This window comes from Pagrus pagrus (assembly GCF_965226575.1).
Source record: "Pagrus pagrus genome assembly, chromosome: 16".
NCBI classification, from domain to species: Eukaryota; Metazoa; Chordata; class Actinopteri; order Spariformes; family Sparidae; genus Pagrus; species Pagrus pagrus.
This window is the reverse complement of record NC_140200.1, coordinates 9,191,476-9,335,654: the sequence shown is the minus strand read 5'-3', so window position 1 is coordinate 9,335,654 and position 144,179 is coordinate 9,191,476. Positions and strand designations below refer to the sequence as shown.

Genomic DNA, 144,179 nt, shown 5'->3' with positions numbered 1-144,179 from the left:
GAAAACGTGACAACACTGCTCTCAGTCACTCTAAAAAAAATTGATTTCAAAAACGTGACCACACACTTTCTCTCTGTAACACTACACGGCTGATGTCCGCTAGACTGAGTTTTAGGTCTTTGGGGGGAGACACAGTCCATCACACTTGGTGCTTTTACCATTAAGAAAAGCCCATTAAGAGTAAAAATCCAGATGTTGTTTCCTCAGGAGGCGGGCCAAACGCCTGTGTCTCCTCTGAAACAAACCAGAGCTTGTGATGTGCTGTGTGATTGTCAGAATCAGGGCCAGTGGTTGGACCATTTTGAATTCGTCTGGTAACTTATAGTAAATGGCTCTGACTTGATATCATTACAAGGATATATTCCCAGCAGTGTGGCCTCTTTCAGAGAAGTCTCACACGGAGCAGTGTTTCAGTTGCGGCCAATTGAAACAAACTGAATCAAATGCTAATGTGTCACATTCAAGCCTGCAGTTGAGCTGTCGAAATCACCATCTGACAGTATTATTAGCATGCTCATCAAAAGCAGCCTTGGTAAAGTGAACTTCCCTTAAATTCCAGGGGTGTTGCTAATCTTCCAGCTTTGTCAGAAACGTACATTTGACTTGGCAGGTTGTTACCGAAAGTCACATCAAATATTGAAGAAAAAGGCAGAAAAAAACCTTTCAAAAGTGTAAACTTGAGCTGAAACTAGACACCTCATCAGAATTATTCATACAAACATGCGCTGATTTTTAAAGAGTCAGAAGTGAACACATATCTTGTGAAATACTGGATAGTTTTACCTCTTCAGGCCTCTAAAATGATTAAAATTAAACTACCTGAGAGGGTTCAAATCTGAGCTCAGCTGAAGTGCTCATACCTCATAGAAATGTAAAACCTTTGATGTAGGGTCACGAGTTGAGTTTCTATGCTTTTAAAAGTCACGAGGCAAAAAGGTTGGGTATCACTGGTCTGTGATGGTGCGAGTCAGCCCAGAAACCAGGAGATAGCAAATGCATACGAATGTAAGAACATGCATTAAACAACAGTTGCCTTGCTAATAATTACTGCAATTTACTAAATTTGGATGATAAGGTCGATGGAGAGACGAGAACAGCGGACCTGCAGAGGCAGATGGAGGTGAGAGTTAGTTCATTTGTGGCTCAGCACTGACACCTGATCAGCAGGGTTATAATATAATTGTCACTCAGCACACCACACCATTAGCAGTTAAGGCAAGGCTCTACAAAGGAAAATGTTGGTCTGTCAGTGAGTCCACCTTTGGACTGAATATCTTTACAATTATTAGATGGATTGCTGATTGGGAGCAGCACCATCAGGTTGACATTTTTTGGTTCGGGGTTAAGATGTCTTGACATCTATTGGATGGATTATCGTGAACCTTTGATGCCATTCATGTCCCCCCCCAGAGGCATAGTGCTGTCAGAGCTGTGAAAAGTGAAGAAACAAAATGTTCACAGTTTGCATAATCTCATAGTCTTCAAAAGCTTGAAGACTCAAACGTCACTAAAGCATCTGTCATGCATGAGAGCCACAAAACAACAACAACAGCACTGTGGAAACAGTGGTTAAGTGACCTTTAACTAAACTAAGATGGTGAACATGGTAAACACCGTATCTGCTGAACATCACCAGGTCTAAAAAGTGAAGCCAATGTGATGGTGCCTTAACCCTGCATTCTGCGTAATGGCCAGCAGGAGGCGACTGCATTGGTTTAGAGAAAAAAAGTCTGTATGTAAGCTTATGAGAAAATGGCCATGCTTCTCACTTGATTTATTACCTCAGTAAACAGTTTCCTAATGAGTTTATGGTCTCAATCGCTAGTTTCAAATCTTCTTCAATACAGCATGATGTTCATTTAGTAAATTATGGTCCCATTTAGAGTAAAATAGAAGATAAAGCAGGGTATGTTTTAGGGCGTGGCTATCTTATGATTGACAAGTCACGACTGCGGTGTGTCCTCTGGTTCTCAGTCAGATCCAGTCAGGATATCTTCCCTGCTCTACCCTCTCATCCCATCACATATGGTCACTTGTGGCTCCAAAAAACCAAGATGGCAACAATCAGAAAGCCATTATCACTGAAGCTCATACATTCTGCACAACAGCTGTAATGTCTTCTCCCACCTTTAGGTAATGATTTCAAGCAAAGATGCTTCTATTATAACTATATTGAATACTAAATTTGCTCTGTGACATTATAATGTAGCCATCTATGTAACACAATACATCTTTTTTTAATAGTACTACAGCATATCAGTCTTGTATCAGCTTCCATGATTTAAATGGCATATTACAGCTTTCGTTCTCCTTAAATGTCCATAAGCGCAGCTAACTTTATCTAAGGAAGTCCAACGCATGACCACTCTGTCACCGTTTCCTTCCTCACCTTCTCTCCGCGGCAGCCAAGTGGCCTTTTCCTCAGATAGAGAAAGGACCTCTCAGCTGTTGCTCGCGTGCCACGATATGATAAAAAAGCCCGAGGCGGAGGCTTGCATGAGGAGGAGTGTGAACAATAACCAGGCATGGTGACAATGAGGGCTGCTCCGTCGCCTTTTTCCTTCCCTCTGCTCTCTCCCTTTTCTCCTGATGGCACCGCAGGACACAGCTGTGGAACAAGACGACATTGTGATCCAACTCCTGTTGTCGGCTTTAAGCCTTATAATTAAATGTAACTACTGCTGGGTGAGCCCACCTATGCTGGTCCTGCATTGTTGCACTTGTCACGGGCTTGCTTAACAGGATCATTATGCGGTGTTATGCAATATTGGGCTGAAAAATTATAACCTCAAGTATACCCTCATGTAAAACTGGTTCGGCTGGTTAGATCTCTTGATGACTGAAAAACAACTCTATTAGTGCTCGATCACGTCATGCAAACATGTGACAAAGCTGGCTCGGTTGGGGCCAGAAGGTACACTCAGCTGTTTTTTTTGCATCTGTTCGAACAAAGGCTTCTCAGACTGTAACAGAGCGTCTGGAACATCCATCCATTTATGATTAACATGTTGAATAAGCAGATTAGTAAAAATGAAGTGATGCTGGTGCATTGTTTATTCTTTGATTGACAAAAGCCCCGAAACACCGTGCATGAAAAGAACAGACATTTAAATATTATACGTCTTTAATGCTCCATCGAAAGAAGCCTATAGTCCCTGTTGTCTCCACATTTTGGCCGTGGCATCGGAGGCATTACAAGCCTGCCAGGATAAAACAGGATCATGTAGCACTCGTGTCTCTTAGCATGTCGATTTGAATCGACTCCATGTCAGAGTGCCAGATCCAGGTCACAGTGTGTTAGCCTGGTTGAGGAGGGGGAGTAAAAACCGATGTGAGGGCCATTGTCTGACGGTCTCTGGAGGTGGTGTAGGTTTCTCTCTCTCGCTGATACTGCTGATTGAGATGGAAAATCAGCATTGCAGCTCTTAAGGGGTGTTGAAGTGCTTCCTGCAGTCATGAGAAAAGACGTGACAAATGGTGGATGGTGCTGCACACAGAGACGGATCTGACTGAGTTGAAGCCATTTTGGCTTTCCCTGGGTATCATTTTCTCTCATCTACAGTAGCTGAATGAGAAACCAAAACAGTTTATATGTTTTAGCCTCAAACAGCACTACAGCACTATTATTAGTACAAATGCAGCATAATTGTCAAAGAACATCATATAAAACATCAATAATCACATCAATCCAATGAAAACATTAACTTACTGCTGTGTTTTTCTTTCTATTAAGAGTAAGTGGATGTAAAACAACTCTGTTAATAAAACATATCTTATCAGATCAGGTGGGATTGTTTGCCTTTCTACCCACACTACAAGTTTTCCAAGGTTAGAGTTTTATCAGTGGCAAATTGAAAACTGACCAAGATCAACACCAAAACCTGGTAATCTTGTGCCACAGACTGTTCCCTGCGACATCCATATGTGCAAAACATCTTCACTTGTAGCGACTAAAGCATTAACAACAATCTGCCCGTGGTTGTGTTTGAGCGCTCACAGCTCTCAGTTATAGTTAGGAAAAGATTGCGGTTCTGGTAGAAGTCAAAAAAGGACTCCGACCATGATCTTTCACCACAAGCAAGACTCAGGATGCAGAAGTCAGTCTGAGTCCTGCTACGCTTGGGATTGGATTAGCATCAGACACAGCATGACCGCCTACTTTATGTGCTAAATCCTGATAAAGAACAAAGTAAATCTTTATAAGGAAAGACGATAATATCATCAGACTCACTAATAATAGTGGTCAGTATATCTCAGACAAAAGTGTGTGTAATTTATGATACTTTCCATATGTCTGAAAACAATCTACTTCTCAGAGTCTTTCTTGGCTCTGCGTTGTTTTCCATGAAACCTGTGGAGGATTTTTTTTTTTTTGGGTTGTGAGGCTGCAATAAGTTTTTTTTTCTGTTTCAATGCACAGATATTAACCCACATGACACCAAGGCAATCACAAAAGCAAAAGAAAGATGTCGAGACCTCTGTCTCAGCTCCCAAATCAAAGAAAAACTTCCCTGACTGAGTGCAGACGCACACAGCTGGGAATAAGTTGGCGAACCCCATGAACCACACTTTATTTAAAGAGGCAGGCTCTTCATCATCTATAAATCTGAGCCTCCCATTGAGCGTCTTGAGTTGAGATACAAGCTTGCACTTATTCCCTCCTCCCTCAAGTGTCCTCATAAACCACATTGTTTCCAGCTCATTCTCCCCTCTCCCTGGAGTCGGCCGATGCCAAAAGTTCCCCTCGCAGGCCCGTCCTCGTGGGCCTGTTTGGGGACATCTGCTGCCATGTCCAAATATTGTTTTTGGCCGAGCCGTCGCTGGCTCTGCTGCGAGAGAATAGAGCTGGGAACTATTTTTACCTCAGCGGGATAGACTGTGTTAACATACAAAACAATGCCTCGATCCCGTGGTCCTCCAGCTGCAGAGCGGGGCAGCGACTGCTGGAGAGTGCGAACACACTGGTTTGCTCGTGTTCAAGGGGGTGAGGTGGTGGCAGTGACAGTATGTGTGAACTTCAAACTCTCTCACACTCTGGTTCTGACTCTCAGTTCCAAGTAAAGTAATAGACTAACTTGCGAGTTTCAGAATGAGTCTAATGTGATGACGACAACGGATACAGTTGTACATGCACACCCACCGCAATCCAACACACAAAAAGCAAAAACAACCTTCTTTTTGAAACTCATGATCTTATTATTTATTTATTTATTTTGTTGAGGCTGCTGCGCTGCGTTGTGTTTTCTTCTCATTGATGATGGGATGGTCAAAATATAGATTTTATTCTCCAGATGTCATCCATCAACAATGACCCGTAGTTCTAAGATGTTGCATAAATATAACTTTAAAAAAAGAAATTGTATTTTCTATCCGTCACTCATCGCTACATTCAGTCACCTTGCTATATAAACACTGATAAAACACAATAACTTGGCTCGAGACTCTTTTGCTTTCTTTTCTACGTGTTCCCATGAGACCTGAAGTCACCTTTCATATCCTTTTAATGCGCTAGACGAGGGAGAGAGTCCAAAACTATTTTCTTTTAAGTTTTACAATGGGCTTCTTAAGGCCACAGTTGATGCAGGGACTTTGGATTTTTCAGGGCACTCAGAGGAAATTATACTTGGGGCTGAGTAATTGAAACGAAAACAGTGGGAGGAAAAGGATCTGTGTTTTAAGGGAAGACATAATGGCTGCTCTCGTTGTTTGCCCTTCACATCGTATTACAGTGTTAATAGACCTCTGCTGTTCCAGTTGGCAGTGGTGGGGAGTTATACAGTGAGAAATAACAATCAAGAAGCCAATCCATTTTAAAAAAAACAAAACAACCATTAAGATGTTCATGATGGCAAATGCAGGAAGATCTCAAAAAGGGTTCCAGATTTTTTTTTTGTTATGTCTTCAGCATGTTTTTCGGTATTTTTCCTCTGTGTCCATGAGCTGTTCTGATGTCTCCTTTATTTATCAGTCGATAATGTTTAAAATGACCGCCAAGCACTGATCAGATTTTGGCAACAACTCCTCATCACTTGGTTTTTACTTTTCTAAATGAATGTGTTTAAATGCATTTATCTTTTGTCAAGAATTGGCAACGATCACAGGTCAAACCCGGTGAAATATTTGTTGTTACCTACGTGTTATTACCTCTTAAAGCATATAATGACGTTTAAAAGTCCTTACAAAAAAAGGCCCTTTACAAGTAAGTGTCAGAAGGAAGGTTACACATCAGATGTATCTCTGTAGACTATCCATGTGTTTCCCACTGGGAAGGTCACTGGGGAAACAGTTATGGGTGATACATCCTGTGTGCAGGAGAACTAGAGGAAGTAAAAAAAAAAATATCATAATAGATGAGTCACCGGCGGCACTTTCAAGGCTTTAGAGGTGGTAGCTCAGTGGGCCAGGCAATAATAATAGCATTAATAGAGGTGGCAGAATGGGCGTGTTTTTTATTTGACGGCGGCGGGGAGCGACTGCAAGCTTGTGAACAATGGCGACCCCCGGAGAGGCTGTTACAGACAGATGGTTTGTCCAATCACCTTTCAAGTATTTTTTGAAAGTGCCTGCCCTTTTCCAAACTGTTTCCTAGCTGCTCCCTCCCAGATGGATTTTTGAAACAAACCATCTGGCGTGTCAGCTTATGATAGTGTGTTTCACCAATCATGGAAACCACCGGTTCCAGTTAAGCGACAGGACGCGCTGGAAGTTGCGACCATATTTCATGCAAAGAATCATCGGGGCGAGCAACAAATTGGATACAACCTGATAAATTGGCATCATCCAACCTCAACCCTTAGATGAACAATGGCTGACACACTGACTATCATGTGAAACTAGAATCTCCTCCACATTTCAAGGGTTAGATTTGAAGATTAGAAGGGTAGAAGGGTGAGAGACAAAAAAAAAAGTCAACACAGCAACACAGGCCGAGATATCCTGACTTCAGTCCTTCCCCAGCCTGATTGGCTAGTCAGCTCAGTCAACACAGAATATTTCTACAGTTACAAAAACTTTTTTCTCGCAGACTCTCTGTCATGAATGTGTCATCTCCAATCACATGCTGAGATAACCCTGATGACACCATCCAAGTTATTTTCCTAAGACGTGACAAAGCTCCTCCAGAGCCACAGATTAAATCATGACGAGAAGCAGCTCAAAGCTTATGTCTGTACATTTAATGGCCAACCCATCGGAGGACTATCATGAAAATCATTAACAACAAAGAGAATCACTGTTTTTTATCCTGCTATAAGTCAACTAGTCAGTGCCTTTGTTCCCATCCTCCATCCTCTCCACGAGGCTTATGCTTTCTATAAATATCTTGTCTGTCTACATGCACTGCTTGAAAGTGCCGCAAAAACCTATGTGGTGTTTTCACTACCTGCATATAATTCATCCCTGTGAACACACACACGCACGGTTGTTTTCTGCCTTTTTAAAAGCTAATTCATCACATCCGTGTTTCAAAGGCCGGGTGCAGGCTGGATATTGTTTCTCCACTGCTCTTACGTAAGCAGTTACATATCACACATGTACCTGACACGCACGGTTTCGTGTCACCAAGTAATTTTATGACTGTGCAAACTGATACTGCCACCAACTCAGGTTTCTGGAAGTATTCATGGCTGTTTGTACAGTCAACAAACACCGTCGTCAGATTTTGACCCTTGTCTAACAGGCAGGCTGTCATAAACCAAACGGTCCAGGAGGGAACGCGCCAGAGATTCCCCATAAACAACAGAGAGCGGTGGCAACAGATGCAAGTTCTCGATCAGACAGGGAGGCACCTGTGTTTGTTTAATGATCTTAGAAATTGAGTATTGTTTGAATACTTAAAGACGTTGACGTTGGCCTGTTTGCCAGTGAAGTGGTGCTTTTCCTTACAATCAAAATTTTGTAAATACCACATGAGGGGATCAGTTGAAGACCTTAAAGTATAGATCTGGAAATTATAACACTTTTATTTAGGCTAGCAGTTTGGCCTTAGCAGTGACGATGTTGGTCTGGTTCAATCACTTTGGTCCAGACGGAAATATATCAACAAACAACACGAATTGTGATAACTTTGGTGTTTAATGCTATATAGCAGATGCTAGCATGCTTACAGGCTAGTTTATTTATCCATAGAAAATCTGCGTGTTAGCATGTTGAGGCTAATCAGCTCAAAGCTCCTGTGCCTCACAGGGCTGCCAGCGTGACTGAAGGCTGCTGAAGAGTGTTGTTAACATATTAGATAGAAATGTTTATGAAAACGTAAAAGTTGAAACAATGAACAATCTTTGTATCACCAAGCGGCGACATCTGAACACCTGAATGAAGCCGACACGGAAGTGCCAAGTTCCTCGAAGGGCCACTTGAGGCTGACTCCAAAAGTGAGTCGATTCCCAGAGACCCCCATGTTCAAACGCCCAGTTTAAAAGTAGATTTACAGCCTGGTACAGAAAAACGGTTTTGGCTACTTTGAGTGCCAGCTAGCTGCTAGCTGTCCAGTTAGCTGTCAGCAGCCAGGCTTCAAGTTCAAAAAGTGTATTTTACTGCAGCTCGCCCTCTGTAACATATTATCATTGTATTCCATATTATTAGGCTACATCTTCTCTTTATTACAGAGACAGTAAACAAAAGAGAGAAAGAGGTTGTCCTTTAGTCTATAGAAACTGTCAAACTGCTGCAGTCCTTTACCTCTCATCTGTCTTGAATTAGACAGCAGTCACCACCACATAAAGACCCACTTATCATCTCAGTAGTTAATCTCCACTGATACAGGCCTGAGATGACAGAGACAACAGTGGACGCCCATCGCACCAAGAAGAGCCCCTGGAGGCATGTCTCGACTCACGGGCTGCATTTAACTTTTATTACCCTCGAAGATGGATTGGCCTCTCCCCGCCCTTATTTGGTGTTGCGGTGTGTGTATACGAGGGGCTGCGGTTGTAAAGTAAAGGCAGCGTGGCTCAGTCTGAGAGGAGCCAGGTAACTGAGGAGTGCAGCCACCAAACTGGAAAAGCTGCTGCCTGAGAAACTGTGACTCATGGCTAATTCATTTTTTTATTATTCTTATTGATTGACTTTATGTTGATACAGTAAGCTAGCCTTATTTGTGGCCCTGTAGGTTTGGTTTTGAGGGTGAGGAGAGAAACCAAAACCACTGTCAGCAAACATAACATGCTGCGTGCGTGCGTACCTGAACAAGATATATTTTACTGACCTTTACTTGGGTGCTCGACATGGAAGGAAAGTGTTGAGGGACGCCCGTCAAACATGCTGAGCGCCCTGAATCAGGCTTTACTGTGTCTTTCTGTCTACCTACCATTGCAGTCTATTGAAATCAATATAAAATCTATAAGTAAAAATGAAAATGTGGTGTAAAGCTAACTTAAACACACCAACATGTCAGTTCATCAGCATGTATAGTGGAAGTGTATTCACAACAGTCATGAAACCTTTCTGTCTGTGACACCGCTGCTCGATCACGTCGCCAACTCGTCTGCGGGATTATTTTCTTTTCCACATGCAAATAAATTGTCACCTCCAACACACAGGTAGGTGTTTGGACGCGAGTCAGTTATTGTAACACGGTACACGGAGCAAAGGCTCATCTATGAAGGAAGTCATACTATTCCCCAGAGCGGCTCCTCAGCTGCAGCTGCACCAACTTGTTTTGACCTAACACCCCCCTGAAGTGCTACACCTGACATGTGCGCCCTTTCAGAGCGGCAGGACCTATTCTCTGTGGACGGGAAGTTCATTTCCTCAGAGGATGGAACCGCACCTACTGAATTTTATAATGCCGTATTATTATTTTCCCTCCCTAATGTACCTATTTCTGTTCTGGTTCTGCTTTGTTTTTGTTCACTTGCTGAACTCAAATGTTTTCATCTTTTTATGTGCACGCTGTTGCTGGAAGTACATCTCACGGCATGTACGCATCAATAAAATCTGAGTACAACTTTGTCGGTGTTGACAAAACATGGAGATGATTTCTTGCATTAAAAATAGAGGTTGCCGACGCTCATGGTGCAGGAAGATGCACCTTCTCTGACCTGTTTCCCTGACAGCAACTGTAAGTCACAGAAGCTTTAAGGGTTTAAGAGGGTGATAATTGAAATGTCATCACTCACTGATACATCTCATGGGACTGGTTTGTGGATTCATAAACCAGGCAGATACTGTAAGCTCACTTTCCTCCTCACTTCTTTGGGTGATTAAAACTGCCCAGAACATCTTTGCTACCCATCTACTGAGCATCAGTGATATCGTTGAAGTTAGATGTCCCAAAGGACAGTGGTGGACTCAGGATGTTTAAGGGGAAGGATCAGGGAACTTTGTCATGTTTTATCAACCATAGGAGGCACGCACCCCCTCTGAGACCACCAGTGCCAAAGGATACTAAAAGACAACACCAACCCCAGCCACAGTCTGTCCACCCTGCTGCCATCTGGCAAAAGATACAGCAGTATCCGCTGCCGTGCCGCCAGACTATGGAGCAGCTTCTTTCTTCAGGCTGTGAGACTCCTAAACTCATACTCAACACTACAACATGAAAAAAATATGTTTTTCATGTGTATCATAAAGGGACTACACCTTGCACTTCGTTGTACAACCATGTGATTTGGGATGAGAGGGATGAATCACTGATGTGAAACAACTGAACAAAGGAATGGGTGTATTGCACAAGGTTCTGGTAAAACCAGTCTCCATAGCAAGCTGATATAACTTCAAATTAGGCAAAAAAGACATTGGAGAAGCTTCCACAAACAGAGAAACATTAATGAATGTAAGAACTATTGCACAGAAAAATCCCCAAGACAAACTCTGAGTCTTTCCTTGTTGCCGGCGTTGCAGTCGGACACTTTAAGGGTTAATTTGTGGCGCTCCCGGGCAGAAAGGCAGAAGTAAACAAAAAGAGCCGGGGACTGGAGCTTCTCTCTGCTGCTGAAGTCGAGGCGTGACCCTTGAGATAGGCACCGGGCTATCATGAGGGCGTCTCCCTGAGTGACTGGCCAGGAGAACAGAGAGGCCCTTTGTCAGGGGTTGTGTGCGAAAAAGTGCTGAGCCAAGCAAAGCCCTCACCAACCCCCCTCACCCCTCCTCCTCTCCCCTCCTCTCCCTCCCTCCCCTATGTGTTTTTTTTTTCTTTCTCCCTGAAGACACACACACAAATTCTTATACACACACTTGTCTGTATTTACCAGCGGTCCCAGGGGGACGAGGCTTTCACTTCAGCTGGTTGGAGGTTACGTTGGGGGGGGGGGGAACACAGAGCCTGTTTTGTGGTTAAAACTGGATATGTTAGCGTTGCATTCTGGGATGCATATTTGAGCTTTAATATAATCGGCTGCAAAGAGTTTCTCACCAGTCTGGGTTTGAGAGAAATGTCATCACGCCTGGCGAAAAAATGTCTCCTCTTCATCTCTAAAACCATTATGAAGATTAAAAATAACTCACAACAAACTCCGTGTTGCAAATTTTTCCCTGTGAATTTTTTTGCCAGCCGCTCGCACAAAAAAAAAAAAACTGACACGTCTTGTTGAATCAGTTTATTTACTGCTCGGGCGAAATGAAAATGTTTCACATAAATCAGGACATCAAATTATTCTGGAATTTTTAGATGAGAATGAAAACATGTCAGCATCTCATTAGGTCCGTGTACGATGCGGTGCACTCGGAGGACTTCTGGGAGTACAAACAATATGGCTTTATTCTTTGAAGCGACTTGACAATCCAAAATTAGTAATTAGTCTCGAAACGTTCTCAGGCGACTTGTTATGCGCAGATAAAGGGCGGGCGGCCTGTCTGCGAGTGATTTGTGTTTAAACACTCTCACTTACTGTAACACGCTGTTTGCTAAAGCAGAAACAAGCTTTCTGTTGGAGGAGTAAAAACAGCGGGAAAAAAATGCCCCAAAGGTGACAGCTCTAACTGAAACATTCATATATACAGTCATATCAGTTTGCCCTGCAGCGCAACCAACTGCATTGTGCTATTCTTTATGAGGGTTCAGGTCAGGTCTGACTTCGCTGTGTTCCCGAGGCCATGCGTTTCTGCACGCCACACACATATGTATACGCTCCTTTAACCCTCCCTGCTGCCCCTGTCTACACAAAGCAGCCGCCTGAGGGAGATCACTTTAGAAACCTGGTGACAGAACGGTGAATCACAGTTTATGTAAGGTTGCACCTTTACCCCACAAAGGTTGGAGCATGCAAGAAAAAAAGAAAAAAAAAAAAAAAAAGATGTGCTGCTCCAGCTTTGCCTCCAGGGCTTATGAAGCGATTCCATTGTTCACGCTATATTAACTTTTGACTTTCAGAGGGGTTAAATCACAGGGACAAGTCATAGAAGTGTTTTTCATCCAGTCACTGTGGCTGTGATTGAAGTTTATGAGGTGACGAACGCATGACTGATTAAAACAATCCCGTGTGTCTTACCTGCTGACTGAAATATCTGAACAACTGCTGGCTGGGTTGAGATGAAACTTTGTACAGACACTCATGGTCCCCAGAGGATGAACCATCATGACTTGGGCTATCCTTATCCACGAAGGGAACCAATTCATGCAACTCATGAGTGCAGATCAGAACGAAGGCAACCCGCCTCTTATGCAGCACACTGAAGCAGGATTTGTGATTCACTTCTGCCTGAAATAAAGTTATCTTGTTCCTCTTTAAGAGTGGTTCCCAAAAGAAAGGATTAGTTAACAAACAACACACTAGTGTTACTAAAGTACAGCGTTGATTTGCACAATATTTCCTATGGACGTTCGTGGTTCCCAGATGACACATCCTACTGATTTTGGCGATCCTCTAACTTCTCCTCTAGAGTCACTGTGAGGTTGATGTTTGTGGTTTTGACTGAAATGTCTGGACAAACTACAAACTACTGCTTGCCACAAAATTTGGCACAGATATTCATACTCCCCCCCGGATGAATTTTCATAAGTTGCAATCTCATACATTTTCATCGAGCACCATCACAAGGTAAAAATGTCAAAATACTTGATTATAACAGTATCTGGGCTGCTGATTGTGTTGCTGCAGTCTTTGACTCTCACATGTATTTCTGTGTCGACTGAGTAACCTTAGGCTTAGAGTATGAAGTCACTTTAGTTTCTGGCTTCCTGCTGGACTGAGTTTACCACACTGGTGGATTAATGTGTCCATGTAATCGTTACTAATGAGCGAGGCGGGAGGGACAATTTCAAAAATCCTTTGCATTACCACTATCACTCTCAGACTTTTAAGCATATTGTGCATCATTACACTGTTTATCATTGTATTTTCTATATACCTTGAGTTAAAGACATGCCTACAATAATGGCAGTGAATCATCAGAAGCCTCAATAAGGTATTTCCATGTCACAGTACCCCAACTTTTAACACCGTACCCGAGATTCCTAAAACAAAAACATTTAAATATTCAAATGTGCAGACACATTACCAGTCCAGCATCACTTCTCTATTATTACTGTGGATTTAAAATGAATGGGTAGGCTTCTCAAAGAACAGTCAAAACCAGTGATGGGAACCTCGTTTCAGTCCAAATAACGACCAGACTGACAAGTACAACAAACATGTTTCATAGTTAAGAAGAAATATAACTGTAAATGATTACCAATGTGGTTTTCTTGGTGTTTTTGAAAACTGTGTATGTGCTTAAAAAAATATCTCTTGGGGGTTTTACGGTTTGTGTTTAGGAAAATAAATGAAGCACAGGCAATTTCAATTGTCCATAAAGTTTTAATGAAAAAAAAAAACAGCAATGTACCCATTTAACAACAAAAGAAATTAAGAGAAATTGTAAGATTTCGAGAGCCAAGCTCTTATGTACAGCATATTGCACTAGAAAAAAGAACAAACATCCCCGGTCCTCCTCCTCCTCCGTCCCCTCCATCGCTCCATGTCGTGTGCTGTTTGAAAACTGTGCAGCAGACACAGAGCAGTCCCAACGATAACACAGCCAATGCTTTAACGAAAAAACTGCTACATCTGGCCTGGGTCTCACTTCAAAAGGACACATGAATGTGAAATCCTTGAGACCACTCTGAACGTAAAGAAAGCAACGTGAAGACAATACAAACTCCCCGCGCGCACACGGCACGGAGGTCTGAAATAAGTTCCACTGTTCAGTTCATGTATTAAAAAGAGATATTGTGGTTTTCACTCCATTAAATTACATTCAAACCCTTTAAGATACAGATTTTTTTCAGGAATGTTGGACATGCATTTTTACTCCATTTACATTTATATTGAAAAAAGCCCTTGAACTGAGAGTGACACAGCAGACTTGGCAATATCCAAAATGAAAAAAAAAAAAGAAATGCCACAACATTTGAAAAAAAAAAAAAAAAAAGCAATCATAGAAAAAGCAGAAAAAGTCGTGTTGTTGTATCTTCTTACAAAAAGATATGGAAAATTTCTGCTAAAAATGTTTTTTTTATAAAGATAGCAACAATAGCTGTGTCAAATTCATGTCTAATGTATAAAAAACACCAAATCACAGCACTTGACAGTAAAGATGCACTCTTTCTTGGATATCGAAAAAAAAAAAAAAATCGAATCGATTGAATAAATTTGATATCAAAGACACTGAAGGTTGAACGGATAGAAAAAATGTTTTCGCTTGAGTCAGGGTTGCAACAGTGGTTGGTAACGACAGGCTCAGATCAACGCCACTGAGTGGCTGTTCAACCCATCTCACGTACAAATAATACTGGGCACCATGGTGGCTCATTCCTCCTTCAAATGTAAACCCACAGCCCTACTAGATTGTAGATAATAAAGCACAAAAACCCAGACGAGCCGGGCCGATCCAGCATTTTACAGATCTTCAAAGAGTTTCAGGAATCTAGAGGGGAAGTTCAGCACAGGAGTAGAAAGAGAGAGGCGCAAAATACAGTATACAAGTAAAAAAATTGTTGTTTTTTTTACAGTGCACATTGATTGCAAACAGTCGTTTCTGATATTGAGAAGGTTTGCGTGGTGAAACTCGCCGTTCGTGCTGAGAGATGTCAAAGGTTGAGCCTGTGCCTCGTGAGCAGATGCGAGGAATCCAACTGATGTTCTTTTTGTATCAAGGCGCAACACTACTGTTTGTGCCGACTCTACTGCATGAAAGTGTGTTGATCTCACAGAGCCCGAGCGGAACAAGAGCTGTGACTTTGGGATAATTAGTATGCCGAGTGTCTATGATGATGTGGCAGGTCTGTGACTCACAAGGCACGTTTCGTACATTTGATTGTCTGTTGTGATTTGTAAGGACTCACACCGTGCGTGTGAGAACGCACGAGGCACATGGCTTTAGTCCAACCTCCCCGCACACACAGGCATCAAACACACAACCGAATGCACGTCAACAATGAGAAGAAAAAGGACTGTACACACTGAGATAGCATCTATACAGTAGCACTGAGCAAATATACACAAAATAAATTAGAATAAATTATCTTAAAGGAACCAAACAAAATGAAACTTGTTCTCAGTAAGGACAGGGAGTAGTTAAACATGGTGTTCGGTCAAAGAGAGCGAGAGTGCGAAACTTTGGACTGAAGAGTGTGTCACAACGGTCTGGATTGGCTCAGCGTTCAGTGTTTGCAGGAAACAAACTTTTGGTTTAAAGAAATAAAAAAAAAAAAAATCTGTAACACACTTCCATGTTGACGTTGAGTGAAAAATGACGTGGAAAAACGTAAAATAAAGAAACATCTTTGCTTGTTCAGCTTCGTCTCACTACGTCCATCAACAGCGTTGATGCACGGAGTCCTCGCTTAAAGGCAGATTTTTAGCAAACACAACTCATCACGGTTCATTAACTACTCCCTGAAGAAAACGAAAGCAGAAAAAAAACCCATCAGTGTCTTCAAAAGTTCATATCATGAATTTACAACAGACTGAAATAATACATCAAATGAAGAATTTTTAACATCTTATTTAAAGTCCTTAAAGACGTTTTCCTTGATAAAAACACATTGAGAAACAGTGGCTGTGTCATTGCAGAATGCTAACGAAGCAGTTGTCGCGCAAAGATGTAAAAACGTTGTCCTAAATGTGTCCGTGTGATTAGCACAATGGTTCTTTGAACTGTACAGAGTTCTCAGTGAATGCACCACCGGCAGTTTGGTGAAAGAAAGCACTTGAATGAAAAGTTGAGTTGATAAACGTATCGGCACATCGGGATTGAGTCAGTGCTCGAGACATTTAGACTTAGACCTGGAGTGAAATGAAATAAAAATGCATCTCTGTAACTTTAACCTAAAAACGTTTCTGTAACAAAGATATTTCATTGAGAACACAGCCATGTTCTGGGAAATGTCCTTCTATGCATGTCAGTTTGATTGCGAATGCAACAGATCCCTAAGATTATACTTCCTTCCTTCCACTGGCTTGGATATTGCTCGCCCCTAAAAAAAATGCCGATAAATGTCATCTCTCTTGCAGGCGACCCGCAAAGGGCACAGTTGCGATTGTCAATCCAGCTTGAGAAATAAACCCCCAAAAGCTTTAGAAAATGATGAAATCTATCCAAAGCTCTTTGGGCGTCTGATTGTTTTCCTGTTCCCTGATCGTAATCCCACAGAGGAGATTTGTTTGACTTTGATTGTGCTCATTTGGTTTCAAAATGACTGTAGATTTTGGAAACAGTAAGCACGCACTCCTACATACGCATGACCACGGATTACAAGCACAATCACGATGTTACTCGACTAAAATATCTTAGAGCTTAATTCAAGTATGAATGAATCAACAGGATCTGAATCTACACAGTGGGTCATTAGGCCACTTTGACAAGTTCTAGGCCTGTCGTGATAACTACGTTTTTGGCGTATCGCTGTGTGGTTTCATTTTATTTATTATTTATTTAGGATATTTTTTTCACATTCCAATTCCAAAGCATGTACTTGCATTATTATGCTTTATATTCTCTTTAAATCTGTAACATGGAGCTCTTAAAATGACAATGATATTGTTTATTTTATTTAATTCTGGGTCAATACGACGTCCAATAAAAGTAGTTATCGTGACAGGCCTTTTCACAACAAGAGTGGTTCTGTAGATGGGGATGCTGATGGGTGACACAGGTTGATATAATGTCCCTACGTCTACAGTGGAAGCTGGTAAAACACGCATTAAACTGACCAACAGTGCAACACCGGCGCGTAACACCGCCACAAGCATTTTCAACTTAGCCAGTGTGGAACAGTAAAGGATAAGTACAGGGCTTATTGTTAGTCCGAGAATAAATTAGAAATGTGCCTCGAGTCCTCAAGGTTATAAGTCAGTAACTTCAGCACAGAAATGTCCACGTCCACAGTTTGTCACCAAAAAAAAAAAAAAAGTGGCCTAATCTGAAAAAAATTTGATCTCTTTCTTGTGATTTCCGTGATGCGAAAAAGTCGTACTGTGGCAGGAGAGAATAAGGCATTCCCTGGACTGATGGAGGTCCTTCAAGACTTGAAATACCAAATAAAAAGAGCAGTTTACTGTACAAAATAGGTAATCTTACAAATATTTCGAAAATATCTCTTCAAACGCAATGGCTCCTTCTCGGAAAGACGAAAAAACAAAAAACAAAGGAACAAAAAAAAAAAAAGAAACGGTAATCAGTCTCCGTCCAGCGGTGACCAGTGTTTTCTTCATCTCGTCTTCGTATTCAATTAGAAAACAAAAATCCAAACCCGTGTTCCATCTTACAGTGCCACCTCATAAAGTCCGGTCCCTTGTTCCCTCGCATTTGATTTGGGGGAAGCAAGGGCTGAGGCAAGGACCAGCAGGAAGTCCCTTCATCTCTGCTCTCCTCTCAGGCGAGGGAAGAGAGCGTCTCGTGGAAACAGAAAGCCGAACAGGGCCATCGTAAGGCGCATCCAGGCAGGCAGGTTTTGTCTCTGATGCCTCATGAACTGCAAGAAGGCGGGAAAAAAAAATACACATTAGGTTATTATCATCAGGGAGAGCGATTTAAAGTTGAACTGAGGTAAACCCTGTGAGCTCAAGCTATACGACTTAGCGGACTGAATGTTTCCACAACATCAGCTTGTGTCTAGAAAACACGTCCGTCACGCACATCCTGCCCGATACTTCTGCAGAATATACAGTATCAGTGGATCTCTGGTTTCTTAGAGACTTCTCAGAGAGAGAAGTTGTAGTTTGAATATTTTATTTAGTTGCTTTCACAGGTGAAAAAGTTGACAAAGGATTAGAGCTGCAACCATTAATAGATGGTTCGAATGAAATGTGAATATCTATCTTTGGGAAACATTTTTAACCATTTTTTGGACCGAACAACTTCTAGATTAGTCGAGAAAATCATCGACAGGTTAATAAACAACGAAAGTGCACGATTTTCAATTAAGTGATCGACCCTAGAAATGATGAAAATGACCTTGACAGCAACTGCAAAACAAGACATCTTTAACGCCCGGGAGCTGCCACTCATCTTGACAGTACCACCCCATCCCTCCTCCCTCAGGTTTGACACGGTCCCTCCTATTAACCGATGCACTGTTGACTTCTAAACAAGGGGCCTCAAAGTGAAACGCTTTCAGAGAACTCGCTGCCTATTTCATCACAGCTCTCCCGTAACGACGTAGTCAGCTGAATAATTATCAAAAAACAAAAGCCGAGGAAGCAGACACTGCTCCCTCCTATGGAGCCCCCTTCACCCCGGCTCTGTCATGTTCCATCGGGGTGTGCAGCCCACGTCGACTGCAGACAGATGAAGGGGTTCCTGCTGCAGCCCTGCGATCTCCTCTCGCCCCCCCTTCCCCATCTCTGATCCTGCACAGCTCCCCGTCGGCTTTCTGAACAGCCGCGCTCAGATATTGCAGCCTGTTGCATAAGCATCTCTATCCCTGCTCTCTCTCCATCAAGGTCTCTACCAGCCTAGCAATCAGAGTCCGCCACAGGCTATTTGATGCAGAACTAGCAGGCTGGACTGAATTGAACCAGCACCGCTAAATGTAACCCTAATTGTCCTTAATTGCCTTAATTCTACACTGCAGAGCTTATTTAAACAGTACTCTGGTTTGTTCCACATGAGGCTCATCTTTGGGCTGTCATTTGCATGGGTGGCGGAGAAAGGGTTTTTATTTAGTTTTGTAGGTTAATGCACCCCAAATGATAAAAAAAAAGGGGGATGGATGAAATTTCCCTCAAACTTTTAGCGTTTTAGTGGCCGCAAAAGCAGTCGAAACTGACGGATAAGACTCAAACCACAAATACAACCTACTCCACACAAACACAAACCCACACATTAGCCCACACCGGCAACTTCTGCTTGGAGAGGCTGGTGAAAAACGTCTAACAATAGCAGCAGAGACAATGCAGAGGAGTGAGTGGATATCATAAAGGATCACTTGTGATTCTTCCTACAACAGCAGTATCAGATCCTGCGGGATGAAACCAACTCGAGTGCAGACAGCAGACAAAAAAGAAAACGTTCGCTCTTATCTCTCTGTCACACGCAAAACCAGAACACACACACACACACACAGGCGCGCGCACACACACACAAAGACACACACTGAGGCAGTCAGCGGGACAACTGAGGTATTGTGGGTAGCCGTGAGTCAGACTCTATTTTTAGACGGGCGTATAAACAGCCGGCCAAGTCTACCCAGACACAGACGTGCGGCTTGCTGCTGTTCGCGACAGTCGCATCGATCTCACCTGCTTTGTCAAACTCTCTTACTTTATATTCATTCTTTCTCTCACTCTCTGTGTCTACCTTTCTTCTTTCTCCCCCATGGCAAAACAGCCACGGCAGCAAACAAGAACCACTCCCAGTATATTTGTACTTATTAACTAACTTCGTGGTCATGTGACTAATGTGAACTCTCAGTCAGACCAGTAACTGCTTTAGCAACCCCTCCGACCTGTTATCAAACGCACTGTGGCACAAAGTCCTTGCCAAAGGAGGACAGGAGGTGGAACATGTTGTCATATTCGAGCATTAAGAAATCTGTAAGACTGTGACACATGTTTCCATGTGGATTTTATTCCTCGACATGCACAATTAACTACATATCATGAACTGCAGACTGTATGTGCTTAACTATTCCCTCAGGAGCTTAGCAAGCAGCGAGCCTCCACGCTCAGTTCCCTTCATCGTCTCTAAAGGCGTCCTACTGTTTCATGCTTCACGCGGTATGTTCGGTATAAAGAGCTCATTTAAGGAGAAAGTGGTCTGCCTACTTTCAGGTAAAGTACACAAGTAGCAAACATGAGGGTGGCACTAGAGTGGGGACAAAGGGATGAGGGAAACTGGTGAGAAATGGGAGGGAGTCATTTCATCTGCTCTTTATGAAAAGCTTCAGACGAGGGAATGGATTTCACTTGTTTGTTTTCTTTTTCTTCTGTCTTTGTGGACCAGGAAACAGATCCCTAATATTCCCATTGACTGTAATGACATGGTGTCAGCGCCGCTAACATAGTATTGGCAGCGTAGCCTATAATCTGTTCCAGTAGTTCAGAAGATGACCTTGACCACAGTGCCAAACTAAGAATCAATATTTAGATGTCAGCAGGAAGAAAGTACTTTTCTATGTTGTCACAGTGTATTCAGGAGCCGGAGACACTGACTGCATACATATTAGTTTTGTTTAGTATCCTGTATGAAGTTACTAAATCGTGCCTTATTAGTGATTTTTCCTTCAGCGTGGCCAAGAAAGCGGTTGAATCACTGCACGGGCTATTTTTATCCAGCGTGGGTTGTGGCCAATCCAGCTGGCAAAATGTTTGGCCCCCTTTCTTCCCGAGAGTGAGCCACACAATTGGCACACAGTGGCTTTGTGTGTCTAATCAAGTGGAAGCTGACACGCAGAAATAGCTCACATGTAACACACAAACAAACTTTTTGTCTCACGTCAACAAAATGTAGTTTAGAGCCAGAGACTCACTATCTCCCGTCTCCAAGAACGTAAGTTCAGCAGGCAAATGGAGCGTTTAATTAGGTATTATACAAAGTCTGCTTGTGCTCACATTGTTTACACTTTGAAAAGTTTTAAAAGTGCATTCGGGCTCTGCAGTTGTTTGCAACAGGAGTTCTGCTAAGGATCCACTTCACTGCTCAGGAGGGAGGCTTACCAGTTCAACGTGGTCCTGTTGGAACTTGTCTCCGATCTCCCGCAGTTTACGACCGATTTGCGCCTCCACGCTCACCCCCGCCTGCTCCGCCGGCCCCTCTGCCATCCTGTCATCTTCCTCCCCTCTGTCCTCCTCCTCCTCCTCTTCAATCTGCCTCTCTCCCCGGTCCTCCATGGGCTCAAACTGAGCGGGGAAATGTGAGCGTAATCCAGCGTTGCCTAAAAGTAAAAGAACATCAAGCTTCTTAAAAACTTGTGTTGTTGTTGGATCTCAAAAAAGTACCAAGACGCTTGTCAGTGTCAGTGCCAAGATGAATGTGAGGCGAGTAGACATTACTGATACGAGTTCAGTAAAACCACTAATGTTTTCCTTTTTGATTTTAGACTAGACAGTGAAAAACCTCAGAAAACACTTTGTAGACAGTCTTACAATAAGTCCAGCTATCTTGATTACTATTAAAAGCCTCAAACACAGCTGTGTCTGAAGTGAAATATACAGTATCTATTTTCTCTTCAGGTTTTATCAGATCTTCTCAAGATGGCAAAAAAACAAGGTAGGCACTCCAAGTACGACTAAAGGCTCCACAGAGAAGAAAGAGAGAGAGAGTGTTGGTAGGTGATAAACTCAAACACCTTATTAAATCAACAATGGCCTCAGTGAACTGCAGTCTTTCTGTGGGCTGTGCCACCGAGTTTACTCATGCGCTCCTGAAGTCATGCAACTTGGAGGTTTCATGTGTGCAGAACGCCTGGTTATTCTGCCTCTCAGAGGGCCATAATTTCTCCAAGAAACCTGGCAGCGGGCCAAGTGCATGACATCCATTAACGATGAGCGACAAGGTAATAACAGTCAGTGGTTTTTTATGTACTGATGACTTTAAACCCAGAACAATGCACCTCTCACACACTGACACCGAGTCAACAAACAAACAACATTCTTCTTCGACATTGGTTGAATTCGATTAGGGTGATGTCACACTGATTCGATTAGAAATGGGTAAACAATATTGGATTAAAACTGGTGGACACATTAGCGTGGGTATGTGCCTTTATGTATGTGTCAGATTGTCTTTTAATTGCTTCAACGAATGCTCATTTAAAATGCTAAAAAAAACAAAAAACGAGAAACTGATTGGAATGTGAACATCATTTATCAGATTTAGATTAATAGCGTATCAGGAGTGCTAAAGTATGTAATAAAGATGCTCAAATTGTTAATAAACAAACAGTTTCTAAGAATGGCCTGTTCCTCATGTTCTCAGCATTCGTATTATAGGACGAGGGGATCTCCCCTCAACAAGGAAAATTAATTCCTAGACTTTCTTGTCTGTTTGTTTGTCTAACAGTCCAGGAAAAAAAGAAAACAGCAGCCTCCCGCTCTTATCCGATCTAACACTCCAAATCAGATTGACAGTTTTAATCACCCCAGTCTTTGAGGACAGTTCCCAATTAGTAATCTACCAGATAAAAGGAATGACTAATCATGTGAGGTTGTACTCGATGACGATAATCCTAACAGCCCGCATCACTTTCAGCAGGCTTTCCCCTCCTTACCGTGAAAGGGTATGCGAGGCTGCCGGTGCAAGCTGCAGGGCAGTGTGTTGATGCCAATGCTGTTGTTGTTGTGACTCTGCGACGTGGACACGGCGGCGGTGACGGCAGCGAGGGCCTGTCCGGCCGCGATCTGTGTGGCGCGGTCTTCGTATTTGACGTCCCTAAAGGGCGTTCCCCAGAGCTGCGAGATGGGCCGTGACATGTCCTCCTCCTCATCATCCATCCGACGCCTCAGCGGTAAACTCCCTGGTGTCAAAAAAAAAAGAGTGGACAGAAGAGGGAGACTTTAGCCAGAGGTGACAAATGTTTGAAAGTGTGTTTTGGACGAGTAAATATGCGATCTATTTGCAGGACTGTGCCTGAGTCATAACCATGTGTTTATGATCTTTAGCTGACAGGTAATTTGGGCGTGATTTGTTTTAAGACCAAACAAAAAGTGCCAAATAGCATCCTGTTATCAGTGGAAACTTTGCCCTCTGGCAGATAGAAAATGATTCCACCCTATCTACATTAAATGGAAATCATTAGTCATTAAAAGCGGCTAATGTTGCGTGCGGTAATACTGTAAACAAACAGGCAGAGATGAGTAATCACAGAAGCACAGATGGATCTGCTAATGTGAATGTCTACAGTATGTAAAGAAAGGTAAACATACAAGAGGCCAGCTGTAGCTAAAGCGATTATCTCTTATAATATAGTGATGAGCAGCAACAGGAGCCAAACGTATGGAAACACCCTGTGTAGGGGGGACCCAGTGGGCGGCTAAAAATGCTACGCCAGATTTGCCACCCTCCCGCGGCAGATTTTGCCAAGCTGTTCCTGATAATGTGCCAAATTGTAACTGAGTGCCAAAAGATCCACCGAAGCTGCTTTCTCCCCTCACAACTACCTTAATCTGGAACAGTGTGCCACAGAGCAGAGCACAGTCAGGGGATTAACTTCCTCCTGCACGATTCTGCAGCTCAACATTAAAAGACCGATCCTTGTTGCCCCCCCCACCCCTCCCTCCCTCTCTCCTATCACTGGATAGCTGCCTGTCTACACTATCACACACACACACAAACAGCAGCGGGTTGGTGTGTGAGTGAAACCTCAGTGAAACCAAAGTTCTGGCTAGACTGTCATGTGCTGCGTGCAGCCGCTGTTTCATGAGGGAGATAACGAATTTCACTCCATCCTCAACTGTGTCTGCTGAACACAAACACTCACACCCTCTTCCTCCTTGGCCACGTGCCACCATCTGAACTACTGTTTCATCTTTTTTGTCGAGGGTGCCTGTCTTATTCTTTTTCTTGTGTAAGTGGAGACAAATAGGCCGGGTTGACTGGCAAAAGTTGGAACTGGATATACTGGTATCGTGTTTACTGAGCGAGGCGGCCCAAGTCGTCTCTTTGTGAAAGTGTCCCTTTGCATGATGTCATGTCATATGGAGTCAAAGGAGGAAACTCCATTTTGAACAGCTGTGGAAAAACACTGTCTGATTAGTCAGGCCACATTATTAGAGTAAGATGTATGTCTCTGAATCAGACCGGCTGTGTTTTTTGGTAAACAAAAATGTATCACTGACCCACAAATCCACTGGCCTCCATCGCTCCAGGGGCATTAAAGGGTGAAATCAGTCCATTTCGCCAATGCACACTAATTAGATGTTCGTTACAGATATTCAAAACAGCCCTATTCTGCATTAACTTCTCCTCCAGGCAAATCAAGTAGTACAGTAATTAATGCTATGCAAGCAGAAAGGGCTTCTCTGCCACTGTGCCGCAAGTTTCACTGGGATCAAATGTGCACTTGTGTGTCAATGGCAATGCGAGCTCTGTCTTGAATTTCCACTGGCAGCCAACAGAGGACTGGCAAGATAACCATAGTGTCAGACACATAAAAAAACAAACATAGACAGGGAGACACACACACACACACACACACATACACACACACAGAGAGACACACACTGCCTGGGGCAGCAGGGAGGCCTGGCAGCCAGCACAGTGCTGGTCAGAGGCTCAAAGCTACAGCAGAAAGTGGCTCCCTCTGCTGCACCATCTGTGCACCGGGCTCTCCTCCATGCACTGCTCGGGGTGGGGGGGTGCACACAAGGTGAGCTCTGCTGCTATTTCTCCTACTGCTTTCATGTGAGTAGGAATACATATCCTGTGGATAACACTGTGCAAGTGACAAGCTCCAATAAAGTCATGAACACTACTTTAGCTATCACAGGCAAACAGGTTAGCACACTAATATGTTTGTATGGTGAGTGATATATGGATTTTTGATGCAAGTTACCACTTGAATGTAAAAAAAAATAAAATTAATAAAAACTACTTTATCTGCACACGTAGAAAAAGTGACATTTTCATTAAGTTGTTTCTGAAAGTGGGCTCCGGAGGACCACCGGGGGTGCGCTGCATCTGTACCCGCATCAGAAGCGGCCATGCCCGGGGGCAGCTCCGACCGCTCATCGCTGCGGACGCAACAGCCATAAAACTGGCAGCCGTCGAAACACGAAGCGGACACACTGCTGCAAACCAAAAATAATGACACAAACTGTGGATTTTCTCGCTCACACGGCTGTTTCTCGCTTTTTAAAAAAAGTAGGCACAACTATTTGTTAACGCAGCGGCACCGTTAGCAAACCAGCAGGGCTTTAAAAAACAAAGATAAACATCCAGGACGGTGCTCCACTATCCTCCGCTGATACTTTCTCCTCACAACAAACGCCTCCGAGATAACAACCGGCAGCTCAAATCACTCTTAGCAGCCACACATTAGTCACGAAAGCGCAAACAGACAAGTCACTTCAACAACCGGCTGTAATAACGTGTAATGACAGGAGAGCTACAGACCCACAGTTGTGTCAAAAACACCGGGCAACGTGAAGCCGGGATGTCGAGGCGAGACGGGTCATTAATTCACTCCCTCCGTCGACACAAGCGAAAGAAAACCTCACAGATAAAGATAATGAAGATCGGGAGCATCTAGTAAAAAAAAAAAAAAGCTCTCTGCCGTACAGTGCCAACGCTCCGGCGAAGCCCGCTCACCCCCGTCCCCTTGCCCGGGCATGCCCGCACATTTGTTGACAAAACTCCCGCGGACGAGCACCGCGACGGAGATCTGTCCCTCTACAACAACACGACTGTGAAGCACACTCACCGCCAGCAAACGCGTTTTCCGTTGTGATCGGTGGTATCTTGACAGCTTGCCGTTACCTTGTTTCCTACGGACCGTGTTGATGCGACTCGTATCCCTCTTTGCATTACAACCACTCATAGATGTGACTGGAGGAGTTGTTGTGTTTTTTTTTTTCTTCCCTGTGTCAAAACGGTCCGCCTCGACGGCCGGGACCCGCCCCTTCTTAATAATGTGAAAGGAGCAGAGGAGAGTCAGCTACACTGTGTTATGCAAATATAACAGCCTGAAAGGGTATAAAATGCTGTTATTGCTCTAAAAATCCATTTTTGTTTGGTATTGTAGCAGCTGGTCAGTGGTGGAGGAAGCATTCAGTGCATTTGTTTTAGTATAGTTGTACCACCACACAGCAAAAATACTCAATTATAAGCAAAGGTGCATTAAAAATTGCACATTGTAAGCAAAATGCACAAAAATAAACACACTCAATGCTCCTATTTGTCATACAGATAATGCATTTTACTGTAATAGTGCATCAAGTTAGTATTTTATACACTGTTGGGTGTTTTTAATTAAAAAATGCTAATATAACATGTGTTTTGTATGCAAAATCTTCATTTGTAAGATGGTAGCCCAACTAAAGCCTGCCTGTCAAATACATGAGTAAATTAAAAGTATAATATTTCAATATGTTAGGTGTAGAAGTGGGTAAATCACAATGGTATCACATAATGTGGTAAATTCCCTACCACTGCAAATGGGTCAATGCCAATTGTTGCCATATTAATCCACTATTTTCCATTTGGGTGTCTATGCTTTCATAACTAAAGCATTCAAATAAAAAAAAATATTAAAATCTGCTGCAGATTTAAACTGGCTTCTGCATAAGATGTTGAGCTCATGCTGTATTGTTGTTGAGATGAAATAAATACAAAAAGAATAATAACGTGCCTGGCCCTTTAAGAAAACAGTCCTCCTCGCAACCATAAGCTGGTGACACGCAGCGGACCAATCAGACGGTTTGTTTTGGTCCCGCCTTCTGTTTCGTCTATCTTGACACGTGGAGGGGGAAAAACACAAACCCAGATAAGACATGTGACTGCTTTCAGCGCTCAGCTCAGCTGATTGGGAGCTGCTGCGCGATAGAGTGACTGCACCCACCCAATTACTGGGGGTCGGTGTGATGATGATGATGGGTTGTGTACTGTCAAGGCAACAAATAGATTCACAAATTTAATTATCACACAAGCATGTCAGTGTCCCATTGATTCACAGCTATGGTTTTATGTCTAAATATGTGTCATGCAAACATTATTAAAGAGACTGAACAACAGAGCAGAGCAGATCAGAACCATGGGGTAAAATTAACTTACCACATTTATTGAAGTATTGTATTTAAATGCAATTTTACTTTACTCAAATATTGTACTTTTGACTTCATTTTGACTACGTCATAGTCACGAATACCCTTGCAAATTATGTTTCCACATACAAAACCTATAATCAGCTCCGAGGATACGGTGACTTGTTACAGACAAAATTGCCCAGCATTTATAACTTACATAAAATTATCTCCATTTGGGTCAGCTAGGAAATGAAATTGATGTAGGCCTATAACATAAGATAACATAGGTAGTCATAACACAACACAATATAGCATAACATAACTAGTCATAACATGAGACAACATAACATTACTAGTCCTAACACAACACAATATAAAATAACAACTAGTCATAACACAACACAACATAACATAACATAACATAACATAACCAGTCATATAACAATACAATATAATATAACTTAGTCAAAACACAACACAATATAACAAGACATCTAGTCATAACATAAGACAACATAGCATAACATACATAGTCATAACACAATACAATTTAACATAATGTAGTCACAACACAACATAACATAACATAACTAGTCATAACACAACATAACATAACATAACTAGTCATAACACAACATAACATAACTAGTCACAACATAACATAACATAACTAGTCATAACACAATACAATATAGCATTACATAGCATAACATAACTAATCATACCACGACACAACATAACATAACATAGCATAACATAACTAGCCGTAACACAATACAATATAACATAACTAATCATACCACAACACAACATAACAAAACATAGCATAACATAACTAGTCATAACACACTACAATATAACATAACATACTGTAGTCATAACACAACACAATATAACCAAACATGCTTATAACATAACGCAACACAATATACCATAACTAGCCATAACATAAGACAACATAACATAACATAACATAACATAACATAACTAGCCATAACATAATACAACATAACTACTCATAACATAGCACCAAAAACATTGGGGTTGGCTTGTATTGATATAAGCATAGAGCCATTTTCAGTTTAGCCCCTGAGGGCACCTATTGTTGAACATGGTGTCCTCATCTGATGGATGCACAGTGACTGTGGAATAAACAGCAGCCGTGGCTGGTGACCCTCATTGCAGGGTGAGGGCACGCCTACCCATGGCATCACTCAAAAGAGGAGGAAAAAACAGTACAGTGAAATCTAGCCTTATATGCAGAAAGCAAAGGGGTTACTGAGTGCAAAACAGCCATGCAAGAAGAGTGAGACTATTTGATCCATCGTGTGAGTCAGATTTTTCCCAGGGGACAATTTCTGGATGAAAGCAGATGCTGTTGCTGTTTGCGTGGAGCGTTGGTCAGCCCGTGCAGGATGTTATGTTTTCACACTGTCCCACTCCTTTATTGTACAGCTGGTAACGTGTGAAGTGTGATTTTCTCAACTCGTCACAAAATTCCCATGCACAGTTGACTGTCAGGCCAGCAAAACAACCCCTGCTCAGCCATGTTTAAGCTGCCGCTTGACGGCACCCAACCCCCCATCCACACCAACCCCCCTCCAACTCCGATCCTGCAGCGAAAGGGACCCCACCCAAAATTTGGAAGAAGAGATCAGATGGTGGTTGTTTTTGTGTTGCTCACTCATTCTTTCTCTCTTTGTACATTAGTTGTCAGTCAGTGAACACTGAAGCAGATTGCATGCATAATAATGAACAAAAATAAACCATTTTCTAGAATTTCTTTAACTCCATTTTTGATCTAATGGTACTCGTTTTGAAGCTGAGGTGGTGTTAATATTTCAAAGATGCAAGAGGTTTTAGTAGCTATATGTACTGATGAACCCAAGTTTAATGCTGGCTGCAAATGCTAAGCTACTTTATCTGTTGTTGACTGATGTTTAGATACTTAGGATCTGAAGGACACAGCCGTTTTATGTGAATAATTAGTCATAAATACCTCATCATTAAAGCGCCTTTTGAAAAATAAAAGGCTAAATCGAAACAAAAGACCCCCCACTGGAATTAAAAAGTTTAAAACATCAGTTTTGCAACAGTTTTGATGTGGTATTCAGACTTTTAAAGCTACTTTTCAGAGGTGGAACCTCTCAAAAATTAATTAGTCTACTGTGTGCTGCATTTGAAAAACAAAGAAATGGAAAACGAAAAAAAACAAAATCCAGTCGCCCATAAGCATTTCATCGCTGCTTTTTTTTTCTACTCTTGAGTTCCCTTTATCAATAACTAATTAATGTTCCCAAACAACAGCTCCAAGAATAGTGCCTTTCAATCACAGTCAGTTATTTGCCAATGGACTCTGGGGAATACAGTAGTTTTTCATCAGTTAAGCTGTGGTTTGGTGAAGTGTTTTTGAACGCCGAGCTGTTAACCACATTTGTGTTGCAAATCGGATTTGTTCTCTGTTTTGGCAGGGAACATAACATGATGCGCTGTCAAGGCAAGACATTCAGAAACACAGACGTCATGCATTGTGCAATCTCATCGTCTGTTTTAAGTCATTTGCTGTCTTTTACTTTCAAGTGCACAGCATTCAACCCCTTTGAAGAGGGAAAACAGCCTTTGTGTTGGCGCTGAACTCAGAACTTGTCATCTAAACTGAAACTTCCAGTACCTCTAATGTGTCAGCTGCAGTGGCAGACAATGTGTCCCAGCCCATTTTTATTAGAGCAATTTTCCCCAGCGAGGCAGTCAAAAATTATCCACAGTGAGTTATTTCTGACTACGTGCTGCCAGCAGAGGTGAGAAGGCTCTGGATGTTGAAATTTTTCAAAGTTCACTGCATAATGATACAATTCGCTTTGTGTCTTTTTCCCTAATGGTGCCTGACGTCCAGACGCTTTGTCTTCCATCTTCAATCCGTTCCGCACCCAAACAACTCCACCAGTGTTTGTGCTTGTACTGCATGCACCTTCGCATCACAATTTTATGGTTTTGTACCGCTTCCATTTAATTATCTACCTAAATCCCTGTTTTGGGAGGCTGTTTTTCACATAAATTGATTGTGAAATTTCCTGACAGAGATGCCAAGTTTTCACAGGTTATTGGAAACCGCTGTCCGCCTCCACCCCCTCCTCCTCCTGCTTATTCTGTCAACACCTCTTGATTTTAACCACAGGTACAGCAGGGGCTGAGCCAATGAACGCAGCTCTCCCTGAGTTCATCCAAAGGTAACACATTTGAAGCCCAGAACCACCCCAGGGGAAGCGCTTCCTTACGATTATGCGTATTTTGACACCACTTTAATGCAGTGCATTAAATGTAACCAAACACAGGAGTGATACTGGGCATGTTTTGAATGAAGAGCTGTATGGAAATAAATTTGTTGCCTTGCGTCCTTCACTTTGTCTTCACATGCTTCCAGCTGCGATGGCAGGTCGCAGTAAATGAACACATAATGATTAGTGAGCAGCAGCAGCGGCAGCTCAGGTGGTAAACAAACCGTTCGTCAGGCAGATTGGCAGCCTGATGACACCTGTGCAGCATCCAAAACAATTCACAGATCCAATTTGCAGGTGTCCTTGCACTGCCGTATGGCCATATATCACTGTTACTTTTGGATATTGCTAGTTTATACATTTTAATATGTTGAAATGTGACTTTACTCATCGTTTGTTATGATTTGATTGTATCAAGTAACACACTTATCCAATTACTTTATCTGGGAGTTGTGAGTCAAAGGCAGACTTGTTTGCTTTGGAGGACAATTCAACAATTAATCAGTCAAAACTGATTGAAAAACCAGCAGTGCTTTTGAAATACAAGTGACAAAGAGCTCTCGAACAAACTACCAGTCTGTCTATCGCTGTTCCAGGAGCACAGTTGTACTGATTTCTGTGCAGAAGAATGAAACTATGTAAAGGATGATTTCATGCTGAGTACCTTTTAATTACATTTTTGTAATTTGGGCCAGTTTGGCCGTATTTCTTACGATCACGATACAACTTTGCTCACCAGTGTTATTGCAATTTTGCTACCATAAGACAAAAATTACAAGCAGACAGTTTTTTGCTAGATTTTCTTAACTGCTTTTGGAGGTAAAAACCAAAAGTTTTGCAGACATGAAATGTTGGAATTTATCCTTTTTTTGGACAGCAAAGCTTTAAGCATGCAAGTACGATAGGTTAAAATCGAAGCAGGAAATTATTTCATAAACTCTAAAAGATGTTTACAACGGACAAATTTGTAATCTTATTTGGGTTTTTTCTTCCTTTCTGTTAATCCCAACGCTGTTTCCTAGGAATTACATTCATATTCGATAATTCCACACCCCATGATTTGCATCCAATGCTTTTACTTTCAGTGCTAATGCAGGAAGTAGCATGGTGGTGGACAGGCATATAGCAAGTCTATAGCAAGATAGGCAAATTTAATGCAGGGAACTGGAGTTTGTGCCCACTGACTTCCAGTTAACATTCAAATGTATTTTTAACTGTAACAACAATCTTTCTGTCAACTTAACCAAGTGTTTTAGGTCCCTAACCCCAACCCATCACTAATGTATCAGCCAAGACCACAATCTTTCCCCCAATTTAACTTCAACGTTGTTGCCGTCCGCACATATTGCAGAAAGTGAGAATTTTTACAAAAGTTTGCCTTGGAAGTACAAAGTGAATAATCCAAGGTTTTGCATAAAAGACATCTTATTGTCTGGCTGTGTGGTCCCTTACCCTATCAGACATTTCTTTTTCAGCAATGTTGCCTTCTTCCCAGATCTTAGCGATTCACTTGGTGAGCACAATATTAGTCACACCAATACAAGCAATGGCCAAAACTATGAAGAGAAGAAACACATCCGTAATGAGCCAGAATGATCATTTAACACAAACAAATTCTGGTTGCCATGTGTCACATAGTCACTCAATCAATTATCACTGTATCTATTTTGATTCAAAGGATTAGCTCTCAAAATTCTTACTAGAGTTTGTGACTTTGAGATAAAAGTGAGCATGTCGGTTTGAGGCTGCTCAGCCCTTCCTTGTTGTTTTGAAGGAGAATGAAGTGGCTGCACAGTGGTCGTCCGTCCACTCACTTGCTGCTCTCCAGTTTAATTCTTGTAACTCAGTGTGCACTCAAGTGGCAATAACGGGATTTTGGGAAGCCCGTGTCAGATGTGATGAGCTGCTTCCCCCTGTTAAGAGAGGGTTCAAGGGGGGTGGGGGAGATAACGCGCTGGCGGAAGATATGCCTGACTTTGTTTTTTTAGGGTGTGGGAGACCGAGGCAATTCTGCGAAAATGCGGAGCCGCTTAATCTTGTTACCTCGCAATCTCGACATGTTTTGAGCTCTGACAGAGCTCCAAAGTTCAGGTGCTACTGTACAAGCTGGTATCTCAGCATGTGCTCCTGCAGTTCTTCATCTCTGCTTTTATACATTTCCTCTTCAGAGATGTCACAGAATTTTCTAAATACTTCATTGGCTGCTAAAGTGTTGGTAGGTAGGTGCTGTGCAGTGGATTAAAAAAAGAAAGCAACGATAAATCATTGAAGGAAGGAGACATGGATGGAAATAGAGTTGGAGTTGCTCTTGTTTCTACGGTAACTGTCGATGGGGAGGTACCAGGGATGAAAGTGGAGGGAAAACAAACCTCCCCGCTCCGATGGCAACAGCACAGCAATTGGTTCTCGTTTCCTGCGAGGACAGGAAGAAAAAAAAAAAACATAACAAGGTCCCCTAGTAGCCCAGGAGACACAGTTCGATGTTGCATCAGAAAGCAAGAGGCAGGGCAAAATGAACACGCGCTCGCAAACATGCACACTCGACTCGCACATGCACATACACACACCCGCTCGCTCGCTCGCTCTCACACACACGCACACACAATCACATGCTCCACTTCACCCCGCAGCCGCCCCTCCCGCTCCTGCTCTCTCACTCTCCCGCCAAAACATCTACAGCACGTGAAACCTGCCTAGAAACCGAGGGGAAACTTCCGCCTTGCTCTGATAGGCTGAGCTCCCTAGCAACCGCGTATACCCAGCCAGCCAGTCAGGCGCGTTGTGAGAGGCACACTGACCCAATGAAACAGATTATTCAGAGGCGCGGGCAGGCACAGTGACCTGGTAACAGTCAGGAGAAGAAGTCAGGGAGACGCTGGAGGGAGAGAAGAAAAGCTTTGTGCGATTGGCTGGTAGATTTCCTCTTCGCTATGATTGGCTTGATGCTCTCCTCTTTGCAGTCATTCATACATTTCTCTGCCTGCCTCAGCACTAGCTGCACTGTTTCCTCCACCCGCAGCCAGTTCGTTCAACTTCCACAGTGGCCACCCTGCCCTCAAGGAAATCCACTGCCCAAGGTCAAGGCAAAGACTGCGCTGCTGAAATGGGATTGGTTTAGACAAGCAAGAGCAGAACAAGATCCTAGTAACAAGTTTACCTCATCATGTCAGCACGGGATTAAAGCCTGTGATCAACAACTTGTTAAAGTGCTCTTCCTGTTGTCGCTGCTGATGAGCTTGTTATTGTGTTGCTTGTAATGGACACGGGCCAGTGAAAGGCGTAATTAGCGTTTCACTTAATAATGCAGCATTTGACAGGGCTGTTCTCCAGGCGGGTTGCAAGACACAAAACGAGCAAATGGTTAGTTTGTTTAGAAAAACTTAGCTTTTTGAAGGCAGCCCGGGCGAGGTTTGCAGTCTTTTTAAACATTCCAAACGGCTTGCTCCAGTAGTGTGGGGAATTAATGTCAATACCCTGCAGGATCAGGAGTTCACATTGAATAGTTAATGAGTTGGGGGAGAGAAGGACTCGAATAATTCTGCGAATCGAGCATGCCATGCATACTGCCTAATTTAACACAACTGCAGGCAAAAACTCACCCAGGCAGGAACATTATACTGCCATGATTAGTAAAAACAACATTACCATCCAACACAGAAATTGCGCATAGTTCCCGAACAAATTAGTTTACTCTGGTTGGAGGATGAATCTATATTAGAGAATTTATTTTCCCTTTCAACAATAAATGTTGCTCTGTGTTATTTATTCTGCGCTGAATGTTTCAGTTTAAGTTCTGACTTGGAGCTAATAAGCGTTTCCAAGGTCTTTACTGATAGACCGTTTGTACTTTATTAACCATACCTGAAAGTGTGTTCTTTAAAGGCATGGCGGAAGGATCGGCCTCTACATGAGACGCAGAAGTCAAGATATAAATGAGGCAATTCAATTAAAATTTCCAATTTAATAGGTTTTATTGGCATGACATTTGACATGTGTTGCCAAAGAAAACTGCTGCTCAGTCAAATACCTTTGCCAAGGCCCAACAGTCTCCTTTTGTACTCTCATAGATACTAGCCTCTTAAATACGCCTGATTTTTTTCATCAAGATCCAAGCATTATTCCCTAAGAAATTAACCAAAATGTTGAAAAACATCTCACAATGTTTAAGAATGTGAGGACAAATTCCTGGATCAGATGCTCACATAAGTTTGCAAGCCAAAAATAATGGGGTCTAATTCTGGGCAAAGACTCATCCTCCATCCAAGTTTCTCGGAAATCTGTTTAGTAGTTTTTGTGTAATACTGCTTACCAACCAACAGACCAACCAACCAACCAACCAACCAACTAATCAACTGACCAACCAACTAACCAACCAACCAACAGACCGATCAACCAACAGACCGAACAACTAACCAACCGACCAACCAACCAACCAATCAACCAACCAACTAACCAACCGACCAACCAACCAACCAATCAACCAACCAACCAACCGACCGACCAACCAACCGACCAATCAAATGAACAAACGATCAGAGGTGAAAATCTAACCTCCCTCATGGAGCTAAATTCCTGAATCTACCTCTACCTCTCCAGATGCTAACATAAGTTTGCAGGCAAAAAAGTTATTGGAGTCTATTCTGGGCCTAGACTCATCCTGCATTTTGTGTGTGTGCAGCTGTGCATATGCATTTGAGTAATTCAGTATGCATGCTCTGTTGTATATGATAGAAGATGACTTTGTTCCCCAAATGAATTGCTATTAGGAGTCCCCTGGGTCCTTGCTAGCCTGAGGAATTACAAGATAAAGATCACATTGCATTTAGCAGTTATCACAGGGGGGATTTCTCATAGGGACATGTACCTTTGTGAAATCTTAGATGTGTGTTTCCACCATATACTTATTGTCAAGATGAATATTAGCTCGTGGGAGCTAAGCACACTCCACATGGTGTGTGCAGTTGAGATTAAAGAAAGCCTCGCAAGCCCTATATCATGGAATAACTCAGAGGGTTTGAGCTTCAAAGTTGAAATGGGATCTGTCAGCATCTTAAGAGATTTTGCAGACCTTGCTGTAACCTTGCTGCACTTAACTCTTTTATTTCCTGCACAGACCTTTATCTAACTTGGTAAAGGTCAGCAATCTGAGTTTCTCTGTTTGCCGAGGCCTCATTAATGTCAAAGGGGATGACTTCAAGACAAACAACCCTTGTGGGCCTTTTCAAATGGCCTGGAGCATCCGATGACTCACCTAATTTAAACTTGTGTCGTAGGGGAACATAAATTCCCCCTTTCAATACATGTCTCCGTCTTTCACCAGTCTAGGCCCTTCTCGGAAGCCGATGTGTGTCATGATTTTGAAGAATTTATGTTTGGCATTACGTCATCCCTCCAAGCTATAGGGATTTACATATCCTCGGGTTTCTGGGGGGATCAGCGGTACTCTGTGCTCATCCGTGAAATGACCTATTCAACTTTTTTTGTTTGGCCTGTTGAGGATCGCCTCTGCTGTCTGTGTGAAGCTAATTGGATACAGCAGAGCTCTGAGTTGGGCTTCACAGCCAAGGGGAATAATTCCAGGAAATAAAGCATAAAGGTATTGTCTCGGTGAAAACAGTGTGCGTTCAGCATTTTAAGCACATCGCCATCGCCGGAAAGGACTGGCAGAAAAAATGAAAGATGTTGGACAGGTCTTTGAATAGACAGCAAAATCTTTTCTCTTCCTCTAAACACAGACACAAACACTTCCTCTTAGTTTTGATTCCACGGGATGCAGTATTATGATGCAAATAATTACTTTAGCAGGAAATGCCAAAGAACGGATTATCATATGCAATTTTCATTCATTTTAAAAGAGGTCCAAATTGTTTGGCTGTAAATCCTTCGAATACTGCTTTCGTCTTGTCATACTGAGTGCATGGTTGTTATTATGGTATAATTAAAAACTGAAAATGCTCCTCATGGAAAGAGAATTTTAAATGATACAAATGCTGGGAACTTAGGCTTAATTGCATCTCGTTTATTCATTCAGCTCTGACCTACATAGCAACTTCTCAAAAAATCATTTATCAGCCAAATCAATTATCTCGTCTTGGATTAGCAGACATGGAAGTACCCACACGAATTTCACAACATCACCTATCTGACATGGTTTACAGATACAGCAAGTAAAACCAATGGAGCAGCTGCTCCTTTCTTTGAAATCCCTCACATTTGGTGCAGCTTCCTGGGCAGCCCCGGTGTGTCTCAGGGGGGTCAGCAGCTCTGAAGGATCTCCACTGTGCCTAGAGGTGTGACAGCCGCCCTCTGATCTACCGACGCCTCTGAAGATCTGAGGACAGACTTTGCCCGTATCGTCAGTCACAAGAGCTCCTCGCATTAAAGAGGTGGCACTTGAGCGAGCCACGCAGTCACACAGCGTGAGCCCTGATTTCCAAAGTCTTCCTGAAAATAAAAGAGCTGGAGAATATCAGGCAGGGAAAGACAGATAAACTGTAACCATGTCAGTCCTGGGCATGTTTTGAATAATTTTAAGGTTGTCTTAATTAGACAGCCATTATCCAGTCGCTCAGTCAGTGCACACTAGCTGGTGCAAAGCATTTTAACGAACACCCACCACGTGTCACACCTCGAATGTTAGAATCCGCTGAATGCAATTTTGCACCCCTCAGCAGCAGCTTTGCTGAAATTTGTCAATTGGTGTTAAGAAATGATGCCGTTCCCACAGAGGAATTTAATGCTTGCGAAATTCTATTTTCTGGTCAATTTGAGAAAGAAGGAGGAGGCTGCATGACTGAGCTGCAAATTAATTTTACTGTCTTTACTCTGGATTCCTTCCTCTTTTCCCAGGGGCTTTGCTTTTTGGGTGACTGAGCCTTACACAGCTTTTCTGTCACCGCTGCATACAGCACATGGGCAGCAGATGTTGGCAGGCTGTGTGCCAGGATGGTATTGGTACCGGAATACCCCTTCTACTGCTTCAACAGATGTGGCTCCATTTCAGGAAGAGGGTTTGACAAACACACCTGTGGCCGGGACCACCTGCTTTTGACGACCAGCACATTCCTGCAGCTTGCAGTCAGTGGAATTAATGGGTTGTCCTGAATTTAGTGTGTGTGTGGGAGGAATGGCTATACCACTCTCCAAATAGGGCTCTGACAGAGATTTGAAAAAAACCCCTCATATATTAAAGGGACAATATATAAGAAGTGGCCATGTTGGAGGCTGTGTGAAGCAGTACAACTTCTGCATGCTAACATGATAACATGCTAATGTGTGGAAGGTATAATCTTAATCATGTTCACCACCATTGTTTAGAGTGTCAGCATGTTAAAATTGCCATTTAGCACTCTATGTCTTTGGGGGGGGGGGAATCAGAAATTCTTTCATTCACAAATTTTGGGGGCGGTGACCAATCAGGCATGCTGTTGGAGGTGCAAACAAAGAGGTCATCGGCATTGAGATTGCACTGTCGCTCAAGTAATCATTCTGAGATAATTATTTTTTACTGGTATCAGTGCATAGCCACAGTGATGTGGTGGAGTGCAGGGACCTAAAAGAACCATCATCAAATGAAAAATGAAGACAGGAGCTCCAAATATGCATTTTTTAAATTCCCAGGCCATGAAAAAGAGCCTGAGAGAAGAGCGCTGTGGCAACTAATCAATCTGTTGGGACAATCCAATGCAAGCCCAAGTTCTGACTACCACAAAAAGAGATAAATATCAACTCAGGCTCCTCCTGCTGTGTTGGTTTGCCTCCAACAGAATGAAATTGTAAGGAATTGTGGGTCGATTTTGAAAATATAAAGAATACTCCTTTCCTTTCCTATGAGCTAAGTGGCGCATCAGTGTCTGGCAGGCTGAGCACCAGCAGGGAACTAAGGAAAAAGTAAACAAACATGTGCTGTGATTTACAAGCTGTGGTCGGACAATAAGTTGTTAGCAATGAGTGTTAATGAAGAGTACGGACCACACCAGCAGCTAAACAGACAGCGGGTACATTTACATTCTGTTTGATGTGCTCCTGCTGCTCAACAGCTAATTAGCTAAACTGACGTTAGCAGTGTACTTCTCCCTGGTAAATGTTCGGTCACTTGCTTAAAGAAAAGACGTGTTCGTGTAGCAGAGAAGCTAATCTGGGTTGTTTGTTCAAAGCCTGTGACTCTTTTGTTGTGTAGCAGACTTTAGAAGACAGGTTATTCATATACGTACAGTGGTAAACTAATGGTATTTCAGTGAATCAAGGCAAAAATAGGGAGTGCAACCTTAAGACCAAAAATATGAAACATAAATTTCTCCCTACTGGTGTCTGATTTTTTTCTGAAAGGAAAACATGGAGCATGTGATTTGTAATTTTAAGGATCAACCAAAGTTACAATTCATCCTGAGGGGGACACGAATGACTGCAACAAACTTCAGGGCAAACCAATAAATAGTCAGATATGTCAGTCTGAGGTCCAAACCACCACTTTGGCTAAGAATATGTTAGTTCACCTCGGGGATACACATTAATTAAACTACGGATCAATGTCAAGTCAAGAGACGATGCCACTTGTGTTCAAAGCTTGAGCATTGAATATGATGACTTAATGAGCCGTGTTCAGGGCCTGTCTTAGGGTTTTCAAGAAACGGCATCAAATATTTATGAAGATGTTTCCACGGCAGATATCTTTAATTGTAAGAGATTTCTCCTCTGTCTATTTAATAATAGAATACACCAGGTAGGCACCTAACTAGCAGTAATGGCTGGAGACATTGTCTCCTGCTCAGGGCGTTTTGGTGCGGATGAAACGACCATCATCCAGGAGTGCTCACACACACAGACAGCCTCATGACAGCCATGCCTTCAATTCAGGAGTTCACAAAGGCGAATATGTCTCTGCCTACTTGAGAGAGGACGCGTAGATTGTGGCATAGTGAGTATGAGCTGCAGCTGGCTGGTCTTCCATAGCCGGCAGTCACAGTCACTCTCCTCATCTTCCCCCAGTCAGCGTCCCAGGGGAAGCAGGAATTGACGTGCCATTAAAGAGGCTTTGAAGAGAAGCAACTGTCAGCATGGCTGCCTCCGCTTTTTAGCAGTGAAGGAATGGATGTACAGAGCTGGGTGCAATGAGGACACAGTGAACAGCTTTTTGGAAACACATCTCACTGTGTGCCCGTGTGCTGCAACGAACCAGAGATAAGTAGAGTTGTCTGTGAAGCAAAAAAAAAAAAAAAAAAAAAACCTGTGATGGAGAATTCAAAGTTTTTTCCACAGACAAAAGATAACAACAGCGCTATGAGTCACATAGTGTATGTATGATTGTTTTACAGACCTTTTTACATTGAACACAGAGACACAGACAAGAGTAAAATTGGATCATGGTTACAGAAGTATTAATAAAGAATATTTTTCTGACGTCATGAAGAATATTTTTTGCCCTGTGACCTTACTGACATCTCAAAGACCTAATTATCTCAAAGACACACTGCAGGGGGGGCAAGTGCAACCAAACCCACAATGATGTCATGTGCTCAGTGGCCGCTAAAGTGACTCGGCAGAGGAGATGACCTCATTTCCTGTGTGGTTAAAGGAGTTTTGGGGACTTTCTCTGTCGGCCTCAATGTTGTCATTAAGATTAGAATTAGGCAAAAACACCATGATGCAAGCTTAAGGTTACATCAGACACCTAGAAATTGTAATTTTATCTATTTATTTTTGGGGCTGAATGGCTTACAGTTAGCTTGTCTACATCTAAACAAGCTCCATTCATTAGCCAGTATGCAATCAAGTTTTGAGTGAGTTTGATTGGCTCTCTTTGCACTTCTTCCTGTCTGCAATATGCATCGTTCTGTGCAAACTGAGTCTGCCATGCCTTTGACCAGTCATCCACGTCAAGGTGGATGGCGTTGTCACCAGACAAGAACGCCTTTCAGATAAAAAACAGATAAGGGCTCTAAAATTAGGGTACAGTGTAAAACTTGTTTACCAGCTGTGAAAACACTGTCGATGTTGAAATTCTTAATGTCAAACCTGAGGAAATATCTACAGATAAGTTAATGTAACCACAAAAAAAAAACATTATATCCCCACTATGTTATTTATGAGTCTTCAATATGCAATTTAGTTTTTTATATTCTGCCCAGTACCCCTCCAGTAGGCTACATACAATAGGCTTCATTTTTGACAAATTAATTGCAGAGCAGATGTGTTTTGACCTCCATTTATGAACCAATTATAGAAAAGTAATGAAATGTACTAGTTAATTAAAGTTAAAAAATTAAAAGGTACATCTCTTTTTTTTTCTTATTATCTTATAACTAGTAATATGTACCAGTAACCATACCAACACTGGTCAGGCAGTATGTACAGTATGATATTTATTTAAAGAAAAGTGCCATAAATGCACATGTCAGAGCCGTAGCCTACAGAACATAACATAAAAAACTGGATGTCATGATAACATTTTATCCACGTCAGGAAAAAGACCACCCACAAGCTATCCTGTCTCATAAGCAGTGAGTGTTTTAATTCATTTTCCACATCAGGCCACTTCATGCCTCGTGTCACGGTAAGTATTCAAAAAAAAAAAACAAATTCGCTTGGTTTCAGTATCATTCAAACTGCAACCTTCACGGCTCATTTTGCATACTGTCCGTTGGATGATTTTGCTCATTGTTTGTCTGCTGAGTCTCTGAATAAGCATGTGCCCCACCCCTCCCTACAAGCACCACCGCCTCGTCTGGTAGCACAACTGGTGCGGGATCAAAAGAAGTCTTGTAAACAAGCCATGAAAAGGGTTATGTTACGGATGACACCATCACTTAATTACAGTGTCTTTTACACAAAGCCGGGTCTTGCTTGTTGCCACCATGAAGGGATTTACAGCTATGGATACAGATGATGCCGGCTGTTACTGGGCTGCATTTTCTTTTATAATAAAGCCAATAAAAATGTTTAATAGAGAATTAAACAAACATGGGTAACCGCCACGGTACAAAGATGCTCGTCATAAAACCTCTGATCCTGCCGTGCACCCTACAACCATTTCGCTTCCTTGGCTGCCCATAAGTCCACGAATCAGGTCACAAGTATGGTTCAGAAGCTGAAGGAAGACTGGGAGCTCTCAGCTCACATGCATTGTGTGACCTTTGACCTTGTTTGTGTGACTGTCCCTATTGCCACACAATGAGATCAGAAACCCTGGGCCCCACCTAGTTGCTCACAAATCTCAACAAAAAAACAGACACTTGCATTTTTTCACTCAAATAAAAGCAGAAGTGTGAACCACCATTACTTATTTTTAAAGAAAGTTATCATCATCCAACAGTGTAAACAAGGCTGCCCGTAAGGGGGGTGGAGGAGGGAGGCTTTCAATAGAGTGCCGCAGAAATGAGTTAGCATTTCCGGTTCCCTTGTCTTTGAGTCAGTGGGTTTTAGTTAGATCCCTGTAATAAGGTCTGTGGTTAGCTGAGGCTGTAAGATATTTTCACAAATTGTTCCAGAAAATAAAACACATGAGAAAATATCCCACGTTTGAACCGTGATGTCGGGCTTTAACAGGCTGAGATTAGCTTTTTACTTCTGCCGACTTCATATACAACTCAAAAATCATTAAAGTGGTGTTCATCTGTAAAGATTATCTTGATGAACAAAACCTGTAAGTAAACTTTTGTATGTTTTGGAGCTTATTTTCAGCAATAATCCAAAATCCAATTGAAAAATGCCATTGACTTTTTGTCGAGGGAGCCAGGCTAATGCTAGGATCGTCCCTGTAGCACTTCTTAGCGGTGAGCAATAATTATGTAAATGTCACTCAGACGCAATGATCACCACATTTTATGTTGAACCCAAGATACACACCACTACATATAAAAACTAAAAAACAAACGTTTAATTTATTGTGGATTTCCTAAAATTTGGCCTGTTTTAACACTGAAAACCTTCTTTCCTGAAGATGTTGTGAGTAAACTTCCGATCTAAACTAACTGCTAGCTTATGTTGGAGTGATCTTCGTTGCTGTATCAGGAAGTGCACATAAATCAGGATGCTAGAAAAGAAAGCAGAAGAATAAAGAGGGAGAAAGTGACGTTGATAGTAGTGAAGAAACCCTATTTGCACTTCCATTGCAAGGAAGTGAGAAAAATGTTCTGTTGTACTTCTAGAGGTTAATTACACTGCCGGCTACTTGCTACCTCATTAAAAAGATGATGTTCAATATGTTTTCACTTGTCACTCGGTTGATTTGAACTTTAACCCCACTGTCATCTGACAGCCACAGTTTGCCATCTATAACCAACAAGTCATGTTTTCCTGCAGCGTTCATTAGCAACTCCCTAGAACAATCCTTTCATTCATAATCCCTCTCATTTCTTAAACATAAATTCAAAGTGACCTCCGGTTATTTTTAGGATTGGTTCAATATTTTTGGTCCCGGAGCTCTTACATACATTCCCAGAAGTGAACCTCATCTGTCCGGGCCGGACATGAAAGACTGCCACAAGCTCCACAAGCTTCTTTCTTCCTGAAAAGCCCTAAAGGTTGTCAGAATGGGATTTTTTTTAAAGAGCAATTACTTTGAAGTCCTGACCCTGATTTAGCAGGGGAAGTGGTGTTTGCTCAGTAGAAAGTCATGGGAGAGGCATGCGGGTGGACAGAAATAGCTGCAAAAACTTTCGCCCCTCTTTTTAGGTGGGTGGACGAGACTTTGGGGCTGCAGCGGGGGCAAACAATGACATCAGGATCACCTCCCACACACATGTCCATGTCCACACACACACACACATCGCACATTTCAGTGCACGGCCTCCACTCTTGTGGTGACTGAGGCGTCGACACATCAGGATTAAATGATGTCATCCCCTAAGCGGCTCTTCTGTGGTTTCCCTCTGGGACCTCTGTGACCCCTCAGGAGCCACCTGCAGTTCACAAACATCACGAGTGTGCACGCATCAGAGGCGTTTCACAGGAAAGGCCGCAGCCCAGATGGCCAACAATGATCATCAGAAGTGCACAGGGTGTAAACCCTCACAGCATTCCTGGTACGTGTTGTCAGCCTGGGCAGGGGAAATCCACCTCAGGAATGCCAGGTACTTTGCTGCTTTCAGTCGGGCCACTGTGACCTTTGAGTACAATGGCGACTGATAATATGGGGATTGTTGGGGATCAGAGAATGAGAGTGTGGAAGTTGATTCTCCAACTTTGGAACAAAAAAAGATCCGATCACCAGGTTTTATCCAGAGAATTCAACTTGCAACTAGAAGAAAACAAATGTGGATTTTAGATAAAAGGAATAGTTTGGGGAGAAAAAAACGTATCAGCCTCATATCTGTGCAGTTAATATGAAGCAGCCAGCAGCTGGTTAGCTTAGCTTAGCATAAACGGGAAAACAGTCAGTCTGATTCTGATCAAAAGGGAACAAAATCCACCTACAAGCACCCCTAAGCCTCACTAAGTGATCTGTAAAAAAGTTTAAAAGCAACATTGTGATTTTACGTAGGTTTCTTGGCCGGGAGCAGCGACTTCCTGGAGTCTTGTCATCGCTGTGTAATTGCCACAGAGACTCCAGGCAGTTACTGCGGCCAGACAAGACATAAAAATACTATGAGCCTATGTGTAATTTTTGTGAGACGGCAGCCACTCTGACTACAAGTGGAAATGACATTATAATGGCAACTGGTCATGACGGACCAAGTGAGCCTGTGGCAGTCACGTGCTGAATTGAGCAAATGTGTGTTTATGTGTTATTTCTTTGTTCAAAAGTTACATATTCTTGATTATTTTGTCAGAATTGTTAAAATATTTTTTGCGGCACACTTATTTTTTCAGATCGGTAACAAACCCTGAATAATAACAAGATTTGGTTGTATTGTTAAAATGCAAACCGAGTCATCCCTTCCCTTTCTGTCCTCATTTCCTGTTTCCTGTCACTGTCAAAATAAATGTACACTAAAAGCATTTGGGTTGCCAACTTGCAAAACGAAAATCAATTTGGCAGTTTAGCCTAACTCGCTTTGTCTTTTTAGCTGCAGCCCGCATGAATGAACCGACTGTTCAACCACTTACAGAGCCGCAGAGCTTCACATGCAAAATCTTTGTAAAGGTTTATTTATTCATTCATCAACTGCAAAAACATTTACCGCTGATAACTGCTGATGGCTTATTATATGGCGAGAAAGCCGTGACTATTTGTTAATGACATCCTAGCTTTCTCATAAGCCATCAAGGCTGCAGTTAATGACGTTAATAAGTCATTAAAAGAAGGTCATGGCTTTCTCACTTTCTAATGAGCCATCAAGATGAATTAAAAGGCCAATAAAAAAAAGGAGGAGATGGGGATAGAGCACTCGATGTGCTTTTCTTGAACCCAAATTGGTTATGAATGTCTAACTACTGATCTAGTAATTTCTAGTTAATTTAAATACATAATATGTAACATTTTTACATTAAAATGTCCAAAAAACGACTCAACCTTTGTTATTTATATTGTTGAGCTGTGTACTTACATTATCCTTAACGTTTCCAACTAATTCAAACCCGGGAAAATCTGTCATTTTAATCAAGGTAATGGTGCGTTTGATTTGGTCGCCTGGCTCTACAACTTCTGGGAGAGAGTCAGAAAGTGAGACAGGAAGTTGGTGAACAGGACTAAACGTAGCGTGAATAAAACGTTAAAACATTGACACTGGCAACATCTTTTATTTTGTTTTGATTGCAAGAACGGCAGAAATTGTACACTAAGTAAAAATAATGCAGGTGAACCTTATTAGAAAGCACTTTTTCTCTCTATTGCCTAACTTCAATTGATTACATGCAGTTTCCCCAGCAGGTCTGTACCTGTGCTGCAACTTATAATTGAGGAACTAAGTACAAGAACCCTGAGAGCGTTTAGCATTAGATACCTCAGTGACACCTCAGGTGCTGGAGAATATCTCTACATCTTAATTAGCGTTTCTGCTATCCATCCAGTGTGTTACAAACAGCCCAGGGGTGATAGAAACAGGCCCACTCCTGTACACAGACTAACGCGTGTCTAATGAGTCCATCAGCCTGACAGCGCGGCGTCCTAGGGGAGCCTCCGATCATGATTACCGGTGTATCGCAGATGAATGTTTCTGGATTGAGAATGCCATCTGTCATCACATCTGAGTGTGTGTTTACCTGACAGGGGAGCGAGGTAATTCATGTGCAAGTGCACCTGTTTGGGGTTTTGGCGAATTAAAGCAACTTCCCAACACTTGCCTGTCATCTCTCTCATTTTTCTCCAGACTCTCCTCAAGTCAAATGTGTTAAACAGACAAGGTTAAAGGACCATTGAGTGTAAAGTGTGTCAAAAGCCACCAAGATATGAATGATTTACCAGCCATACCCCAGGAGCACATGCTGTATATTAGAGTGTCAATAATTGATGCTTCATCCCGTTAGTCACATCACAATTTTCGCACATCAGGTGAGGCAATCAAACTGAGAATGATGTATATCAACTTAACTTTGCATTTCAGGCTGAAAAGGGGCCCCCGAGGGAGACACAGCGAGGTGGAATTACTCGCATAGTATAAAAGGCTGTTGCACGCCACACATCAGAATCGTCTTCTGCACTCACAGCACTTCATGCTGAATGGGTTTAACCCTCAGTTTCTGTCAACACTCGTTCCTTTCACTTCGAGTACAGTAAATATTTCCACCGTGTCTCTCTTTCTGCCACGAATCCTCAGCCTGGAGACTGAAAGCTTTTCACCAGTCGGTGTGACTGCTAGCATGTAAACATCACATCACATGTCGTCAGGCAGTAATTTGCTTTTATCTCGCATTATGTACAGGTGCAACTCTATCTACGGTGGTAAAACCAGGTCAAGTGAGATTAACAAAACAGTGTGTGAGGGTGGGTGCGTTTGATTTGACAAACATGATTCAACTGAGCACACTTGAGCTCTTTGACACCTCACGTTATCTCTAAACATGTATCTGTTCAAGAATAACTGTTCAAAAGAAAGGTGATCCTGCAACTTTGTTACGAAACTTTACATTAGTGTATTCATTTTCTGCCATCTCATACTTCCTCATCACTACATTTCAGATAATATTGTAGTTGTTACTGCTTACATTTAACTGATAACTTTAACTCAGATTAATAATAAAATAAAAGATCATCAACATACACATTCTGGAGTATAATTAACCATTAAGATCACACTGTATTGATCAAAAGGGGGGAAAGTCACAAACTACCCAGCAGTATATGAAGAAGAACATATTAATGCATCAATACTAATGGAATATAATGTACTGTATTATTCTGAAATGACCCACGATGCATGATGAGTCATTTTACTTTTAAAGGAACAGTTCATCCAAAAGTAAAAATTCATTCCTTATAAAATATTATTTACACCCTCGACGCGCGGTCAAGCTTGTGCACCCACTTCACACTCACACTTTTAGCTCACACTTTTAGCTTAGCAGCTACAGTGAAGAATTCAGAAACAAGTCAAGTCAATTTGGGATTTTAGGACTTCCTGAGACTTGGATTACGCTGGACGAGCTGTATGGAGCCATTTTATGTTTTTTTTTCTGGTTGTTTTTAACGTTTTAAAACAGGTCCCCATCCACTTCAATTGTTCAGGAGAATGCTGTTTTACTGCGAAGCTTCAGAAATGTTTTGTGGACGTCAAAACTTCCCCTGACTTTCCATCAGCACGGGGGTGGGTAGATGATGACTGAATTTTCATTTTTGGGTGAATTGTTCCTTTAATACATACTTACACAATAGTTGTGATAAGTGAAATTCATAATGCAGAACTTGCAACAAGAGTATTTCTACACTGGGTACTAAACATCACTTTATCATTGTTATGCAGCATAATATAAAACAGTTCCTCTTTGCAGTACTTTTCTCAAGCTTCACATGCATGCTAATGTTCCCACAGATATTCAGCATGAAGGTTAAACACTTTTCTAACTTAAACCAACAACTTGCTGGTGTTGAATGCACTTTATCCAGTTTTAAATGGGTTGACTTCAGATGATGTAATCCAAGAATGATAAAAACAACGATTAATAAATAAAGAAATGATGAATTTTCACAGCTACAGTTTGTGCGTTGGATCGGAGAGTGAATAACAGCACGCCATGTGTTACATTTCCGCAGTGCTTAGCTGCCATGCTGCCTTGTTATTGCTCATGTTTCATGTTCTGCACACATTCGTGGACAGTTGTTCTTTTCTACAGTTGTAACATGTGCTCTGCTTTCTGCTCGACTTCCTCTAGGTGTGAAAGGGAAGCCGTCTGTTGCCCCGTGATTCAAGTGTGTGACATACGAAAAAGCAATCATATGATAAGACAGATGCTTATGGTTTCAGAAAGCTCTTTTTGCCCAGATACAGCACTGTGAGTGTGTGAGTGTGTGGCGGTGTGGGTGGGGGGTGGGAACTTGTTTACAGCTCACACACGCTGCTTTGAGTCCTCTCGACAGGGGAAGAAAGACAGCGCACACCAGAACTTGGCAGAGTGAAAGTGCAGCACACTAGCGGTGAGTTTTTCAGGGATAAAAATACTGGCGGTGTGCAGCCTGGAGCTCAGCGGTGAGACTAGAGGTACAACAGCCTCTGGGCTTTGAAGCATCACTATCTGTGGCAATCAGCCCAGTGTGCTGAAGTAGGTTAAACCAAATCTCCATAATATGCAAATGCCCGGTAAGTCTTCGGATTAAACTTTCTGGGAAGTGAAGTCGCCTTTACATACTGTACAGGAGTGTTTTTGTTGAAGGTAAATGTTTTTGCACACGTGTCTTCTTTCTCAATCGGCCCCACAGTATGCTCATTTTTACAGCCAGCATAAGGCTTTGGGGAGGATAAAAGCTTTTAAGCCTTAACCACTGGCTGTACTACATAATATAATACATTTCTGGAGAGACATAGGGTTTGTGTGAAGTCAGGGAAACATTAAATGAGCAGATCCTTAGGGTGAGGAGCTCAGCGAGGGACTCAGTGCCAACCAGCCCTGCAGCCTGGCAGAACTCTGCTTGATTGGTCTCAGTGGGCAACTGGGATGGAGAGGGCAGAAGTCCCATCTACATACACATGCATGCACACACGAAGGCCATGCACATGCTCACACTAGAGTGATGTAAACAAATGCTTTAACAACAAGCAGACATCCTTGGGAAAAAAAGAAAAAAAAAATCCAGTTAAAAAGCACAAAAGAGAAAGCATGGCCAAACGCACACACACACACACACACACACACACACACACACACACACACACACACCCACGTCCAGAAACACATAACACCCACATTCAAACACATGACACCCACACACATTAAGAGTCTCACACATCGCAGCTACGAGCACAGCACGGGGGGCTGGGTTCACATTGCCTGCCTATTCAAAAGCTAATTCTTCTGCGCTGTGATTCAAAGAGACTGGCCGGCCACCTGCGCTGATGATGAGGAGGGAAGGGGAGGGAGGGAGGAGGGGAGGGAGGACAGGAGGGGAAAGAAAGGGAGGAGGGGAGGTAGCAGTGGAAGAATGACATCACCTTCCCTGAAATGTCACCATTATCTCAAGCCTCGGCTTAGCTGTCTACAGAGGTGACATCATCCTCTCTTTGCCCCTCCCCCCTCTGTTTCTCGTATGTGGCGAGGGAGGATGTTTGTTTGTGTGCACACAGGCGGGCGTGTGAGTGTGAGAGTGAGTGTGCGCATGAGAGCATTTTCAAGGGAGGCATGAGTGGATGTTTGTCTGCGCTCCCTCTTTCATGCCTTTAAACTGACAAGAAGCGCGGCCCGCTTCGATGACACTTAAGCGCCATTTGCCTCGTTTAGTGTCGATGGAATCGTAATTTGTGTTTGCTGCAAACAGAAACGGGATCCAGTCGTGTCGCTTTGCAAAGAATTTGCAAATTTTACGCAGAATGCAAAGTATGTAAATGATATGTGAAGTCATACTATGATGTTAAAGAGACAGTTCATCCAGATCATGACAGACACACAACACTACTTTATTGTTTTTGTTATTTATTTACAGGACAACCCTTGTCGGCATTTAAAAGTATCAATTTGAATGTGACGGGGTTAGCTTAGCCGCTAATTTGCACCTGTGGCTACATTATGCATGGTCTAGGTCCGAACAGGAAAAACAAGACTCGTGCTTTGTTTAACGACCTTAACCAATACAATCAGACAAATATGAAACACTATAAACAAGGTAAAGAAGTTTCTATAATAAATGATCACTCATGAGTATATGTCAGTAGACAATGTAAAGATTCGACATGTAACATTTTAGCAATAAACTGTCTGTTGTGTACGTACATTATCCATAATGTTAATTTTGTAATTTTGTTCAAGGCCTGTTGCTATAACTCCTGGCAAAACATCTGATGATAAGTCAGCAATCGTGACTAAACATAACATGAATAAGACTTTAAAACGTTACCTTGTCTGTGAACATTTCTGTCTGATAGCTTTTCATCGGTATGATGGTTGCTGCTTCAGCACGTCATCGTACTACGTCTTTTGTTGTAATTGTTTTGATCGAGTGACCCCAAACAGCAAAGTCATACAGACTGTGTGTTCAAGTTAGATTTTTCAAAATACTGCTTGCATTGCAGTTTCCAATTAACATAGCTGGGATATTTCAGAGGGCTGCTGCTCTCACAGAAAATGCTTATTGACTATTTTGCTGTGTGTGAACGGTATTGAGCCACACGGATAGTTTCTTCTTTCATCTCATTCCAGATACGCTGTCTCTTTTGACACGGGTAATCCATACCAGTCCTGAGAAAACAGTCAATTTCTCTTCCTGTTTTCTTTTATTTTGTTGAATTGATCCTTTAATGTCATTTTTGACTCTTCCACATGCTTTTTCCATGCGACCTGCCCATATTCCCGCAATGCAGGGAGAGACCACTGACTGTAAGCCCCTGCTCATGTTTGGCCAGAGACCTTTGATGCATTCCCCCCCTTATTTCTCTTTTACCTCATTCCCTGTCACCTCTCCGCAGCTTACTATCTAACAAAGTCGTAATATACCTCTCTAAGTGTACTTTTCTTCTCAAATGTCCTCTGTGGTATGTTATTAGGCAATAATAATTCAATAACCCTATAATTATGTCTCACAAACCTTATTTACAATCCATGTTGGTGCACAGATGCACATAAACAACCTTACGAATCTGCCCCTCACCCATCAGGCCACTGCTCCTGTCTTCACGTGTCTCAGCAGAGCACTCTGAAGATTGACCTCTGTCATGTTATTACACTATCTGATGCCCTCCGCAGCTGACGCTCGTGAAATCCACTGAAGCATGCCAGCCATGCCATCACTGCCCTTTGTGCGTGTCCAAACACTCCCCGAATGTACTCACCCTGAGTGACATCCCACAAATGCCACGTTTAGATCATGTTCAGGAGGGACGGGGGTGGAAGGTAAACGTGTCATCTCATCTCAACACATCTCATGTATAACTGGAATTAAATAGGTTCTTATAGGTTATTTTGTAAAACCGTTATACTGTCATGGTTATTTCTGTGTCCCGGTACGGTTCTTTTACAGTCCGTGAATTTGAATCACTCTACAACAAATATGAGGGAAACCACTGGCCCTGTGGTGCCACTGGAAAGAAAAATAAAGATCTGAAAATGGCGGTGACTGACTTACTGCACCAAAAATAACTTCATATCCGAGCACTTACAGGTGTATGACCTGGAATTTGAACCTCATTTAGGTCATGCCACAAAAATCTTATGGGTCAACAAAATCAACGCCCAGTCCGACAACGCCCAGTCCGACATGTCAGTGGAGCAGCGACATATTATTTTTATATAAATCATGGATCAGATGACTAGCTGTGGTTACATAGACATGTTTTCTTTACAACTTTTCCTCACATGGGATGCTTAATATAGTGATCCGATAAGATGTGCGTTTAGTCTTCCACCTCTTCCACACCATGTTCTCATCACATCTACTCTGCTGGGAGTATAAGAGAAGAGGTTTTTTCTCCCCCAACTTTATTGAGAAATTCACATCAGCCACTCATTTTCTCCGCCCGTGTGTTCCCATATTTGTATTTCTTGTTCGGTGGATTTGGTCCTTGTTCATCTTTTTAAACACTTTAGTCCCTTTTGTTTTTTTCATTCTTCACTCTGTGTACCGGCGATGCTTATAGAGAATATGGTGCTCTAGTTTTGTTTTAAGTTATTCATGTAAAGTTACTGTATAGCAGTTGTTCTCAAAATGGGGTCCAAGGGAAGAATTTTTTATTATATTAAGTAACACAGTGACAGAATGTATGACTACTTTGGTCATGGGTGTCTCAGACTTTGTGTAAAAGAAATATCTAAGAGCAAAATTCTTATCAAGTTGGGGTCCGCGGTCTTATTCATGTCAGTGTAGGCGTCCTTGATGTGAAGAAGTTTTAGAAACACTGCTCTAGACTGTGTTTCTGTGTTTGCTGCTTTCAGTTTCACACATCAATCAACTAAACTTCATTTATGTAGCATAAGTCACACATCAAATGCAAACCCAAGAGCTGAACATAAAAGAAGTTAAAAAGAACTTGAGTTTAAACAAAAAACATTTAAAAGAATAAAATAATGTATAACATAATTAAATCAATAATTAAATAAGAAATAACAGTAAAAATGCAAGTTGAAATAAACACACATTAGATAAAAGCCAGCATTAAAGGGTGAAGTCTACGTTTCTTCTTCATTTCTCTGCATTTGATCAATAAAGTTCATCTCCAAGGCGCACTGTGTAGTTTGTGAAAGAAATTCAAAGGGTAATATTTACAATACTGATGAGGTATTAATACAAAATCAAAACATTTTTATTTAATAAATATCTTTTCTTTTCTGATTAAAATGTCTTCCCCAAAACTACGTAGTGCACCTTTAACAATCTAAATCACTGTGAGGTTTTGTTTAACTTTAAATCAGCATGTTGCCTATTTAACAGAGATTTTACACACTTGGTCAAATAAAGTTAAAACCACTGTCATTTCCACAACATTTGAAAGTGTGTGTGAAAACTTAAATAGCCTTTGTGATGTTATCTAACCTGTGTTGTTTTCCAGTCTAACCTGTCTTTAATGACATGCTGAGGACCCATTTAAGCACCACTGTGACCTTTACTCTTCTTCCTCCAGGAGGCTTGATTGTGTATCATTTCGAACAGCAGGTCTCTATACAAAAGAGCTCTTTAAGGAGGCGCATGGGATGTTCTTATGCATTTTGTCCTGTTTGCTGAGCTTTACCGTGGGGGCCCCTGCTGCTTCTCACCTCTATTGTAATGCGCGCCGGGTTTATAATCCACTCCTGGCCCGGGCCACTTCACACCTCGGTGAACACTGTGGACTCCCGCTGAGCTTGGATGGGATTCAGTGACCGCCCCTTTACAGCACACACACACAAATAACACTGGAGACCCCACACACCTGCTACCCAAACCAAATAACTCCCCCGTTTCTCCTCCTGTGCTCCGCTGTCCCATCTCTTTGTCTTGCAGGTGTCCGCCCCTCCGAGTCAAAAGGTGAACAAATAGAGAGACGAGTCGTTGCTAACCATTACTCACAGAAGTGATGTCAACAGCACTCTGACCTCAGAGGTCACCGCTGCAAGAATGTGGACTTCATGATCATCAGGGGAAAGATAAATATTCTAGACATTATAAAAAAGACAAGAGGTGGGGCGAAGATTTCTATAATGAGATAGTAGGAGGAGGAGGCCTTTAAGATCAAAGCATGCCATGTCAACCATTTGCACAGCAAGCTCTCAGGGTGGGGACTTTGGTCATTAGGGTGGGATGCTCGGACAGGAGGGAGTGGGAGTCATCAGAGCTTTTATAACACTTCATCCCTCATCAAAAGAGCAGCCTCTAAAAATAGGCTTCAGTCAAAATGACGTCCCTGGCAGCAGGTTAAATCACAATATTTGCTCTTTGGGTAGTCAAGCAGCTTCAGATGTTCTGGGTAAAAGTGCCACACCGGTCGAATATAAACACTCATTAGGGGTTTTGAACATGACAATCCATATTTTATGCAGCATCAGATAGTTTGTGTTATGAATCCCCTGGTGGACGGAGACAGAACTGCTGGTAAACCACAGCAACAAGGCGGACGACAGAGGAGAGATACTACATGACATTGCCAGGGCACGCGTGCACGGACGAATCTTGACAGGCACGTTTTTCAATAACACATACACTCTCAATGTTGGAGCAGCAAAAACAAGCTTAGCACAAAGTCAGCATCTGGAAATGATCCCCAACAAATGCTATATTTACTCAGGTTTAGGTAAGATTTGCTAAAAACTACAGTACTTAGCTCTTTGAGGAAATGACTGAGTATTTTATAAAAATGTAGCAGACCCCTCAAAGCATTGAGAGACATGGGAACACGTGGACGCTTCTGGACTTCTCAAAGGGATTTGTTGACGGTAGCAAAAACACAGAATATTGCCTGATCTGTAAAATAAGTTTTAGTGGCAGCTGTGTGGTTGCAGATCTCTCTAGATCTCTAGAGCAAGTGTTTGTCCATTCTGGGCTCCTGTAGAAACAACATGGCGGACTCCATGGAAGAGGACCTGCTCCCTCTGTAGATATAAGAGACTTATTATGAGGTAAAGACAAGGCGATTCTTAGTTTCAGGTAATTATACATGAATTATGAATGTCACATTTCATTTCTCCCAGTATATCCCCCTAAATCCCCCACACTGGACCTTTCGGTGCATTTTGATGATAATATTTATTTACTTTTCTGTAGGCTTTAAATGCTGGAATTTGACTTGTAATAGAATATTTTTATTTTTAAATATTTTTACTCAAGAAAGACAAGACTAGACTACTTCTTACCCTGCTGTTAGACTGTAATTTAGTACTTTTACTCAAATATTGTACTGTACTGTAAATCTAAAAGCATTTTACTTGAATTTGAACCACTTGAAGGGACAAATGTTGATAGTAAATGCAGTCAGTTGAAGCAATAAATTCCTCAGTGCGTACTATAATGACCGAGAAGGCCCTGCCGTAAAATCTTCTCCGTCTTCTGACCTCAGTGATGTATTGGTGTTAAGGAAGAACTTCAAGGAACTCTGGCTGGCCAGGGGGCGTGCTGCAACTCATGAACAAAACTTTAAAAAAATAACTGCGAAAATGGCATCCCAAAACACGCAGGTGCCTCCATATGCATGTTCAGGTCAAGTATCTTTGTCTTAACGTGTCACTCCGACTCTAAAAGATTAAACTGATGACTATAAACATCAACAAAGCACAGCAGTCGTCATGTTATCATCATTATGTTATAACCCGCAGTGACAACAATAACAGTGAATCATATTATTAGCTCCTTTGCTGCCATAACATATCTGATACTTTTCCCTCATCACCTCTGACTCCCTGAAGAGACATTCTGCATTAGCATGCCACAGAGCCACCTGTGTGCCCGGAGCTTATGTTTCCAAACACTGGCACACAGCGAGGCGGCCCGGCGAGGCTGCGAATGGAGGCAGAGGAGGAGGAGGAGGAGGAGGTGATGGTTTCAGTGCAGGAGGGGTCTTAAAAAGTCAGTGTTAATGATCACATAGAGCCCAGTGAACAGTGAAACCATTGTTACTGCTGAAGCTTACCACTGCCTGCTACTGTCTGAATGCATTCATATCTGAGCCCCAGAGGCACCTGTTGTGCGGATTCTTGCCCTTGACACTGCTGTGCTCTGCTGGATGGTGGGTGTGGTTTGGTTTTTCGTTCTGACCCAGACTTGAACTCCTTTACAGCTGTCACTGTTCCACACAGCTATTCCAAACCCTCCGGCAGAGAGAGCAGCGCCGCATACTGCAAGGAGAGAGAGGACAGAGAGGACAGGGTGAATAAAAGATGCCACGGTGACAAGTCTGAAAATCAATGCATTGTTAATACGGAGTGTAGAAGGACATGTTAATGAAGATGACCCCCATTTAAGATAATGCTGCCCAGAACATTAAAGCTGCGTGTTTATTACCTCTGCAATGAGGGTTTTCATGTTTTCATCCATTAAATGTGGATTGGTTGGTTTGTAGGCAGGATTACACAAAAACTACTGAACAGATTTCCACAGAACTTGGATGGATGATGGGTCTCAGCTCAGAATAGACCCAATTCATTTTTGGTGTAGTTCCAGATAAAAGGACGGATCCAGGAATATTTTCTCACTTTCTTTAATGTTGCATGATAAGGTGGGTTTTTGACATTTTCCTTAATTTCTCAGGCAATAATACCTGGATTTTAGTGAAAAATATCAGGTGTATTTAAGTGTCTGGTATCTATGAGAGAGTACACATGGGGACTGTTGGGCCTTGGTGGAGGTATACACTCAAAAGAGTGCCATTTTAGTTGAACATGTGTTGTTTTTCAGCTACAAGTAACCCGTTGCAGATCAGAATAAACATTACATAAATAATTTTTTGTGCGCTGGTGCCCCACCGCAAACAGCTGTGCCCTCTTTTTTTTGACCCTGCTCCTTAAACATCCTGAGTCCGCCCATAAGTCCGCCACTGTATGTTTTCAGACTCAGACAACTTTATTAAGGGGAATTTTCTTTGAGCAGCTTGCGCACACACAAAAAACACACACAACAACATGTAAATATTACCTTCAAAGGAGTCATTTTGCTGCATTATGAGTAATTTTACTTGTGATACTTTTGCAAATAATATTCTCTACTTTCAGGTGGATGAGATTTTACTTTGGATGTGATTGTTTTACACCATGATATTGTCACTTTCCACAATTGAGAGAGATTTCAAATGTGTCACAGCTGAATTTAAGTATTCAACTATTAGTATGACACTACGGATAACAACTACATTGAAGTTATAGTTTTGTGATGCTTCAAAAAAAATCTGTGCGTATCAGTAATGTTTGTTAATAAGAAAATATGTTTTTCCTGTATAAACCGGACTTGAGTATTTGGTTTGTGATTTGTAGAACAGGTGATTGGAGATGATGCGTTCGAAGACCATATTTGCATTAAAATATTTTTGACACTTTTTGACATCTATTGATTTAAAATAGACATTTGCTGCTCTGTGATGCAGGGAAGGATGGTTTGAAAGATTAGTTATAGATAGTCAAAGACTGTCCCTCATATAAGTTCATAGATTTTACAGAATAATTTGTTTGTAGCCTACTTTCTTGTCTTTCTTTCTTTAATATTCATTTGTCTTGCACAATGTATGCACTGTATCGCTCAATCTTCCTTCACTGTAGGCCTCCTTTTGCTGTGAATACTGTTCTCAGAATAAAGTTTCATGAAAATATTAGTGACAATTGGGGCTTATTTTTCTTCCATTTTTTCAATTATAGTCCTACATTATAGCCTGCAGTTAAAAACAAAACATCTCAGGCCTTGAAAGTTCATACGTCTTGATTATTATTATTAATATGTTTTAGCTTGTAGCGCCATCTGCTGTCCAGGCGATGTTATTACACCAGTATAACGGCAATAAAAGCTATTAATGACTGAAAATAGAGGGGAAATTGTGCGTGTAAGGTACAGATGGAAGGGCAAAGCAAAAACTAAAGTGTTAGGCAATGAACTAAAATAACCTTTGAGCGTGTCAAAGTTTTTGACAAATTTCTGCTGAAGAACTTAGTTACACAAGATTTCTTTAGGAGGGCGTTTTGCAACCAGCAAAGCTATTGCCATAACATTTCATAACCATCCCTGCGTCTGACAAGACAACGTCGGTTTTTATTTTTAGTGTGCTGTGACTTTAACTTCACTCTGCGGGGGAAATAAAGGGCAGTCCGCCATGTTTCCTGGAGATTCCTGACATCAGGAAGTGGGCTCACCTGACTGCACCGCTGCATAGGTGAGGGAGTGGCCACCTGCGGGAGACAATCTGTCAGGCCTGAGCTCTCCGGGAGGAATAACACTTTGTGTCAAGCTTTTATTCTTGTGGAGGATTTCAATCAGAATCAGGTAAGACACCAGATGAACAGATTTCTTTATTCCAGCAGAGGGATCTCCTGCTTCTGCTCAGGTGGAGCTGAAGAAACCATTCCTACTCACGCAGGCCCACTTTTTTTTTTAGAGGTTATAAACAGGCAGATCTGCATTGACACCTTTACATGAGCTGAAAAGTGCATGTTCTGTGTTTAACTTGCTCTTAAAACATGTGTTTTCATTGTTAAAATGAGTTTTTAGTCTTTGTGAGGACCATGCAGAATGTGAAACTCTGCTTTTAAATGCTTGAGTGTTTTCAAGGTAATGAATGTGAAGCGCAAACATCCATTTTTCCCCGTCAGAGAGAGCAGTTTGTTCATTATCACAGCATGTCTGTGCAGGTGGAGCAGCAGCAGCCACATTCCAGTGCCTGGGGTCATGACGTTGCGATATGCAGACCCCCTCAGCACAACAGCGTTCAGACTGCAGGCCTGTCTTGTGTTGGAAAACCAGGAAAAGAGGCTCCTCTGTGACTCCTGCACTTTTTATAACTCACAGCTTTTATAAGATGAAGCTGTTTTATTCAGTGATGATTCAACAATGCCCAGATTTCCAGCTGATACTCTGGTTATACTTTTCCCCACAACATCCTTTTCTTAGATTACCTTTGAAAATACACTCTGATGTAAGTTTTCCTGTAATGTTGTTACCCACAATCGGCATGTGATGACACCTCTTGATGGAATGGGTATTAACACAGTCAGCACTGCATGTCCTGACAGATTATCGCAGAGACAGCGTGTCCATTGCACCACTGTGCAGTTTGCTTTGGCTGACAGCGCAGAGACAGCCAAAGGTTGTACCTGTGTAGGGGAACTATTGCCTGATTGATAGTGTAATTTCTTTTAGGCAGATACCAGCACATCCTCACATACCTCAACGACTGAATAGGTTGATGTTCAGTCACTCCCAAAACGACCACGAACCAGCAACAGGTGTATCGAACTTTTGTCGCGGGCTCGCAGTTTGGTCAGGTTTAGGCAAGAAAACCACTTGGTTAGGTTAAGGAAAACAGTGTGGCTTGTATTACGATAATTATGTTAGTTACGAAACTTAAGTTACAAATGAACCTCTGTTACTACACTACGTGATGTAACTTCACTACATTAGTAAGTTGAAATGACCCGCTGTTGGCATTGGCTTTCACACCGGACGTGAACAGCGGCCTCCTGGGTAAAATGCCTGCGCTTGTTTGACTCAGCCATCCGTCCCCGACCTCCTCTCTATGTAGACTTTCATGCTCTTTAACTGCTTCGCCCGACCTCCTCCTTTACTGCTGTAATAATTACTACAGCCACTAGAGGTCGCCGCCTAACGAGAAAAATCAACATGGGTCGAAATAAGCTGCTTTAAAAGTCGACCTAAATGGTTGTTTTTCTGATGAGGGCGGACTGGCTGGTACAGATATTTGTAGTAGTAAAATGTCCGATAACGATAAATCTGCTTACAGACAAGAAGAAACGATATCAACTTGAAATATCGACTTGTCAGTGTCTCTTGTGGACAAACTGTGATAGTGACACTGCTTCCACTTGACCTCAAACCTTGCTTGCCATCTCTGCTCTGCAAATTCTTGTTACTTATCAGGCAACAGATTTAAGTCATTCACGTTAGCACTTAATATGTCGTTTATTATCTCAGTTAATGGTTTGGTCTTTAAAAGGAGCTTTTGTTTTGTGCAATCTACAGTCCAGCAGCATAAAACAACTTGTCCACAGGCTTGTATAGGCAACAGAGAGAGTCAGGGAAAGTTTAATTTTTCACTTCACGTTACAATCCGCTTACATGTGGCCAAAAAAGTGATTTATACATGTAAATTGCTGTAAACTGTTACACAGAGCCTCTTTAAAATGCTGGAAAATAGTGAAAAAACGCATATTACACTTTTCCAGAAAAATGTTATTGTTATTGTTTTGATTACTGATGATCCAAAACCTAAATATATTCAGTTTACATGTACAAGAATAGAGAAAAGCAGAAAATCAAAGAACTGTGGAACGTTTGACATTTTTGCTTGAACAAATATTTAAACGATCAATTGATTATTGATTGGGCAGCAAATGTATGGTTCCTACAGCGGCCTAGAGGTGACCCACCTCTGCCTCTGATTGGCTTGGTATATTACACTCACCTTAACCAATCATCACTCCTCATGTCTAAACTTAACCAACTTCACCGTAGTAAGGATTTGTAATTTAGCGAGCAGGTCGTCCACTGATCGCAGGGTTGAAGGTTCGATCCCCATCTCCTTTTCTCCACATGTCAAACTGTCAATCATCAAGTATTGATCACTAATTAATCGACTAATCGTCCCATCTCTAGATATCGACCTGGCAGATCTATCAGTCTCGCTCTAGTAGGAACTTTCTGAGTGGACTGATTATAAATAGCAGCATAGCCGTAGTATCAAGATAGCCTGGCAGCGATTAGATGAATAACCATGTAGTTTTGGGGGCTACATTGCATATTGGATGAACAGTTAGTCGCACATGAGTCAAATTGTCATCATTTAAGAGGTTGCTAAACTGTGCAGGAAGCCAAGTTATATTACAACAAAAGAGTCAGTTCCTGCAATGATGACCAAACAAAAAAAACAGCCTCTAACCATGAGCTTGTAGTGTGGTTGACATTTTTTCAGGCACTTCCCCAGCTGCGTGTGGTGAGATTTCTTTCTCTTACTCTGACTTACTGTGTTGCACAGTGGCTCCAGCCTTTCTAGCTAGTCTCCTCTTTCTCTCAATTGCAGTTTTTTTGAAGTATGTTTCTTCTCTCCGTGGAATTTCATTCTCATTTGTGACCCTGAATCGGTCCCTGTCATTCACCTCCAGACATCTCTCCAGTAGATAATGGACATTTCTATCTGTGTTCGGCTCAGAAATGGAAGAATGGCGGTAGTGATGTGCAGAAATAACTCCTAATCCAGACAAATTTTTGGGTGCTGAATACTCTATTTATTGTCCCGCTGCAGCGTTTGTTGTGGCCGAGTGCTGGAGGAGTTCGCTCGCTCCACCTCGGTCTTGGTTTGTGATAAAAATCTCCCCCGGGAACTACTTACAGTTACCATAACAACTCAAGTGCCAGCATGACTGTGTGCGAAAGAGACAACAACACAGCGAGCTTAGAAAGCGTAGCTTTTGTTGACCTAAAAATAAAACCAGAGCGATGTTTGAAACACTTTGGACTTCATGGCTGTCTGCTCAGTTTTTGTTTGCTTTTTGTGAGGTCTCTGTCTGCTTGACAAAGCTGCCCTGCTTACAAAGTAATAGGTACAAGATTATATATTTATTATAGTGGATTTTAATTAAATGATGTAAAATGACCACATTAAATCCAACATCATGTGAACAACCACCCTCTTTTGGGTACATTTCTTTAAGAAGTATAAGCATGTTTTTTCTACACAACACTTTATTTATATTAAGCAAAACAAACTAAACGTCTTAAATGCTGCATAAAGGAAGTTAAAATATCTATAATTATATGAATCATGGAAAATGGACTTTTTATCTGACCAGTCATTCAATGTTGGACTGAAGCTATGATTGTTTTTTTTATAAAAGTTTGATCAATTTTCTGTAATTGTTTGGTCTACAATGTGTTTGAAAGTAGTAAAAAAATAAATAAATGTCCATCACAATTCCAAAGTGAGATCTTCAAATTGCTTGTTTTACCAGATCACAATCACATAAGACAAAGAAAAACAGTAAATAAATAGCAGTAAAGAAGAGGGAACAAGGAAACGTTACGCTCCACTTTTTATGTAATGACAGGTTTCGATATTCAGCGCTGAGTCTGCTGACACATTATGACGCATTTTTGTAGTAATTAAATGTTTCCCAGTAGACGTCCTGACATGTAGAACAGGAAAAGCAAAGGTGTGATTAATAAAAGGTAATGTGCATGCTCACCCACTTCATGAGGACCGTAGCACACGATAATGTAGTCATTTCCTGCCACTAAAAAAGTGTTTTGAATCTGTGAAAGGAAGCGAATTTGCACTTAAAGCGGAATTAGACAGCTTTTCATCCCTCCTAGTGTTTCCCTGGGAAACGTAGTGTTAGCAACATGGCTACGGCTAGCAGCCCGGCTACTGTCCAAAGCCCAACACAACCCTAACAATCCCAATTTGACCTACAAACGCTAAAAATTCTGATCTCAGTGCTTTGAGAAGGCCTAGTAAAACACCTGGTTGTATTAAGAACTGGGCAGGTTTTGTTACCTACTGATGTAGTAGAAATAATGCTGCTTTTGATCCGTCTCAACTTCCAGTCATGAGAGGAAACACATTTTGACAAGGGAGCAGACTTTGAAACAACATCAGAGCACTCCCCATCAAGTAAATGCCCGTCTGTTCACTATAAATCATTATTACATTATCCATCCACATTTTTATGGTATTGATAAAGTTCTTACCTAATTGGTTTTTGTTACATTTTCGATCAGGTTAAGCACAAATGACATTTTTTTTAGGAAATTATGACATTATTAGGCGACACAAGGACACTTAATGGAACAATTAATGTAATCACCTGCTTTTCCTTTTCCTCCACGAAAAAAGTGTATTGAGATTTGCTACGCAGCCATATCTTTAACCAGGCTCTGTCCTTCTGCATCTATGCCCCATTGTGTTGTGTTTTAGAGTTTAAGCGTTAAAGCCTAAAATCAAGTCTCACACACTCGTTACCTGAAAGTGCATAGAGGTCATTCAGCATGTCCAGAGCTGCACCACAACCACTACAGGACTTTTTCTCTACTTTATTTCAGATTTTCTTCTCTGTTTTAGTTTTATAAAGCTGACAGCCCTCACCAATCTATTTATGTTATAAGCCGTTTATAAGCCACCGGCTTTCTCTGTCTTACTTCATTCCTCTTTTAGACGTAGTGCATGCAAATACTTTGGTTTTACAATGTGATCTGAGCACATCTGCAATGTATATGTCAGTAGGTTTACTCATCACTTCCTTCACATGAACCAGAGAATGTTTTTGTCTATCCATAACCCCCCCCCCACACACACACACACACACACACACACACTGTAATCCACGGATGTCTTCTTATCTTAGAGGAACTCTTAAACTTCACCTCCTTGTCAGGCCTCCCACACTCAGGTGATGGTGCAACATGCCAGCCATGCTGCACACTCATCTTCGCTCTCTTTCCCCTTTCTCTCTCTCTCTCGCTCGCTCTCTCACTACACACACACACACACAAGTGAGCATACACGCAAACACACCCACACAGCCCTGCTGGGGAATTCATGGCCTCAGGCTAACAAAACACAACCCCGTCCAGCGGCGGCAGAAAAGCCCTGAGAGAAACCAACACAGCTCAGCTCCCTCGCAGCAGACTCGCAGCATGGTGCTTCATATATGAGAAAACACGTTGTGACAGCCAAAGGGCACTTCTCTGACGGACGCTGTTGTTGAGGTGGGTAACCAGCAGAATCTCTAACTCAGAGTTAGTTGTGTTGTCAAGGTTGTTTCTGAAGTATTTAGCCCACTCCTGCTCTGTTTACCGAGTGAACATGCCCTCAGATGTTTGATTGTCAGGCCAGAATATTAATGTGAGGAGGTGATATCGACTTATGTCAGGGTTCCTAAGGTGAGAGCGGCTCTGGATGAAGTTTCTGCTGATCTTTTATTTGATGCATCAGTGGGTTGCTGCCCTTCTCAATGTCAGATGTAAGCTGAAAGTTCATTCAAAGTGTGTGCAAGTTTTCAGTTGTTTTTTTTTAATGCAGTGATAAGATTTCACTTGGCTGTTTCCTGTTGAGCATTTGTGGCCGTGGTTGCAGCTGCTGCTGAAGTTTTTTTACGATCTCCGGTAACCATCACTGTGTTTGTTTAAAGCGAAGTGGTCAGAGCAGGATCTACCGCTGCTGGGATGTTTTTCTTGAGAGGTATTTATATTGTGAAAAGGATTAGTTTGCCATTCTGGGAAATACGCGTACTTGCTTCCCGAGAGTTACATGAGAAAATTGATGCCGCTCATTCACTCACTCACATGTTTGAGTGTTAAATTTAAAGCTGGAGCCAGGAGGCGGTTAGCTTAGCTTAGCACACGGACCAGAAAGAGGAGAAAGGCAGCTAGCCTGGCTCTGTGCTAAGGTAACAAATGCACCCTCTAATAGAGGTAATAGAGACACTTTATTGTCATTGTATAAAAAGAACAAAACTGTATCCATAATGAAAATAACAGTATTTCCAGTGAAGTGCAGTGACTGAATGAATAAATGAATACCTAATAAACAGTTATAGTGGGGTGAATGAGTGAATACATAAATAGTTGTTGTACAGTAAATGAGTAAGCTATTGCAAAAAAGGTGTGAGCAGCATTATTTTTAGTATTGTGCGACAGGAAGAAGCTGCGTCTCAAAGCCAGAGGTGTGAAAATGACCTCATTGCAACTTCAGGAAGTCACTGCACACAAATGATCTGATACACGCTCACCAGAAACCACTGATTGAAGATTGAAGCTATTAAGAACATATTCTACTTTAGATGCTGACAGATTATTTTTTTATGTTTGCACAGAGCCTGGGCGGCTGTTTCCTCATGTTTCAAGTCTTTAAGCTACGCTAAACTAAGCTAACCATGACTCGAGTTTAAAGCAGCTACGAAGAATGTACATTTTGTGACGATTCTGGCGGCCCCTGTGGATGAAAGTGGTAGCGCTCCACGCTGTTTTGTCCAAAATCATGCTTTTCCCGAGGCGTTTTAAAAAAGTGGCCACACCTGGAGCACCGAGCCTGTGTGATCGACCTCTAATGGTAATTTTAATTAAAGCTATTCACATTCCAGGGTAATGTTATGTCTTCATAATGACACTGCGAGGTACAGCAGGGATGTAAGACAGACTACAGATCAGCTTCTTCCCTCAGGCTGAGACTCCTCAATTAATCCTCAGCCCTCAGTCATAGTACATTTTTTAGTTTTCAGAATCGGTAGGTGGCATTAAGAATCACTATATGCACATATGTGATCCCCATTACTCTCACTGCTGGTCTTGTTTGCTTGTGTAAGTCATTTAGAGGCATCAGTTTGAGATTAAGACTGTTTCATAACCAGTCAAAAGTTCCTGTTGTGTGTTTAATACTGAAAGGACAGATACGCTATCAGTGTTTTTATCTTACTTTCGGCAATGGCTGTGTGAAAGGGTCGGAGTATTTCTCAAAATGTGAATTCTTTGCTTTAAGAAGAACAGAAGAGCTGCTTTCCCGCTACTTTTGGAGTTTTCTCACCTCAGGATGAATCAACACAAGTTGCATAACGGCTCAGAGTGGAGAAGCTACTGCATGGGTCGGTTAGTCATCGCTCAGCTATTCACTGTCGTTCGGTTACAAATACATTTAGGTGTTTTGTTTTGGTTTAAGACATTTTTTCACCCCTGTCAGCGTGTGGGCAGAAAGTTTCCTCTTCCACGTTTACCTTTTTAGCGGGTATGTAAGGAATTTTAAGTTGCATTTTCATTTGAAAGATCAAATGTCCTTCTATATAAGAGTTTTCTTGACATAGATGATACAAGTCTACACACTGTCACAGTTTTCGCTTCATGAATCACACAGGCCCTCACTTGAAATCACGGTTAGGAAAGAATGTAATCGACGGATCTGAGAGTCGAATGGTGTGAGTCAAACACCACATGGCACGAGATCAAAACATCAATGTGAAGCTTAGCATGACTTCAGTACTATGATGAGGCAAGTCACAGAACAGTGTGTACTGTTGCGTTAAAGACATCTTTGTCTCAGACTTTCTTTCAACATTCAACAACAGGATTTCTTCTCATGGGCCACAATCCTTAAAACCTGAACTTTACTATATAAAACAGACTGTCCTCTTTCTTTTTTTCCAATTTTCCTTCTTTAGGGTTGAAGATTACCAGTTAAGGATCAAGACATGGACCGCTGAGGCTTCGCTACTCATTTAAAATCTTAATTAAAGTATTTTTCCTCTGTCTGTCTGAAGGATGATTTGGATATGATGGTGCCGACACAACCGTGACAATGTATGAGGTGATGTCCGGAGACACCTTGGGCTGGAAGGTGCCCAGTCCAAGAGAAAGTCGTGTAGAGTCCAACCCCGAATTGAACTTCACCGGGGACGAAGGCTCCGTCAAGATCCTCAAAGTGTGCTTCTGCAGCAACAACAACCTGGGCAAGAACTTCAAGCTGGTGAAATGTGACAGCTCCTGGCAAATTAGGGTGAGAGTCATCTTAAAAAAATTTGGAGAAAGGTGGTGATGTGTCAGAAGGCTGTGATAAAGAGATTCGAAAGGTGGTGTTTTGTATTTGAGCCAGAAATATGTTTAATTTGGCATCCTTAACACGCAGGAAAGATAATACATTATTTAGCAATGTGCAATTACTCTTATTCCCTCTCTGGGCGTGCAGCAACAGCCAAAAATAAAAGCTTAACATGTTATCTCCAGTGCTAAAGAAGAAGCAAGTATATCCACAAAGTGCAATAAATGTCTGGCTAAAAGTTTGTGATAGATTTTTTGAAGTTGCTCACTCTCCTGTCTCCTTCAGGCCATTATTCGTTCGATTCTGATCAGCGGTCGATTGGGGCCAAACATCCAACACGCAGGATGCTACGGTCTCCTGCTGAAGCACCTGAAGTCAGAAGAACTTCACTGGCTGCATCCAGATCTGACAGTCGGAGAGGTAGAACAACGCTACGAGAGCCACCATGTGGAAGCCGAGTGGAGGTAAAGATCGGCTACTCAGATGTTTGTATCTGGTTTTATCTTGTAGAGCGAGTGTTTGAATGTGATCTGTTGAGATGAAGTATGTTAAAGGAGACATATTGTGCTCATTAGCTCATTAGATTTTATTTTGGGTTACTACAGCAATATGTTTACATGCTTTAATGCTCAAAAACCACATCAGTTTTCTCATTCTGTCCAGTGCAGAAGCGTTGTACTCTGTTTTAGCTCCTGTCTCTTTAAAGCCCCCCCCCCCTCCTGAATACCCAGTCTCCTCTGATTGGTCAGCTCTCACACACCTGAGCCAGCACCGCTAACAACAACAGAGCAGCTATGCTAAATCAATTCTTACGTGCTGAACTAGTCGCTTGGCACAAATTGTGCAAATGTGTGACATGGTGACGTAGTGTGATGTCACAAAGTCAATTAAAGGCCAGAGTACTGACGAGGTGTTTAAGGAACAAGGATTTCTGTGGGAAAGAGGAGCTTCTCTTGGCGCAGACTTTCCCCTTTTTAACTTTCAAGATCTTTTACACTCACGAGAACGTACATAACACACTGAAGGAAAGGAAAAATGAAAACGCATAACAGGTCTCCTTTAAAGTCTGACATTTGATAAACTTGCTTGGTGTTTCTGCAGGTACGACCTTCGTATCAGATACGTTCCTGTCAACTTCCTGGAAAAATTCAAAGATGACAGATCTACTTTAGTGTATTTTTACCAACAGGTAACTTTTTGGCTTATATGGAATTTACCTCTTGTTTTCATATTTTTGCCAAGTGGTACTCAGCAATAAGAAGTATTGTTTTCATACAACATGAGAGTGTGTGTGGCTGCAACATATTTGCTACAAGGCTGCTAGACACCATTTGGTTCTGCAGAAAGGCGTTGTTAAATGTTTTTAGTCCAGTGTTAATGTAGTTTATATTGGCTTGTCTGACTTCTGTGTTTATTTCATGACAGGTGCGCAATGATTACATGCAGTTCCACGCCAGTAAGGTCAGTGACGGGATGGCGCTGCAGCTCGGCTGTTTGGAGATCAGGTGAGTCGCTGCGTTCCTCTCGTTTATTCGCTCGTGTTGGTCAAATTTGTCATTTAATTTGATTTATTGGTATGGTTTTGATACATTTTCAAGTTTTATTTTTTCTCTCTTTAACAGGAGGTTCTATAAAGACATGAATGCAAAAGGTCTAGAGAAGAAGTCCAACTTTGAGCTGCTAGAGTAAGTTTTTATTTTTCATAAATCTTGTAATTGTAGTTTTGGAGCAGCTTCATTTATAGTCCCTTCAATAAAAGTGGACTTTTGGCATGGCTTTAATTTTTTCCCCCTGAATTTGGCTTTATGAATGAAGAAAAGAAGTGGGCCTGGACCTTTTCTTTCCTCAACAGCTGATTAACAGCATGAAGGTAAGCAATGACTTCAGCTCTTAATGCCTAGACAACCACACACTTATTTCCCGTATTTACTACTGAAAATATCTTATTGTGTTTCAGTCACGGCAGCTACGGAAGTTGATCCAGCAAACGTTTCAGCAGTACGCGACGCTCAAGGAGGACGACTGCATGGTCAGGTTTTTTGAGACCTTCAAAGAGTTCAACAGTTATGACGAGGAGGTTTTCCCCTGTGAACTCGTGGTGAGTGTCAACATGATGATCCAAACCTCATTCTGCCCCTGCTCACATGAATTTTTACGAAACACTTAACCGTTCTCACTTGTCAACAGCAAGGTTGGAGTCTGTCAGTGGAGCTGGTCATCGGTGGGAGGGGAATTCGCCAACGCACACAGAAGAATTCAGCGGTAAGCTTGATGAAACCCCACGTGACCCCACAGGGGAAACATACTACAAACAACATACGACTTAGTGAGCTTGAGAGGTGCTGGTCGGCAAATATTGTTACTTTTCCAGTTTGTATGCTAAGCTAGGCTAACTGACTGCTTCACAGTTATCGTACGGACAGTCCATTAAAGTGAACCAGTATCTTAAAATACCATTATTTTATTCTGAAAGTTTGATTTCATTTATTAATTTTGCAATTCCAGACATATCTTGCAAACAAACCGCTCCACATCTCTTGCTTTGAGTGAATGCCGCATCATTACACAGCACATCTGACACCGCTTGTCAAACGTAATCGATCTCATTGCTCTTCTCTGTCTTGTGCCTCAGCCTGTTTTTCTAGCCGACTTCAAACAGCTCAAGAAAATACAGTGCTTGTCTCAGAGCGACGGCAAGGCTCTCCTTAGCATGGACGTGGAGGGGGCCAGACAAGTAAGCACCACAACAACACTGTTGAACAATGTTACATCTCACGGGATTAGAATAAAGTACTAAGTGCATTTACTACAGTTTGCACAGGAGATTAGACCCGACACCTGCGCTCACATTGTCATTCCCTTTCTCATAGCGCCTATCGATCAATGTGGCGACGGTCCCTATGGCGGAGAACATGATGGACCTGATTGATGGCTACTGTCGGATGGAAAACGACACAGACAATACTGTAATCTACAGACCAAATAAAGGTGTGAACAACGCAGCTACTTCTCTTTTGTTTTCTCAAAGCTTACAATAAACAGCATGAATATTTACTTGTTGTATGAAGCTATTTTAACAAAATTTGAATTATAAATACTAATTTATGTCACACTCTAGATGCCAATCCACGGACTGCCCTGCCTGACATTCCCACAAAGTGAGTGGATTTTGTCCGTTGCACAACTCTGAATGATTAGTGACCTCTCAGAGAGTCAGCGCAGTTGCTGAGTCCACACTGTACTCATCCCCTCTTTGGTTGTAATATGTAATGAAGAGTTAGAGTTATTGATGAGGAAGGCTGTTTTACTGAATCATCCTGTCGGCGCTCTGAGGAGCCATAATTTGAGAATTTATGATGAGGGCTTTCCTCTTTCTGTCTTTTCTCTGGAGCAGCAGAGACAGCTCGATCAGACACAGCATGGGTGAGCGGACAGTGTTCTTACTCTTACACAACCTCCATGTGGAATACAATACATATCATGTTCTTAATTAATGAATTTATTACTTAATTAATAGAAGCCATGAGGGTATGATTAGGAAAACAAAATCTTTCTCTTGTATTTTCAGGGTCGGATATCTACTGTGAGATTCTGGACGAAAGGCCAAGATCAGGTTTGTTGAAAGTTTGCCCTCACACACAGAATAATAACTGAGGGAACTCACTCTTGAATTTCGTGAATGTACTTCTCATTCTGTAGTTGTTAAGTACGGCATCGACCGAAGTGACATTGTTCTGGGACGAATCCTCGGCGAGGGCTTTTTCGGGGAAGTCTACGACGGAGTTTACAAAAAAGACGTAAGTGTGTCTTCCTAGTCAAAATACATGCGCACTATGCCCGCGTGCACTATTTTCTGTTAAAATGTCTTTTTCGATTGTTGACTGGACAGAATGGCGACAGAGTTAATGTGGCGGTGAAGACCTGTAAAGACTGCACGCCTGACGTGATGGAGAAGTTCATGAGTGAAGCAGGTAATCAGAAACATGCGTAGATAACGATAAAATAACCGTAATATAAATAACTCTGATGGTAACACTGTGAACTTTGTGTGTTTTGCCAGTGATCATGAAGAACCTCGATCACCAGCACATCGTCAAACTGATTGGAATCATCGAGGACGATCCCGTGTGGATTGTCATGGAGCTGTATCAGTACGGAGAGGTCAGTGCCAATCTTAATGTCATGATTTGTTTTTTTCAGATGTCTCGATCACGCTGTAAAATCCTGTTGCAGCTAGACTTGTGCAGGCGAAGTGTAACGGAGACTCTTTAAGTGAACTCCTGTCTCACTCGATGTTTTTGCAGCTGGGGAACTACCTGACACAGAACCAGAGCACTCTGACAAATATAACTCTGGTGCTGTTCAGCCTGCAGATCTGCAAAGCTCTCGTCTACCTCGAAGGGGTCAACATGGTGCACAGGTGAGCCGACTTGTGTTGTTATCCAGGAAGAGGAGACACTGCTGTTGCTCCTGTCTGTGCGTTTCTTTTTTTATCACAGGGAAAACTGATAACACAGAGCACATGTACATTAAAGGACAACTCCACCAATTTTACACATTAAAGTGTGTTTACAGGTCTTGGGGAGTACTAGTGCATATGTGGGAAAGAAAGTATAAAGCCTTTTGCAGCTCAGAGGAAGCTGCATGTAATCTGATAAATTGCCTCCAGTGATGTGACTCAGTGGCTAAATTGTATTGTGGGTAATCTAGGCACCAGCTTTTGTAAAGGAAGAGTAATGATTGAATAAAAAAGGTGATATCTGTAGCTATATGGATTTTGATCATACTTTTCATAACCTGGCGCCTACATTCCCTTAAATGCAATTTACCCACTGAGTGACATCATATTTGTGTAAACACACTTTTAATGTATAAAATTGGTGGAGGTACCCTTTTAAATGTCTTTAAAAAGTGATAAGACAATAGTCATATAACTGTATGTAATATGTCACAGCACATATGTATGTATATGTAACATATGTTAAACTGAAGGCTTGATATTTGTGAATGTGCAAGTTGTGAGCTCATTGGCTTCCAAGAAACAAGCTAACTGATCCCAATTCATCCAAAACAGTTCCCTAAAACATTACACAGAAACCCAAAGCCTCGTGTTCGGAGTGTACCAAAACTTTGGTCACTTTGACAGTACTTCTGAGTCACCGTGACCAGCTAACCTAAGCTGATTTTGTACGTGGTGATAGTGTTTGTACAGTCTGTGTGTGCTGAATCTGGAGGAGTAGGACTTAGATAAATTGGGTCCTTTGTTATTGTCCTAACAAAAGAGGCACAACCTGTAATGTTCTGGGCCCATCGCGCAGATTTACAGGTTCAGTACGTTCTTGAAATAATTTCTTTTGATTTAGTGTATAGTGGTAAATCACAGGGATGGGGAAGGGAAAGGACAGTCCTATCGTTAGATGTAGCCAGAAAAACAAAGGCCAGGGATGCATAACACTGTTGACATGTCGTCAGCAGATAAAGCTTGCAAATGAATCAGCGTGGCCTGATATGACAGGCCCATGAGATGAGCTTTAATTATGCATACCTGACGTTTTTCCGGTGAATGTGTATGTTTTGAAAATCAGTGGATGTCTGCATCTGCCTGTGGGCCACTATGATAAAAAGTAGACATAATAATATGTCAATCCAGGACAGGAGAGAGAAACAAATGTGCATATATCGCCATGGGCAACCAGCCAGAAATGAGTTGGAAAATATCTGCACATCTGATTTCTGCTAAAAAATCCAATATGGTGCATCCCTGACAAAAGGCTAACACAGCATCTGAATGTAAAGTTGGGTCAAACTTTTTTTTTTTTAAACTTATAAATATTTATACCAAGACACACAAATTACAGAAAGTTGATGTGAGATGAATGTTCCTGCAGAATGTTATCAACAGGTTTCAGGCAGCAAAGCAGCTGCTTGTGGATTCAATCTCCCGTGAAGAAAAAACACAGCAGAGGAAATGAGTTTCTGCCTGTGTGGAAAATGCAAACATGCTTTTTGATTTATATTCTGCTGCAGTCATGGCAGCACTGCAGTAATCGAGAGGCGAATTCAGGTCAATCAGTGAACAGACATCAGTGTGTTATCAGTTGTATCATCTTCACCTGTACATACACAAACTGTTCTGTCTTATTCATGTTTCGTCACAGAGACATCGCGGTTCGGAACGTGTTAGTCGCCAGTCCGGACTGCGTGAAGCTCGGAGACTTCGGTCTGTCGAGATACATCGAGGATGAAGAATACTACAAAGGTAGGAGACGTAAAAATACTGGATCCATATTTCACGCATATCCTTGTCAAAATAGATAGACAAGCAGGAACATGAAATACTTCAGAGGCCTGTTTATGTTGCCGATCAAAACTGAAATGTCTCCTGTTTCTTTACAGCGTCTGTTACTCGGTTGCCGATCAAGTGGATGGCACCCGAATCCATCAACTTCAGACGCTTCACCTCAGCCAGCGATGTCTGGATGTTTGGTGAGCTCGCGAAACTCTAACATACAGTACGAGGTCAGGTTACATATTGTTAACCTTCAACTTCAACAAGCACCACATGCAGGTTTCCAAAGTACAGAAGGCACACAGACGTCTGCCTGACCTGTGCTGCAAACCAGTCCAATTGTGTCATAATGATCTCCAAACATGGACTCATCCTCAATCCTTCTCCTTTGTCTGTGTTTCTTCAATAGCTGTATGTATGTGGGAGATAATGAGTTGCGGGCAGCAGCCGTTTTTCTGGCTTGAGAACAGAGACGTGATCAACCAACTGGAGCAGGGAATCAGGCTGCCCAAACCAGACAACTGCCCTCCCGCCCTCTACTCGCTCATGACCCGCTGCTGGTCCTACGACCCCAGAGAGAGACCCACCTTCACCGAGCTGGTGGTGAAGATCAAGTAAGTCTGTCAAGCTGTTTTGTACTTTCAGCTCATAGTAAAATCTTGCGTAATAAGCACAAACAGCCATTAAAATACAGACAGCGTTTCCACTTTTCCACAGCGATGTAATTCTTTCCCACACACACACACACACACACACACACACACACACACATACAGGTATTTTGGGTGGTGACCAATCCACCATGTTGTTCGGACAGAGGACCACGGTTGTTCAGGATCACTCTGAAATGTCTCTTTTTCGTCGGTGCCGGTGCATAAATCAATGAAGTGCTATATTGCAGGGACCTGCAAGAACCATCATCAAATGAATAATGAAGACGCGCGCTCGTAATGTGTATTTTTTGAATTCCTGAGCAATGACAAAGAGCCTGAAAGAATAGGCCCGCGGCAATTAAGCACTCTGTCGAGACGATCCTTCAGTCTGACAAGATTCAGCCGTTGTTTATAACTCGCTAGAGCACTTGGCTGGAGCGCAAGAATGTAATCCAGGGACATATCGACATATGTACCGCAGAAATGAAATAAATATCAGCTCCGTATCTTCTTCTTCTCCAGTTCTTCTGTCTTCTCAAGTTCAATGTAGGTTGAGGTTAGCTTTTAAACTGTAAAAAATAAGATTCGGGAACAAGTTATTGAAGACCAACGGTGCACTGAAGTCAGACTGTCCATTTGAATTTTTATATCTCTTTTACTGAGACATGATCTAACTTATTGTCTAATCTCTCAGCGATGTCCACAAGATGGAGAAGGAGCAGGAAGTGGAGAGAGAGAGGGACAGAGCGCGCTCCACCAAATTCCTTGAACCCAAGTTCAACTTTAACGAGCCTCCTCCCAAGGTGGGCATCCCTTCAGCCGAAACAGTACATTATTCAGATGTAATGCATGTGCTCGTGCATGTTTTGATACATCTCTTCGACATTTACTGCAGCCTTCAAGAATGAAACCGGGGCGGTTTGGGAACACGCTCAGTATCGGGCTACACATTCAGGTACAGTAGTGAAGCCAGGTAACCTCTAAAGATGCCTGTTTCATCCAAGGCTTTACTTTTCATATTCTGTTATATGTGTGTTTATGTGCAGCTGAACGAGGCTTTGTGTGCCAGCTCGCCTGACCTGGCCAGCCCATCTGAATATCAGTCCCCTCTCGACTCCATGAACACTCTCACGTTGCCGGTCAGGTCCCCTCGGCGTCGAAGCATGGGGGTAAGACAGACATTTATTACACTTGAAGTCACATGTTCAATGTTGATTAAACCTGTGATACTAAAGACTGCATTAAGACTTTCTGCCCTGTTAACCCGTCTTTCCTCTGCAATACTTCTGTGATTCAAGGAGGGGGAGTTTGTCCGAGTGGAAGCCAACAGCAAGGAGGACGCCCAGCGCCTGTGGCAGAGGGAGCGGCAGCACATGCAGGACACTCTCCGCCATCAGAAAGAGCAGATGATGGAGGATAAAAAGTGGCTGGAGAAGGAGGAGAGACTCCTGGTGGGAAGCAGAGCGTCATTAACTTTTGTCAACCCCCTCTCTGTGTCTCTGTGTCACTCTGAATTCAATGTGGCCCTGAAGGCTACGCTGAACAAGGCGTCGTTTAACAATATCAACCCGCTCGTTCACGCTCGACGCCCCGCTAGTCTTAAATTGAATGTTCCCCTCATAACAGTACCAAAGAGGGGGTCCACGTCCATATTCTATAAAATGAACATACCTGTTCTTTTGCAGGACCCCATGGGACCGGAGGACCATGCAAACCCAGCGGTAGGTGTCCACACATAGAAACTATGATTTTAGATCAGATTAAAGGAAGATACAACTCTAAAACATGCTGACCAAATGGCTTTTGAAGATATCTGGGCCCAGTTTGTTTTATTTGTTAACATAGTGACCAAATGTAGTCACCATGATGTTTCTGTGACTTTTGCAGCAGCAGTATGCCTTATGGATAAAATTGGAAATCAGGGAAAGTGCAATTAAGACAGTTTCTGATCATTTTTAAAGGAAAAACTGTATGTTAGACAACATATATTTCTATATATTTAATCAAAGGTCCAGCGTTTAAGTTTTAGTGGCATCTTGCAGTGTTTTTGCAGATGGCGACCAACTGAACACCCCTCGCCTCACCCTCCCCTACAGTGACCACTTAAATTGCAAAAGGCCCTCTCTAGAGCTCGTGTTTGGTTTGTCTCTTCTAGGCTGCTGGTGAAACCAAACACCCAGGGACAAGTGTGAGGCTTTGTAGACAATTTTAATGTAATAACAACATCACGTGACGCATTGGGGCTCAAAAAATACTTTTTCTCATAAGCTTACAACGTGAAAGAAGTGGCTGTAAAACAGTGCATGCCGTTTTTTTAAGGTCATAGTCCCTATGAAATTACTCATTTCACTATGATTATGTTCAGTTGATTATACACAAATGAAAACGTCCTGTAAATCTAAATATCATATTCCATTTCTGCCCCTAAATATACATTTAATTAATAAAATAGCGCAAGAGAAAGGGCTCATAAAAATACATGTTTTCCATCCTCCTCCAGTGATCACAAATATATCAGCTGAAGCACTTTTATGTATTTGCAGCAAACCAATACAATCACAACCAAAGTCATGTATCTGTCAGTGAAAAGCTTCACATGTTGTTCTTCGGGGATATCACAGGCATGATGGGAAATATAGGACACCACCAATCGAGTACAAGAGGCACATTAGTCGATGCTCCTTATTTGGAAGTTTTAATCACAACAAATTAAGTGGAGGTTGTACTTCTCTATATAAGTTCAGTCTGGAAGGAGTTTTCCTGTTTGTTAGGATTACCTTTGTGCATTATTATCTACAGTGTTTGTGAGCTGTTAAATATCTCGACAGTGACAGTACACACAGCCTGTTTGTATTTTCTGGTCCTCATAAGACTTATCTCTTATTCTTTTCAGTCCCCGGAAGCTGACGGCGAGCATGGTAAGTGCTTGAAGAAAAATCCACAGATCCACATTTTAATTCAGAGTATGATTATTCCTCTCTCTCAACGCTCCTGTCTGACTCTTCTCTCTCTCTCATATTGTTCCAGTTCCAGAGAAGCCCCCGCGGCTCACAGCACACGTAATTATATCTATTCAGTTTTTTATTGTAATGTCTTTTCAACCTTTGAAAAGACCATTTAATTATATTAGCTTTGATTTTTAGATTAAAAAAAAGAAGAAGTTATAATGAAGTCTGTCACCTCAAAGAAGTTAAATTACCCTGTAGTTGAAAGGGCATCGACGCCTCAGTGCAGTTTAAATAGTGTCCAGTGATCCTTTGTGTAAAGTAATGAGGATTTCCATTATTAAAAAGACATTATTCTCTCTTCTTTAGCCCGCGCCCACTGCTGAGCTGGACCGCTCTGACGACAAAGTGTATCATTCAGTCATGGGCCTGGTCAAAGTTGTTGTCCAACTCAAGAACGACGTCACTGAGCTGCAACCGGAGCAGTACATCACCCTGGTCCAGGTACGCCGAGACAAATCTGTTTTTCACTTCAAACTTAATGTTTATGAACTGTAAGTTACGCCGAACCTCTCGAGTCATGCAGGGGATTAATTCTCCCCATTGATCTGTGCCCACAGTCTGTTGGGATGGCTTTACGAGATCTGATCCGCAGTGTGGATGACATACTGCCCACCTTACACGAGTCTGTCAGGACGGAGGTACAGTATATTGTCTGCAGCTTGTTTGCTGTGTTTTCTCATCTTCTTACTCACTGTCTCTATTGATTCCCCCCCCCATGCTGTTGTTGCTACTTGTCCTTGAAACAAAAAGTGACAGAACTTCTCCTCGAACACAAAGAAAGCAAAGAGGAATGATGGTTTAATGCTTACTGGTGTGGTTGAGAACAGCCAGAATCCATAGCTTGTATATTAGAGCAGTTTCTATCAATTTACCAAACAGGCTACAGAGAAATGTTTAATTTGATGCATTTCTTACTTACTTTAAAGGTGCAATATGTAAGAAATTGACCTCTTGAACTAAATCTCCCAACAAATAGGGGGCAGCATAACACCAGACTAACCACTAACTACTGCTAACTGTAGCTGTTGTTAACAAAATGAACATTAATGACCATAAAGGTCTTGTGTGTACAAAGTAACATGAACAGCTAACAGCACAGCTGCAAAGATCAGTCGAATAATCGTTACAGTCATTTTTAAATGTAGGGATTGGCTGCTTTTCTTTGTCATTTAGCTTGAAGATATCACTTTGAACTACTGGCAATCGGGATGAGCTTTTTTCACAACTTTATTGAAATTTTTTTATTAAACAAAACGATTTATTGATTAATCATGAAAACAATCGATGATGGAACATAACCCTTTGGTTAAAGCAATGTCAACCAAAATGTGTACAAGCTTCACAAAGACAGTGTCCATGTCTATGAATTTAGATGACATATTATTTTACAGGTGTATTTATAAACCTGATTCACTGCAGACAATTTTTCCATCCTGTTAAATTTTTACATATCGCCTCCTGGTTGTATTCAAGTGTCACAGTAAGTCATTATAGTGCGACAGTGAGCCGGCATAAACAATACCAAGACCCCAAAACTGAAACTGAAGCAGCTAAATAGAATCGAGTCATCGTTCATTTCATTATTTACACTTGTGCTTTTCCTCCTGTGACATGTCTCCCATGAAAAAGTGTCCTTCCACCCATGTTTGTTTACCGTCCCCGCAGATCGAGGGCACCCAGAAGCTGCTGAACAACGACATGGCGGAGCTGATCAGCAAGATGCGGCTGGCCCAGCAGAATGCCATCACCTCTTTGAAGGACGAGTGCAAGAAACAGATGCTGGCTGCAGCACACACTCTGGCTATGGACAGCAAGAACATGCTGGATGCTGTCGACCAAGCCAGAGTCAGGGCCAACTTAGCCAAGCCAGTGGACCCCTAGTGGACTGTTAATGTTTTCACATCTCTCAGTCAGGAATCACATTTGCACACAGCTGTGGTAGAGTTTGGAGTCAAATGTGTGTTGCCAAGTTTAAATATGCTACAAAAAATCACTGTACGTGTACAACTCGGGAAAAAGTGTACGCTTACCTGTGTAGTGTGTATACTGAGACTGATGATGGTCCTTTGGCATCATTTTGAAGATGCCGTCATTTCAGACATTGACATGTGTTCTCATTTGTGATTGGTGAGTTATCTGCGTAATTATCTGCTCAGAATCTTTGTAAATACAAAATACGTCTTGTGATAAGTACAATAGGCGAATCAAAACGCAAGTAACTGTTTACTCTTTTAAACCCTGTCAAATGTAACCTGACTGAAATGTAAAAATGACAAAACCAAAAGGTCCATTAAACTTTTCAAGTCTTTTTTATATGTAGAGTTCCTACGACTACAATGACAAGGACAGTGGATTGTCAGATATGTGGCAGGATCAACTCTAAACAGTCAAGTATTGTGTTTGTAACCATTATTATAAAATATGAAATTGTAGCATGTAAATCAATGGATAAAAATAAATATCATGACATGTGCAACATACATTAATGCCTGTTCTTTGAAGCACATCTGTTGTTGAGTATTTAAATCTCAATGGTCTGCGTTTATTCTCACAGTGAAAAATTTGTGACCACATTTAAAGCCAGTACATGCTGTTGATGTGAAAGTATGGATAATTATCTTTGTATATGCATTTGGACCAATTTTTAATAACTAATGTCAAGTTGTTATGTTTCTTTAATCCAATAAACTGTACAACAAAAGGATGTATGAACTTGTACAGTATCATGTGTATTCTGGACAACTCCAGGAATCAAACAACCTTTTTCCACCCTCGCACAAATCAATAAAAGCAATACACACGGATTTTTAAAGGTTTTCATAAGGGTATTTATTACATAGTATGATCATTCAAAAATAAGTTATCATGGCAGCATGGCCAGAACGAAAAACTGTCAAGAAAACAAAAGAAAATGACTTTCCCCAAGTCCAGTGTAATATAGAATCCTAGCGCAGCATGCCTCTGTTGGTCACAACCAAAGAAGGTTGAGAAACTTAAAAGGTAAAAGTCATCCCATTTTATATGGAGTGACATTGACAACTTGGTTGGAGTTCAATGAAATTTGGTCTCCAGAAGACGAATCCTAATGACTCTATTCCAGTCCTCAAAGACCTTTATTAACACACTTTGCAATTCAGAACAAAACCCAGGTGTTTTCCATGTATGCCAGCGGATAGCTAGCAACATGTAAAGAAGAATTTGGAGTTACCAGAAGGCTTACTTCCATGATGTGGACCAGTCTCTCCACTGAAAGCACAGAGACAAAAAACTGATGTGATCCCAGTAATTCTGCTGCTATTACTGATCCCGAAGTTACTCATAAATGTAATGTGAGTAAGTAACTTAATTTTAAATTTACATTTACTTAAACTAAAGACAACAGTACTTAGGGATCATCTTATGGTGGGATCACAACAGCCACAATGCCCATCAAGATGTTGATGTTCCCATCAATGACTACTCGGTAGTCATTACTACATTATAACATAAGTACTCAGAACTCAAAGTGTCCTTGTGTCTCCCAACACTGATGCTGGCACCACGTGTTTTGATTAGCATGGTATGCTAACCAAGATGCTAAAGAGACAATAATTTAATCATTAGCATGCTAACATACTGAATCTTACGTGCTACACATTAGCATTTTAACAATAAATGATTAGTTAGGTAAGGATTTTGAGCATGTTAACGCGCTAATGTTAGCATTCAGGTCCATTACAGCCCATGTAAACTGAAGCTGACAAGGTGAATCTTAAGACGGATAAAAGTTGAGCCAAGTCCGGACAGCTGAGCCTGACAAGCTGAGTCTGGGATAGAACTGTTCAGAGGGTGAACCCTTTTCATTAAAAATTAAAAATAAAATTAAAAATGGCAACATTATGGTCACATTCCCTGTTTTACAGTGGAGTTCAGCTACATTTTGACTGTAAAACTTCACTAACTAGTCATGAGTATGGATTTTTCACACTTTCTGATAAGAGCTAGATCATGCCAGCTAGCCAAGGGGGGAGGAAGAGGCCGATGGTCCCAAGCAGGCACACGATAATGAACATCCACAGGAAGATGCGGTCAATCACCATGGCAACATACTTCCAATCCTCTTTCACCTGCGGAGCATTAAGAGAAACAGACATCAAGAAATTGAAACGTTACAGGTGTGAAATGTGTTTGTAGAACTGATCTTAGTAAAAGTTCAGTCAGTCAGTCAGACACATTCACACTTTCTCTATACTCATGCACTCTCATGACCTCTTTTAAAACATCCACCTTGGTGCAGCCAGGCTCAAAATACTATGTTCTGTGCCCCACTTCTGCTCGTCAACCACCCTAAAATGTTTCAACACTAATGCTCTAGGTATCTAGTGCTTCAGTTTAGGAGTCTCCAGAAAAGTCTCTCAATATAATGATTCATTTGGAGTCATTTTTCTGGCCACCTGGCACATTGAAGTCCAATTTTCCCTCTCATTTACCTATTTTGTATTGGAGTTTTCCCTCCTGTTGCGCAACAGCACAGGAACAGGTGTTTGTCATGAGGGTGCTGATGAGTTGGAGAGTATGCACTGTGTTTAGAATCAAAGAAATCTTAAACAAGACTTCACACACTGGGCAGGAGTGAATACTATGACTTGACTTAAGTTCTACGTCAAAGTCATTTTTTGCCCACACTTATTTTAATGTACAATAAGACGTAACAAGCTGTACTTTGTATCAAATTAGAAAACAATTAAAGAGTTGATAAACACATTAAACAGTTAACAAACACAGTTCTACCCCTCGTACACTAACAAGACGTCACAAGCCAACTTGGTAGTGTACTTGAAACGAAGTTCGGCTTGTTGTGTACTCTAAAGTAAAGTTTTGTCATACCATACATTCACACGGGCTCATAAATACTATGAGAAAGTTGGATACAGTAAATCATGAACCAACACTGACACAAACAACATTCTGATAAAAGTAGATGTAGTATTTCATCGATACTCACGCTGAAGTCAGCATCCTCAGCCCTCAGATGGTCTGCAATGTAGTGCACCCCTTCCAGAGCGCGAATAACACTTGGTGAAAGCAAGAATGATGAGTCTGTCGATACTGTATTATCAACTTTAGCTGGCCTCTGAGTTGGATTGACTCTGTTGACCCCTGTTAACTGTCTGTTTGCAGCCCCTTCCTGTCGGTTCAGGCTGTTCTGCGGGTTTTTCTGCTGTGGTGGAGGAGTTGACCCTGGAGGTCTGGGCGAGGGAGGGCGGAAGGAGAAATATGAGGTCAGCGTTCCCAGCTCTAAATCCTCGTAACTGCTTCTCTCAGGGTCTTCTGACGTGGTCCCATCTCTTAACCAGTTAGCCGAGGTGCTGAGGCAGTTGCCAGATTTGTACGCTGCTATCCGGCCCTGCCGCCGCTCCACCACTGCTTCCTGCTGGAGGAGCAACAGCCTTCGACGACGGCCATCTGGCGCGGGCCGTCGCATGAACAGCCAGCGTGGGATCAGGTCCAGGAACACGGAGTGGACCCAGCGGGGCATCTTGTGAGTGCTGGGAGAACGATGGTGCACGTTGAGCACGAAGACGGTGATGACGATGGAAAGGGTGACAAAAATCATGGTGAAGAGGAGGTACTCGCCGATGAGCGGGATAACGAGGGATGTGGATGGTATGATCTCTGTGATGAGGAGAAGGAAGACAGTGAGGGACAGCAGCACAGAGATGCACAGGGTGATCTTCTCACCACAGTCTGAGGGAAGATAGAAAACCAAAACAGTGAGGCAAGAGATGAGCAAACAGGGGATGATGAGATTGATGGTGTAAAATAAGGGAAGCCTCCGAATGATGAAGAAATAGGTGATGTCTGGGTAGATCTCATGGCAGCAGTCGTATTTCTTTGTATTGTACGTCCCCACAGCGTTGATGATGGCCCATTCACCGCTCTCCCAGTAGTTGTTCAGGTCCACAGTGTTTTCAATTCGCTCCAAATCAATCTTGGCTTTGTCATACGTCCAGGAGCCAAACTTCATTTTGCAGTTCTGCTGATCAAAGGGGAAGAAAGTGACGTCGATGCTGCAGGAGCTCTTGTAAATGGCAGGCGGGACCCAGCGAACTTTACCGGTGTAGAATAGATGAGCTTTCGTCATGTGGGTCACAGCAAACTCACCGTCGGCGCTGGAAAAGTGCAAGATGTCATATGAGTCATGGTGATATACACACTCAACAACGATACAATTTTCCATCTAATTCTAATTTGTTTATGTAGAAATTTCCATTAATTTTATAAGTAATATTATCGTATCCTGCTCTAATGAACCTTTTAACTCTTTTTTCTTTAGAAATCAGCATTGAAAAAGTGTTACGATATCCCTATGATATCTTCTCCAGTAATCTCCCCTCCATTCATCGCTTCAATGGTGATAATAGCTCCTGCTGAAAACGTAATGACGAGTCCTTATCATTTCATCAGTTTCATACCTTTTTTAATTTCACTTACAAATTGTGATTACTCTGGCTCGATGGAGCAGAACTCCATCATCGACCCTCTCAGTTTTATCTCCATGAGGTCAATTTAGGAGAAAGGAGAGGTTTCATAAAATCTATTTCACAATAGATTCATACTGAAGCAATATGTATGTGAAGATTATCATAAACTGCATTGACAGACAATGACAGAGATGCTCAATACACATAAAGTTAGAAATAGAAATGTTTTACAATTTGAGACAGGAAGAACTGTACAAGTGAAATGATATTTGTTCTAGAGCTGAATAGAGTAGGAAGTCCACTAGATGGTGCCATCTTCATACCATATACCATCCAGCAAAGAGGCATCAATTTTAACCAATTTATCGCTGTATGATCAGTGTAGCTGTTGCAAGAAATTAAAGTGTTGTTAGGAAAAGATATACCTTTATTGATCCCTGTGGGATTCAATTTGGCACATGATGCGTTAAGTAGAGCTCAATGGATTGGTTAATTTATCTTTAATCTTTAATTCATGTACGGTACATTTATCTGTAACAATTGAAATGATCAATTAATCATTTATGTTGGATTATAAAGGGAAAAAGCAAAAAAAATATCTGTTCATCCTTCTCAGATGTGAATATTTGAACATTTTCTCAGTCATTTCTGACATCAAACTGAACACATACTAATTTAGCTCTGGAATTGCGGTTACATTTGTTCACTATTTTCTGTTATTTTATAGACAATAATGAAAAAAATAGTTTACTGTAACTGTTGTGTTAGTGTCATATCAATCTTACTTGTTGTATAGAACGATGTCTGGTACCCATATGAGCTCTGACGGCACTCTTATTGACGTCACATTGTCGTAGTCAGACGGTCTCCAGCGGAGTTTGTAGTCATTCCACTCCTGGGAGATACAAACAACAGCAATGTCTTTGCGGGGCTATGATACTTTATTTATTATTTGTCATTTAATTCTTCATTAATTTTTTTCACTTTTTATCTTAATGTGTAACACATAACAAATCAACGCTGACACAAATGTTTCTGACCTGCTTCAGCCACACATTGGTTGTCATCATTTGGTTCTTCTCATCCTAGCAGACAGACAGACACACAAAGAGATAGAGGGAGAGAGACAGATTGAGTTAAGGCTGTCAACTCTGGGTTCAGGCCAGAAGAATATATGAAAGAGGTTCTTGGAGGTTTGTCAGAGCAGACCCAAATATAGCTTGCAGCAACTTTACTTCAGAAGTGCTCTGAAACAGTTTTTTTTTCAGTGACAGGGCAGAGGGTGCATAAACTAGTTTTCTTAAGTTTGTTTTTGTGACTATATATAAAAATGGCAGAATATACTGCTGAAAAACCACATGTGTAGTGTGAAACCCAAAGGGTAAAGGGGCTAAAGTTAAAGCGCCTTAAGTTTTGTATAGGGAGGAATATGGTGTATTCATCAAATTAAAGGGAATACCTAAAATGACATTGAAACTTGAAGCATTTTGTTCATATATAACCAAAGTCCTATATAAAAGTGCTTTTAAGATACATAATCTTATTAAGGAGCTTTTAATGCCTTGTTTAAAGGCACAGATTTGAATACGGGTTGTGTGCATTTCACCATGGATCGACTGTGTTGATACATTCACAGTATTTATAAAGCACAGACCTGCTTTGTAATTAAAAAGAAAATGTAAATCTCACTTTCTACAATGTGGGACTTTTAATTTCTTTATCTATCACGCGTCTGTCTCGTGATGACTCACCACGTCGATGAGCTGCGCTATGGACAGCCCAAACTTGACAATGACCACATCGGAGATGTTTGGCACGGGTCTGGACCACTTGTTGTAACCAGCAAACAGCGATTTGAAGAGATCATCCTCAGCGTGCGAATGGGTCTTCTCGTCACAAAGAGCTGTAGATACAGACATTTTGATTTTAAAAGTCTTCTTTTTTTAAGTGTGAAACATTTATAGAAGACAGATACAATATGAGAGTAATAGAATTTAAAAGTTGGTCACATTTATTCAACAGCGTACAAATTAAATTTCAGATTCTATTAAATTTCACACCCATCTTTTATTCATTCAAATATGCAGTTAATAGATCTACAAAGTATTTCTTGAAAAATTATCACTCTTAACTCGGACTGTAATATGGAGTTTTTAAACATTTAAATAAGCTAATATAGCACTTAAAATTAAAGTCATTGATGTCCAGCTTTTACTTTAACTTTGTGACTTTGTTCTGTTGGGATTCAGCAGTTGATATTTAATGGTGTGATATATGAAAGTGAAAGGACTGTGGAAGTGGACAGGAGTTAGCTGCACAGGGAATGCTTGGGATCATATCCATGTTCTCTCATCCATGTCTCCCCTAATCCTCTCTTCACAAACACTAGTAAATCAGGCTGGCATGATATAATGGCTTTTTGGAGTGAAACTACGTGTTGTGAACATCTCATGCTTCAGCACTGAAGTCTATTCTAAACATCTAAGACTTTTCTTGGTAAAGTCTTAGTGACTTTTACACATCTTAGCAAATCTTTTGATCCAAGTCCCTCTGTGGGTCGCATGCTAAAATCTCTCGAGGTGAGCGGGGTGAGACTGAGGAAGAATCTCACCTCCCTCGACAGCTCCTTTATCTCTTAAGTGTTATTGTTATGTACGTGTGTGGCTTCAAAACAAGAGGTGGCTTAATCAAATTGATTTTGAATATGCAGTCTAGACAGGTTTGTGTACAAGCTCCGACTGACTCAGTGTGTTATTTTTCTGCGGTATGAATAGCATGGAAATAGACAGGGACCCCCTTCCCTTGGGGGATTATCGCTCCCACCTTCATCAATGTAGTCAGAGTCAATTACACACATCATTACTTGCTTGTGTTAAGTGGAGGTGAGCTAATTTCTCACTAGTGAAGGGTGTTTATTGTCAAGCTGTCTGTCACTCTGTTGCAGCTGATGCATAAAACAATTAACTGACAGTTGAAGCAGAGGGTGACGATAGTGTTTGTTTGCATTTGTGTATGCTATCTCCTGACAGACAGTTGATTTTGAAAACAATATTATTTATATTTTAGAGTTAAAAAAATATGATGAATATAATATTTCCAATATTCTTTTTTTTTTTAACTAAACTAGAAACTGGACTGCCATCAAGATACACACTAATTGGGACATCTTACATATAAGAAAAAAGTACCCTTTGGTTGGCAAACTATTTTCTAAACTATATAATAATTTTTTATGGTGTCAGTGTTTCTCAACTACCTCAAACAAATCTTTGGACTTTACTATACTGCAGTTATTTCTTACCAATCGACTTATATCGTGTAGATGATAACAGCCCTAAGCTACTATTGGCAGAATTGACAGTCAGGCTTCAGTGTATACAGTATTTATGGAGCAGCATTATTCACTCCCTGTTATTCACACTCAAAAAATAGTCCAACTTTTGAGAAAATACACTTACTTACTTTAATGCCAAAAATGACGCAAGAAGATTGATACCACTCTTACATCTGTACGGTTCATATGAAGCTGGAGCCTGGAGCAATGATTACTCAACAGATTTCTACAAAACTTAAATGGAGGATGGTCGGGATGGCCTCGACCGGGAGTAGACCCCACTAACTTTTGGTGTGGATATCCAGGTGTGGATGCAGGAACTTTGACATTTTTGTTAATTTCTCGAGTATTAAGGCGTGGATCTTGATGAAAAAAATCAGACATATTTAGGCTGCTGGTATCTATAAGTGAGCACAGTTTGATGTCGATCCTAATAAAAATCTTTTTTTTCTCTTTTTTTCCCCACAACACAATGGAGATTGCATCTACATTCTTTTGTTGTCCTAGTGGTTGGCTGTTACAGATCTGGTGATCTTAAATCATGGTCAAGCAGTTATGGGTGGTTGAAAATTTAGAATGGTACAAGGCTACCAGGTTTGGTTTTGGATTAAGCTTGACCAATGTAAAGAGGACTGTTACACCTTGGCAGAGGTATGCACTCTACTGAGTGCCATTCTAGTTTACAAATGCATTAAATGCATTCATTGTTTCATGTGCAGAAGGACAACTTACTTTATGACAAATATCTGTTGACTACTTCTCTTTATTGACTTATGGAAGGTAATGTGGATGAACATTCAAAGCATCGAACCAAAGCCAAACCTCAAAAATCAATATTAGAAAAAGATCTATTGAGGTTAGATTTACATGCCATTAACACCCACTCCCTCTGGATGTCTGTCTGACAGTGTGATGGTATAATGCAACCCAATGAAGTGTGCTTACATCAAGGATCCTAAAACAGGACCTTGAAGCACCTGCATCTGGAAGCAGTCATGGTTGCTTAGCCAAGGCCACATCATTACCTGTCCATGGGTGAGTTGTGGTTCTGATGACCACACTGACAAGTATTTACATCCCGTAACTGTAGGACAGTCCACTGGAGGATAAACAGGTGAGGAGCATCAATGTTACATGGAGCTAACCTGAGGGTGTACATGCAAATCTGTGTAAATGATTTATTGCACATGCAAATTACGAAGCCTGAGGGTCTTTAACAGAGAGGGGCTTGACAAATGTGCACATGCAAAGCCCAACAAGTCTCTATGTAACACAATTGTCTGACAAATGTGGTCTGTGAATATCCCCTATTCAGACAAGACAAAAACAGGGCACTAGACATGATAAATAGTATGAATTCAGAGTTAATTTGCCCATGGTTCTCTTGGGCTCCTCTCCTGCCATCATGAACTAATTTCATTCTGGCAAACAAGCAGGCACCAGAGATTTCTTATCTGTTCTCTTGACAGTCAGGGCGGTGCATGTTCATCTGTCCGTGCATCTGGGAAGGACCAGATGTGGGGCTTAAAAAAAAGAAAAGGCTCTTGGGTGCCATAGATCAAAGCCTCCTGCCAGCTGAGACTTGAAATGAGATGACACCTCCAACATCCAGCACACTGGGCCGTGGATTTTGGACTGTGGCCAAGCCCCTTGGCGAGAGGTGTATAAAACACTGACCAGTTTGGATGATCGAGTCAGCAGCTTCTCAGGCCAGAGGCGCTCTCGTGAAATTGGGCTGTCAAATACTTAAGAGTAAAAAGTTCACTATGAAAAACAACATGCAACAACTCTGCATGAGTTGACTAAAAATAAGCTAAACTGTCAGAATCATAATGAGAAGTATGTTGGCACATGATCAAGCACCTGCACATCTGATTGCTGTAGTATGTGGAGATGGAGGGAGATGGAGATGTTTTTAAACCCTCGCTCACGTACTTCACAAGAAGACGTGTTATCTTAGACCTCTTAGTGAGCACTTGTGTCTATACAGTCCTCGCTTGCATTTGAGGGAGAGAGATGTCATACATGCCAATATATAAGCTCCTGAATCGAGTTCAAAATGGAGCTGCCCTGAGTTCCACTGTCAAGCTTGATGGATTTAAAGTCCAAATGAAATTAACTATGATAAGCCTATTTTAGATAGTGTTTTCAATTATGTCCACAAAATGGTTATATACCCTTAAAAAAATATATATGATTTTTTGTTCAACAGTCAGGGGCTGAAAGCTGAAACACACTCCAAATTCTGACCATAAATATTCATCTTTTTCTTGTTCATTACTTCTTCTAAGAAAAAAAATCTTTACATTTACATCCACTGAAAACATAGGTAAGATTAGAGCTGCCAAAAATGATTATTTTCATTATTGATTAATCTGCAGATTATTTTTAAAAATCAATCATTTAGTCTACAAACTGTCAAAAAATGTGAAAAAAGGCTCATCACAATATCCCAGACCCCAAAAAACATCTTGAAATTGCTTCTTTTGACCAAAACCCCCTAAACTCTATATTTACAATCATAGATGACAAAGAAACGCAGAAAGTCCCGACATATCAGAAGCTGAAACCAACAAATGTTTGACATTTTTGCTTGAAAAATGCCTGAAATGATTAATCGATTATCAAAATAGTTAGCGATTAATGTCATGTCGACCAAGTACTCGATTAATCGTCTAATCTTTGCAAACTTTAAGTATGACTAAGCTGTTGTAGCATATTGTGTAGAATATTTTCTCACAGTTTTTAGGACTCTTGACATTTTTTGTCTAGCACAGCTGCTTGGTTAAGGAGGAGGGAGAGGCTAGCTCAATGGAGCATCTTGCTAACACTAGCTTTGCGCTTTTGTTTTTTTTTATTAAAAGTGACAAAAATAAGTGAACATAGCCTGCTGTGAAAGCGAAAGATAAAGGGCTACAGAGTTAATTTAATTAACTAATCAATGGTTGGACATTTTATAACATTATTAAGATGTAAAACAAATATAAATCATACTCACACAGTGTACCTGACTGATTTTTGTAGCTTTTAGCAGACTGGCGCGATTTCTCTAAATATGAGAAATGCATTATGGGAGTTTTAGCTGAAAGCCGCGCGCAGGTGTTTAGATTCCAGGACGTCAACGGTTTGGACTGAAAGGTACGTTAACATTTAGCTGCTTTTAAAACATGTTAACTTTTATTTATTCGACATTTATCGCTTCTAGCGGGGACAAAATGTTTAGTAGCACTCTTGACCGTCGTGTCTTATGCAGTAAGCTTATTGTTGTGGTAAAATATCGGCGTAAACGTGACATATTGCTAGCATGTTTAAGTTACGTACTTGGGCTTACTAAGGACGTTATAGTGTATTATTAAAATGATTAAATGCTTACCTGACAGACACAAGAGCAGCGAGGAGAGAATAGCCGTCCTCACAGAGAACAGGTGGTTGTGTCCCATTTTGTACTCTGGTTGTAAGAAGTCCAACTTCACCGAGGAGCACGGAGCTGTTTCCGTCCACTGTCAAATCGTTATCTTGAAACCGTGATGTGTGAGCAAAATCTGTCATCTTCGCAGCTGGGAGGCATATCAGGACAACTTCTCCACCACTACTGTTACTACAGCTGCGTCTATATGAGTGGGCGGGGAGTGAGTATGACGGTATACCGTGCCTGAATAACTTTACTGATGCTCAGCATCGATAGTGATCAGCGCTGTTTGGACTGGAAGAGACCAGGAGTGATGTACCTTTTAGTTTCCGCGCTCCAAAAGCCTGTCCGCGCACTTAAGTCGGTGAGCTATCCATCACTCGGTGCTGAATCAGGGAGCGGCACCGGAACACTGTATCACACAGCTGCTCACAGTGCTGCCTATTCAGATCTACTCTCAAAATATTCATTAAAAAAAGAATAGTAGTCCTGTTTGTTGCTGTGTGTTCATTATCCGAGCAATTCCAGCCTTTTACGCACGGTGCCAAGAATTTACGCGTCCTTGGTGAACCTCATCTAAGAGTTTGATATCCATTTTCATTTTTAAAATTAGTTATTTTCCATGACTAGAAGCTTTGTTAGGGGTCATTTTGGTGTATGAAGTCCGAAAAACGGCATCATCCACTGTGAGGAGACAGGACACATCTGAGCGCCTCGCGTCTTTCATCTGGTACCTATAACAGTCCCTCCTCCTTCTCTCTCTCTTTCTCTCTCTCTCTCTCTCTCTCTCTCGCTCTCGCTCTCTCACACACACACGGACACACACACCCACATGAATCAGTGTAACAGTGTTAACTTGCATGTATGGGAAGTGATTGACCAATAACTCCTAAGATTCTGACTTATTTATTTATTTATTTTTTATAAAACATGGAACAGGATGTGTAAATAAAGACACACATGCAGGGGTATTTCTGTGGGAAACAGCTAGAGGGCAGACTAGGTGAATTAATATGCTTAGTGAAGTTTTAGTTCACATGAGTAGAGGATATGAAAGCATCCAACAAATAGAAAATATACTGTATCTTTCTATATATAAATATCAAAGGGTTAATTTGTTGTGTGCTGCTTTTTAATGGATAAAACACTTAATATCATACACTATACACATATTATAACACATTTTATGATTGCAATTATGAAAGCATTCTCTCTCATGAGTAGGGTTCAAGTTATAATCTGAGTTAAGTGGGGGTCTCTAAAATAACTAATGTCAGAGGTGGAGATAACTAAATAAATAATGCGTCTGACAGAGAGACTTTACGGGTGTGGTATCAAGGCGTTGTTCTGTTTCAAAGCATTTTTCTTTCAGTCGTTTTGTATCAACAACTTAAATTATAACATTGAAAAATACATTGTTATTAAAATGTGACTTGTTGATGACATAATAGAAGTTTTACTGCTTTCATGGGAGCTCAGAGCCCTCGTTATGGGAGCTCAGCTCCCACTGGCTCCCACATAACTCGAACCGCGTTCATGAGTCATGGCACGGATAAAAAGAAAATAATACAATAGAGCTTGACACGGGACTGAAGCCTGATTCTCAAGTTTGAACAGATAAATCCACACTCAAACAAATAGTTTTCAGTAAAAGCTGTAGGCAATCCTTTAAACAATGAGCAGATTTAAACTTTCTCTGTTTCAGGAGCTTTATCATGATTTCTTATGCTGTTCCCTGCTAATTTCTTCCTAATTACAGGAATCGTCTAATTGTTTGTCTTGTCCCTCTTCCACAGGTTACTGCAGTTTCCTCCAAACAACAGATAACAATGCTTGATGACAGTATTGTCCCAGTTGCAGCTTTTTTGTTGCAAAAACAAAACTTCCATAGGTACACACTAGCCATCCTCTCCCGGCCTCCATCCTCACCCTGGAACCAGATGGCCATTGCATAGCTTCCTCTGGAGAAGACTAACAGAGCCATTATGTTTGCTCTCAGTGGGCCAATCTAGTTTGATCCATAAACACTCAACTTGGCTTAAACCTGCGCCACATACTGTTGCCACATCTGACCTCACCAAATTCCGATGGAATATCATTTTATGGGTTATTGCGTTATATTTTCAGTGAAAGGGAAACATGTTTTATTACCTAGGAAGTCTTTTTTTTGTTCATGACTTTTTTTACTGTGTAGATGCCGACAGTTGATGTCATGGCTGACCTTGACACGTTGCTGCTTCCCACTGCTGTAAAGCACACAGTTATATTACTAGTGAATATAGAACTGCAGGAAGGTTTATTTCCCTTATTTTCTCACACAGGATACTAAACATCATTCACGAGTCAGATGACGTGAGCAGTGTGCAAAATCTTTTCAACACCTCCTTAGCGACGAATTTTAGCAATGTCTTTCAGCTGCTTGGTGAAGGAAGCATGCAGGGCCTGCGATGAGATCTCCAGCCTGTTGGCGATGTCTGCTGCAGCGTGGAGCATGTCTTCAAAGGCCATGGACTCTTCTCTGATTCTGCTCCAGAAGACACATCATCCAGGTCACCAGGTGGAGTAAAGAGGAGGAAAAACAGGGGCAGATGTTGAGAGAGACACAGTGAAACAGGAGCTGAGGACATTAAATACACTATAAGGGGAGTAATACATATGGTTGCTGTTAAAGTTGGTTATGTAATGGGAAAGATTGTGTAAGGGGGAGAACAGCGTAATATACAGTGCTGAAGAAGTTGCATTAAAACAAAACATAGACACCAAAGAGGCTAATTTGGACACACAGTGCATCGTGTAAGACATAGTCAAGTTAGAGGTGCACCACACCTTGTTTAATATCTGTATGTGTAGACATGAATGCTCCTTAATAGGACACTTTGTACGTAATTTAGCTCTCTTCAAATAACATGTTGCTGCATATTAGGTGAATTGCTGGATTCAGATTTACTGGAATCTTCACGACTGCAGCTACAAATTATTTTCATTAATTAATCATTCAATTGTTTTTCAATCCATTGTTTAGTTCATGAAATGTAAAAAGAAAATGTTAAAACATGGCCCTGAAAATGTCCTAAAGCCCGAGACTAATTCTAAAGTTTGCTTGTTTTGTCTAACCAACATAACTATTATGTTAAAAAAGATACTCAATTAACTATGGCATAAAATGTAGAAAAACAGCAAATCCTCACATTTGAGAGGTGGGCACCAGCCTCTGTGTTGTATTTTTCCTTGATTAATGTGTGAAACATTTAAAATTGTCCACAGTTTTTGTGTTTCTGATTACGTTAAATGGCAACAAGGTGAGAAGTACACAGGAACCTTGAAACTAAGCACTAAGAGACATGTTGTTAGATGGTAATATGTTTTGTTTACATATTTCTTTTGATTGACGTGCATTGTAAAAGATGGGATAAAATAGTCAACTCTGATAAAAGGCAAAATATTGCTATCATTTTAACACAAATATTCAACCACAATATCTCCAATTATGTTACCACCCTTAATTTTTTTTATGTCTAAAGAAGACCAACAACCAGAGCTCATCTTTTCTTAGCTGCTCTTCACATTTCAACCGTCATAAGCTCAGCAGAAACACATTATTTCTTACTTATTAAAAAACTAATTTATTACACTCACTTCTGCATCCCAGCCTGGGCGCCCGACACCTCCCCCTCCAGCTGCTTTTCTAGATCTTCTTCAGCTTTCTCCACCACCTCGTGGCAACTCTTCTGGTCCTCTTGGATGCCAATTATATTTTCCTTAATCACATCCTCGTAGCTCTGATCTCCCAGCTCTGCCCCCACAAACTGCGCCAAGTTCTCCATCACCGCCTTGTTTCCATGCTGGATGGCCTGCAGATAGGTCATCTCCTCTTTCTGGGCCTTCAGCCTTCGAGCTGAAGCAGTGTTAGTGCTGAAGTGGACCGAGCACTTGTCAGGTTGAGGCTGATACTGCAGCATAGGTGAGGATGATGGTGAGAAAGCTGCTGATGCCATCCAGTCTTGGTTGTCTCTCATCCTCACAGGCTCATCACCTATTTCCTGTGTTGTGTCGTTGGTGGCAGAGTACATGTCAAAGCCTGAACCCCAATCTCCACTTTGGCAGAGTGTTGGGGTTGCCATGGATACCCAGGCCAAGATGAGGGGCATCCAACAACGCCACATTTTAATCTGGAAAGAGAAGAAGGTGAGCGACTGTGGATAACTTCTGTCAACTTGATCAACAGGCGAAGAGGCACATTAAAGGAGTTGTTTAACATTTCGGTAAATGTGCTAATTGCTTTCTTGCAAAGAGCGAGATGTAACAATTGGCACCCCTCCCGTATCATTATAGTAAATTTAAGGCTATAGCTAGCTGTTGGTTATCTTAACTAGCATAGAGACTGGAAACAATCATCTATCCTGGTTCTGCCCAAATAACTAAATCTTGTCACCAGCACTTTTAAAGTTTTTAAACTTCAACAAGTTTTATTGCTTCCCAACTAGAACTAGTCAAACACCAAACCGAGCTGTTTCCCATCGTTTACGCAATCCTTTATGCAACGCTAACCTAACTGGCTGGCTGTAGCTGCATATTTAAAGGATGGATTTGAGAGCGGTATTAGTTTTCTCATCTTAATTGCTCCACAAAGTGAATTGTCACCTTTTGAGATCTAAGCTCCTGCACTCTGCTGTCCTCAGTCATTAAGGATAAACAGTTTTATGTTTACATGGTTCAGCTGTGAATCCAAAGAACCACATTCTGTTTATTAGGCACATTAGCAGAGCTTTAAGCCTAATCTTAAGGTTTCCCATGGTACCCCCTCCATCTCCTTGTTTCAAACAGCTTCATTTAAATCACACAAATATTGTGGATGGTTGTTATGCCAAAAGAAAGGTGCTCTGTTGGCCTCAAAGGCAAAACCACATAATGGGGACTTAAATCTGTCTCCTGACCTTTTAGATATTTATTGTATGCATTCCCCAGGAGTCATTCCTTCTGTCACATTGTACCTTTCAGTTATAGAATAATGACTTCAATTTAATCCTTAATATTGTACTGCCTCAAAAATGTGACATTTGAATGTCACACTGCCTATTTTAGCAGTGATCAATTCATACAGATGTGTAGTTTATATGCTAACATTTCCTTTTTATTGAACTTTTATAATATGTCCCTGACAAATTATACTGTATAACTTTATAAAAGGCAATATAAAGTATTCAGTCAAAGACAAAGGCTGCTGTACTACAATAATTGAAGAAGTCTGAGCAAGTAATATGTGGAGGACTTATTGCTTTCATCCACATCCACATTACCAGAGATGGAATGAACATGCTGTAATAATTCTAATTTTACAAGCAACTAAACACCTATTTAAGAGATTTACTCACTTAAGCAGATATTGACTGTAAATCCCGTTGAATTTATGACAATGAAATGTCTTCTTTGTAAACCGTTGTTCAAATTCAAATAATTCAGATACTAAAAAGGTCATTTAAATATTTAAATATTACTTTTATTTTTTAAACGCAGCTGTTTGCAGGAGGCATAGCAGTGAGATAATGAAAATAATCTATTTGTGGCTGTAAGATTAAGCTTAATATGATGACGGTTAAACAAAGTAAGCTTCTGTTACTAACGTTCATACACATCGGTTAGCATACTGTACAAGTAGCTGACAGTTTACAGACTTGGTTGCTCAGTAAAAGTACTTATGTAGAGAAAGCTAAAGATTTAAACATTCCCTAGTAATATTATGATATAGTGGGGAATCTGAGCCGGTGATTCAAGACTAGATAGATAGAAAAAGAAAATCTTCTTGCTTTTGTTTGCTCAAGTAGGTCATATAGAGGCATCAGTATTATGCTCAGACCGTTTCAAAGCCAGTTAAAAATTCTTTGTTGTATGTTTTAACACTTAAAATCAAGATTTTCAAATTGATTGGAATTGCTTTATATAATGTTAATAAATTGGTGAGTTCATATTTAGGATAGATGGTTTTCAAAGTGTTATAAAATCCAGAAATTAATTGAATTTCACTGTCAAGTATTCAGTTCCTAATAAGATTTCATAGAAATCCCCATGACAACATCTCTAATTGTGCTTTTGATAGTTCATGCTTCTTCCGCTGTTCTGCTCTGTAGAAATGCTGCACTAAGCCGTGTGCTGTTTGTGTTGCATTTACGAACTGGAAAGGGGCCTCACACTCTGTGGTTGGCTCACTGTAGCAGACGCATGAGTCCTGTCACGCTAGGACTGTAAAAGCTGACATAGCCCCTTGCAGCAGTGTTTGTGTTGTTTTTGGTCACTAGCTGCTGTCTGGGGATCTTTCACAACATCTATTCACCCTGTAAATCCCTTCAACACATGAGATAACAGAGACGGAGCTGCTTTTGCAAAATCTCTAACATCAGGTGTGATTTTTATCACAGAGGGGTTTTGTTTTCTCGAAGTGTTTGCCCCTCCTCCCTGCATGTGTTAAAGTGTTCACTTTATCATTTTGCAGACTGGCATTCATGCTTCTCTCCTCTGCATCTGGAAATATATTTAAAACCCCGAACCAGGCTTGTGAGACGGAGGCATTGCAGAGCTCTTTCTGCTGTCAGGGCACATTTGGTTTCACCCACAGTTCACTTTTTGCAGCAGCCTTGAGACTATTTCAGCTTCTCATAGCTGAAATTAAAGTTTGACTCGGTTGACTCACACCTATTGCCACGTTTTGTCAAGAAACACAGAATGAATGCCCAGTCAAGCTTGTTAAAACGGACACCGTAAAATTGTCTTATTTATTTTAAAATGAGTTGTGGTGTGGCACAAACCAATAAAACAACCAACTGTTGGCTGCTCCCTTCCTCCTTCCCTCTGTTTCTGTTTGCTTTAAATGGTGACCTCACACATGTTACAGCAGCTGTAAGAGGAGAAGAAAACAGACACTTTCAAGGCAGCCCAGACTGCAAGCAGAGACACAATCCAGAGGCTTTGCATCATGATGTTAGAGTAGTAAGTTTGCTCATGTGCATTGTAACAGACAGGCTGATATCACACACTGGATGTTTTTCCAGAGCTGACAAGCGTCATTATGAATGCTGTTTATTATTTGGACAGTTTGAATATAACAGATATTATTTACTTTATTAACATCTTTGTACTCGAATAGATATGTGCTTCTTTTCTGTAACTAGTCTGTCTTCAAACCCACCGCTCATATAGTGTATAGTGTGCAAATCTTTAGAAAAATATTTTAAAAGTCTACACCCCGCAAAAAGCTGAAAGATGCGAAATAAAAACTGAATATGATGAGAAAATGACTTAAAACAAGATGATTTTATCTGAAACAAATTCAATCCGGCTAGACATAGAAAGGCTCTGATAAATGTTCAAAGGTTGATATGAGGGGAATACACTGGTTTTTAGATCAAATTACATCAGATTAGTAAGTTAAATACTCTGATTATAATCAAATAATTCATAATTCTACTGTTTTAAACTCTTAATTGTAGCGCACTAAAAGAATGAAAGCCAAGACAGGAAAAAAACAATCACTATTTAAAAATCATTCAATAGTATTGGAGTGTGATTATGCTGTTACTTGCAACAAGTTATTTTGTAGCAATGGGAATGATATGTAGCCTCACTCTATCTAATGTAGCTTGTTTTACCATTAGATTACTCAATTTTAAGATTTCCAGACTAATTGAAGAGTCGTGTTCATGATCAATTCAAGTCTATTATGAATTAAAAGATAGACACTAGTAAATAACTTCCCAAACAAACTAGTTAATCCCAAGTAAATCTAAAATTTTAACATAACCATTTGCAGCCCTTTAAGTGTAATTTTGAGATGGTTTAACAAAATTCAGAAAACACACTTGTAGGTGAAACAGAAAACACTTGAATGTTGGATGGTGTCTCCATCTTCAAAGACATTTAACGCCTGTTAATTGTCCTTGTCTCACTGCTGCAGTGTGTCCAACACTTTTTATTACTCTGAACTTTTATTGCACTTGTTTGGACTCTAATAAATCAAAACCTTATGGCTTGGAATGACAACATATCAGCCTAATGACAGAATACTGCCAAATGGAGATGTAATTCATCTTAAAATATAACTTTATTGTCTCTGTGTTCAATTATTGCTGCAGCAGTAAAAGGCACAAGTCAGAGGACATTTAGTGACATTAACTCGGTGTCTAAGGGGCCTGCTAACAAGAAGCACACATGCTCGTCTCTGTGTCACAGATTGGCAGAAGCAGTTGCCTTTGTCTTTGGAAAATGTCTGCACAGTTTCCACGCTGGCGTCTTATGGCTGAGTTGAAACGGTGTTTGTGTTAGACTCTCTGTGGCCTGTAGTGACCTTTTTTGGCTTCGCTGTGAAGGATCTGTCATTTGGAAGTGGCTTTTATAGGCTGACTTTTCTTTTGGCTTAAAATAGCAGAAGCTCGCCTGCAGAAGGAGAGTAATTTACAGCCAAAAGCTCAGAGCACGACAAGGATATTTCAGTTCTTGTTTGTAATCTTTAAAGAAAGGTACAGATTACTGTAAATACTTGTTTAGTGGTTTCTGTAACAGCGGTGCAGTCATTATTGATTGACTGATTGATTTACTCAACAGCTAACAAATTAAACAACTCTTAATTGAACATACAGAACAACGTTTTACAGGTAGCCGAAACTATGGGCAGTATGCACACTAATGCTAGTGAAGGGACAATAACATTACATTTGCGATGCTTAAAGAAATCAGGAATTTTCACAACTTCCTTAATTATTTTAATCAGAAATACAACTATCTTCAATTATTCATCAGATAACTGTCCCAGTTAATGGATTAATTAAGTGATTCATTATTTGGCCCAAAAATGTGACATTTTTTGGTCTGATCAGTTGTTCAAAATTTAGTATATACAATTTACGATTAAAAAAAAAAAAAAGCAGCAAATCTACACGATTCAGAAGTAGGAACAAGAGGAATGTTTGGCACATTTACCTGAAAAATGAGAGATTCGTCAATTATTTAAAAAGTTGCAAATTGAGCTGCAACAATTGGTTGATTAATCAATTAGTCGCCAACTATTCTGATAATTAATTCATTGTTTGAGTCATTTTTATAACAAAAATGTACATAAATAAATTTCACTGGTAAATACATCTACCAGTGAAATCTGACAACCTCCTTAGCTGTGGGTCAGAGCTAATCTGAGCGTCTTGCTGTAGCTATAGCTCAGCCCTGTGGCCACTCCTGTCAAAAGCCTGAACAGGTGTGTTTCACAGGTGTCACAACACTCAACCGCTTCGCAGTTGCTATGACAACAAGGTCCTTGGTACTAAGCCAGCAGAGCATAGATAGCCCTCACAGGTACATGGGCCTCATGGGTAATCATGTAAGGTGCAAACATATGTGGCAGCATAGTAATTAGAGAGATAAGTATTGATGTGTTTACACACACACACCTATACAAATGAGCACATATATTTTATGTAAGGTACATAAACGCCATCAGACTTAAAGAAAAGGTCACAGCTCTATTTCTGTTATCAAAATTTATATTCAACCCTAAAGGAACTATCCACATCAATAAAAGTATTTTACAACCAAACTATAATAGAATTAGCAATCTAATACATTCAATACCATGAAAATGTAACAGTAGGCTGTTTGTGCCAGGTGCAAAAGACACAGCCTTCCATTCTTCTCTGCAACTAAAGTTTTATGAATCCAAAATCCAAACTTACCTAACTCCAGTAATTTTTCACAGCTAAATTCTGCCACCTCCACTTTCTCAGTCAAGCAGAACGACTCAAACGGCTCAGGACTACACATTCACAGGCACAGAGCGCAAACACTCACTTGGTTTCCTTCTTCATGTCAGGGGGGAAAAAAATGCAGACACACGCACACACAATTAGGGTTTGGCTGGAGAGTGTGGTCGTCTGTGTGCCCCTGTCTGCTGTTGGGAGGGGAAGATAGGGGAGGGGGTGTTTGTAGAAGAGGCTGAAACTGAATGATTTCTTTCTTTGCAGTGGAAAGAGGGGCAGGGAAAAGGAGGCGTAAAGAGGGGAGCGTAATCTACTTCACATCTGTGGACTGTGGTGGGGGACAGAGGAAGCATGAGGGTTTTAGTATGGGGGGAAATGTCTTTTTATGACCATCCAGGATATACATTTCCTATTTGTTCTAGGAATGGTCCTGTTAAAATGTCTGAAGTATGCACTTAGGTTATTTAAGAAGAGAAAAAAAAAAATAAACCAAGCCATTCTTTCCAGCACTTATGATTTCCAGACCAAGACAGTGGTGATGGATTCATAATACATTGTCAAGTTTAGTTTATGTTGGGTGGCAGGGTTGATAAAGCTCTGCTAATGTGGTTTAACTGTATTTACCTTTTGTGAAATGTTTAAATGTCTTAAAGGAAACAGAGTATGTGAAAGTCCTGGAGTGTAGTTTATCACCTCATTTGTAACTTACCGGTTAAATTAATTAATTTGGCTGTTTAACACTCAGCAAAATGAAAAATTACAAGTGATACAAGAAACTGATTCTTTAAAAAAAAAAAGAATAAGCCATAAAGCCATACAGTACGTAATCATAGATGTAGGATTGAAGGCAAGGCAAGTTATTTATGCATAACTTTAGCATTCTGTGCTTTACAGGCAAAAATAAAACTAAAAAGATAAGATAAATACAAATACAAACAAATCTAATAAAAGTTCAGACACATTTAAATCAAGGAAGTTTGAGATGTATTCCCGTGTCTTTTTGTCTGTTGATTTGTTCGTTGGTTTGTCAGCAGGATTACACAAAAACTACTGAATGGATCTCCATGAAACTTGGATTGGTTTTGACCCAGAATAGACCCCATTACTTCTGGTGTGGATCTGGATACAGGGACTGATCCAGGACTATATTCTCACTTTCTTAAACATTGCATGATAGGGTGTCTTTTGACATTTTTGTTTATTTTTAGGGACATCTAAACTACATCTAGTGAGCTCAAATTTCACTATGTTTGGCTTTAACTCTGGGTTCCACTAGCTGAACAATCCCTTCAGATCTGAGAGACCTGCCCAGCTTGGACTATATTTTGGGCCAAGATCATTTCGCGACTTACAGTATAGACAATAATTGATGCAAGGCCAAGGAGCTTTTATCAAAATTACACCCATCATTAAAGGCTAATTATGTGTGGAAATGTGTGACTTTCTGGCTGTAATTTACTTTATAGCTATTTAAGTATATTTTTCTTTTAGCTTCATGCCAACTGGAAAATTCAATACAGCACATCTCCTTACAGTGTGAGGGTTATTTTGTAGAAAAACAACATACTTTGGGTGCTTTTGGGGATTAATTATTGCCCCGTTAGACTGTATTGGAAAGCAGTGCTCCCTGAGGGCTGAGATAAACAGCGCTTTACAGTGAAAAACTGCACTTGATGAAATTGAAACCAGAATTAATCAGCATGAAATCAAAAACTAGGAGAGGAAGAAAAGGATTAAAATAAATGGAAGAAGCAGCTGGGGTGTCTTATTTCAGCCCAGCATTTGTAGAAATTATGCCTATGTTGGATGATGTGGGATGCCAACATTAAGTGCCAAGGAAGGAAGTACAGTGCCGGGACTTAACATGTTCATTCATTCATCTTTTTAATTGTAACCATGTGTTTCATTGTAGTGTTCTAACCTTAATCATACCTTACAATAGTTTAGTTGCCATAACCTTTCCCTGTCTGTAAATATACTAATAGTCACAATATGTAAGAGTTTTTAAAACTTTGGTAAAGGACATAAAAAACATTCCGTGTAAAATCGCCAACAATAACCTTTTGTTTTTCTCCCTCCGCTCATGGTTCTGTCTTTACTCTACATGGTAAGTTCACAGCAGCTGTAAAGAAAATTGGAAAAAAGAACATGAAGTCATAAAAGACAACGATTACCACAATAAAATAGAGGTTTTTTTTCACAGTTTCACATCCAATGACCATGCCATGTTTGTTTTACTGACAAACATCCACCGAGTACATTTTAACACCAGGTAGAAATGGCTATCTCTCAGTCCTTCCCCCCTACATGTCTCTGGAAAAGTGCCACAGGCAGGTGTGCTCACTGACGAGAGAAAAAAGAGAATTTCAATCTTAATCTTGGAGGTACAAATCCATGACAGCTGCTGATGGCAACCAGTAATCCAGATCAGCTATGATTTGAATGATTCATGATACCTGCTGCAGACATTGTTCCACCGGAGGCTGAATTTTAAAAGGGCATGGAAGAGATCTATGATTTTTATCGACCCGTAATCGGCAACCAAGACGTTACAACGTTGACAGGTCTCTGGCACAGTTTAACTTATCCAAGAAGAGGATTAAACACATTTTAAGTCACGGTTAATCAGATATCTGATATGCGCATGTGCCAGTGCAGCATTAGGACAGTGCAGTTTTGTTGATAGGATATTTGTACTTTTTACAGTTCCTTTTGAAGGAACCCAGGAAGGATGGGTCTAATAACAACATAAATCACCCCGTAATACAACTTTAAATTAGGATCTAATATCACACATGATTTTGTTTATTTTTATCATCACCTCAACTTGTATTTAAGTCACTTTCACATCTGTCATTCAGCTGTTCAAATGTTGCACTGTTGCCTTTTAGTTCTGGTTATTTGGCTTGTGTTCACACCAACAGGAGTAAACATGAATTCACGTGGACTGACTCCATATGGTGACTCATTCATTTGGCAGTGTTGGCCTTTGTCATCCTGCATCAACAGTGCCACATAAGGCTAAATCAAACTCTAGGTAGCTGTAGCTCAGCTTTGTTTTACAGATAAACAGGTAGAAAGAGGAATCTATTTGGGATGTCTGCGTGGTTTCTGCTTTTGGAGTACTATGCGTCCGTGCCAGCAACGACCATGGCTGGATACATTTTGCATTCTGGTCATACCGATAGACGGCTGTATTACTGACTGCAACTAACAATTATTTTCTGTTTGTCTATAAAATGTGAAAAAGTTGTGAAAAATTACTAATCACACCAGAGCCCGAAGTGATGTCTTCAAATTGCATTCACACATGTCAATATAGTGATAATGTAGTTATTGTATTATATCTCTTTCTTTGGCATTTCAAAGAGAAATCTTGACAACACCGCTTTTGAGCCACACACGTCATCCTCATAATGCAGAAAGCCAGCTGGTCTTTGTCAAATATCTCCGTGTTGAAAGCCCTCAGCCATGTTTGGACATGCATGTAGCGTGTCCAAGATGCTCCATATTGCCCTAAAGGACCGGAAGGCACCATATGGAAGCTGTTTTTCATTCCCAATGTAAACCATGTCACATAACTGACCGTAAAATCCTTGACATCTGCAATGAATGTTACATGACCTGCAGCAGTTTCCATAAAGTGGGTGGGAAAGAATGATTTAGAGATAGCTGTTTGAATTTCAGTACAGGTAGCAAAAGCAGTCATCCATAACTGAATAAGGATGTTTTCATGAAAGGTAAAAGCTGAATGAAATTTCCATTAAAAACCTAAAAAAAAATGTTTTCAAGGCAGATACCATAACTTTATGGAGACGTGACTTGTTCTGGTGATTGTTTTTATTACGTGTCTTAAATCCATGTTTTGTTAATTCGCTCAATATTGCAAGAGAATTATTAGTATAAAAGCTTATAGGTTCTTTGCACGTAGTTTTCATATTTAATTCCCTTCCTTTCTGTTTCACTGGCTCCAATGTTGAAATCATGAAATGTGAATTAAATTGAAAATGAAAGCAGCATATGAACTCATGCAGCAATCCACTGGAGTGTTTACAAAATACATAGAAGATTAGACTGTGACCGTGAATATATTGAACAAGAAACTGTTTCAGCATTTTCTAATTGACCAGCACCCAGTGTACCCCGAGGGCTGTTATTGACCCAGGCCAAGGACTCAGTGCTCTCTGCAGCCACTTATCCACAGTAGTACGCGAGCAATGAGTGCCACAGTGTGCTGGTGCTGATAAACTCTGCTAATCCACTCAGGGAGCCCAACACAGTTCAAGCTTCTCTTAGTGCTCAGAACCAGCGTGCCACTTTATCCATGTTCCATTTAACAGCACAGATTGGGGAGCTTTGGGAGTAACAGGCAGGGATTTGTGATAACGTTCACTTTTTAAAATCTATAACATGTCCGTTTGTGCACAACAATTAATAAATCTGTCACCGGAAATGTTCTGTGAAATTTAGGGCTGTCGCCAGAGGATATTCTGTAACAGTGACAAATTTCCTTTCTCAAGGCCCTGACACACAGGCTGACCTCAGGCAACGGGCACCAACAGAAGCCCATCAATAAAGCTGCACTTGAACACACAACAAAGCAGTCGACGGTCAGCTGACACACATGTACATTACTGTACATACTCTTACTGTACCTGAAAGTCAAAGCAGCTGGTAGTGAAGGCACATTTATGAGACAATGCATGCTAGTTCCACTGACCTATTACTATATTGGACATGGTAATATCCCTGAGATGCACCATAGTTGGCTATTTTGTTGATTGCCGCGAACTCAATCAAAAGTTTACGTCATTCTGTGTCTATTCATGCGCATTTGTGACTGGGTTTGTAAAAAATCATTGGATTTATCTGCTATGTATTTATGTTTGAGCTGCTGGGTGATTATATTGCACAATCCTGAACAAAATATGAGTTTGCTCTTTGGAAAAGTTGGCCAGGACTCTGCTGATGCAGCATTACCAAATCATCAGTATGTCATGGAAGCAATAGCAGCGCTTTCAAAGGAACCAGATGAGCTGTGATTGGCTATGATTGATGTCAGCCCCTTTACACACTCGCTGCTGCTGTGATACTGGTCCCCCTTTAATCTCACCCCATTTCCAAGAGGGCCACAGGTCACATAGATACTAAAAGTGTCATCATGGCCTCTGCAAACTGCACACTTGACCACACTTAAAGCTGCACGTCTTGTTTCGCAAAAACAAGAGCGCTTGGTGGCGTTTAAGTGGAAACTGAAAGGTGATAAGTTGCAGCCAGAGTGCACCTGGCTCTGCAGGAGCTGCCTGGGCTACATCATGTGTATCACAATAGTTGCCACCCAAGAAAAAGAGAACACAGACCTCCATCCAGACCTCACTATATAAGTCAACCAGCAGGAAATGAGACAGCCTGAGGATATTGTGAACACAGATCAATCAGACTGACGCTGGTTTGGAACAGTGGAAATACAAGTGTCTGCACATATCAAAGGCAGTGCTCTTTTACATCCCAGTTCGCTTATGTTTGATGTAATTACGTAGAAATATAAGATAAATGGCTGGGAGGCCAGCCAAAATTTAATCAGGCAAACATAATTAGCCCATTTGTATGCTTCCTGGATACCACGAGGACAGAAAAGATGACCACATAATGGAAGTCATCGTGTGACTGCATCCTCTGTCACCACTTACCAAGAAGCTGAGATACAAAATTACATGCAAATAGAATGATGGATACAAAAGTATTGAGATTTTAAGATTTAATACAAGAATATACAAAGAATTATTTTTTTTTCTTTGAATCTTTCTTTCCATATACCATCATCTAAAACACACTTTCTACACACATATACTTGAAACCGATGTAACACTTCAAATTGTGAAATTGTTCAACTAATTCCAGACAACTTTGCACATTTTTTGCACAAAGCTGTTGTCTATTTGACTGCAATATCATTAAAAACTTGGACGTCTTCCACGGTGTCGCTCTCCGATCATTAAACTCAAGGGAGATAAAGCACTGTCGACTCCTCGCTCACAATTTTCCTGTGGTTCTTGTATTGATTTATGTTGCTTAGGGGAGATGTGTTGTTTCAGCAGTAGGGAAATACACTGCTAGAGAGACACCAGAAGAGGCTTTGATCACCTCCACAACACTGAGAGGTGTAAAGTCAATGGGGTGTTGGATGTTGCAGGTTGCTGATTCCACAAGAACTTGTTTTTTATGTCACCAAATCTTAAGTGGGTCAAATACTGAGTGTGCGACATATGGTGCGGTTTAGTGTCCAGATTATTGTGGCCTCAGTCTCTGTCTTTCCTGTAGTTTTACTTAGTGTTCTCAGACCAAGGTCACACAGTCACTGAGGAAAGGAAAAGGAAATAGGAATGTTTAGAAGATTTAATTAAAGCGTTTACCTTTTTTTAAGTGACCATGAATTAGGGCTTAGCTCATCAGATTTCAAGTTTATTTAGGCTCATGCATTCATTTTTTTCTACAGTATTGATGTGTTCATACACAGACTTGAACAGACTTGAGTTGTCAAGTAAAGTAAAATTTATTACCTCCGCCGAGGATGTTGTGTTTTCAGCTGTCCTTTTGTTGGTTTGGTTTGTTGGTTGGCTTGTCAGCAGGACTGTATAAAAACTACTGAACAGATTTTAACGAAACTTGACTGGAGGAAGACTCCCGGCTCAGAATAGACCTCATTAACTCTAACTGCTGCGGATACAGATAAAGGGAGGGATCCAGGATTTTCACTCACTTTCTTTAACATTGCGAGATAGAGCGTTCTTCGACATTTTTGTTTATTTCTAAGGGAATGTGCATGGATCTTGATGAAAAATATCAGGCGTATTTAGATTGGTGGTATCTATGAGTTAGCACAATTTGATGCAAAGAAAGGGGACTGTTAGGCCTCTGCGGAGGTATGCGCTCTACTGAGTGCCATTCTAGTTTATGTTGTGCCGAATCACAACAAAAGGAGGGATAGGTAGGCAGTAAGAGACACAGAGATGCTCAGCAACAGTACTGAGCACCTGTGTACTGGTTACCCTTTCAATATTAAAAAATGCATCATTGAAGAGAAAGTGGGGAGGCTCGAAGGATTCCTTTTCAGCTTGAATTTTGATTATATCCACCAGCATGCTGTACTGCTGTGGAGAAATGAAGGCGAGGAGGGGTCCTGTTAGCTATTATCAATATTCTGATGTTCAGTAACAGTATTACTGCCACTGCTGCCTGAAGCGAGATGTATGAACAAAGGAAAACATGGCACTATGTTTGACACAGATACGATATACATGTATTGCAGTCAAATGCAGCAACATCACAAAGTATGGCCTTGAAAAATGACTTTATAGTTGCATTCTGACAAAGTATTTGCAAAGGCAACTTTGTATTCGATTGTCTCCGATAACGCAGATGTCCAAGTTGTGTCCACCTCACGCACAGTATGTGAGGACTTAGTGCCCATTGCTGGTGGTTTTAGTTGGACTTTGTGTCTTTGAAATAGCCAGTAGCTGTGCATGTAAATACCTTGCATGTTTTGCCAAAACAGAAATGATGTATGTTCAGAGGAGCGATTTCTCTGATGGAATATTATGGAAACGATAGTAATGAAAGCTGGCACCTGCTGGTTTTGTTACATTATACAGTAGCATAGATGTGATTTATTCACAGACCTACACACACATAGCCTTGTTTGAAGTAATGCCTCATACTGTCTTTACTTTATTTGTAAGGACAAAAGACATTAATCAGTATTTCTGTAAATTAGCCTGTGTGAGCCTGCCTGCTAACTTTAAGCAGCAGTCCTTTGGCAATATGCTTTAAAACAAAGTGGAAGGTTAAGAAAAACAAAACACAAGACAGTAAGATGCCAAAATGTCAGTAACTGCAGCAAAAGACAGTGACCATGTACACGCTGACAAGATCAAGTGGAGCCTCGGGAGGAAACGGAAGATTGATGCAAAAATACAGTGACTAACATCGAGTATTCAGCACATGCGGCAAGGCAAAGCACATTTCAGCTGAACTAGATTTGTTGTGCGCTGCCTCTGTGAGAGGGTTTTAGTAACTTCCACAAGTTTAACAGTGAAAGATGAGCTTTTAAACTGAAAACCTTGTTTGACTTCATCATGCACACCCTCAATCCCACCCACTGGGAGAGGTTTAGTGCACAGTCCTGCAGTCTGACCCACTGATGGGGTCTTTTGTTTGTTTGATGTGATGGTGTCAGTGTTACAGGCCTGTGGCTACTTGGCTTGCTGTAGTCCTTAAAGTAAATAAGAGGAATCAAAGCAGTACAGTAAAGAAAACAGCACTCGGTGTTCATTCGTTACGGTCAAGCATAACAAATCTCAAATAGCAAAGTAAAACTCTTCAGTAGGCAGCACTCCTTAAAGTTTTGTTCACTTTTCTAGTGTTTTTTTTCTTCTGTGGTGCTTTTTTTAAGTCTCCTGCAGTCTCCTAGACGCTAATCCCTATTTTTGGCCCTGGTTTTTATCATCCTTTTTTTCCTGTTTCCCTCTTTCCTTGCAAATATCCATGAAGTTAAGAATATTGTTAGAAAAGCGATAAGGGACCTTTAGGCAACAATTTACTCAATATAGCAAGTAAGAACTAAGTCTGTTATACCATGTAAGTCACAGTTGGAGATTCACTTGCTGAGGTTGTTTGATTAAGGTTGGACACGTTGATCTTTTTTTTCCCCCTACGATTATGGTACGTTTGATCTTTTCCATACATCTACTGTACATGAAAAGGATTTGAGGAGCCAAACTATCAGAGAGGAATACTTGGATGAGTTAAATTTCATCTAGGGGAAAGCAAACTCAATTGACAGAGAATGTTTCACAACTGTTCTTGAAAGACTGTTTTTATAACAAAAGTGTAGGTCATAAAACGTTTGTTAGCAGCTGCTGAAGCGCAAGCTTGCTCAAGGGCGGTTGTTGTTGCCACGTAAAATGAAGCAATGTCTACTCGCAACTCCTTCTCTCTGGTTTTGGTGTCAGTGTAAAAAATATAGACAGAACTTCTGGGTCTGAATATTGAAGCCAATACGCAAGTGCCTTAAACATGCATTCTGTCTACTGGCCAGCAGGGGGCGACTCCACCGGTTTCAAAAAGAAGTAGGTGACTAAGTGATTTAGCGATTTATAACCCCAGTAAACGGTTTCCTTACGAGCTTATTGTTTAAATTACTGGTTTCAAGTCTTCCTCAATACATCATGATGTTCATTTGATAAAATATGGTCTCATTTAGAGTAAAATGTATGATAAAGCAGGGTATGCTTTAGGGCGTGGCATGTGATTGACAAGTCACTACTGTGGCTTGTCGAGGTGTCTGTCCAGCTCCACCATCTCATCCAAACATGATGTCACTTCTAGCTCCAAAATACCAAGATGGTGTCAGTCATAGTGCCAAACTTTAAAACTATTTATTTGAAACTATTCTACAAACCATCACGGTTGGTTCACTCTTGATGTGGACATATGTTGTGAGCAGTTTTCCCTGTCAGATTTTTTTATTTGAAGTATTTTCTTAAGAGGTATGAAAAAAAGAATAAACGTAAAAGATAAAAAAAAAATAGATTTACATAATCTTGTTTTTCAAATCCATTTGATCATCGTATAAAAGCTCTATCCTTTCAACTAATTACTGTCTATAATTACACCATAAAAAACATATTTTCTTAAATAAATATGTAATACTTCCACATTAAATTAAAAATAAATTACTAGACCTTTGCTATGTATTTATTAAGTTGTTTACCTACATAATGCCAAATCTTTCCAACAATGGTAAAACCCAGAGAAATCTGTCATTGTACGCATTTGCCTCTTATTTGGTCACCTGTCGCTGTAACACCAGATGATTCGTCAGAGAGTGAGGAAGGAAGTTGGCACCCATTAGCCCACGCTAATCCGAGCATCATCGAACTACGTCTTTTGTCTATTGTTTTGATTGAAAAAACCCTATAGTTGCAGAAAAGACATACTGTGCATTCAAAGCAGCTGAAAAATCTGCAGGTGCAGAGAAACTTTCAATACGTTTCAAGAATGTTCTAGAAATGAGTGGATATCACCTCAGAAAATGCTTTAGATAAATTGATTGAGGTTAGATAAAAGTAGTAATTTATAACCATTTCTAAAACCCCAACAAGAAGGATGACAGGAAACGTTGTTAGCAGGTCAGCTCGTTCCCACCTGTATCCACTGCTTCCTCTGTGCCTCTCTGGTAGGGTAATGGAGGGAGGTCAGCAAGAGGAAAGTGAGAATCGAGACCCCAGCTGTGCCCTCATCCAAGCAGGGACTCTTAATCAATACCAGGCAGCTGAAAGAGGCATGTCGAGAACAGCGCGGGTCAAGGTCACAAATATCAAGCCAGTCTGGAGTGCTAAATTGAATGTTGGGATTCCAGAGGGTCTTTGGGTGCTGCCCTATCTGAATGAAGAAGAACAGAAAGAATCTATTTTATTCCTCCCCTATGGCTCAATAGGATTTTACTTTGGGTTTCAGCAAAAAGAAGTTATTAAAGAAGTTTTAGACTGTTACCTTTACTCTCACCGCAGCAGCATTCGGTTTGTCTCTTCAAAAGTTCCATTTGATTGGAAAGAGCAGACATAAAGAAAAATAATCACACTCAATTCAACTCTTCCTTCATCCTGTCTTGATGTCAGTTTTCAAACATTCACACTCCTCTGCTAGCTGCCATTGGCATTCAGATCACACCGGTGCCAAACGCACTCAAGATAGCTCGAGGGAATCAGGCTGTCCTTCAGGCTCTCGTCAGTCTGCCTTAATAATGGGATTTCCACACATTACATACAAACTCAGTGGGCGCTAATGTGGGAGAATAATATTTTCCAGGAAAAGGTGCACTCAAGTCCCAAATTGAATTTACAACGTTACATTGACTTTAAAAAGAGGCTGTGGCACGTGTAATGCCCTGAAAATAATGGTGTGCTCCACTGAGCAGCCGAGCACCGAGCAGAGGATTAAATGGTGGTGCTGCTGTGGATTTGCCCACACACTGGGCCAGACGTAGCACAGTTCAAACATTAACACATGATTTTAGCTGATCTGCTTACTGTAAATATGTTGTGGTCGGACACTTTTAGTGCTAATATCCAGAAGCACTGTGGGTTTGGAATTTCTGCTGTTTTGGCTTCCTGCTCCTCGTTTCCTTCGTGTTTCCTGTGCTCTCACCTTTGCACAAACACACACGCACGCACACACACCGCCTTGCACAATCATTAGTGGCACAATGTTTGATGAAATTTGACAACGGCTGAGTTTGCTCAGTGATCGCATTAACACATGGACATTACCTGTCTACAAAGCTTTGGCTCAGGCATCACACAAATCATGTTGCATAAAATCTATCCATTGCATTCTAATGAGATGCATCATCAGTCAAGGTAGAAGGAAGTGTTTGTCCAGGTTTTTCTGAATGTGAATAGAATCAGCATAGATATTGCTTGAATCAGCTCTGTGATAAAGCATTCCCATGTGAAATTTCTTGATGCAGCCTTTCATGCGCATTGTTTTATGAGAATGGACAGCGTCACTCATGAATCTTTCATGTCTTACTTTTGGATTCCAGCGCAGCTTTCCTGCTAGAATCCTAAATGTTGTTATACACATGAGCAGATGTGCTGTGGGTTTTTTGTGCCGCTGTGTCCAGACACCTTCACCTGCTCTTTGTTTGGGAAGAAACCCCACTGAGGTGATTTAGTTGTTTATTAGGTTTGTTGCCTTCCAAATTTAAAAGGCGAGGGAGACAACAGGAGACAGACAGACATCTAGTTTGTCGACTAAAATATGGGCTACACCGGTCAGAGAAAAACTGGCAGAGAGAGACTTTATATTGATGATGTCAGTGCATTTCTGCCTGCGTGTGTGTCTGTGTGAGTATCCTGAACTGCTGAGTGATCACTCTGCAGCCCATTACTGGACAATGAGACACCATCACTGCCGGTAATAGTTTTGACTCTGCTAAAAGTTACTGTGCATACTTTTCTGCACCAGTATATTTATTTAGTCATATGAGAAATTGGCCCTTCAAGATATAATATGTGAGAATTAAAAGTCCTAAAACTGACTACACCTTTAAATATTTTGCTGAGTTGTGAACTTTATCATTATTCTGAATGTTTCCAACAATGTGCAAACCCAGAGAAGTTTACTCAAAGTAATGGGGTGTTTCATTTGGACTTCCAGGATAGGAAAGTTGGCGAACCAGACAGGACTTATTGTGAATAAAACTTTAAAACATTACCTCATCTCTGAACATTTGTGCCTGAGTCACGTCACAAAGATTTTTATCAGCAGTGGTGGTTGTTTAATGGTGTATTCGCCCCAAACAGCAAGATAACTTTACTGTACATCAGCCGTAGGCCAGTGAGCAACAGCACGCACCGAGGGTTCTTTCTTTTTTATCACCTCTCCTCTCCGTATAACTACGTTCATGAAGTACAGTACATTACTCCTCCAGCTCGATACGGCAGTCAACAGTACAGTAGATAATCACCTGACAATGGAGTTCACCTCGGCAGATCACTGCTGCAGTCAGGCTGATAAATGGGAGTGAAGATAAATCCGCTTTTAATTCCAAAAGTTACAAAGTAATCTACGAGGTCTCTCCAGATTAGAGCCAAATCCGATGTGACTCCAGGTGTTTATTCTTCCAGAAGGTGTGGCTCTGCACCCAATTATTATTTTCTTTCTTGTTCTGTTACTTCATGAAGAATTAAACACTGTGAATTTGTTGATTTATGTTAAAACCAACAATGCTAACCAATGAAACAGCACTGGCCTTGTTGTAGTTGTCATTTTATGGGGATACTCGTGGTCAGGGTGATTTTATTAATTTTTCTTACCTTACCTGTAGCTTTCAGGTCAAAATGTCCATCTGCACAGAGGATGTGTCATTATGAAAAAGGAGGACCGTATATAAATAGTATAATACTGTAAATATAAATATATCGTAGCCCCAGTGCTGTTGAGGCTCTAACAAAAGCATTAGTGTGTTGTTAGTTGTTTTTCTGTCATACTGCTGTTTCCAAGGTCAGGAATGAACCTTCAAGCTCAACAGAAGTATGTTGTTTGTTCCCTCCAAGACTATTGTATGGGCTCTTGTCTAAATTGTAGCCTCTGTGTGCTGCTGCAAAGCACAGCTTTGACATTTAATCTTGTTCATGTTTGGTATGTCTGATTTCAGAAGCAGGGTCTCTTGTGTAGCTGTCAGATATGTTAAGTGTTAATTTGTCTGTCAGTAGTCGTCAGCAGTTAGCATTTGGAAGCTACAACCATTTGGGCCATCAGTGAGAGCCTGAATCTCCTTGTTTTGCTTCTGTTTGAGGCTTCAGCTGTGGCTCAACACCACACAGAAACAGTCTCAGTAAATCGCAGTCAGTCTTCCTCCCAAGGTTATGAGCCTCCCTTTGGCCTGCTGTAAAACCATCTTCAAGGATTGGACACACACTTTATGGTATATGTGATTACCAAGTTGAAGCACTACAGCCACAAGCCTAATTGAAGGCATGATATATTGTCATTGTAAAGCCAAGTGGTCTGCAACGAGCAGAGAGCAAAATGTCTGAAACTTTACATGTCAGCCTTGTCATGGTGGGTCGATTACCTGTTAGTCTTGTGAAACTTGTACAATGCATGAATGAATATCTAATCCAGAAGAACAAAGAGGTTTGGTTCAGAGAGGGTACACTTTTGGTTCTTGAAGGATTTCCCTCTTGCTGTCAGGAAGGGGTGGGCGGTATACTGCTTTCATCACTGTCACTGGTGTCATCTGCTATGACATGGATTTTGCAATCATTACCATCATAAGTGTTTTAATATAATAATGTGGCTGCAATAACATACAGTAAAAGTGCTTAAGACATGTTCATAGTTACATCCAGTAACTTCTGTTTTCCTTGCTAACCTCGACCTCAGTAGCACAACGGAAAGGTGCAGAAGATAAACAAAGCACTGCACTCGTTGTTGCCTGCATGAACCAACATAAACGTCTTCAGGAGTGAGGATCCAGTGGATTAACTTTATTTTTGATCGATAAACAACATCTGGAAATCTCTCAAATGTTGTTTTCTTTAAAAAAAATTTCTTTCTTAAGATATGTTCTCTTACATTGCCAATAGAGTTTGAGTGGAGTATCCCTTTAATTTATGTAGTACCCTGCTATAACATTGTTGCCGCAAAAAAAAAAAAAAAAAAAAAAAACCTGATATAAATTTTAGGTCATATCGCCCACCCCTAGATATTTTTCTTTCTGTTCGTCATTCTGCACAAAGAAACATGTGTCGGAAGAAGCTTTTCTGACAATGTGTTACTCAGATTCAAGGACTCCCCTTCCCTTTGCGTTATCCTTGCACTATGTTTCTCTGTGTCCATTGATGGCAGTTATACAACACATTTTCTAAACAGTATGGTCAACAGCCCTTCTGTCTGTGTATACTGTTCTGGGTCAAGGGCTCAGTTCAGGACAATGCTGTCTTGCTCCTCTCACATTACTGTGCTTAGTTACAAAACAAGCTGATGGCATGGCTTTAGTCAGGGTCAAACACTGTCGTCCATCTCTTTATATCAAATTCCATGTTGACTGCAGAGAAGTATGATTTAGCTCTCATTATGCCTCAGTGCAGGTAGACAATACATGTACAGTACAAGGCACCGGTCCAAAACTGTCAGTGACTCCTCGTTCCAGAAAGATGGACGTTGTGAGAAATTTGGCTTCACATTTCACAAGCTTTCGTATTTCTTTCTGTGTAATGTAGAAGTGCTGATTGGTATGGTAAGAGTTAATAACTGTTGGTTTGGTTATTGTCAGGACTTTCTGTTTACATTCCCCACACTGGCAGATTATAGCCACTAATGGCTCCGGCTGGACGCTCTGTTCCTGAGAGCCACTTCTCTATTAGACTGATTATTTGGACTGAGGCTACTGCCAGGCACTGGTGTGGTAAATGGCGTATCAAATCAGATTTGCTGCATTTGATCTCTTTGGAAAATCTTCCATTTTCTCAAACTAAAATGTCTGAAGCCGTCTTTCATGCTGAGCTGTTGACTGTTACAATAATTAAATCTAGTGGTTTCTATTCTGCTGTACAATTTTACAGCTTTTAATGCCTCATCGCCGACGATCACCATACAGTAGCAAGAGGCGTTTTGTTTTCGGGTTGTCCATCCATCCGTCCTGTTCTTGTCAACAGGATATTTAAAGAACGCAATGCAGGAGTTTCTTTAAATTGAATGCGATTGTCCACTTGCACTCAAAGATGAGCTGAATAGATTTTAGTGGTCAAAGGTCAAAGGCCAAGGTCACTGTGATCTCACCTCATGGAGGATCACGTCAGTGCAGTAAATACGTCACATATGTATGACAGAGAGGTCAGTCTCTTCCTGGTCGTTGTGCTGCTAAAGATTTTGTAGTAACAAGATTTCCTGATTCCTTTTGCTCTCTAATGCTGCACTTTTGCATGTATCAGTAAAAGTATCAGTGAAACACTAAACTGGAAAAGAGTCATTTCGAAATTGGTCATATTTGTGAATTATCTTCCATTAAATTCTAGTCCAATATTTTCCTCTCCGTGTTGGCACTGACATTATTTCTTAAGTGATTTTTTTCCCCCTCAAAATGCATTAAAATGCACAGATTTATACTATAGCCTTCAAAATGCTCTGCCCCTGGCAGGGCTAGGACACATGACCTCAGTATTTCCTGGCCGCGGCCCTGTGTGCAAGACTTTAGAAATACACTCTTGTTCCAATTGGTGCGGATGTGAAAGAGAAGCAGTTATCAAATCAACACAGATGCACCCTAAAAATAATTTAATGTAACATTTGACAGAAGCGCCTGCATCAAATATCAGCACAGATGCTCTAATGGAAACCAAACAGCATCAACGCGTCATTGTAAAAAGAACTGCGATGACTATTTGACTCCATACAAGGGTATATGTTTTGGCAGGAGTTGTTTAAATTCACGGCTGATTGGGGCTAAACCTGGCAAGGTTGCCGTACTTTGTTCAGTGTCATTTCTGTTTACCAATTTTTTTTTTCCATTGCTTTGAGCCCTAAGTTGGAGTCACAGAAAACGTTCCAATTATGCAAATAGGACACAAGCTTATTAGCCTTGAAGGGTATGAACTGGGTTTGTTTATAGAATGTCAAATACACAGACAATGCACTGGTAAGAGGACCATAAGCTTGTGGGCAATTATCTTTGAAAACAAAAACGACTCATTAAATGGGTTTGAAATTTATTTATCAGACCAATGTGTTTCAGAAAAGATTGGACCTCTGTGAAGTCGCAGTTCAAATTCCCTCCCTGCACGTTCCAGTATGGTTTAGAAATGCATTCAAATGGATGTGGAGGAATGATGATGGCAGGAAAGAGACGAGTGAGGCCCACTAAAAAGAAGATAAGATTCCTGTGGAAATATTAGTGCCAAAGGTTATTTAGAGGTGGAGGAGTCTCTCCTGAAATTCTTTGGAGGTTTGTAGTGCTGGCACTCCCAATGCTTTTCAACACTTCCAGTAGATGGGAGAGGCACAAGATGAAAAGTGGTGGAGGCTTTTCTCCGAAAAAAACGTAAAAAAAAAACTATCTTAATACAATCTAAATAATCACAGAACACCAGGAATACTGCCAATGAAGGCAAAATATTGTGTGCATTAAGTTAGAACTGAAACATTTAGCCAGTTATGTGATTAGTCAATCAGCAAAATGAATCTGCAGTTTAAATGATAAATTATCATGTATTATTACAGCTTCACAATGAATTTACTGCTTTTTGTTTGTCTTCTGTCGTAATACATTAATTATCTTTTGGGTTTGTAGTCTGTTGGTTGGACAAAACAAGACCTTTGGAGACAATAACTAATGGAAAGTTTAATCGCTTAATCAAGGAAATGATCAGTGGATTAATCAACAGCTAAATCATAATGCAAAACTGTGTAAAACTCAACTTGTCATAAATAGATAATTGGCTTGTTTGCAATAACTGAGTTGCTGGAGTGAAAAGTTTTAATTTGAAATTTTCATACTGAACTGTCGTTAAGTGCAACCACCGACCGTCTTAGAGGTAAGAAGATGATTAATTCCTCTAAAAGCAGTGGTGCTTTTGAAAATTGTATTGCAGTAATTTAACCGGAGCTCCAAAGCACAAACACATTGGTGGCTTCTTCTGGCTTTGTACATTTACATCTGTGAAGATCCCCAACTTCTTATCGGCAGTTCTTAGTCACACACTTTATAGAGGACTTTCAGGGAGCAGTTCGCAGCTCAGTGCAATTCCCTAATTCATTCTCATCACAGTAAGTGAAAGTGAGAGGACATTTGAGTCCCCTAAAGGGAAAGTCAATTAAGGAATCCCGGATGATTTATTGTCCGCCGCAAATTCATTTTATATTTCCCATCTGACACCAATTTTACAACTTATTTTAATTAAGTCTATAGGTTTTATCATAAATGCTTCTGCAGCACTGTACGGATGTCAGTCTCACAGCCACCGCTAAAGAAAGCTTATGACAACGTAAAACACAGATTTATGATACTTGAACTATGAAATATAATCCATCAATCTCATCTACCTCTGACAAAGAAAACATCTTGAATACGTCTAAATCAATTATACAAATGAACTATAAGTAAACAAAGTATGAAGCTCGTCTTATTTAGACCAGATAGTTACCGCTCTTGTATGCAGATTAATGCTACTTTTCCAGTAAAGGTTCCACAAATATTTCTACACATACTAATGAAAAGTTTACTGTGAATAGAGTTATTTATGGCAACTTATTGTCTCGGTTAAAGGGTTTATGCTTAATGAGTAAAAAGTTCAAATCTCCAGGTAACTTTAGCAAAGCTGTGTGAAACAGAAGCTGTGTTGCTGGGGCTAAAATAAAAAATCATGGAGTAAAATATTATTTAATTCGAATAGTACAGAATGAACAACACTTGAGCCTAAAGCTGTTCAGGATTGTTTGACGTCTACCGAACTGCCTGATGTGAGCATACACTGTACTCTGTGTCAACCTTAAAGGGGCACTTCAGCATTCAAGAAGAGACAAATTAGAGAAAAGAAGAAGCAGAGGCCAAGATGTCCTGACTTTACACCCTTGAACTGTTTTCTTGAGCTGAAAAACAAACATCAAGACAAACGGTCCAAGGGTGTAAAGTCAAGACATCTTGTCATCTTCTTTTTTTCTCTAGTAGAAAAGTACCAGCTGTACAGTGTGAAGTGTCTTGTGCTCAGCTTCAAACTTGTTTCAAAACCTGATAAGTTACGTACCATATTTACATTTCTACATATCAAGTTCGTATTTCATGTTTATGACCTGACTTTCATGTCGGGAGGTGGAGGGGTTGGCAGTGCCGTTATAGGCCAAGCCAGTGACCACAGTTCAAGACTGTGTTTCAACATTTGTAAGCGCGACACCACTTGATTTTTTTGTTAAGGAGACCTCTGGACAATTTTCTAGCTGTGATTGTGGTGACCAAAGCAGGTCTTTTTTAACATGAAACATGATCTTCTCGTAAAGTTGCAACATAAAGAAAAGTTTCGACATATCCGTGGCTTGCAGGAACGTTCTTTGCTAACATGAGTCCAGCAATTGGATTGTTTACATGCATCCTTACTTAAGTTGGGCCACCAAGGGAAAATGTGTGTTCATACTGAGCCATAACATTTCTAAACAATACATCCTGTAAAATTGTTATCCACTAAAAAATAAATGAAGAAACAACACATTTCCTAGTTGGAGGTTGAATAATTGATCTATCAAGTCTTAGAATGAAAGTAGACCACAAGGCACCAATAACCTCTCTTTTAAAACAGATTAATCACAGTCTATCAAATGTCTCCATGCTCCTGTAGTGTGACAAATGGACCTATTAGGCGCTAATTAGGCCTAGATTAAGGTGATGGAAAGCTGTGACAGAGTGAAGGATGTACTTCCACTGTGAGGAGAAACAGGGAGCATGACTAATAATGTTTTTAGCCCTTAAGTCTTGCTCGTGACTGACAGTTTTCGATAGCCTCCAGTGTTCACCATCAATAGAGATGTTTCCCAGCCCCCGAGAGAGGTTATTCTCCCGGGGCTGAGAAATGAATTAAACTCAGAAAGAGCCCCCTAACAATGGAGAAATCGTCTGAACAGTTGTTTGTCTCTGCTAGTGTTTGTGTTTCACAAATGTAATAACTAAGCAGGCTCCTGGAGTCTCAGTATTATTTGTGTTGGGAGGCCTGAGGCAGTCCTCACACTGACAAATTGAGGCACGAGTGCACACTCTGTTTCAGTATTCTGTCGCCTCAGTGTGTTTCTTGAAATGATGTGGGATATTTGCATTTACGTGTTATACTCTGCCTCCTGACTAGTTTCTGTTTCCCATTAACAGCAGTATTTTTATTTATTATGCCCAGAGGATGAATTCCATTGACGTTGGTGACCCCGGCGCCATCATGTTGTTGATATTTGGGGTTTTAGTGACATTTTCTGACAAATCTTGGATTGTCATAAAAAAAGTGTTTCAAACATTTTTGGTTCCTAGAGGATGAATGACTCTGGTGATCCTCTGATTCTTCCTCTAGCACCACTGTGAGACTGACAGTTGTGATTTAACAGACCTGCCAACACTCCCCAGGAAACTCTACATACATATGTTATGTCTGTCAACACACTCCATACAATTACACCCACAACCTGATTCAAGGAGTGTGTTTGCAGCTGCTCTCTGCAGCTGTCGTCCTAACTGTTGTCAGGGCAGGACGGTCGTGCTAAAAAGTGATTTTTTCCCCCCGTTTATATACATCCACAGCTGCCTTTTCCTGGATCAAGCAGTCATAATGTGCAAGTAGACACAACTTCATATTTGCAAAGGTATGTGTTTGTTGAACTTTTTTTTCTTGTAACCAAATAATCAAAGTTGCAGCCAAAGAAGTTTTTCACAGTTTCTAACCGAATTAGGCCTGACTTTATGTGACTATATAGTGTTGTTTCGGATGTTTACATGTGTTCGGTATGTCTAATAGCCTAATAATCTATATTTGCAAACCAGACAGTAATTAAATGATATACAGTTTGTTTATATATAACATAAATGATAATTGCAAATGCTGGCATGCTAACACACTTCACTTATATGGTGAACATGCTGATCATTTTATCAAATTATATAAACTGCCTGCTACACATCATCCTGTTTGTACAGTCATGTGAGCGTGTTAGCATTTAGCTCAAAGCACCTCTGTGTGCGAGCCACAGAGCTGCTAACATGGCTGCAGACTAATCTTGTTTTCATAACCCAAATTATGTAAATAGCCTGCATTATGTGCTACTGAATGTTGGAGCTTGAATTTTTATTATCCTCTACTCTGATTGGTGTTTTACTGTACAATGTACCTCTATCTGCAATTGTAATTGAAAAGAGATTTGTATAGATAATAAAAAATAAAAGCTAAATATTAAATAATTGAACAGAACATTTTCCTATAGGACACGTTTGACCTTTTTGCCCCTAATTAAGTTTTGCTCCGACAAGATGACTCTGAACTCTTTTGCAGTGTGACAAAATGGTCTTTCCTGTAATAGTACCTGTGCCAAATGAGCCTATTTAGAAATATTTCTGCTGCTCAAGTGCTGCAGCTGTGCAGTGTGGTGAAGTGGTGCCTCTTCAATGAGTCTGCCTGCAGAAATTCATTATCTTGAAAGCAAGCGTGGCAAAGACCATGGGCAGGTGGTATGGGTGATTTCACATTTCTCCTGTGTCCTGTGAGTGAAGATGCCACTTTGTATTACCTCTCTGCAGTGGAAGAGCACACTGGCGTGGTCTGTCCAACTGTCAGTGCATCTGAAACGAGCTGCTGTTGATAGCCAGCTGATTAGATGAGGAGCTCTAAAGTCCACTGCAGTAATCAGTCTTCACTTTTCTAACTGCTGCGCAGATTGGAACTTGGTATGAGACAGATTCATATATAGGGCTGAACGATTAATTGAAATATTATTGGAACTGCAATGCGGCCAAGTGCAATGTCGAAATCTTAGGCGCTGCAATTTTTCGATAAAGGTAAAATGTCACAACACAACATTATTAATGAAGCATTGTGTCCTGGCCTACAAATCATATTCTCCAGATGAGAGGGAATATAAAAACATAATCACATCATCTTCATTTTTATGTTTTTCAGTGACGCTAGTATGCCTCTTATCGCAATTGCAAAATCTGTCAAGTAATCACAATAAGAGCCTTTATGTGCATATCGTTGCTGTGAGTCATATTGATCTTATCACTCAGACCACTGAGAACGATATAACTGTGGTCACTGCACATAAGTATTTACCACAGTGGCATGTCTTCATTATCTGATGCTGTACACTCACATTTGTGTCAGGTTAGGGTCGAAGCAGTGCGAGAATCTCTGATGTAGCTGCGCCTGATAGACATGGTTCCTGTATCTCTGTTTCCCGAAGGCTCACAGCCCTCTAACATAAGAAACTGTGTGTAAAACTGATGAACCGCCTCACCAGAGTCACTGTAAACATACCGCTTGTCTTGCTATATTTGGCTCCGCACACGACGGATCCACGACACAGATGTTATCGTAGATTTTCTCACAGTTATCTCGAAAGCTGTTTCCTGAATAGCATGACAACACATTTGAGTGTACCTCAGGTGCACATAGGAGAGGCGTGTGGACACAGTTCATCACAGGTGGGAATTTGTTTGCAGTCTTTCACCATCACTCAGTCAACTCTGAGCCTCAAAGACACACAAACACACCACGTGCCCTCTCTCCCGCTGATGCAGGGTTGGCACCATTAAAATCCACTTTGCTGCCCTGGACTCTTCTCCTTTCCATTGTTTACACTGGCACAGCAGAGTGATTGTACTAATCAGATGTGGTATACACCCTCCAACACCAAGCGTTTCTGCTGCTGAGGAGTCAGCGAAGAGATTAGAGGACGATACGTCCCAGCTCCCATCGCTATGAATGGGAATCCAATTTCATTTCAGATAAAATGCATTATTTATATTGTCTCTTTTACACAAACATCAATACAAGGTCTTTGTGTTGCACTGTGCAGATGAATGTAAATGTTCAGCGGACTGCATTTTAATTTGTTTCCAGCTGATGCGTCGTGTAGAAATCTGCGCCGTGGATGCAACAGTGACGATGATATTAATGCTTGTGAAACACTAAAATGACCAGCATGCAATATTACATGAGACATCAAAGTTGGCTCAGACCAGCCAGTATACTGGTAAATTAATTTATGGATATGTGTTGTGTGTTATAGAAATTTAAAAGAATGATATTAATGGTTTTTTTTTAGCTATGTAATAGTGTATTCAAAATCGTAGAAAAGCATATGGCGCACAAGTCAGTGATAAAGACGTGATGATGAGGGGGGAAAAAAGTAATTGAAGGAAAAGGAAAGCCACAATATGTATATTTCTAGTTATACACGGCCAATTTAAACCTGGCCTCAAGCAGTGGAGATGGAGAATGTCAAGCACGGTTTCTCATTAGCTAGGTGTGTTTTCTGCCGTCAGTGGATATGTAAATAAGGAACACCGTGGAGAAAATAATAAATAAATTGCAAAATAATAATAATCAAGAGGCTGAAATTGAAATTCGTCTTTTTCAGTATCATATCTCGGTCTGCCAGTGCACAATAGTGTAATGTTCCAGACCAGAAATTAAATACATTTGGACTAGCCAAGGGTCGCAATCTCATCAGCTGCATCCTAGAACAGGATATCATTATTCTGCTACATTTCAGGGAAAAAAAAACAGAATAAGTGACAGTGTTTATGTCCAAGGACAAACAAAGTATTCATTTATTTATTTCAGACGCAAGCTCACCTTGTTATCGTAAGTTTGATACCTGTGTTGAATGTTTCTTCACAGTATATATTGTATGGGAGTATGGAAAACAGACTCTCAAAGTGAATTTCAAAGACAGACAACAGTTTGAGATATACTACTATCTTAAAATCCAATATAACATATTAATAAAGACATTTGTAGCCTTTTTCAAACCAGGGTCCATGTTTTACTTTGATAATTGGTCCTTATCTGTGCAGCCTGTGTCCTTTCATGATACAAGGTCAATGGTTCTTGGCTGATCAATGAGAACCATAATTTAAAGGGAATAGTAGCAGTTGTAATGAACCCCATTAGACATGCGATGATGTGTTGAATAGAATTTATAGTCACTGAATGCTAAGGGTCCTGCAAGGGATGAATAAAGCAAGGAGGTCTTACATGAGTGACAGTAATTGATGTGTTGGGATCTGCGATATGTAAAAAACTGAGTCCATATGGGTTGGTTATTGCACTAGTATAAATTACAATATATTAAACATGGGATCAATGACTCATTACAGTAATAGCAGGTAATTTAACAAAACATCTTGGTGTCTGAAGCGTACAATATAGTGCACTTATGTATGCTCTACAGAGCCCTTGAATATTCAGACCTTGGAACAAAATATAAAGTATTGTCCACTGTACAACTTTCTGCTACTAATCCTGTATTGCATCGAGTCACATTTTGTGTTAGAAGTCTAGATTTAGTGCTCACCTTTGGGTAAATTAGTGAGTTTCTCTGATACAGGGAGTAGGGATTAAGTGAAGGAGCAAGTGGTTTTGAAAACAGCCCTTGCATCAGTTACTGCATCGTTTCTTGATTTACAGATCAGATCTGACACTGAACAAAGTACACTGCTCGTTTCCGAGCCTGAGGTCAAAATCCAGATTGAAAATTGTTTGTGAAATGTGCAGATCTAGCTCCTAAACTATCATAAATTACCAATAATGATTGTATCACATATTTAGTTATTAGTTATATTTAGTTAGTTATTAATACTTTGTGACCAAATACCTGCAATTCCCATCAGCCTCAGCAGTACTTTGTGTTTTGTGCTGATTAGCAAATGTTAGCATGCTAACACACTAATTTAAAATGTTGAACTTGATCAACATTATACCTGCTAAACTCATCATCGTAGCACTGTGATTGTGAGCACGATAGTGTGCTGATGTTAGCATTTAGCTCAAAGCACCGCTGTGCCAGAGTACAGCCTCACAGAGCCGCTAGCATGGCTGTAGACTCGTAGTTTTATTGCATAGTACCTTTTTTTTTTATATAGAATTTGTAATTATTGTCATTGAATTTGCTGTCCAATACTATTATTGCTCCCAGCAACGACTTCAAAGGCCAACTGATGTAATCAAAACTTATTGGATTATAGGGTTATAGGGTTGTACTCCACGAATAGACAATCTTGCTGTGACGCTGGCAATCATTGTTTTAAATCCCAAGTGGTGCATTTCCTGCAGCACTACTCTTGTTATTAGTGTGAATGCTTCAAAGCATTCACACTATTGTTCTTCTGGAATTTATTAGTGTGAATGCTCCAAAGCATTCACACTATTGTTCTTCCGGAATTTATTAAAGTTATTATTATTATTATTATTCCAGCTTCCGTACGTTTTTCAGCTCTCTTCTACTCTTTCAAATTTTGAGCTACAGAAACCATTCAACCATCAAAATGTTCAGCTCGTTAAGGACATTACTGCCTCTATTTTTCATTTTTCTATCTTTCATACTTTTGGAAATATTCAGCTTTTTCTGCCAAATTTTTCCCATTCATCCTTATGGGGAATTTCTCAAATTTCATTCTGCTACATCTTCAGCATACGTTCAGCTATAGAAACCGTTCAACTATCAAAATGTTCAGCTATTTATGCTCTTTCAGCCTTGTACTTTTCAGCTTTTTAGCTTTTCAACTTTTTCAAATATTCAGCTTTTTCAAAACTAAAACCAAAATTTTTTCCCATTTATCCTTATGGGGATTTTCTCAAATTTCATTCTGCTACTACTTCAGCATACGTTCAGCTATAGAAACCGTTCAACTATCAAAATGTTCAGCTTTTTATGCTCTTTCAGCCTTCTTATTTTCAGCTTTTTAGCTTTTCAACTTTTTCAAATATTCAGCTTTTTCAAAAAAAAATTTAATATGGAAGCAAATGGGAAAATCTTCAAATCCTCTTCAAAACTCATCCACTTTCAACCTCTTGTGCTCTCTCATACTTTGAGCTAGAGACACCATTCCAACTTTAAAATAGTCACAAGACCTTGAACTATTGAATTTGTTTTTCAAAATTTTAAAATCTTTTACGGTTTTGAAATTATTACAGTTTTAGTTTGAAGGACTTTTAGCTCGTCTTCTGGGTTTATAATGGGTGTGTATTGCGTGAGCTAGAGTGGGTGACATCATCGCTAGAGTGGAGAGCAGCTGCAAAAACTTTAGAAAAAACTCTCTTCAGCTTGATTTGGGTCCCACATCTTTTACTTCACATAGACAATATATACATAGAAATGTGGGAAATCTTGTTGGCTTTCAGATGATGGTCTTATTTCAGATGTAGGACTTAAACTTTTGACTGTAGAAGCCCTCGAGTGACAAGAACTCCAGCAACTCCCCCATAAGCCGCAGTGTTAACTTTGAGCCTAAATCTCTGGAGTGGAGCAGATGGTACCGGTTTTGTCTCTCGCTCTTGTGCCCTCATTTTTCACTCTACAGAAATAAAAAACACATCACAGGGTTCAGCAATGTCTCCTGTTACTCACTGTATACATATTTTGGCCATAACCATTACACTTTTTTCTAAACCTGCAGGTGTTTGGGAGGTGTTTTCCCATTCATTCTTATGGGGACATTTTCAAATTTCATTCTGCTACTGCTCCAGCATATGTGCAGCTACAGAAACTGTCTGGCTGTCAAACTGTTCAGCTTTTTAAGCTCTTTCAGCCTATTACTTTCAGCTTTTCAACCTTTTCAGCTTCTTCAAATATTCAGCTTCATGTTCAGCTAGAGAAACTGTTCAACTTTTAAAACATTCAGCTTTATGTTCAGCTATAGAAACCGTTCAACTTTCAAAATGTTCAGCTTCATGTTCAGCTAGAGAAACTGTTAAAATATCAAAATATTGAGCTTTATGTCCAGCTAGAGAAACTGTTCAGCTTTTAAAATATTCAGCTTTATGTTCAGCTAGAGAAACTGTTCAACTTTTAAAATATTCAGCTTTATGTTCAGCTAGAGAAACTGTTCAACTTTTAAAATATTCAGCTTTATGTTCAGCTAGAGAAACTGTTCAGCTTTTAAAATATTCAGCTTTATGTTCAGCTAGAGAAACTGTTCAGCTTTTAAAATATTCAGCTTTTTAAGCTCTTTCAACCTATTACTTTTCAGCTTTTCAACCTTTTCAGCTTTTCAACCATTTCAGCTTTTCAGCTTTTTCAACTTTTCAACCTTTTCAGCTTTTCAACCTTTTCAAATATTCAGCTTGATGTTCAGCTAGAGAAACTGTTCAACTTTTAAAATATTAAGCTTTATGTTCAGCTAGAGAAACTGTTCAACTATCAAAATATTCACCTTAGAAACTGTTCAACTTTCAAAATCTTCAGCTTTTCCAACCCATTCGGCCTATTCCTTTTCACCTTTTCTGCCTTTTCAGCTTTGAAAAATTCTGCTTTTTCTGCAAATTCTTGACCATTCATTCTCATAGTTTTATGCATTTTTTATGCATTAGGCAAGTGTTTTCCAGCACATTCAGCAGATTTCCAAAATCACTTCAGCTTTCAGCATTCACACTGTATTTTCGTAGGAAATACAAATTTTTCTAGTTAAAGTTATTATTCTTCTTCCGTACGTTTTTCAGCTCGCTACTTCTCCTTCAAATTTTGTGCTACAGAAACCATTCAACTATCAAAATGTTCAGCTCGTTAAGGACATTACTGCTTCTATTTTTCATTTTTCTATCTTTCATACTTTTGGAAATATTCAGCTTTTTCTGCCAAATTTTCCCCATTCATCCTTATGGGGATTTTTTCAAATTTCGCTCTGCTACTACTTCAGCATACGTTCAGCTATAGAAACCGTTCAACTATCAAAATGTTCAGCTATTTATGCTCTTTCAGCCTTGTACTTTTCAGCTTTTTAGCTTTTCAGCTTTTTCAAATATTCAGCTTTTTCAGAAAAAAAATTAATATGGAAGCAAATGGGAAAATCTGCAAATCCTTTTCAAAAACTCCTCCACTTTCAACCTCTTCTGCTCCGTCATACTTTGAGCTAGAGACACCATTCCAACTTTAAAGTATTTACAAGACCTTGAACTATTTAGCATGTATTCAGCTTTTTTAAATCTTTTACGGTTTTGAAATTATCACAGTTTTAGTTTGAAGGATTTTTAGCTCCTCTTCTGGGTTTATAATGGGTGTGTATTGCGTGAGCTAGAGTGGGTGACATCATCGCTAGAGTGGAGAGCAGCTGCAAAAACTTTAGAAAAAACTCTCTTCAGCTTGATTTGGGTCCCACAGCTTTTACTTCACATAGACAATATATACATAGAAATGTAGGAAATCTTGTTGGCTTTCATATGGTCATCTTATTTCAGATGTGCGACTTAAACTTTTGGCTGTGGAAGCCCTCGAGTGACAAGAACTCCAGCAACTCCGCCATAAGCCGCAGTGTTAACTTTGAGCCTAAATTTCTGGAGTGGAGCAGACGGTACCGGTTTTGTCTCTCGCTCTTGTGCCCTCATTTTTCACTCTACTGAAATAAAAAATACATCACATGGTTCAGCAATGTCTCCTGTTACTCACTGTATACATATTTTGGCCATAACCATTACACTTTTTTCTAAACCTGCAGGTGTTTGGGAGGTGTTTTCCCATTCATTCTTATGGGGACATTTTCAACTTTGGTTCTGCTACTGCTCCAGCATATGTGCAGCTACAGAAACTGTTTGGCTGTCAAACTGTTCAGCTTTTTAAGCTCTTTCAGCCTATTACTTTCAGCTTTTCAACCTTTTCATCCTTTTCAAATATTCAGCTTTCTGCCTTTTCAGCTTTTTCAAGTATTCAGCTTCATGTTCAGCTAGAGAAACTGTTCAGCTTTTCTGCCTTTTCAGCTTTTGAAAAAATCAGCTTTTCCTGCAAATTCTTGACTATTCATTCTCATAGTTTTATGCATGTTTTGTGGATTAGGCAAGTGTTTTCCAGCACATTCAGCAGATTTTGCAAAATCACTTCAGCAATCAGCATTCACACTGTATTTTCGCAGGAAATACAATTTTTCTAGTTAAATATGTTCTTTGACTAAAACACGGACACTTGAATTATGTGTCGGACATTTGAAGTATGGAGGCAGCAAGTAAGTTTATGATGACAGTAAATATTATGTACCTTCTCTTGAGAAGTACAAATGACCTACAGCTAATTTGACTTTCTCCTGAATGAGGTCTTAATGCAAATCTGTTATTAATTATCAAAGTAATTTGTCTGAAATAGATGCAGTTTAAAATGTTGATGTCTGTTTTCTCCCCCTTGTAATATTCACACCTATTAACAAGGCCATATTTTCCACTCATATGACCAAATGACATTTTCCAATTGATTTTTATGGCTGCAGTCAACACTGAGGAGTTTAGCCATTATTCTGAATGCCATATTTCTCGGCTATGAAGGTTATAATGGCTTTTATCAAATGGACTTTAAACAGAGGACAGGGTGCTAGCCTGCACACATACATCTTGTGGTGTTAATCAATAACTGATCTATTTTGCATCTCAAACAAGGACAGAATGTCAGCGGATATTTACTTGCCAAAAGATACTCATCAAATTAAAATCACTGTACTGATGTGTTCACAGAGGACACTTCTTATTTCCTATCAACTTGAAGTTTGTCTAATTAGCGTTACAGAGATGACCTGATGTGTTACTGCTGCAAAAGTAATAGATGGACACGAGAAAGTTAGTCCCTCCTGAAACACCTCGCACCTTCTGTGAGTGTATGGCATCCTGTCAGGGACAACAGAGCATGTTCTTTGACGTCACGTGTGCAGAGCAATGCCAAATATTTTTTATTCTCTCTTTACTGCAAAGCCTTGAGTGGGAGGCTATCTCCTGCAAAATAAGTGCACGATGGCAGACCTGTAAATGTGTGTGAATCACTGCATCATAAATCTCTTAACTTCAGAGGGGAGAAAGAGGATGAGGTACTATCTCATGAATGACATGTCAATTATTCCTCCCTCCCACCTCCACCCATTTTGTATGTGGCTACCTGCCATAAACACCCCAACAAACAGCTATCACTGACATCTTGAATCCAAGCCTAAACACATTTCTCATCACTGGGCAGACACATGATTGATGTTCAGTCCACCTCTCCTCATAACCTGGGGCCGGGATTACTCTTGATCTGAATAATTCATCCAACCTGTTTGTAATCTTAGTCAATTTAACTTTGAGGCTCGTGCTGCTGTTAAATTAGAAGACCTTGAGTCACCGGCCACTCGTTTCTTCTTCCGCTTCCCTGTGACATGCAGACAGCTGTGATTACAATTAGAGGTAATTGCGTCTTTCTGAAATGGACGTGGGAGGCTGTTAAAATTGACCAGCCAGCAGGCCGTTTCATCCGGGGAGACATCAGAGTCAGCCAGCGAGGTGACTGGTGTCATAGCAACACAACACATCAAAACTGCCCCCCGTCTAAAGGCTGTTTTAAAAAAAATTGCTGCCGTCTGCAGTTCGCTGTAGGTATGTGAGATGCTTAGCTGTCATTTTGTTTGCAATGCTGACAAGGGGAATGGAATTCACCAAGGGGAAATTTAGTGACTTAATACTTCACCCGCTCAACCTTGCCAAACAAAACTCTTGACGTTTATTCCACTGTGATGCAATTACAATACAATTCTAAGCAGTGCTGTCAAAGCTATTTAGGAGAAGTGGATTCTGGACACTTCTATAATATGTCAATACTAATGAAGAGTTGCTGTTAGGAGGAGAATGAGTGTTTAAAAAAAGTAAATGTGCAATGTTGAGTCTGCAACAAGAAATTTCTTCACAAATTCCCCTCGACCACATTTCTTTGACTCAATATTAATCAGCTCTGAAGCAGCTGTTTGCTGTTATTGATCACCAGTGTGACACTGTGTAATGTCCTGTGGCTGTGATATGACTTACTGCCTGAATAGGAGGAGGGCCCATTTGGGTCGAAGCATAATTAATATGTTGATGATGGCATATTTTATCCCCCATACCTGCATTTCTGCTGAGACAGTAATCAATGGCTTAACCAGAGGAGTCATATATTACAGGACAATCAATGCATTTGTACCTTGATTCAGTGTCATGATCATAGATGAATGTTGGAGCTGGATTCCCAAACATGCAAACCACTGTGATTTTTATTTACATTTACAGTCGACGACTCATTTTCCTTTTCTTGTCTTTAGAAACAGAGCAACAAAGCCCCTGAGCAACAACAGCTAACACTAGGCAGCTCCTAATCTATCATTCACTTAACAGATGAAACAGCGTCCAGCCCAGTATCCTTAATACCCAGGCACGGATACAGTCAGTCAGTATTAATCACAGGCCCAGGTTGACAGAGAGAGAGAAGTCATCTGTATTCCCAGCTGCCTTTTCAGGAGCATCGCCCAATATGTAATTTGATACACAGACACCGGAGCACCTAACCTTGCCCGAGGGATAGAAATATGTCATCAACTTTGACAGGAAGTCTCCGTCAAATACAGTCACAGAATAAAGTATAAACAGATAAACAATCCTATTACCCTGAACAACTCTAGGGATGATTGCTGTGATCTCATATATTCATAAAAGGATGTCTTTGAGAGATTTAAGTTCGACTTCTTTTTTGTTGCAAATTTCAGCCCAGTCGCCAGGATACAAGCCAGTGAGGCTGCCAAACGGGCGACCAGAGTTTGAGTCATACAATAGGATATGGAGACTTCTTCAGCCTTTTTTATTAACCAGTTTGTTTTTCAGCAGACGAGGAGACATTACAATCCGTTTATTGTGAAGTCAAAGTCAGAGATCTGCAGACATTTTCAGCGGTTTTTTTTTTTGGCGAGCAAAATTGGCTATTTTTTTAGGGAAGTCCACACCTAAAAAAGAGCATAAGCACACCGTTGTGTTAAAAGAGAAATTAAAACAAAACAACTTATCTGTGGTTTTAAAACATCCAGTTTTAACTTATTTTGTAGAAACTTGGTCAACAGTTATTCTCACAAATGGGTTGCAGTTTTGTAGCACTTTGTCCATTTTCATGTGGATACTATAGTCCAGAAAACAAAAAGCTGGCATCACAAGCTACAGTAGATACAGGGCAAAGCATTCCGGGTTGAAAAATAGGTGTCCTGACCCGTCTTCACACATCACACACGACACACAAACAACCCATCACATCAGTAATGCCTGGGTGACATGTACACAAGAGTGGTGCTTAGCCCCAAGGTCAGGCCACAGCCTTGAGTCACCTCTGCAGACCCCCCACTTATAATTCTACTGCCAAGGGCCATGATTTAAGACCACACTGTCACTGCAATTCAGAAAAGGTGCGAGGAATGGTTGTGACGGGGGCTGACCGAATGCTTGTAGTCTGAGATGCCCCAAAAAAAAAAAACGTGCAAGAAATCCGAGAACAAAAACTGTGATAGAAATTTTGCAAATGTCAGAAAATGCCAAATGCCTGTCTTAGTTCTGACTTGAGCCGAGATGATAATTAAGATGGCTTGTGTGTGAGCGCGCATGCATGTTTGCAAGGTCTTGACTTTGTGTGCATGGCTACCCGAGCTTTTCAAAGAACATGGTGCCAGTGGTGAAGTCCCGTGACCCGCATGTCTGAGGATGTCTACAAAGATAAATTAGCTACCTTGTAACCCTGACAGCAGCCAGTCATCATCTGTTACTGTGAGGCTCATCCCTCCTTACATCTGTGGATGACATGACATATTCTACTGAAGGGCCTTGTGAGCATCAGACACTCACACAAAGGGTTGTGGTTAGGAAACATTGACAGCCTGCTGAAATAATATAGAAGTCCTCCCTCACAATAAACTGTAATCAGATGATTAACGAATGCAAGAAAAACAGCAGCATGTACCCTAAATCTCGGCAATAACAAAAAAAAGTTTGCCTGTAGTATGCTACATAAATTACAGGCAAGTAGGAGAAGAAATAAGGCGACAGGCTTTCATGTCTTGTTTACAGATAATGTGAGGTCACAGCGATGGAAATTATTGTAATTTAAACATCCTGATAATCAGAAATACAGGACAGATGGTCGTGGACATCCATGCAAGTCGGGCAATAAAGCTGTTTACTGTATTTTACGCCATCTGCACTTATAATGTGTATTTCAGGACTAAATTTGACAAAATCACCTCCGATTGAGGGAAATATTTCAACTAGTATTCTTCCACCATGATGCAGGAACAACCTGTAATATACAACACTGACACATTTTTCACTTTTTAAATTTAATAAGGCCTTCTTGTTATCCTATCTGCCAGCATTTACGTGGGGTTGTGTTGGTGTCCACCTGATGAATGTTAAGTCCAATATTCACTCATATTTTAGCTCAATTTTGTTCTCCACCAACTACTTAGAATATTGCACTAAATTATCCACTATTGCTGAACGGCTGCCTGCTGTTTATCTTGCAAGGCAGCTGGATTGGTGAGCTCACGTGATTATGTGAGCTCGCAAATCTATCCTGCCAAGCTTCAAGCTATGCGCTATGGCCGAACACACAGGCATTGCTCCAATCACCATCCTTTGAGGAACTACTGACAGCTAGACGCGGAAGCTGCGGCATAGTTAGTTGTGAAAACCAACGAGATAATTGATTGTTTGTTTTAAAAACAATAACGACAGGTGCTCAAGAGGTTAGCATAACTGCTATAGCATAACTGGAGAGAATATTTAATTGAAAGAAGAGCAAAGAATGTCATTGAAGGCGTTTCTCCTTGATCCTCTGTTCATTTAAAAATATTGACCACAGTCGCTTTAACCATATCTTAATTGGGCATACTGGCCTGGACTGAGAGATACCCAACTGGAAATATTGCCGGTTACATATACTACACATATGCTCAAAATGATGTAATTAATTTTGCCGGATATATAGAAGAACAACAATCTGGGCAGCATTATATTTCTCACAAAACATGCATATCATTTGCAGGAGATAGGGTGAAAAAAACAACAACTCAATTTTCACCTTCATTATAGAGCTAAACCTCTTATCTCACACTAACACAAAGTCACATTTGGCGTCTCCCTATGTTGCTCTGAATTTATTGACAGGCCTTAATTTGTCATTTCCAATCACTGATTACTGAGTGTGATCAATGTTTGCCCTCAGCTACAGTAGCTCCTTAACAGGCTGAGTGCAGCCGAATACAATTGGAAGGCTTTTGTCAAGGCTCTGCATCGATAGCTGCTATTGATTTATTGCTTTTTCCTTTCTCTTTTTGGGCGCTCATTCTCTCCACAATAATAACCCCCCTAAAACACACACACACATACACACACACACACACACACACACACACACAAACACACACTTTACTTAAGCAGGAGCCACCCTGCTGAGTCATTTGACATGGCAATCTGTCCTGAAGTCTATTAGGACTGCCAAGTCGACAATGTCAAATAAGGGAAGAAGTAGTTCCTCAAGTGTTGCACTCATTCAATCATATTAAACACTGTTTGCTATGTTCGCCCTTTTTTGCTGAAGAGCATGTCGGTTGTTTACACTTCAAATTTATTCAATTTTTTGGATGAATCAATCAAACACACTTGTGAGCTACTTACCATCATACTGTGATATTTAATAGCTACATGGGAGTAAAAAAAAAAGTAGTGGCAGATGATTTATAGATAACAAAGGGGTCTATTAAAAGTTTATTCTTACTATAACTCATGACTTTTGTTCGAAAGCTAAATTGATGTCATATGAATTAACCTCACAGCAGACTGTACCCAGAATAGAGTGGGTGAAATAAGGATTGAAGTAGCAAAATTCTGTCAGTTTATTTCAGCTTGACTATGGCGTTTATCATTCACTGCCATGGTCTTTGTTTGACAGAAAAGCGGGGCCGTTAGTAGCATTTTGGACAGAATTAACTGGTGCTTTTCAATCATAAATAATACATTTTGTGATTTTTATTCAATATCTTGTTTTCCTTGTGAAATATTCGATATGTTCTGCACGACTTTGGACTTAGTACAATAATCAATGTGTATATAAGGTACAAACACATGAAAGAGTATTATTCATCTTATTTATCAAAGAATATACATTATTTATTCCACTGAGAAGTCCATTCATTAGGTGTGCATAACGATGCTGTACTTCAAAGGAGAGACAATCCCTCATCTGTCTGTCCTGACAGCTGTTCAATACCAACATCCACAGCAGTGACAAGATGATAAAGCATCAATGTTAATAATGGACAGCGCCAATATGGTTGTGGTCTTGAAAGGCTTGGAGCCTACACTACACTGCCACATACTGAGAGGCTTATTTCACAAATTAAATGTCCCCAAGGGGATCCTTGAGCATTATAACCTCAGCCTCGCAGAAATCACCCTACCTGTTTTTTACTTGACAAGTTGCAGGAGCTCATTTTGTATGTTTGTTTGAACAAATGTGCACATCAGTGCGCTCCTGACTTCCTGTCTTCTTCCAGTTTCCAGAGCAAACTACTCTAATAAATGTGCTGATAATTATTAGCTGAAGAGGAGTTAGAAAATAAAGTATGCAAGTTGTTAAATGCAGAAACAAGGTCAACACTACTTGTGTACAAATACAAGGTTTGGACTGGCAGCTTCTTCTGGATTTCAACGCAACTGACAACATCAAGGTGTTTTGTTTTCTCCAAAAATGGGGGGAAAGCAGGAAGCATAATAATTACTAACATCTTATTATGCACAAGTATTAAAAACAGGACCTGCTCATATTCTGACATAATAAGCACATAATGACCTTACATGGTACCACCACAGAGCACCGACAAGTTGATGTCTGGTGCAGAACATATCTTTTTCCTAATTTATTTAGGGTACCCGTGTCAAAATGCTAGTTTATGTTGCAAGTATTTGTTTTTAAAAAAATGTATATCGGCCAGTATACTGTGAATGATTACATTTTTTCGTTTTGTAAGGAGCAGCAGAAAAAGCACAGTGGATGCAGCCGGCATACTTCTTCTTGACGGTTCATTCCCTTTCTGTTTCCCAACTTATTTGTACAGGAGAATCAATTTGAACCAGCTGTCTTCATGTTCCTCAAGCGAGAATAAATAAACATATTCAAAGTGACAACCTGCCTGCCTGCCTCTGAATGCAGCGGCTATGCTGGGATTGAATTGGCGAGTGGCAAATGAGACTGGCGCTCAAATAGCAGAGGCCCCTGATTGGATGACGGATTGGACATAAACCTGATTTTTTTTTTATTTTCCTGAAGCAGTTTCTTTACTTCACACCTGATGCCTCACAGCATCGCCCTCCTGTCCACCATTTGTCCTCTTATATTAATAGAGAATAAAAAAAAAGACTTCAGCTGTGATTATATTCATCATTAGAGGACCAAATATTTCATGTGTGCGTTACTGCATAAACACATATAGATAATCTAATGTTATTCAAATCCATTTTGCGTTATCCTGTATGTCCTCTACAACATACCAGTAAAAATAGCTTGACCTTGGCATGTGTCACTCAGTTTAGTGTTTCTGAAGGTAATCTATCTATTGATCTCTGTGCTACTTGATGAATGTTGTAAGCCTATACATGGGTGTTGAAGGTCAATAATGACATTCGACTGAATGACTCCTTCATAATGGTGCAGACTTTACAATGTTTCATCCTCCCAACAACGTCATTGCTGTTTCTGTGCTGTTCAATGAGTTTTCACGTACTGTAGTCTTATAACTGTAGGGCTGCAAATAATTATTATTATTTATGATTAATTATGATTATTTCATCATCGATTAATCTGCCATTTAGGATTATTTGTTTAGTCTTTTAAAATGTAAAAAAATGTTTGAAAAATGCTCATCACAATCTCCCAGAGCCCAAAGTGATTAGTGTCTTCAAATTGTTGCCTTTGTTCAAATCCCAAAGACTCTTCATGTATTGTTATAAACTAGGATGGCATTGAGTAGAGCGCATACCTCTGCTAACAGCCAAATGTCAAAAAACAATAAAATGTTAAAGAAAGTGAGAAAAAATTCCAGGACATGATGCGATACGGTACGATTCGGTACGATACGATACGATGCGATGAGATGCGATGCGATGCGATGCGATGCGATGCGATGCGATGCGATACGATACGATATACTTTATTATCCCTGCAGGTAAATTTGTCTTAAACTCCAATGCTGTGCACATATAACTGCCTCCACAGTGGAGAAAAAAGCAAAAAACAAAAACATGAACAGAGAAGAACATACCAACACATATTGCACATATCACACAACCGGTGAAGAAAAGAAGGAGTAGGCGATCTTTCTGAGAACTGTATGATTTTTATTCTTGATTTATATTATCACTCAACATAAGTTCGACTCAATATAGGAACGATTTTGTAGAATAGCATACAGTATGTACAGATTTGCAAAAATGAGTCAAAACAGGCTCCCTGAACATAAAAATTTAATTAAATTCCTCTGAGGCAACCGGAGTAAAGAGATTATTCCCTGAAGTGTTAGCTCCCCGTTTTGTCTTTATTTTTTGACAGCCTCAGAAGAAAATATGACTGTTCACACTTCAAAGCCACTGAGTTGTTAAACGGGAAGCTGGTGCCAATTTCCTAAACAAATTATGTCATATCATCCTTCCCCCCGAATTAGGTAATAACACCATTTGAGTTAAATTACCTGAATTGAATTGGATTGCTAGCCAGAGGATGATATAGCTTTTACTGTTGTTGAATGAAAATTGTTCTGCAAAGCAAAAGCGAAGCCTGCTGAGCTGTTAATAATCATGAAGTGCACACCCATAAAACACACTGCTTGTGCAGAATTAAAGTAATTAATTTGCCCAGGCCGCTCAGTTAAGATTCAAGCAATATTTCACTGTGACAGAACAAGTAAAATATACATTTTACTGTACGTGTACTATTAGATTTGATGGGGAATTATGTAATTTCCAGATTTGATATCACAAATGTATTTTAACAGTTTTGGCACTGAAGTCATTGTGGAATAATTGATAACGTCTTTCTTTTTAAGTTTTTCCCAGAAACTACCCTCCTCCGCACCAAGTCTAAGAAGCTCTGGGAATTGGTTAATATCATGTCATAGCTGCTTGCTATAGGAGACGTCTGGCTTGCAAAGTTAATGCACAATTAAGTTAGTTTGATCCTGATCCTGATCTCTGTGCCTTCAATGTGTTCAACCCTACAATAATGCATCCTTTTGAACGGAAATCTCATTAGGGACACATCAACATTTCTATTAGCTGCAGAAGTAATAAGGTGACAGGAAGGACTTTGCATGTTTAAACACGACTTCACCCTTTCACCTCCCGATAGGTGAAAGGCGTGTTTATGAGAGCTGATTGCTTCAGACAGTGCTTGATACGAGTACAATGAAAAGAGATTAACTAAATTCTGCACTTTTATTGCACAGCTGAGCCACCCATCCTCTATGGTTATCACGGCGTGCCAAAAGGATTGGCTACAGTCGAAATTCACTCTTATTTCCCATTTTGCAGCTATTTTTAGGGAATAGGGTCACTGGAGCTGTTGTTTTGTTCCCTTGGTGGCAACGGTGTTGTTATCAGTAACTCGAGCCTTGAAAGTTGTTTCCTAAAAAACTGTATTGTAGAATATGAAGGCTGATGAAACTTATCTATCTTATGACTTTGGATCGTATGTAAATAAAAAAGAGGTTTAAACTCTAATCTGACATTGTACAGCAACAATGAGCAAAACAGTGCAACACAATGTCTCTCAGAAAGCTCTCTCAGAGGTCTCATGCCACATCGTACAGCAAATATACATTGTATATATTTAACAATATATTTGTAAATTGAAACTGAAGTTACAGTCAGGTTAAAGATATAATGTGTAGGAACTCTGCATTCAAATATCTAAAAATGACTCGACTTTCGTTGTATATTTTGTTGAGCTTGGTACCTACGTTATCCCAAAGGTAACTCAAGGTAACAATGCGTTTCATTTTGTCACCTGTTGCTACATCTGGGATAGGGAAAGTGGTGAACGAGACAAACCTAAGATGAATACAAGTTTAAAGCATTACCTCTTCTATGAACACATCACATAGATTCTGAACTCACCACAGACTGGCTCATCCTCTCTGTAACCTTACATTCATGAAGTAAAGTACAATTCCCCCTCCAGCTCTAGTCAGCAGTCACATTACAATACATAAACACCCAACAATGTTTTCACTGTGTGTGTTGATAAACAGGAGGGAATATAAATCCACTTTTTTCATCCCAAAAAGTTAAAAAGTAATCTCTGAGCTTTCTTCCTGTTGGCAAGCGGCTCCAGATAAGAGCAGAATCCAATGTCACTCTGGGTGTTTATTCCTCCAGAAGGTCGACCTCTTAACCCCACTCTCCAGCCAGATCTGAGCAGCTGTGTTGGCCTCCCCGCTCGACCCAACCCCTTCCGAAACAACACTCAGTTGTTTATTTAAAAATTCAGGTAAAGAAGGATCCCCTCCAGGCATCTTTGAAGACAAAAAAAATTGTGTGTATGTGTGTAGCACTTATTTAAATTAAGTAGTGCCCCAGCCCACTGACCCTCTTTTATATCTGAATGTCTGTAACGAACGGATGATTGAATGGAAAAGTAAGTTTGTTCGTGTAGATGTGACAGATGTCATCTCTTCTGGATGTTTGGGGTGAGGAGGTGGACAAAACAAAACAAGCTGCTGGTTTCCCTTGATGGTAATTATGCTCCTTAGATGATCAGTCACAGTGTGCTGATGGCCAAAACCCTCACAAACCCTGCACAATAATGGAGGTTGATTGAAGGACCCATTTCCTGGGGGATCTAATTATTAATTATCGTCTGTCTGGGAAACTTGGAAGGGTTCAGATTTCATGGATTCCAGTGACCTCACAGACTGATTGGCGGCTGCCTGACAGCGGCTGTTGGTGGTGCGTCAAGTGTGGCAACCGTGTTTGATGCCAGCAGATGTGCTCAGAGTTGGGACTTGGGAGCTCACCTGTGCCAACACACTGAAGAACCATTATTCATAGCTGTCTCACACTCGTAGTCACACACAGCATTCAGAGACACTGTGAGTCAGATTGTAATGCAGTCACTTAATGCACCATCTGGGCTAAAGTTTAATAGATAAACATGACACCAAGTTGTTATGATAGTGTAGCTTACAGGCTGAAACACAGTATGCAGCGAAAACATGTATATTGTGGTACAGTACAGATTCTGCGCAGTACATTCGTGGTGCAGACCCAATTAATTAGCACTCTATTTGAGAGAGATCTCATCTCTCTGGCTCACCAGTAAAAATCTAATTATTCCTCACTGTATGGCGATGGCTCATGCAGATATCAGATAAACTCGTTCAGAAGTGGCACCGGTTTGAAAATCAGAACTGCAAAATTTTAATGGTAACATAATCTTTATCACTTTTATTAATTAGATAAGATGATCTCATTGATACTTTTGCCATTACGGGGTCTTTATCAGTTCCCTTAATGATACCTGATCAGTTTTAGTTGAGCTGGCTGTAGCCCGAAAGCTACAGTCATCAAGTCTGTCATCATCTGAAATGGATGAAATCAGTGTGGCACTTGTCAGATGCATGGAAATCCATGACTTTAATCCTGTTGCACAGAAACATGTATCTGCATATTGCTGGTATTTCCACCCTTACTGTACTTCTAATGATCATTTTACAGACTTCACAACTAACTATCCATGACCATTTAGATCAATATCATAATTTTTTTACCATTAATAGAGCTGTATGCCATTTTTCTATTCACAAGATATTATGGTCTTGATTTTGTGCTTGACTAGCACATGCACGGATGCATATACAAGCAGACATTATCCATAAAACTCCAGGCTTGCTTATGTTTAAACAACCAAAACAACTCTGTGCAGTGTTTCATTCTGCATGGTGAAGTTCAAACGTCGAAGTGAAGCAACAAGAAGCAGAACACATTTCAAAGTGGAGGTGGACATAGAAGTGTGCAGCAATAAAACCCATACCTTTGATCTTTCAAATAGGCTGTGATATAGTTTTCCTTATTATATTTTTTTCAGTAGCTGTGATGCCAATGTTAAAAGCAATAATTAACCATGCAGGGCCATACATATTGTTAGAAATTACTAAGCTTGGCGGCATATGTTTCCAATAAATGGGACGATTTGGGAACCATTTCTCAGCGGTTCCGGTTCCTATATGAAAACACAACCTACAGATTTATATTTCTTTATTTTTACATTTTACTTTGACGCCAGAGACTGCTGTTTGAATCCTGTCTTGTACCAAGAATATTGGCTACTTTTAACCACAACCACAAGTCATTTAATTACCTACACTGAAACAAAGGTGGCAGCTCACCTGCAGATCAACTATTGTCATTTGGAGGCATTAATTAGCTACTAAGGTAGCAGTGCACCGATGAGACAAACAAGGAGACAGCATACCCCGACAAATGATGCAGGTTTCAGGAATACATTCAGTGTTTGTAAGACCTAAAGACACACACAATGCATTCTCGTGAGGAGAGATAAATGCAAACAGAATTCTGTTTGTGTAGAATTGGAGCCCCGCAGGGTGCTTTTTAGGTTAACTGGTCCAGAATACAGATGTTAGGTGTTTCGCCCTGATTACCTGACCTACATGTCTTCTGCATTTGTGTTTTCCACCAGCGACTACACCATCTGACACGGTAGACACAAAGGATGAGATTTTTTAGAGGTGAGTCATTATTCCACTTTTGCGTTGGTAAAGTGATTAAATAGGGAGATGCGTTGCCTTTGACATGTCCAACATAGACCTTTTGAAGTAGAACATGAGTTTGAATTCACATTATTTCTGTCTCTTGCGTATACAACTTACTGATGGAGCCAGATGTTAATTTGAAAGTGCCAACTGAGTTGTAACACAGAGCAGCCGCTACAGTGGTAATTACCATCTGTTGAGGATCGTACCAGTATGTAGATTTTTTTTGTGTGAAAAATCCATATGGTGTTGCTATAGGAAACCAGATTGCTCAATCTCAAAACTTAGCATCCCCTCCGACCAAATGGTTTTAGGGAGAATGGAAATATGTAAACTGCATTTAAATGTCCATATTTTATATTATCTCAACATTGGTCAGTGTTTTAAACGTACTGCAATGACTTTTTAACTGGTTATGAAACCGTCTCAATTTAATACGGATGCTGATATGCTGCTGATAAGCAAACAAGACCATTAGTGAGAAGATTGACTATTTCTATACAGCCATAATAGGTATTCTTAATGCATGTCACCGGGCGGGATTCCCCCGTAACATCATAACTAGAGAATATTCTCAACAAAATTACTGAGCAAACAAATCTGTTAGCTGTAGGCTCCATGTAGCGTCATCGGCATTGTCATATTAGTTATTAATCTTACATAGCCACAAATAGATACCCTAGCTCACTGCCATGCATCATGCAAACAACTAAAGAATAGTTAAAAATATGTTGCAGGTGGCGGTGCTCAGACCACTTTCGTCCACAGGGGTCACCAGAAAGAACATAATGAAAGTTCCTTTTAGCTGCTTTAACTGGATGGTGTGAAACTGAATTCAAAATAATGTTTATTCACTGAAAAACTAATTCTGTGTCTACATTTTTAGTAATTTGGCTTCTTTTTGACCAATTTTAATTTTGTGTGACCTCGCTGAAATCTCATCTACACACCTGGTTCTGAGGAAACAAGGAAAACTGTGGCATCACCCTGACTTTTCTGATATCGTTTTGTTCCACAAACAGTATTTGTGGAACAAGGGCACACACCAGCTCGTAATCCAGTTCTGCTTATATTTGGTCTCCTGGGATTTACATCATTCTCACACACAACATAGCAGACTTTTCATGAAATTCGCTTCATTCATCAAATAATGTGTTTCTGGATTAGATGGGACAGTTGGTGTCACTGCAATAACAAGAAGCTGTTCTGCAGTATGACTTTCAATGTAGTGGCAGCAATTGTAGTGTAGAATTCATCTCATCTGCTCCTTCTGTGATTCATCAGAAATAACGATAACAATCACAATACAAAGCATTGTTAAAAAAGGAAAAATAAAAACCTACTACCTGCTTCACTGATCCGAGAGATTGGCCAAGACACCTCAACAGACACCAGCACCATCCCTGCAATAATAATGGATGGCTTTATTCAAAGCCCCATTAGTGGATGTGCTCACACTAATAATGGGCTCCAGTTACTTTCTATCCTAGTGGCTGTCATGTAATGCAGCCCTGTCTTTGATCTCGGCTCAGTGTTTGCACTGGACACTCTAATTGGTCTTTGATAGACTTTGGCTTTGATCGTGTCCTGCAGGCACGGCCGCTCCACATTTCTCAAAGAAATTAAACCTCATCAGTGGTTTTATCTTTTATCATGAGTGTGTTTGTACCTTTTAGGTGATCATAATCATTGTCCAAAAAAAAAAAACAAGAAAGTAGAATAGTCAGAGCCCACTTAAGCTCACAGTGATTTATAGTGTGGTTTGGAGGTCTGGGTGAAGGGAAGACAATGGTGGTTGATTGTGGATGGTACTTCAGAGGACGGTTTTGGCTTCAGCGCCATCTCACACTGCTCTGCTGTCTGCTGGTTACGTCTTCCCACTGTTGGAAGAAACCATATTCATTCTTTATTTGAACCGTTAAGACAATGCGTCGTCTTTAAGTGGCTCATAAACTGTAAAAAAGTTTATAGGTTCACAGACTTTTGAGGCCTTGTAAGTCATCCTCCGTTCTTAGCCTGTCAGTGCTTTAACCATTCACCTAATTAACCACAAGCTGCTGTATTTCAGGTTTTTCTCTCTGGCTCCTACTGTTGAGAAGTACACTAGAGAGACAGGGAGCAGATAAACTTCTGGTGTGTCTCATATAATATGTGGAATATGGATAAAATGCCAGACTGCCAGACTTTATCTGGTTACTAGCAGCATAAAGGTTAATGTCCTATTTTTAAGAGAGAGGAGGAACAACAACAAAAATACTCAAAACATTTCAGTCATAAAAAAAACATGTCATTCAATTCAGTCATACATTTACTGTGTCACACACATGCTGGGGAAGAAATCATTGGTACTAAAGGAGGTACACGGTCTGACTGTTTTTCAATAAATCACAAAAGTGTCACACTATATTCTTTGATAGATAATTCATAAGAATGAACTTGGCAATTCCAGAGTTTACAGTAGAGAAGTGAAACCGACTAGTCCAGCATTTTTGGCACAATAATTAATGCATTTAAAATGGAGTAGATGAGTGCAGTACACAAGTACCTTCAGTGCAGCCGTAAAGACAAATATAAAGCAATTCATTTCCTTTGTTTCTCTTGAAAATCAGCCAACTCATTGATATAAATCACAACGGTGAGTGTGAAATTTATCTTTTGTAATAAAAAGCAAGCGGCCCTGTGGTGAAATGCGTCTGTTGGCTTCAAAGCAGGGGGAGCAGCTTGTGAATTAAAATGCTTGATGTTTATTATTTATTTATTTACTTGTTTGTTCAATCTTTAATCAAAGAGACACATGTTTTGTTCCTGTAAAAATCCAGCTTTTATCTTTAGATATGGTGTTGGACACCTAGACGTGTGTGTGATTAGTGTGGGCACTGTAGTACATTTCCATTTGATCCAGTGTATGAATACTAAGATGATCAGAATTGCTTTGTAAAACACTATAGTATTGTTTTGAAATTATATGAATTAATAGGGACTAACATCAGCAATAAAAAAAAAACTGCCAACATATTCGGAAGTGAATAAATATTGTAAGCAGATCAATAATTCTTCTCCAAAAGGCACTAAAAACATTATTGTCATGTATGTAGTAATAATGTTAATAAGTCAATTAGAAGTCAGTATCATCCATCAAAGAAAGCTTTAGCTTAGATGTGTTTTTTAATTATTTCATTCTTTATTTTTGAAAATGTACATTAATCAACATTCAAACAAATGTTAACTTATTTTGGGACCCACAGATGAAGTCGTTCATTGGGGATTTTAAAATGGACTCTGAACTGAACTCAGTTTCCCAGAATTCGCCAGTCTTCACACCTAGGTGCAAATTCAGCTACTATTAGTCCTCTGACAAGATAGTCAAAACTCCAGCTCCTTCCTTTGTTCTCTCTCTTCTCCACCTCTCTCCCCACAGGACTGCCTGCCCTCAAGTTCTCTTCCCCTGGATTCTTCTGGGCCTAACAGCTGCTGAGAGTTGCCCGCTGCATTTCCAGCAGGCCCAAAGAACTCCTCACAGCAGCAACGCGAGGTCCTGCTAGTATTCCCGCTTAGCGCCAGCAGCTGCAATGCAAAGCTTACTAGCTAACTACACAATCCAAGGAACACCAAGCAAGTTAGCACCGAGCTGCTATCCTTGCAAAGGAAAGGAGCGACCAGTTTCCTCCACCTGCTGTCTTTCATCAGACCTTGCACAGCAAGGATAGCATTGTTCAACACTGGAATTACAACCTCCTGCTTTGCTCATCAGCCAAGGAACCACCAGCACCTTTTCTTCAAAGACTGGTAACGTTGAACTGGGCCTAGATAGCACACAGCATAGCATAGCACGGCTAAGCACAGGACTTTTAACTCTGGTTAATGTAATGCACATGTGTTCAATATATGTGTTTGTTCACTGTTTTGGTGTTATTGTGATCTCAGGTCAGGTTATTGGTTGTTTGTTTTGCTACACGGCTATTTTGACATTAGTTGAATTATGCTTCACACAGACTCAGGATCTTTGCATGCAACTAACCATCTTCTATAACATGGCATCACGTCACACACACACACACACACACACACACACTCCTTCAGCCTGGACCATATAACACCCACATGTGATATCAGTGAGCACATGATGCGAGAACCACGATTGTTTCTTTGTTCTGCCAGACACACACACACACACACACGCACACACACACACACACACACACACACACACACCTGTATATAGTACATGTTAGTTAGATTGTGCGTTTTCATCTTTTTGTTAAATAAAAGATATTTGAACCTTCATGCTGTCTAGTTAATATTGTAGAAGAGTGAATGTTGCCAACCTCTACTCTGTCAAGGACTCCAAAGTCCTTCAAGCATTACTAGCTGTTATGGTAATATTGGTTGTAGTTATTAAATTGATTATCAATCAGAGTTACAAACTGACAGTTTAGTACCTTATTCTGAGACTGATTTGGTGAATTGGCTATCTTTTCCCTTCTTCAAGGCTGGTGCCCCGAGGTGATCTAATGTAAATTGGATCTTGTTAATTATCATTATTAATAATTATCCCTAATAATCATGAAATTATTATTGATAGCCAAATTTAGCCCAAAACCCCCTATTAATGTTGCATGAAGCACTACACTTAAGTTAGCTGAATGGCTCATTTTAATCGACAGGACTTTCGCCTCATGTTAATGGGCATCCTAGAATAAATATAAATAATACAACATGAATAACAGTTTAAAAGCATACAGGCAAAGACAGGCACATAGCGAAGAATTAAACAATGACAGAAAAGTACTATTATGTATCTGTTATATCAACTTACTGCATATACT

At 40.6% G+C, this 144,179-nt stretch overlaps 3 protein-coding genes and 1 long non-coding RNA gene across 9 annotated transcripts; 2 read left to right on the top strand and 2 right to left on the bottom strand.

The window, feature by feature from the left end:
• Window positions 1-15,191: 15,191 nt before the first annotated feature.
• Window positions 15,192-31,891, bottom strand: bmf2 (BCL2 modifying factor 2). 2 transcript variants are annotated; one of them, XM_084377944.1, is made up of 4 exons: window positions 31,829-31,891; window positions 22,631-22,876; window positions 21,078-21,295; window positions 15,192-17,893 (listed from the first exon to the last, which is right to left on the bottom strand). In XM_084377944.1, exons 2-4 carry the CDS (start codon window positions 22,851-22,853, stop codon window positions 17,777-17,779), a joined length of 558 nt encoding a protein of 185 aa, XP_084234070.1. In that variant the 5' UTR covers window positions 22,854-22,876; window positions 31,829-31,891; the 3' UTR covers window positions 15,192-17,776. The 2 variants fall into 2 exon arrangements, with proteins under 2 accessions (XP_084234070.1, XP_084234069.1); XM_084377943.1 differs by lacking the exon at window positions 31,829-31,891 and adding an exon at window positions 25,781-25,891.
• Window positions 31,892-57,197: 25,306 nt separating this feature from the next.
• ptk2bb (protein tyrosine kinase 2 beta, b) lies at window positions 57,198-78,251 on the top strand. Of its 5 annotated transcripts, none has more exons than XM_084377445.1 (31): window positions 57,198-57,323; window positions 65,318-65,553; window positions 65,881-66,059; window positions 66,697-66,784; window positions 67,021-67,100; window positions 67,218-67,280; window positions 67,411-67,465; window positions 67,553-67,693; window positions 67,783-67,857; window positions 68,228-68,329; window positions 68,466-68,583; window positions 68,714-68,753; window positions 68,990-69,018; window positions 69,164-69,208; window positions 69,295-69,392; window positions 69,485-69,566; window positions 69,656-69,756; window positions 69,900-70,015; window positions 71,754-71,854; window positions 71,992-72,081; window positions 72,294-72,498; window positions 73,232-73,340; window positions 73,433-73,492; window positions 73,584-73,706; window positions 73,836-73,988; window positions 74,223-74,258; window positions 75,431-75,455; window positions 75,565-75,596; window positions 75,852-75,986; window positions 76,103-76,183; window positions 77,211-78,251. In XM_084377445.1, the coding sequence occupies exons 2-31, from the start codon at window positions 65,356-65,358 to the stop codon at window positions 77,424-77,426; spliced, it is 2,976 nt and encodes a 991-aa protein (XP_084233571.1). In that variant the 5' UTR covers window positions 57,198-57,323; window positions 65,318-65,355; the 3' UTR covers window positions 77,427-78,251. The 5 variants fall into 5 exon arrangements, with proteins under 5 accessions (XP_084233571.1, XP_084233570.1, XP_084233573.1 ...); XM_084377444.1 differs by lacking the exon at window positions 57,198-57,323 and adding an exon at window positions 62,632-62,777; XM_084377447.1 differs by lacking the exon at window positions 57,198-57,323 and adding an exon at window positions 62,880-62,951.
• A 104-nt stretch (window positions 78,252-78,355) lies between these two features.
• chrna2b (cholinergic receptor, nicotinic, alpha 2b (neuronal)) lies at window positions 78,356-88,800 on the bottom strand. Its single transcript, XM_084378162.1, has 6 exons — window positions 88,717-88,800; window positions 83,761-83,912; window positions 83,050-83,094; window positions 82,795-82,904; window positions 80,530-81,697; window positions 78,356-79,651 (listed from the first exon to the last, which is right to left on the bottom strand). The coding sequence occupies exons 1-6, from the start codon at window positions 88,781-88,783 to the stop codon at window positions 79,526-79,528; spliced, it is 1,668 nt and encodes a 555-aa protein (XP_084234288.1). The 5' UTR covers window positions 88,784-88,800; the 3' UTR covers window positions 78,356-79,525.
• Window positions 88,436-143,522, top strand: LOC311272059. The gene is made up of 5 exons (XR_014624507.1): window positions 88,436-88,481; window positions 90,549-91,357; window positions 92,402-92,937; window positions 139,281-139,329; window positions 142,772-143,522. It is a non-coding gene; the product is annotated as an uncharacterized lncRNA (long non-coding RNA).
• The last annotated feature ends 657 nt before the right edge of the window (window positions 143,523-144,179 follow it).

Excerpts from the sequence above, each read along its gene's own strand:
- bmf2 (XM_084377944.1), bottom strand. The coding sequence starts at position 22,853 with ATGGATGATGAGGAGGAGGACATGTCACGGCCCATCTCGCAGCTCTGG. Across the intron at positions 21,296-22,630 it reads GCCTCGCATACCCTTTCACG|GCAACGCTGGATTACGCTCA; the intron begins GTAAGGAGGGGA and ends TTTTACTTTTAG. Across the intron at positions 17,894-21,077 it reads AACAGGACCACGTTGAACTG|TTCATGAGGCATCAGAGACA; the intron begins GTAAGCCTCCCT and ends GCCTTCTTGCAG.
- ptk2bb (XM_084377445.1), top strand. The coding sequence starts at position 65,356 with ATGTATGAGGTGATGTCCGGAGACACCTTGGGCTGGAAGGTGCCCAGT. Across the intron at positions 69,567-69,655 it reads GAAGTTCATGAGTGAAGCAG|TGATCATGAAGAACCTCGAT; the intron begins GTAATCAGAAAC and ends GTGTTTTGCCAG. Across the intron at positions 75,597-75,851 it reads CCCCGCGGCTCACAGCACAC|CCCGCGCCCACTGCTGAGCT; the intron begins GTAATTATATCT and ends TCTCTTCTTTAG.
- chrna2b (XM_084378162.1), bottom strand. The coding sequence starts at position 88,783 with ATGGGACACAACCACCTGTTCTCTGTGAGGACGGCTATTCTCTCCTCG. Across the intron at positions 82,905-83,049 it reads CCAATGTGTGGCTGAAGCAG|GAGTGGAATGACTACAAACT; the intron begins GTCAGAAACATT and ends TGTATCTCCCAG. Across the intron at positions 81,698-82,794 it reads GACATCGTTCTATACAACAA|CGCCGACGGTGAGTTTGCTG; the intron begins GTAAGATTGATA and ends GCACTTTTCCAG.